The sequence below is a fragment of the Dipodomys spectabilis genome, unplaced genomic scaffold, assembly GCF_019054845.1.
Source record: "Dipodomys spectabilis isolate Male_0828 unplaced genomic scaffold, ASM1905484v1 ptg000018l, whole genome shotgun sequence".
Taxonomy (NCBI): Eukaryota; Metazoa; Chordata; class Mammalia; order Rodentia; family Heteromyidae; genus Dipodomys; species Dipodomys spectabilis.
Genome location: NW_024870695.1, coordinates 7,592,145 through 7,706,464, shown reverse-complemented (window position 1 = coordinate 7,706,464; position 114,320 = coordinate 7,592,145). Strand labels below are relative to the sequence as shown.

Here is a 114,320-nt window from a genome sequence, read left to right as displayed (position 1 = left end):
CAATTAACAACTACTTCAGCTAGGTCAGATCAGAATCAGGTCATTGGTCTCTGTGAGGTCAGAAGTATTTTTTCTTCTTAGCTGCTACAGCTTACTGAATGTTCTTGGGGGCTCTAATCTGTTACGGCCTTGTACCTTTGCTTCTCTCTCTGTTTTTATTTCTTCTGCAGTTGAGGCTGGGTATTTTCTTTCAAAGAAATAGTCATTGATATGCATATATCTGCTTTTTTTTTTTTTAAAAAATGAGCTTTCCTAAACTTTTGAGAGTTCTGCCTTTTGAGGAAGAAACTCTTGGGGGAGAGACCTATATATCTGCACAAGCATTTGGCTTGTTCAGATTTCTGCATTTTATAAATGCTTCTTACTGAGAAAGCATTTTTTTTTTTTTTAAGTTACTGCTTGTACCAGGTAATTTTTGTGGGAATGAGAAAGGGTTGGGTTTTGATGGGAGTGGGGTGGTGGGGTTTTTGTTGATGCTTTATGTGCAGGTCTGTTCTGAGGCAGTAACAGTGAGTTGCTATGAAAACAGCTGCTGCCCTTGTAACTGCATGGTAATGTGTCACCTGAGTGCCCTCTAGGTTCATACAGAAGTATGTAAACTGGGAAATGTGGATATAATGTTCTTAACAGCTCACAGATCTAAAGTTACTAAAATGACAACACAAATATAATTAATGCTATATAATTTTAGACTTAATCTTGTTTTACAAACCTTCAAATCAAAGATGATGTGCTTATCTATCTCTTGAGTAATATAAACTTTCTTAAAGTCCCACACATTTGGACCATGGCAGCTAATTTTGTAATATAAACGTTCATATGAACTACCTATGGACATATATTAAACTGATTGACAAAATCTCAGAGTGTCGCCTGGACTTTTATGGAATTGTCCTACATCAGTATACACCTATAGGAAAGTTCTTTCAGACCAGTAAAAATTAGCACTGAAATGTTTTTGTTAAGAAAAGTTTACCTTGAATTTCCCTTTGTTGTCACCATTTACCACTTTAGGGTGCTTTATATTCTTAGACACACACACCCCTACCGCCCATATGTTCTGTTTTGCTGGCCTCACACTCACAATCCCTGTGCCTCAGCCTCCTAAATTCAGAGATAATGGTATATACCACTACATCTGGCTCCATGCTGTTAATGAGCTCCTTCCTACACTCCTGGTATCAGTCATCTTCCTGTTGCTGTGACAGATTGCCTGGAATAATCAATATAAAGTAGTAAAGCTTTTCTAGTAATAAAGGAAAACCTCTCACTCTCAAGTACATGTGGACAGATACCGAGGTACTTTCCTAATATTTCCCCCCCACCCACCTCCCGGTTCTGAGCTTGAACTCTGCCTGGGTGCTGCCCCTAAGCCTGTTTGTGCTCAACACTAATGTTCTGCCACTTGAGCCACAGCACCACTTCTGGCTTTTTTTGATTGATTTTTTTTTTTTTAAGAGTCTCACGCAGGGCTGGAAATGTGGCTTAGTGATAGAGTGCTTGCCTTGCATGCATGAGGCCCTGAGTTTGATTCCTCAGCACCACATAAGCAGAAAAAGCCAGAAGTGGTGCTGTGGCTCAAGTGGTAGAGTGCTAGCCTTGAACTGAAAAGCTAAGGGATGGTGCCCAGGTCCACAATTCAGGCCCCACAACCGGCAAAAAAAAAAAACAAAAAAAAAAACTCTGGGTTCCATTCCTTAGTACCACATAAGCAGAAAAGTCTTGAAGTGGTGCTGTGGTTCAAGTGGTAGAGTGCCCTTGAGCAAAAGAAGCTCAGGGACAGTACCCAGGCCCTGAGTTCCTGCCCCAGGACTGGCGCACACACATAAAATGCTTTAGCTACTGCCCTACTACATACTGGACAGATTCAAAGTACCTCCATATTTAAATGCCGCTTTGTAATGCATGTAAGAAGTTAGGCAATTTCAAGCACAGCCTTCTCTCAATTTCAAAGAACTAGCATATTTGTGGTTTCTGCTGTAATCAACCTTGCTTTGTGAATTTACTCTTGCTGCTGAGGCATCTTGTTTTGAGAATGAGAAAATTTGAGGCAGTATTTTAGAATGTTAAAGCAGTAGGGAAGATCAGTGTTGTGAATAAAATAGAATGAGGTTGGTCAAGTACTGACCAATTTATAGCAAAATACAAATAGTTTCAGCAGCCTCATTTGATCATTCCCTATTTGGATGTAGCTGAACTCCTTCCTCATCTTGGAAGCTAGGGCAGTAGAAATCTGTGTCGAAGTCAGAGCTGGAGAAAACTTTTTTTTTTTAACTTGATAAATCCACTTTTGGAACTTTCATGCAAGCTGAGTAAGTCACCAAAAAAACTACTGCAACATGGTGTGGTGATGCAGACTTGTCATCACAATAAGGGTAGGCAGGAGGATGGAGGATCACAAATTTGAGGCCAGCCTAGGATATATAGAGAGAAAAAGATCCTAAATATCTCCATGTCTGTTGAGTTGGTATGCTTCAGTCTCTTCGACCCTTAACGATTGAGAGGTGTTTTGTGGTTTTGTTTTTGCGGTACCCTGGCTACCTGGGGTTGGACCCAAGGCCTTAGGCTTGCTAGACCAGCCTGCATCACTTGAGCTTTAGGCTCAGCCCTCGACCCTTTATTGAAATTTACTCTTTTTTTTTTTTTTTGGGTCCGGTCATGGGGCCTGAACTCTGGGCCTGGGTGCTGTCCCTCAGCTCTTCAGCTAAAGGCTAGCGCTCTACCACTTGAGCCACAGCGCCACTTCCGGCTTTTTTCTTTTTGCTTATGTGGTGCTGAGGAATCGAACCCAGGGCCTCTGGCATGCAAGGCAAGCGCTCTACCACTGAGCCACCTTCCCAGCCCCTGAAATTTACTCTTAATTCCCTTTCTTCAGAGGGGTGGCGGCTCCGGGAACTTTTGAACCCTGTAGGCCGCAGCAGGGACAGGGAACCAGCACCCATCAAAAGAAGGAATGCCCAAAGGTAGACGCAAAGCTGAGACCGGCAACAGTAGCAGAAAACGACTCTCCCCGCAGCAGCGTCCGAAGTTCAAGGCGCCAGGTACTAGACTTGAGGCCTGCTGAGATTCTGCGCCTGCGCGAGCCAAGATGACGTCTTATCCTTAGGACCGGACAGGAGGGCGGGGTCTGCTGGTGGGTGGGGCGGAGCGTGCAGGGTCCCATCACTGCGCATGTCACGCTGCGTACGTCCCTCCCAGCAACCGGCCTGGCGGCGGCGCGGCCACAAAATTGAGGAGGCGGAGCCAAGACTGGGTCGGTACTGCTCGCTAACTCCAGCACCAGGTACCGGGTGTCGGGGCCGCCTGCTGCGCTGCGCGGATCTGTCCCTCCAGCCCCGTCGCCGATTCCATCTCCTCAGGGGCGGGCCTTCGAAGCCATCCAGGCTCATCTTTGCCCTAGTCGGGCCCGCTTTAACTCGCGTCCTGGTTTCCCACGATGAGAGGTTGCAGCCGCCGAGGACAGGCTTGGGCCTGGCCGGGAGATACCGGAGTTCTCTTTCCCACGTCCCATTGGGGCTTCCAGATGGGGAGCCTGGGGGCCAAGGTGTCATCTTGTCCTGCTCAAGCAAAGTAGCAGCAGACCCTAGTGTCCATCTCATCCCTCTCGCCCACTGCCCTCACCCTCATGGGCGCTGCTCAACAGGCAGAGGGGCACCCCCCCCCCAAGAACCCAAGAGAGAGTGACCCCCTCAATTGCCCCAAACCTGAACATTCATGAACATGTCTCTGTGAACATATGTCTGAATTTCTCGAGGAGATAACAGGAGTAGTAGTTTTGGCTTGGTTAGGTTTGATTTGGGGTTAGTTTTTTGTTAGTTGGTGGGTTAGTGCTTTGAAGGGAGAGGAGACAGACCTACCTGCTGTGCTCCAGTTCTTCCAGAAATTCATTCATTCTTTTCACTATTAAAGATATTAAGCCTGGGGCTGGGAAGGTGGCTCAGTGGTAGAGTGCTTGCCTTGCATGCATGAGGCCTTGGGTTTGATTCCTCAGCACCATATAAACAGAAAAAGCTGCAAGTGGCACCGTGGCTCCAGTGGTAGAGCGCTATGAGCTGAAGAGTTGAGGGACAGCGTCCAGGCCCAGAGTTCAAGTCCCATGACCAACAAAAAAAAAAATGTTAAACCTTAGCTTGTGTGTGTGTGTGTACACACGTGTGCATGAGTGCTGGTCCTGGTTGGACTTGTGGCCTGGGTGTTCTTTCTGAATTTCATTTTCATCAAGGCTAGCACTCTACTACTTGAGCTCCACTCCCAGCTATTTTGGTAGTTTTATTTGGAGAATCCCAAAAACTTTACTGCCCAGGCTGGCTTTGAACCGCGATCCTCAGATCTCAGCTTCCTGAGTAGCTAGGATTACAGGCGTGAGCTACCCGTGCCCCATTACCTTTATGCTTTCTAAATAGAAATTCCTTTTTATTTCTAGTTGGCTGAGAAGGGTGTTTTTCTCTGCCAGTCGTGGGGCTTGCACTAACGACCTAGACACTGTCCCTGAGCTGCTTTTGCTCAAGGCTAACATTCTACCACTTGAGCCACAGCACCACTTCTGGCTTTTTCTGTTGATGTGGTACTGAAGAATCAAACCCAGGGCTTCATGCATGCTAGGCAAGCACTCTGCCACTAAGTCACATTGCCAGTCTGTTGTTGTTGTTTTTTTTTTTGGGGGGGGGGGGTAGAGTGGAGAGGCAGTTGAGACAGGAAGATTATTTAGCCCAGGTTGACGTTGAATTATGATCTTCTGCCTCAGTCTCCAAGTGTTGGGATTACAGAGAAATATTTCTGGTACTGGGATTGGATTTTGTCAGGTGCTTTTTCTCTATCTTTTGAGATGACCATATATTTTTTCCTGTTTACTTAACAAAGATAAAATTAAATTGATTTTTTTTTTTCAATCCTGGGGCTTGAATCTAAGGCCTCAAACTTGTTGGGGATGGGAGGTGTAACTTTACCACTTGACCTATGCCTCCAGCTCCCCTTGTTATTTTGAGACAGTGTTTCACTAACATCCTTTTTGCCTGATTGGCTTCAAACAGATCCTCCTATCTGCCTGTCATCTACCTGGCCATCCATTTACTTTTAACTTTTTGTTAGCTTTTCCTAACACTCTATTTGGTAAATCTCTTGAAACGTACTATTAAGCTTAGTTTACCACTAGCCTCTACCAGTGCTAAAGCTAAGGATATTATATATGACATATACAAAATATTTCTCCATTTTATTGTAGCCTACCTACTTATCCCCCCAGCCACTATATTTATTGCTTTTTTTTTTTTTTTTCCAGTTGTGTGGCTTGAACTTGGCTTGGGCACTGTCCCTGAGCTCTTCAGGTCAAGGCAAACACTTTACCACTTGAGCCACAGTTCCACTTCCAGTTTTCCGGTAGTTAATTGGAGATAAGAGTTGCACAGAGTTTCCTGGATGGTCTGGCATTGAACCACAATTCTTAGATCTCAGTCTCCTTAGTAGCTAGGATTACAGGTGTGAGCCAGTGATGCAGGCTTGTTGCATTATTGATTTATAACTTTCTTCTTTTCTTTAGCTATCAAGTTCAGGAAACCACTTTCACTGCAGAATTTTCATGTTGATCAGGGAAATTTGAGTCCATGCTTCTCGGCCATGGTCACTCATATTTGGCTCAGAATAAACCATTTTCTTTAAAGCATGGTTATTATTTCATATTAACAGTACCTTAGAAACTCAGCAAGAAGCAAGTGAAGCAATTATTAACTCTAGGGAGAAAATAAAGTATGCAAGAAAGGCAGTGGGCTGAGGGCAACGGTAGTTATAGCATGTGGGAAGCACCTGGGTTACATTTGATTTGAGAGGGGGGCATTGTCCTCCTCTACTTGCCTCAGCTATGAACCATGTTTGCATAGTCATAGTAATGCAAAAATGAGTTATTGATTTAACTAGACATAGCAGAACAATGTGGGGAAGGGTAGGGAAGTGATGTGGGAGTGTTTAAGTCTTCATTTACCATGGTAGATAAATGTCTAAGATTAATAAGTCATAACCATATATACATTATTCAAAAGTAATTTGTGTGTGTGTGTGCGAGCATGCGTGTGTGCGTGTGCCAGTCTTGGGGCTTGAACTCAGGACCTGGGCACTGTCCCTAAACTTTTTTACTCAAGAATAGGGCTCTACCACTTGAGCCACAGCTCCACTTCTGGCTTTTTTGGTAGTTAATTGAAGATAAGAGTCTTACAGGCTTTCCTGCCTGAACTGGCTTCAAATCGGGATCCTGAGATCTCAGCTTCCTGAGTAGCCAGGATTATAAATGTGAGCCACCAATGCCTGGCTAGCAAGTTTTTTGGGTTTTTTTTTTTTGGTTTTTTTTTTGGGTCCGGTCGTGGGGCCTGAACTCTGGGCCTGGGCGCTGTCCCTCAGCTCTTCAGCTCAAGGCTAGCACTCTACCACTTGAGCCACAGTGCCACTTCCGGCTTTTTTCGTTTTGTTTATGTGGTGCTGAGGAATCGAACCCAGGGCCTCAGGCATGCAAGGCAAGCACTCTACCACTGAGCCACCTTCCCAGCCCAGTTTTTTTGGTTTTTGTTTGGTTTTTTTAGAAACAATAAGTAGCTAGAAGAAATGAATAGCTTCTGGGAAGAACTCAGTCAGGCACTGGATCAGGAGAAATTTTAAAATTAAAGACAGCCATAAAACCAGGCATGGTGCTTGGGAGGCTGAGGCCAGAGTACTGAAGGTTTGAGCTGGGCACTGGTTGCTTACTCCAATAATCCTAGCTGCTCCGGAGGCTGAGATCTGAGGATTGAGGTTTGAAGCCAGCCCAGGCAGAAAAGTCCCTGGGAGACTCTTATCTGTAGTTAAGTACTCAAAAACCAGAAGTTGAGCTGTGGCTCAAAGTGGTAAAGCCCTAGCCTTAAGCAAAAAGAGCTCAGGTACAGCACTCAGACCCCGAGTTTAAGCCTTATGACTGACAAAAAATAAAATAAAGAAGGTTTGAAACCAGTCTGGGTTACATAGCAAGATCCTGACTCAAAAACCAAAAGAAGCCAGGCACCAGTAGCTCACACCTGTAATCCTAGCTACTGAGGAGGCTGAGATCTGAGGATCCAGGTTCAAAGCCAGCCTGTCTAAGAAAGTCTTATCTCTTATCTCTATTTAACCACCAGAAAACTGGAAGTGGCGCTGTGGTTCAAGTGGTTCAGCCTTGAGCTGAAGAGCTGAGGGACAGCACCCAGGCCCAGACTTCAAGCCCCACAACTGACCCAAGAAAAAAAGGAGTATGAGGAAGACTAGGAGAAAAAGTAGAAGAAATAACAAACTTTTCTTTCCTTTTTTTCTGCCTCACCCTTGCTTTTTTTTTTTTTTTTTAATAGAATCTTGCTAGGTAGCCCAGGCCTTGAACTTGCAATTCTCCTACCTCAGCAGGGATTATAGGTGCTTGACACCAAGCCCAGCTCCAAACTGTTCATATAGAAATTTCAGAATTTCAGCATATATATTTGGTCTTAGCCAATGTATATATAAATCTCACTGAAAACCTGAGTACTGGTGGATCATGCTTATAATCCTAGTTACTCAGGAGATTGAGATCTGAAGATTACAGTTCAAAGCCAGCCAGGGCAGGAAAGTCTGTGAAACTCATCTCCAATTAACAACTAGAAAACTGGAAGTAGATCTGTGGCTCAAAGTGGTAGAGTGCTAGCCTTGAGCAAAAAGAGCTCAGAGACAGCACCCAGGCTCTGAGTTCAAGCCCCATGACCAACAATAACAAAAGAAGTTTCTCCAAACAAATATTTAGAATCTACTCTTATAGGTCTACTGTGGTGCTTTGAATGGTGGATCCATAATTATTTTTTAATCAAGAGCTATTTCTATAAAAGGAGATTTGACTAACTTAACCTGTTTCTATTTTACTTTTAGGTTTAAGTTTTTCACATTGAAGTAGGTCTACACATTAGGAACTCATGTCTTTTCTTGTAAGTAAACCAGAGCGAATTAGGGTGAGTGTTTTCATTCTCCTGGCTTTACTATTTTCTTTTCTAAAAAATAAACTGTTTGTGTAGATGTTGTAGGTATTTTTTTAATGTGATACTCAAAATCATGTAGAAGTAAGGTATGTAGGAAGTAAGGCAGGTATTGTGGCCTCTACTCCTGAGAAAAAAGAGCTTGCAGGCAGAGACTGACTTGAGATCCAGAATATTCCACAAGTTAATCTGACAGAAAGAAATGAGGACTTACTTTATAAATGAATGTTAGTCATACATTAAATGACTTGACCCTATTCAGTATAGATTCATAGCTGCCAATGAGCTCTCTATTTCCTATTTTTGATGGGGTTATATTTTTAAAATCTGTACCAAATTGCAATGCAAATAAAATGTAATCATTAGTATTAATTGAAGAGTTTTAAAAATTAAACCTGAGGGCTGGGAATGTAGCTTAGTGTTAGAGTGCTTGCTTAGCAGGCATGAAGCCCTGGGTTTGATTCCTCCATACCACATAAGCAGAAAAAGCCGGAAGTGGCACTATGGCTCAAGTAGTAGAATGCTAGCCTTGAACAAAAGGAGCTCAAGAATCATGCCCAGGTCCTGAGTTCAAGCCCAAGAACTGGCAAAAAAAAAAAAATTAAACCTGAAATTTTTTCCGGGCGCTAGTGGCTCACACCTGTAATCCTAGCTACTCAGGAGGCTGAGATCTGAGGATCGCGGTTCAAAGCCAGCCCAGGCAGGAGAGACTGTGAGACTCCTATCTCCAATAAACCACCAGAAAACCGGAAGTGGCACTGTAGCTCAAGTGGTAGAGTGCTCGCCTTGAACTGAAGAGCTGAGGGACAGCGCCCAGGCCCAGAGTTCAAGCCCCACGACTGACCAAAAAAAAAAAAAACTTCATCTGTCAAAATGACTGTAAAAACAAATATTGGACTTAGTATCTTAGCTCTCCTGGTTTCACAAAATAGTATTTTTTTATTATTAAGTATTAGTTCATAAACACAGTAGTAATTTTTAGTATTTTTTAATTTATTTATTTTGCTGGTACTAAGGTTTGAACTCAGGGCCTGCTTGGCTGGTGTTCTACCACTTGAGCTATACACCCAGCCTTATTTAAAATTTTTAACAGCATATAAGTACTATGACCGGCCACTGGTGGCTCACACCTGTAATCCTAGCCACTCTGGAGGCTGAGATCTAAGGATCGTACTTCAAAGCCAATCAGGCAGAAAAGTCCCTGTGAGACTCCTAGCACCAATTAACCACCCAAAAACCAGAAGTGGTATTGTTGCTCAAAGTTGTAGAGCACTAGCCTAAAGTGCAGAGCCCAGGCCCTGAGTTCAAGCCCATGACTGACAAAAAAAAGGACTATGAAACAAGTATTTACCACCTATTTCTTCAAGTATTACAGCAGGAATTCTATTTTATGGGTATAGTGCATATTAAACTTTTATATTTTTAACTTATTTTTTAATTTATATATTTAAAATGTTAAGTGGTAGAACCCTAGCCTTGAGCAAAAGAGCTCAGGGACAGCCCCCAGGCCCTGAGTTCAAGCCCCATAACCAGCCAAAAAACAAAAAATGAAAATGAAAGAAGGAGCCGGGCGCTGGTGGCTCACGCCTGTAATCCTAGCTACTCAGGAGGCTGAGATCTGAGGATCTCGGTTCAAAGCCAGCCCGGGCAAGAAAGACCGTGAGACTCCTATCTCCAATAAACCACCAGAAAACCGGAAGTGGTGCTGTAGCTCAAGTGGTAGAGCGCTCACCTTGAGCTGAAGAGCTGAGGGACAGCGCCCAGGCCCAGAGTTCAAGCCCCACAACCAACAACAACAACAAATTATTATAGAAAGGACAATGATTCAATAATTCCAATTGAGAATCCATAGCCAACATTTTTTAGAATGTTCCTTATTCTTCCCTTTTCTTATATGTATAAGAACAATTTATATTGTAAAGAGTAAACAAGTGTTAATTAAGATGGGAAAGTGAATCTCTTCTTAGCCTATACTCTGCTCAGCGGAAAGAATGCCTCAATGCCAAACTTTAACACTAGTCCTTAAGTGAAATACAATCCTGATTCCATTGCTTTTAAATATGAGCTACTTTCTTGTTTTAACCTAGCCTGATTCAGGTGAAACCAAACCACTGATAAGTATAATAGAAATCTAATACTCATTTGAAATAGGCTGGTAAAGAGAACCAGAGGGTTGACCTACCAATTTTGGTCGTTGTGAACTTGGTAGAAAATGTAAACAGTATGTTTTTAGAAATTCTTTATGGATAAAAGAATATTCCACTTCTGTGTTTTTACAGACTAATGGAAGCTTATGAAAAACTGCTGCTTAATTCCTATTTTTTTTAATTCCAATAATATTTTTCAAATTGGCATTAATGATCCAAGGCATCTGTAGCAGATTCTTTGCAAAACTTTTCCTTAGGAATATATTGTAACTGAACTGCATGATTCTGTTTTTCTGTAGTCATAGTTTTGTCTTGTCTGCCTAAAGGTTTATAGCTAATTCATTATGGCTTGGAAGACATACTAATTCTCTTTGGGGTTTTCCTCTTTAGCGGTGGGTCTCGGAAAAGTTCATTGTTGAGGGCTTAAGAGATTTGGAACTATTTGGAGGTAAGTACAATATGGCACTCAGCCATCATTCAGGATAAATATCACTCTCCCTCTGTTGACTACATCAATTTATAAAAATTAGCAATTTAAAGATCAAGTGAAAATTGCTCTTCTTCCTGTTAGAGTTGAATTTTTTTTTAATCCATTTGTTTCCCAACAATTGATGGACTAATCTAGCAGGTGTCCTTGGCCTGTCTTGATTTCTAGAAAGCCAGTGCATTGCTTACTTACAGGCACATTCACTTCTTCTAAGTATTTGTCCAGTTGAAATGCATATTGTTAAAGGGGGAAAATTAAGTGTTGAAAAAAATGTCTGCCTTTGAAGATTGCTTTAAAAAATCTTAATAGGCCAAAGATAAAGGTAGCAATATTATTATAAAAGTTCTGTTTTTGCTGATCTATCTTGTTAACTCATTTTTCCATGGCAAAAATTTGAAACTTAAGAGAGCTAAGGGGGGAAAAAATCTTATCAAGAAAAAACATACTAACTTCTTGTTAAATCTAAATGTCTACTTCATAAGTAAAGTAGATTGCAACTGGATTTGAAAGGACTACACATAACCAGGAACTGGTGGCCCATGCCTGTAATCCTATCTACTCAGGATGCTGAGATATAAGGATTGAGGTTTGAAACTAGCCCAGGCATGAAAGTCTAAGAGACTCTCACCTACAATGAACTGCCAGAAAACTGGAAGTGGCACTGTGGCTCAAAGTAGTAGAGCCCTAGCCTTGAACGAAAAAGCTCAAGGACAGTGCCCAGGCACTGAGTTCAAACCCCACGACCAATGACAACAACAACAAAAGGCTTAGACTTTTCCTTTTTGATAGTTTTCAGTGAGGCTTTTATGGAATAATGATTTTTTTCTTTTAAATTTGAACTCAGAGCCTTGTGCTTGCTAGGAAGGCCTTCTACACTTGATTCATAACAAAGAAAATCCTTTCTATAAAAATTATATTAGGAGAGGAACAAAAAGGCATAATACCTAATACTTATCGAAATGAATGCCAAGAAATGGAAACAAAATTATAGTAGTCAGGAGCTGAGATCTGGGAATTGAGGTTTAAGGCCAGCCTTGAATCCAAAGACAAATCCAAAAGACTCTTAGTGCCAATCATCCAGTAAAAAAACCAGAAATGGAGTTGTGGCTCAAGTGGTAGAACACCAACCTTAAACAGAATAATTAAGCAAGAATGGAAAGCCTTGAGTTCAAGGCCCCTCAATATATATTCTATTCTTTGAGTCTGAATATCGTGATACTATTAGGATTGGTTGACTGATCCATAGTATCCCCAAACAGGCTAAATAATTGAAGTATCAAACTTGTGATATCTATTGATTTATTTTCCCTAATACATCTCTGAGAAATGTGGAGTAGTAGCATTTATGAACTTTGTGAAGTCATTATATTTTAGACAGATGGAAAATTAGGGGAAAAATGAGTTATTTTTATCTCAGTTAGAATGGTTAAACATTAGCTTTACATAAAGATGAACAACAAAAAAGCTGTTCAGCTTCTTAGTTTCCCCATTTTTCATAGATTAAGATCGCTTGAAAGTAAGTATTGGCACTAATGGTGCAAGTACAACTTACAGTTAGTTCATTGCAAATATTTTAGTATATATGAATTGAATGAAGGATTTTGTATTTAGTATCTTGACTCTACAGTCAAGATCCTATGATCTTTTTTTTTTTTTTTTGTCGGTCGTGGGGCTTGAACTCTGGGCCTGGGCGTTGTCCCTCAGCTCTTCAACTCAAGGCGAGTGCTCTACCACTTGAGCTACAGCGCCACTTCCAAGATCCTATGATCTTGGCTATCTTTTGATAGGTCCTACTGTCTTATATTAGGAGGGTTAAAAAAGTGACTATGTATTGTTAAAATTTGATGAAGTCTGTATTACCAAATTTTATACAAACTGGAATTTTAGTTTCTATTCAGGAATATTGAGTTAGATTTCCTTTAATCTGTTCACCTGACTTCTTAACCTTAGACTATCTTAAGCAACCACTTCTGCTGTCATTTACCAAAATGCTAATGTCTAAAAGGGGGAAAACTCCTATTTTGATAAATTAAGGCTGATTTACACTGCAGTTGATCTCCTTTAGCAATATAGCTGAGTACTGTAATACAGCCTATAAGAAAGCATTTTCCTTGGTGGTAGACTTACGCCTTTGATTTCGTATAGGCATTTCTCAGAAGTGTATAATTGCTCCGAGTCTTTATAGTTTACAATTCTTGTTTTTTGCTTTTGCTATGCTAGGAATGAAATTCAAGTCATGCTAGGCAAGGCTTCTACTCTTGAACCATCTCCCTAGCTTCCAATATATGGTTCTTACCACCTTTACAAAATGAGGAAAATCAAAAGCATATAAGAGATTTGTGTGATTCATGGACAGAAATTTGTTTCAGTTGTAGTATGATACATTCATCTTCACTGTGAATAGCTGAATACTAAAAACCCCTTGTTCGCTGGGCACTGGTGGCTCATGCCTATAATCCTAGCTACTCAGGAGGCTGAGCTCTGAGGATCTCAGTTCAAAGCCAGCCCAGGCAGGAGTCTGTGAGACTCTTATCTCCAGTAAACCACCAGAAAACCAGAAGTGGTGTTATGGCTCAGTCATAGAGGGCTAGCCTTGAGCTGAAGAGCTGAGGGACAGCACCCAAGCCGACAAAAAATAAAAATAAATAAAAAATAAAAACCCCTTGTTCATTTGCATTCAGAATAGGAAGTATCTGACTTTGAAAAAACAAATTTGGCAATGATCCCTTGTATATAAATATATAAATATATTTTTTTTGCCTTCAAGGCAAAACACTTCCTGGGAAATTGCCCACCTTATTTGTGACTTTAAAATGAATTTTAGGAGTTTGGGATATAGCTCAATAGTGGATTGCTTGCCTAGTATATATTTGATTCCCAACACAGAATCAGGAGTAGAAGGGGAGGGATGGAAGATGAATTTTTGTTCACAAAGTATAAGACTGAAACTGGCCTATTCAAAACCTCATTGTGTGTTGTGCAAATGTCAAGTAAATGTATGAGCAGATCTGCAGCAGTTACATCATACCCTGTAAAGAAGCCCTGTAGAACAGAAGCCTGGGCTTCCTGTTTAAAACCCCATCTAGCTGCAGTGTTTTCACTGTAGGTCTCTGTGTGTGTCTGTGTTTCTGTGTAGCACTGTAGGCACTTACTGCTGTAACAACTCAAGTGGTTTCTATTAATACATGTAGTCTGAAGTGTAATAATTACTGTTCTGAATGTGGGTGTGTCTTCTGTTAAACAACAAAATGCCAACAATCAATCTCTCTACTTCAGAGCAGCCTCCGGGTGACACTCGGAGAAAAGTAAGTGACTATGTAGGCTCTAGCACTATGGTTGTTGCATGGAGATCACTTCTTGTGGAAGTTTGTATTTTTTGTTGGCATATCATTTTATGTTTATGCTTCTCTGCCACTGAGCTTTATTTGTAGTATAATTCTGTTACTTCTGGGAGTTCAGGTTTCACCCTGGAAAGACTGATGGGTAGTTTTAAAAGCCAAAAAAAAAAAAAAGTTTCTGGTACTTGTTAACCCTCTTCTGGAGATTAAGGTCTCTTTCTCTTCCCAGCTCTTCTAATTACCCATTGTACTTTCTCACCACAAAATAAGTTTCACCATTCTGAAATGTGATTAAGTATCTGGGATTTTCAATATATCTCTCTTTAGTCTATTAATAATAAATTTCAGGCTGGGAATGTGGCTTAGTGGTAGAGTGCTTGCCTAACATGAAGCCCTAGGTTCAATTCCTCAGTACCACATAAACAGAAAAAGCTGGAAGTGGTGCTGTGGTTCAAGTGGTAGAGCGCTAGCCTTAAGCAAAAGAAGCTCAGGGACAGTGCCCAGGCCCTGAGTTCAAGTCCAGGACTGACAAAAATAAATAAATTTCAGTCCACAGAGATAATATGTATCGCTATATATGTCATAAGGCAGGACCTCAAGCTACTTTAAAAACAAAATGAAAATTTAAAAACAGATGCTAAAGGTGTGGCTCAAGTGGTAAAGTGTGCACTTGGCAAGCTTGAGACACTGAGTTCAGTCTCCAGTCAAAAAAAAAAAAAAAAGTAGAAAACAAAGCTGGGTGTGGTGATATATACCTGTAATCCCAGCATGCAGGAGGTAGAGGAAGGATCATAACAAATTCAAGGCCAGCCTGGGCTATAATACATTGTCTCAAAACAGCAAATAAATAAAATGAAACAGCACTTGAGAGGCTGAGGCAAAGTGATTATAAACTCAAGGCCAGCCTGGGCTACATAGTTGGATCTTGTCTCAAATACCCCTTACACGCCTCCAGGAAAGCACAAAAACAGAAGATTGACATTTTCCATTGTCAGAGGCTCTAAAACTTGCTGTTTCCTCTTCTTCCAGTTTATTTTACCTAAGTAAATAGCACCAGATACACCCAGTGTGCCAAGCTATTTTGGAAAACATGAATCAGTGTCTTATAGAGAGGGAATAAGAGGATCTAAAGTAAGTAGCCCTTGCTCAGCCATGCTTTTCACAGGCAGCCCTGGGCAAGCAAAGGATGATGATGCTGATGAGGAATTTTTCTTTGAATAAAGACTTGACTGCTTATAACCTCTGCTGGTCAGGAGCATCTCTTTTTTTTTTTTTTTTTGTCGGTCGTGGGGCTTGAACTCTGGGCCTGGGCGCTGTCCCTCAGCTCTTCAGCTCAAGGCGAGCGCTCTACCACTTGAGCTACAGCGCCACTTCCGGTTTTCTGATGGTTTATTGGAGATAGGAGTCTCACGGTCTCTCTTGCCCGGGCTGGCTTTGAACCGCAATCCTCAGATCTCAGCCTCCTGAGTAGCTAGGATTACAGGTGTGAGCCACCAGCGCCCGGCTAGGAGCATCTCTTTATCACATCAAATGTTTTCCATTCAAAGAGACCAAATACTTTCCCTATAGGATTGTGTAGATGTTTTGGTTTTTTTCCAGAGTAAAATGCCAATTGTATACAATTTTCATATAATCATACTTATTGATGTTGTACCAGAAACTATCCTGTGTGAAACCTGTGGAAAGTTAGTTGTATCCAGTAGCATTTCATATATATTGTCTTCATATGCTTCATTGTATTTTGTTTTAAACTCTTTTTACAAAGTTATTTTTTTTTATCATTTCTGGATGTTAATAGCTTGTGTATTTTTTCAAATGCTTCAGAATGAATAAAGTGGCTTTTCATGGCATGGGAAACTAACAAAAAGACTTTAATAGGATTAGTTTCTTTCCCTGAGAAATTTGACATTATACATGATAGTAATAACATTATGGGGGGGTCCGGTTGAGGGGCCTGAACTCTGGGCCTGGGGGCTGTCCCTCAGCTCTTCAGCTCAAGGCTAGCTCTCTACCACTTGAGCCACAGCATCACTTCCGGCTTTTTTCTTTTTTGCTTATGTTGGTGCTGAGGAATCGAACCCAGGGCCTAATGCATGCAAGGCAAGCTCTCTACCATTGAGCCACTTTCCCAGCCCCAGTAATAACATTATGTCATGCTGTGTTTAAAGAAAATAGGCTAAGCCTGGCACTAGTGGCTCACGCCTGTAATCCTAGCTACTCAGGAGGCTGAGATCTGAGGATGGCAGTTCAAAGTCAGCCTGGGCTGGGAAGTCCATGATTATCTCTAGATAACCACCAGAAAACTGGAAGTGGTGCTGTGGCTCAAAGTGGAATACCACTAGCTTTGAGCAAAGAGCCCAGGCACAGTGCCCAGGCCCTGAGTTAAGCCTCATAACTGACAAGAAAAAGAAAGAAAGAGAAAATGGGCAAAACATTACATTCTTTCCATCTGAATTTAGACTTTCAAAGATTTGAAATAGGCTTGGTGACTCACACCTATAATCCCAGCTACTCAGAAGGCTGAGATCTGAGGATTGTGGTTGGAAGCCAGCCTAGGCAAGAAAGTCACTACCCCCGCCACCCAGTCGTGGACCTGAACTCTGGACCTGGGCGCTGTCCCTCAGCTCTTCAGCTCAAGGCTAGCTCTCTACCACTTGAGCCACAGTGCCACTTCCGGCTTTTTCTGCTTATGTGGGGCTGAGGAATGGAACCCAGGGCCTCATGCATGCAAGGCAAGCACTTTAACACTTAGCCACCTTCCCAGCCAGAGACTTTTTTTTTTGCCAGTCCTGGGGCTTGAACTCTGGGCCTGGGCACTGTCCCTGAGCTTCCTTTGTTTCCTTTGTTCTAGGCTAGCAATCTACCACTTGAGCCACTTCCAGCTTTTTCTGTTTATGTGACAATGAGGAACTGAACCCAGAGCTTCATGCATACTAGGAAAACACTCTACCACTAAGCTACATTCCCAGTTGCTCCACGATACTCTTTATCTCCAATTAACCAGCAAAAAGCAAGCTGGAAGTGGAGGTGTGACTCAGGTGGCAGAGCTTTAGCCTTGATCAATAAAACCAAAGCAAGCTTGAGGCCTTGAGTTAAATCCCGGGTATTGAAACAGAAACAAAAAAATCTGAAACAAAATAATAAACTAATCTTCTGCTCCTGTGTCAGTGTCAAATCAGACCTCTTCCTTTCACAATGATGCTTTTGTTTCCTGGCCCATTTGTTTTCCTTCCTAAGTAAAAGTTGTCCCTCTGACCTCTAAAATAGCCATAGCAAGCACTAAACTAGTCCATAGTCCATCCTGTTCCACATTGTCTAGGAGTTCATTTTCCCAATTATCCAAAGAATTTTATTTTCTAAATAATTTTTCTTTTCCTTGCCCCCTTTCTGTTGCTCCCCCTTCTGTCTCTGTCTTTCTCTTTCTCTCTCTGATAGTACTGGGATTTGAAATCAGGGCTTCCCACTTGGTAGGCAAGTATTCTACTGCTTAGCCATGCCTCCAGCCCTTCTTTTGGTCAGCCATGGGGCTTAAACTCAAGGCACAGGTGCTGTCCCTGAGCTGTTTTGCTCAAGGTTAGCACTCTAGCACTTTGAGCCTTAACACCACTTCTGATTTTCTGTGGTTAATTGGAGATAAGAGTCTTACAGACTTTCCTGCCCCTGCTGGCTGTGTACTACAATCCCAAGATCTCCTGAGTAGCGAGGCTTACGGACATGAACCACCAGTACCCATCTTCCCCAGCCCCTTTTTATACAAGATGTGTTGGTAGTGGTAGTAGTAGTAGTAGTAGTAGTAGTAGTAGTAGTATTTGTAGGTCATGGACTTGAACTCAGGGCCTGGGCTCTGGCCTTGAGCTTTTTTTGCTCAAGGCCAGCAGCAGTCTACCACTTTGAGCCACAGCACCACTTCTGGTTTTCTGGTGGTTTATTGGAGATAAGAGTCTCACAGACTTTCCTGCTGGGCCTGGCTTTGAACCGTGATCCTCAGATCTCAGCCTTCTGAGTAGCTAGAATTACAGACATGAGCCACCAGCACCTGGCTTGTGAGACTCTTATCTCCAATTAACCACCAGGAAGCTGGAAGTTGTAGTTCAAAGTGGCAGAGTACTAGCCTTGAGCAAAAAGAGCCCAAGGACAGCACCCCAGGCACTGAGTTCAAGCCCCATGATGGAGGGAAAAAAATTTCATAGGTTTTAACTCTCAAGTCTATTGTTAGAAAGGACAAGCAGATTGGCAGTAGTCTAGAATAGGCCCTTGTCATTCCCCCACAATTTATAGGTATCATCAATACTTGCTCGCTCTGATGTGAGTGCTGGTTCCCACAGAACCTGTGGTGTTTTATTTCTCCATGAAGAGAGCAGGTCTTGTTTCTTTGCTACAAAGCAAGGATGTATAGATTTGTCCTGATGACATTCTCTTCATGGGTCTAAATTACCACCTCCACCCCACTATCTCACCCCAAGGTTTCTTGGTTAACCTATTTTTCTTTTTCTTTAGACCAATGAGGCGAGCTCAGAGTCGATAGCATCCTTCTCCAAACAAGAGATCATGAGTAGCTTTCTGCCAGAGGGAGATTGTTATGAGCTTCTCACCATTATAGGTAATGTTCAGGAACCCCATTGCTTTCCTGTTCCAGGGGACTGCGGTAGCTTTCTCAGCTAGTTAGTAGGATCCACGGTGACAAAACTGGCTCTCTGGGTCTTCTTTGGGCTGGCTTTGAACTGTAATCCTCAGTAGCTAGGATTACAGACATAAAGCCACTGGCACCTAGCTGGGAGATTTTTTTTGTGTGATTTTCCCTTTGGGGCTGGCACATATGGTTCCCTGGGCATAGTCAGTCAGAATAGTTGGCTGTGAAGAAACCTATTGAAAAAAGTAAGGATGTGTCAAAAGGAAGAGTAGTAAAAATGTAACTATAATTTTTGGTTGCAGTCAAGTCCCTTTTCCTTTAAAGGAGACATGGTTTGTGGAGAGATGCAGCCAACCAGCAAAAGCATCAGATTCGGAGTTGAATCCCCGTCTTGGAGGACGGGGGGGCAAGGGGAGGAGGAAGGAGAAGGGAAGGGAGACAATAAAAACCTTGGTAGCTAGCTGGGTACCAGTGGCTCACACCTGTAATCCTAGCTACTCAGAAAGCTGAGATCTGAGGATCGTGGTTCAAAGCCATCCTGGGCACGAAAGTCCATGAGATTCTTATCTCCAACAAACCACCAGAAAACTGGAAGTGGCACTGTGGCTTAAGTGGTAGAGCACTTGCTTTGAGCTGATGAGTGCAGGGACAGTGCCCAGGCCCAGAGTTCAAGCCCCACAACCGACACACACACACACACACACACACACACACACACACACACACACACACACACACGAAAAAAAACACCTTTGTAGCTGTTGTTTTTTTCTTTTAGGCAAAGGATTCGAGGACCTGATGACAGTGAATTTAGCAAGGTATAAACCAACGGGAGAGTATGTGACAGTACGAAGGATTAACCTAGAGGCTTGTTCCAATGAAATGGTGACATTTTTGCAGGTAATAAAACATGACTGTAACACTTAGAGGGTGAGCTGTGGTTTCATAGTAATCGCAAAGCATCTCTCACTTTAGTCTTGTGAACATTCCTGGCAGGAAACAAAAATGGTTTAGACATCTATCATGGAAGCTTTCAATAGGAGGCCCTTAGGCATTTCACACTGAGGAGTGAGCCGTAATGCTGTGCAGCACAGCTTACACTCCATTCTTCTTCATTTATTCACTTAGTATTCACTTGGTCACATGTAGCAGCAGAGGCAGAAGTGAGACCCAGGCAGCCTTGTTTGAGATGTTGGGCTACCTGCTCTGCTCTGCCACTGGCTTTTAGTATCCTGTTTGCCTGAGGTTGATTTCTGTTCAGTGAGCAGAAAGCTGGTCTTTTGTTAAACTGAAAGAGCTTGAGGGTCTAGGAATCTACCAGAGGCCAGACTCCCTGTGGCTGATGCTGCTTGGACTAGAACCCAGCTCTGTGTGTATTGGGTACAGTTGCTGTCCCTTCTTCAGCTACAGTGTTTTCCTGAATGGATGCTTATCTAATGGTGCTGTAGTTCCAATTCATCTGTTTGCTCTAGTGTGGATTATTTTATTTTAATTCTTAAACCAATTTTTTTTTTTTGGGTCCGGTCCTGGGGTCTGAACTCTGGGCCTGGGTGCTGTCCCTCAGCTCTTCAGCTCAAGGCTAGTGCTCTACCACTTAAGCCACAGCACCACTTCCAGCTTTTTGCTTTTTGCTTATGTGGTGCTGGGGAATCGAACCCAGGGCCTCATGCATGCAAGGCAAGCGCTCTACCACTGAGCCACCTTCCCAGCCTCCAATTCCTAAACCAATTATTGAGCCAACTACTGTTGGTTTTTCATTGGGACTGGGATTTAAACTCAGCACTTCGTTGTTGCTAGGAAAGTGCTCTACTACTTGAATTACATCTCCAGGCCCAATTTAGAGTAGTTTGGTAGGACAGAAGATGAAGCAGAAGATCAATTGCAGCTTAATTATTTGAGGAAAAAAAGCACATCCAAGTTTGTTCTGGATTAGGTTAGACGCTATGATTTTCTGAATTTTATTATCTGAAGCATGGACAGAAGGTACAGCCCACTGGCTTTAGCTATATCCCAGAGCCCAGGATCCTGGAATTCCTGGGTTCTTTTATCTTTTATCATATATATATATATATATATATATATATATATATATATATACACACACACACACACACATGTATTTTTTTTTTTCTAGGGCTGCTTCTGAGAAAGGAATCAATCTCTCAATTTGAGGCTGCTGGAAAAATGCCTAATAATATTTAGTAGTTATTGGGTTTTTTCTTTTTTTTTTTTTTTCTTGTTTTTTTTTGGGGGGATCCGGTCGTGGGGCCTGAACTCTGAGCCTGGGCGCTGTCCCTCAGCTCTTCAGCTCAAGGCTAGCGCTCTACCACTTGAGCCACAGTGCCACTTCCAGCTTTTTTCTTTTTGCTTATGTGGTGCTGAGGAATCGAACCCAGGGCTGCATGCATGCAAGGCAAGCGCTCTACCACTGAGACACCTTCCCAGCCCCAAGTTATTGGGGTTTTTAAACAATATTTTCTTCTATTTTTTTATATCATAGAAAAATAGTTTTTTTTAAAATCCTTTAGCATCAGTTAGTTTTACAAAGTGATGTCATTTTGACATGTCCATATATGTATATTCTATGTGCCTGATGAGACTCACTCCTTCTGTTACTCTCCCTCATCCACTGCTGCCCTTTCTAAGTTATATTACTCCCTTTTGGTTTGTTTTTGAGACAGTGTCACTATGTAACCCAGGTTAGCCTTGAACTTTTGATGCTCCTACCTTAGACTCCAGAGTGAGATTCTTTTTTTTTGAGGGGGGTCTGGTCGTGGGGCCTGAACTCTGGGCCTGGGCGCTATCCCTCAGCTCTTCAGCTCAAGGCTAGCGCTCTACCACTTGAACCATAGCGCCACTCCCGCTTTTTTTTTTTTTCTGCTTATGTGCTGAGGAATCTAACCCAGGGCCTCCTGCATGCAAGGCAAGCGCTCTACAACTGAGCCACCTTCCCAGCCCTGGGATTATTTTCTTACCTCAAAGAGTCATCCTGTACCTTGGCCTTTGAAGTTGAGCTAACCCTATAGCTTCCTGGGGCTAAGTCAGCAGTTTGTTTTCCTCATCTCTGAGGTGGCAGCAGGGACCTTCCACTGTGTTGAGCAGCAGTTTGTGTCTGGAGAGGGATTGTTCTTTGAGGCTTTTGAGATTGAATGGCAAGGTCACCAGTGGTCAAATGGACAAAGCAGGCTAGCTCCCCTAAAGGGAAACAGCCTAGTTTCTTCTTTGTTGGCTGCACCTCCTTAGACTGCTCTCAGGACTCAGAAGAACATCATCCAGAAAGAATTGAGTTCCCATCTTCATGTCTTCATGGTGAATGTCATTCTTCAGTGCCCCTTGATTCTGACTGCAGCTTTACCATTGCTTTCAGGGGGAGCTTCATGTCTGTAAACTCTTCAACCATCCCAATATTGTGCCATATCGAGCCACCTTTATTGCAGACAATGAGCTGTGGGTCGTCACGTCTTTCATGGCATATGGTGAGTGGGAAGATGTTCCTGGTAGAGGGTTTCTCACAGCCCCGTTAGCAGATTGCTTATGTACTGTTTTCTTTCTTTTAGGTTGTGTGTGTGTGTGTGTATGCGCGTGCATGCGCACATGTGTGTGCATGCCAATACTGGAGCTTGCACTCAGAGCCTGGCCACTGTCCCTGAGCTTTTTCACTCAAGATTGGCACTCTACCACTTGAGCCACAGCTCCAGCTTTTTAGTAGTTAATTGGAGAGAAGAGTCTTTTGCTGCTCAAGCTGGTTTCAAAATGTGATCCTCAGATCTCAGTCTCCTGAGTAGCTAGGATTAGTATTACAGAAGTGAGCCACCAGTGCCTGGCATTATGTGGGTTTTTCTTCCTTTTATGCTTCCTTTCCTTCAGGTTCTGCAAAGGATCTCATCGGCACACACTTCATGGATGGCATGAATGAACTGGCCATTGCTTACATCCTGCAGGGGGTGCTAAAAGCCTTGGATTATATCCACCACATGGGCTTTGTGCACAGGTACATTCTTAAGTGACTTCACCTTTTATTAGTGAGCTCTCCAGTTAATAGTTGAAGGTTGATTGGAATTATTGAAGCTAGAGTTTAAAATCTAGATCTGCCCAGGTTCCAGTAGCTCACACTTAGAATCCTAACTACACTACTCATTAGGCTGAAACCTGGAGGATCACGGTTCAAAGCAAGTCTGGGCCGAAAAGTTGGTAAGATTCTATCTCCAAAATAACCAGCAAAAAGGAGGGCTGGAGGCATGGCACAAGTAGAAGAACACCAACCAGGCAAGCCAACCCAATGAGAGGCCCTGAGTTGAAACCCCAGTACCACAAAAAAAAAAAAAAAAAAAAAAGAGTAAGATCTGGATTTTGACCTTGCCATAGCCTATCAGTGCTGAAGCCATGGACGTCCTCTTTATTGAGTATTTGGTCCTGAGTATTGTATGATTTGCTGTAAATAAAATGCATATGTTCATGTATTATACACCCTGGATAGTTCGGATCTGAAGGTATGTAGTGTGAGGGGCTCTTGCCGCCTACGATAACCCTTCTGGGCTCTCCACAGGAGTGTCAAAGCCAGCCACATTCTGATCTCCGTGGATGGGAAGGTCTACCTTTCTGGCTTACGCAGCAACCTCAGCATGATCAGCCATGGGCAGCGGCAGCGTGTGGTCCATGATTTCCCCAAGTATAGTATTAAGGTTCTGCCATGGCTCAGCCCTGAAGTGCTCCAGCAGGTATGTTCCCCAGGGCCTAGGCACCCCCACCTCCCACTGGTACTTCCCTATGTTTGAGTAGATGAGAGGATCATTCAAGGAGGGGTTCCTGTTGGGCAGGGGTACCTGGGCACCCACTCAGCGTGGCCATTACTCACCCACTAGGGATAGATGTGGTTTTTAACCTGCTGGGTTCTAAAACAGTGTTGGACACTATTTCAAGTCCCTTAAAGGATTCTTTTCCCCGCTATGAGTAGTGAATGTTATAGAAATACTGGGTGCTGTCTAAATCCCCATGCTGAGCAAGAGCACCAGCACCAAACACACCTTCCTATTTATTAAATAGTGATTCTAAACATTGGTTTAGAATAGCCGTTGATCTTCAGCAGAATAGTAAGGGGACTTGCCCGAGCTAGTCATGACCATGGGACAGGCATCCTTCTCCTCTGTTTTGTTCCACCCTTCTTTTCTAAACAAAGGCCAAGGCTACAAATGGAGTCATCCTTAGCTTATTTTCTCCTGACTTAGAATCTTCAGGGTTACGATGCCAAGTCTGACATCTACAGTGTGGGGATCACAGCCTGTGAACTAGCCAATGGCCACGTCCCCTTCAAGGACATGCCTGCCACCCAGGTAAGCCTGCAGCCCAGTGTTTTCCTTCGCGCCTGCTTGCCTTCCACAAATATTTGCTGTTACTGCCACACTCAGAGTCACTGTCTATAAGATTAAGAAGTTTTAGCAAAGGATTTTGGTATAAAGGTTTAAGGTAGGGAGAAATGGAAAAAAGAAACATTTTCTGTTCCCCCATATAGAAAATGGGAGTTAAAGGCTCCCAAAGGCAGCCTTTTCTTCAAGAGCTGACCCTCCTTCAGGCCAGTGGAGGGATATTTGTGTAATTCTTCTCTGTGTGATAAATGCTGTGGCTACAGATCAGTGCAGGAAGTGGTGGCAGGGTGGTGGGAACAAGAGTGTGGATGGAGGCCCACTGTAAAACTTGCAAATCAGGTAAACATATTTATACATTTATCAGATATTTCCTGCCTTCTCACCTAGGTAAGAATACCTAGAAAGTCAGTTTTCAGATCAGAGTTTTGTGCTGTTGTATACTGGCCTGCACCTTTGGAACCATTCTTCCCCCCGGTACCAAAGTTTGAACTCCTGAGTGCTATCTCTTAACTTTTTGTTCAAGGCTGACTCCCTGCCACTGGAGCCACAGCTCCACTTCTGGCTTTTTTGCTGGTTAATTAGAAGTAAGAGTCCTGTAAACTTTCCTACCCAGGCTGACTTTGAACCTCAATCCTCAGATCTCAGCTTCCTGAGTAGCTAGGATTATAGACATTAGCCACAGACACCTTGCTCCAGGAGCAGACATGAGCCACCAGAGCCCAGGGCTGGAACTTCTGTTATGCAAATTCAGCTTCTATTTTCGTCCCTGCACACACCTGCCCTTTGGCATCCCCCTGCCGTCTCTCTGTCCTGGAGGGAGCACAGTCTTTGCTTGGGTGGACAGATCCAGACAAAAGGCATATTCAGGCCCCATTACATTCAGGAAGTGGAATTGGGAATCATCTGGCAAAGTGATGCCTCCGCTGGGGTTACAGATGTTAGGAATTTGGTCTAGAACTGGGAGAAGGCAGGTAGAGGCTCTGAATAAGCTTTTCTCTCCTGGACACAGACTGCTTGCCCTGTGTAGAGGGGGAAGCTAGGGAATGGGCAAAGGAGACATCTAGAAGAAGGGCCCAGGAAGGTTTTAGAGAAGGGCAAAAATTGGCCTATTGTTGTTTTTTTTTTTTTTTTTTTGGGGGGGGGTCCAGTCGTGGGGCCTGAACTCTGGGCCTGGGTGCTGTCCCTCAGCTCTTCAGCTCAAGGCTAGCGCTCTACCACTTGAGCCACAGCACCACTTCCAGCTTTTTTCTTTTTTATTATCTGGTGCTGGGGAATCGAACCCAGGACCTCATGCATGCAAGGCAAGCGCTCTACCACTGAGCCACCTTCCCAGCCCATGGCCTATTGTTAAGGGCAAATAGTTCACAATGTAAAAAGCAGAAACAGAAGCTAACTCTAAGACCCAGGGCTAAGAAAGAATAACATCTACCTGGCATAGTGGTTCAAGCCTGTAATCCTCACTACTTGGGAGATGGAGATCAGGGGATTAAAGTTTGAGGCCAGTCCGGGCTAAAAAGAAGTTCACAAGACTGCAACTCAGCCAATTACTATACCTGTCATCCCCAATGATTCAGGGAAGCATAAATAGGAGGATCATGGTCCAAGCTAACCTGAGCTCAAAGCAAGACCCTACCTCAAAAATAACCAGAGGGCATCTGGCTCCTGTCCCCAAGCATTTGGCTAATTGCTGGAGGAGCCATCAAATCAGATGTATGCTTTTTTCAGGGTCACTGTGGTAGATGTATTGGATCTGGTAGAATAGTTAAGAGGATGTAGAAATGAGGAAATGTATCAGGAAATCTAAAAAAAGAAATTCAGCTAATGAAGAATGCTCAGGAGAGAGCTAAAAGGCTATTTATTGTGAACAAGAAATTCAGATCCAGAAGTAGCACTGTTTGTCAAAAGTCTGCAGTGCTGGAAACGAAATGTTCCCACCATGCCGTCCAACATGGCAGCCACTGGCCACCTGTGATTGAGTGTTTAAAACATGGCCAGTGAAATCTGTACTGGTGGGTCCCTCATACCTATCATCTTAGCTGCTCAGGAGATGGAGATCAAGGGGATCATAGTTTGAAGCAGCACAGGAAAATGTTTGCAAGACTCCATCTCAACTAGCAGTTGGTTGGTATGTACCTGACATTCCAGCTAGCAGAAAGTATCAATAGGAGGATCGTGGCCCAGGTGAGCCCAGGAAAAATGTGAAATCTTATTCAAAAATACCTAGAGCAGGGCTGGGAAGGTGGCTTAGTGGTAGAGTGCTTACCTCACATGCATGAAGCCCTGGGTTCAATTCCTCAGCACCACATAAACAGAAAAAGCCAGAAGTGGCACTGTGGCTCAAGTGGTAGAGCGCTAGCCTTGAGCTGAAGAGCTGAGGGACAGCACCCAGGCCCAGAGTTCAGGCCCCATGACCGACAACAACAAAAATACCTAGAACAAGCCAGACGCTGGTGGCTCTTGCCTGTAATCCTAGCTACTCAGGAGGCTGAGATCTGAGGATCGCGGTTCAAAGCCAGCCCGGGCAGGAGAGACCATGAGACTCCTATCTCCAATAAACCAACAGAAAGCCGGAAGTGGCGCTGTAGCTCAAGTGGTAGAGCGCTCGCCTTGAGCTGGAGAGCTGAGGGACAGCGCCCAGGCCCAGAGTTCAAGCCCCACGACCGACAAAAAAAAAAAAAAAGAAAAGAAAACCTATAACAAAAAGAACTGGAGATGTGGTTTGAGTAACAGAGTGCCTATGTGCAAAGCTCCAGGTTCAAAACCCAGTACCCCCCAAAATTTAAAAAAAAAAAAAAAAAAATAGAGCCAGTGAGATTGAGGAACTGAATTTTAAGTGCTACGTGGTTTAAATACAGTCACACACACTAGCAAGCCCTAGGGAGATTTCTGGCTTAGACAACTCTTTAGGTTCATAAGGACAGCAATTCCAGGAGCAGTGGGGCTGGTCTCCCATGCACTGAGTTTGAGAGCATTGGAAACAGTCCTGGTTTGCTACTGGACAGACTGTGACTGGGTGGCTGGATACACTGACAAACCAGGATGTGACACTGTAGGTGTGCATTGTAGACCCCAGAGTAGCACCTGGGCCTGGCAAATTGGGACTGGGCTTAAAAGATGGCGGCCTCCACCCTAAGGGGAGGGCTGTAGAGTTCAAAGCCTAGTAAAGGGGGAGAGGAAACAGCCCTTCCTTCCAGCCATGGAGAAGGGGTACATCTTTTTTTTCTTTTTTTGGGGTCCGGTCGTGGGGCCTGAACTCGGGGCCTGGGCACTGTCCCTCAGCTCTTCAGCTCAAGGCTAGCGCTCCACCACTTGAGCCACAGCACCACTTCCAGCTTTTTTCTTTTTGCTTATGTGGTGCTGAGGAATTGAACCCAGGGCCTCAGGCATGCAAGGCAAGCGCTCTACCACTGAGCCAACTTCCCAGCCCCGAAAGGGTACATCTTAACCTCCCTCTTCTCCCTCCCCACAAACTCCCAAGCCAGTAGCCAGCATCCCTTTGGAAAAGTTACTTTTGATTTCCCTTCCACTTTGGCTCCTGAAAGATGTATTTGTTGAGGAGGAAGAATGTGTCTGGGAGGAAACTCCTCCAGCTCAGGCCTGGCTCTGCCCCTGCAGATGCTTTTGGAGAAACTGAATGGCACAGTGCCCTGCTTGTTGGATACCAGCACCATCCCTGCTGAGGAGCTGACCATGAGCCCCTCGCGCTCAGGGACCAACCCTGGCCTGGGGGAGAGCCTGGCATCCAGCACCTCCCGGCCCTCCAATGGCGACTCACCTTTCCACCCCTACCACCGGACCTTCTCCCCTCACTTCCACCACTTTGTGGAGCAGTGCCTTCAGCGAAATCCTGACTCGAGGTATCTACTGACCTGCAGCCAGGCTTTGGCGGTATGGGGGGGGGGGAGAAGTGAGGAGTCTGGAGTTGGGCCAGGATTTGAGAGGATGAGTACCGCTAAGTCCCTGGGAGGCGGAGGCATAGCAAGAGAAATCAGCTTCTTGCCTTGTGGCTCTGGCTGTGGAATTTTGGTGAGCTGGGGGAAGGACTGGAGAGAGGGTGTCTGAGGGTGCGGCATGAGCTGCAGTGTGTGGAAAGCCAGGCACAAGCACTATGTGAGTCTCTCCCCTTCCTTTCCAGGCCCAGTGCCAGTGCCCTCCTGAGCCACTCCTTCTTCAAGCAGGTATAGTCAGGCAACTGTGGTTCTAGCTGTGGGGTTCCTCCTGTTGCACTGGAGGAAGCCTCAGGCTGTGCATCCTGCCCCATTGGTGTCCTGGGACCTGAGCCTCAGGCTATAGCTCCTAACTGCTTCTCTTCCCCAGATCAAGCGGCGTGCCTCCGAGGCTTTGCCTGAGTTACTTCGTCCTGTCACCCCCATCACCAATTTTGAAGGCAGCCAGTCTCAGGATCAGAATGAAATCTTTGGCCTGGTGACCAGCCTGGAAGAGCTGGAGGTGGACGACTGGGAATTCTGAGCGTTTGTAGACTGTGCTCTAGGCCCCCAGGCCCTTCCTGAGGGCTGGATGCAGACTGGGTAGAAAGGAATTCTGCCAGTCACAGCAGAGTACTGGCTGGTTGGAGGGACATTCCAGAAGAAACCGCTGGCAGAAAGCTTCAAGCTCAGTGGACCTCAGAAGGAAGAGATGCTGCTCATACCCCGAGGCTGCAGTCCAAGCCCTGGGTTTGACTCGTGGACCAAGGGAACCGTCACCTCCTCTCTTCACCTCCTCTTCCCACAGCTTGTTCTGCTGCCGTTCTTTTCCTTTCTCCCAAGTTCTATAGGCCAGCAAAGAGGCAAGTTACAAGGAGCCTGCCTCCTTGACCCTCAGGTCTCAATGATTATTGAAGGGCAGGGTAATGCTGTCATCTTAAACACCAGGTTAAAAGCTGGGGCAGATCTTCCTTGCCCTCTTATCTTTTGGACACTTGACACCTGAACCCTTCCTGTAGCTCATCTGTTTAGCTTACTCCTTTCCCCAGAATCCATCTTAACCCTCCTGCCAGCTGCCTTGGTGCCTCTTCCAAGGGCCCTATTGTCATGCCTTGCCTGAGGGCCTAAGTACCTGTGCTGTATTACTCTTTGTTTTAACAAATTAAAATTTTCAGAGACTCTGGTGGGAAATGTAGTATGTGTCAGCATGCTTCCTTATGTTTGTGTTTCTAAGAATGACCAGACAGGCTCAGACTACCCTGGGTTCTGCTACTAGAATTTTTTTTCTTCCCAGTCATGGGCCTGGGCTCTGTCCCTGAACTTCTTTTGCTCATGGCTAGTACTCTGCCACTTGAGCAACTGCACCATTACAGGCTGTTTCATGTTTATGTGGTACTGAGGAATCAAACCCAGGGCTTCATGTATGCTATGCAAGTACTCTACCACTAAGCTACATTTCCAGCCCACCAAAATGTTTTGTTTTTGTTTTCTTTTGTCAGTCCTGGAGCTTGAACTCTGGGCCTGGATCTGTCCTTGAGCTCCAAGGCTAGTGCTCCACCACTTGAGCCACAGCACCACTTCTGGTTTTCTGGTGGTTTATTGGAGATAAGTCTTATGGACTTTCCTGCCTGGGCTGGCATTGAACTGTGATCCTCAGATTTCAGTCTCCTGAGTAGCTAGGATTACAGGTGTGAACCACTGGCGCCTGGCTCAGAGTGTTTTTTGAGACAAGGTTTCTCTGTGTAGTATAGCCTGTCTTCATATTCATTCCTCCTTGCCTCAGCCTTCAAGGGCTGGAATTATAGGCATGAACCACTATGCCTGGCTTCATACATTTTTTGAAAACCCATAATAGTTACTTCATTATCTAAAATTTAAAGATAGTTGTATTAAATTTTTCCTGATGTCATCAAATCACTTGAATCTGGAATGGGCTAGATGCAGGACACCAGCCACTGCACAAACAGGACCACTTTTGGGGTCATTAGGGCTTCTGTCTTCAGCAGGAAAAGACAGAGGAATCTGTCTTATGACAGGACTTGCTGAATGTCCTTACATTTGGTACCATCTTTGAAACCTGTCATCCTGGTGGTAGCCAGTGAGGTAGGAACAAAGGACCCATCTTAACCTGGGCTTCTGTCTCCAGGATCTCCTGCTCCTGCCAGGAGCTTGTGTATGCATAGCCCCAGCCTAGACTCTTTTTTATTGTTGTTGTTGGCTGTGGGACTTGAACTCAGGGCCTAGGCACAGTCCCTGAGCTCTTTTGCTCCAGGCTAGCGCTCTCTCACTTTGAGCTACAGCTCTTAATTGGAGATAAGAATCTTGGGCTTTCCTACCTGGCCTGGCTTTGAATCAAGATCCTCAGATCTCAGCCTCCTAAGTAGCTAGGATTACAGGCCTAAAACACCAGTGCCTGGCCCAGCCTAGCCTCCTTCTGCTGCTGCGACATTCTCCAATTTGAGGGCTCTTCTCCACTCTTCAATGCTTCATTAAGGAATCTTACCCCCACCCCCTCACTGCCTTGTGGCTGCTTGGAACATCATTTTCCATTTCCTCAGAAAGAAAGAAAATTAAAGAATCTCTCATGATGAGGATAGATCCCAGTTAGCCCCTATACAATTCTTTTTGTGTTGTTGTTTGAGCTTTGATTTCCCCCACAATGGCTCTGTGTGTGTGTGTGTGTGTGTAGCTTAATATATTGCTCAGGCTGGTCTTAAACTCCTGGGTCCTAGGCTAAATGGATTTTCTTCCCACAGCTTCCTGGTTAGGAGCAAGGATTATACATGTGGCCCTGCATCTTTACATCTTTTCTTTTCTTTCTTTTTCCTTGTTGGTTGTAGGGCTTGAAGTCAGGGCCTGGGTGTTGCCCCTGAGCTCTTTTGCTCAAGGTTAGTATTCTACCACTTTGAACCACAGTGCCACTTCCAGTTTTCTGGTGGTTAACTGGAGATGAGTCTCACAGGCTTCACTGATCCTCAGCTCTCAGCCTCAGTGGTAGTTAGGATTCATATAAGCTACCAGCACCCTGTACAGACACTACAGAATTGGTTTTGTGAGACAGTGACTGGTTCCCTATGTTGCTCAGGCTGTCCTGGAATTTGAAATACTCTCTACCTTCAGAGTGCTGGGATTGAAGATGTGCACCACCAAGCTTGGCTCCATTTTCTCTCCTGCCTTTTTCCTTCCAGTCAGCCTATCCTCAACACCCAAACTGCTTAGTCTGGTAACTCCCTGAAGTTCAACCTATCTATGGTCCCAGAAGGACAACGGACCTCAGGTAAGGGCCTGGGACAGTGCCCGGGAGCCTGCTGCTGGTGTCCTGAAGGTGTCCCTTTTTTTGCATCAGCCATCTCCTTAGGAATATGGATGATGGGTGTGCACATGCACATGTCCTCCAGAGAGCCACACAGAGCGCAGATGTAGAGGATTCTCACTCAGCCCACTGCGCAGGCAAAACATTCTCTAAAAGAGAAAAGCGAGGCTCAGCGTGGGTGTGCACTGGGCCGTCAGTGAATTGATTGGGGTGGGGGGAGGTGCTACCTCTCCGCTCCTCTGCCAGGCAAGAGGCTTGGAGCTGTTCTGTTTCCTGACACGTGTGTGGGCCGGCTGTGGACCCACCAGCTCTATTCCTGCCAAGTGTGGGTACAGGCTGGTGAAGGCTATGCTTTCTGAAAGTGCCTCCAGCCTGGCTTCAGGCAAAGCCAGTCACTTGCTGGGGCCCAGGAAGCCCAACCTGCAAGCAGAGGTCCAGGATAGGCCATGAACCCTTCTCCCCCCCTGCTGGGGCTCAACCCTCCAGAGTGACTGCTGGGCACTGGTGCTGTAGAAGCTGCAGGGAGCAGCCCGGTTGCACTAGGTTCCTAAACCAAGTCCCTTCAGCAACCTTTTGTGGAATGAGGTTTGGGCGGTCATCCTCCTCCCGAGGGCATGCCCTGGGCGTCGGCGGAGGCTGGTGAGCTGAGTCCAGCCCAGAAACCGCCTGGGGAGGCCTAGGCAATGTGGAGCTGCAGGAGCAGCACTGGGTGGTGAGCAGGGACACAGGCCACCGGAGACATGAGGAGGGGTCCCGCCCCGCCCTCCCAGGACCCAGGCTGCTCAGCCTCGGGACCCGGTGTGGCATGGCATGACCCCGCGTGGTCTCCATCTTCCTCCGTAGGCCATGCAAGGGCCCTAGGCTGCAGGGTGACAGAACGGGGGCTTGAGCCGGTCCTGGGGACCCTCAGGTCTGCCCCCGGGTTCTCTCCAGCCGGATCGCTCTTGCTGCGGGGCCTCTACAGCATGTGGCGGGGGACAGGGACCTTTGAAACCCGAAACTACAAAGGCCAACAGGGGAAACTGAGGCAACAAAAGGCGCCAGCACCGTAACCACAACCAGAACTCGCCCCTGCACAGCGCCGGGCGGTACGGGGCGCGCGGCGGGGGGGGGGGGTGCTCGGCCTCTTTCTCCGTCCCTTCCCCACGCGCCGTCGCCTGGAGCCCCTCGCCGTCGGTTGTCCCGAGGCGGCGGCGATCGAGGGGTCCGCGGGCTGCGAGGGGCCGGCGTGGGGGGCAGACAAAGGCGGGGGCCGGCGAGCGAAGGGAAGACAAAGCGCAGAGGAGGGTCGGCTGCAGCTCGGGGCCCCGGAGGCGGCTCCGGGCGCGCGGAGCCAATGGGCGGGCGCGGGGCGGGGGCCGGTGGGGGTGGCGCCGAGAGAAGGCGGTGGCGGCCGCTCGGGGACCACTGGCGGCGGCGGCGGCGGCAGCTCGCGCTCGTGCCCGCGCCCTGCTCGCACCCGAGGCTTCCCCCCTCCCTGAGACAGACCCCCGCCCCACGGCCCAGGCCGGGGCCCGGTGAGACCCCGGGGGTGGAGGGGAGGGCCTCCTCGGGGGCTCGAAGCGAGGCGCCGCGGTGGGGGGCGCGGGCCGACCCCACCGCAGCTCGCGGGGTCCCGATGCCCGGCGGCTCCGGGCGTTGCTGTGGCCCCGGGGATCCAGAAGCTCGCGTCGGTCCTATGGGGCCGGCCCTTGGCGGGAGCCCCGCGGGTCCGGAGGCCGAGAAGCGGGGCGCGGGCTGCGGCGCGGCCGGGCGGGGCGGGAGCGGGGCGCGAGCGCTGTCCAGGGGCTGGGCGCCCGGGCCCGCGCCGGGTCTGTGTGGGGTGCGGGTCAGGCCGGGACAGCGGGTTCTCGCCAGGCCGCGTCCGGCCCCGCCCTCTCCTGACCTGCCCTCACCCCGGGAGGAGCCCCCCTGCCTCCTGCAGCCCCCGCTAACTTTGTTCTTTCCCCACACAAGGCTCCACTCGGGGACCCCGGCCCCTGGGGGAGCAGCGTGAGGGCCGGCGGCGAGGGGGTGGGTGGGGGGGCGGAAGTGGCAAGACCCAGAGCAACAGGAAATGACTTAGGGAAAGTCCCAACCGCAGCCCCCCAGCCCCCTGCCTGTCAACATCCCCACCCCGCAGGCTGGGGGAGGGCCTGCCGGGGGCCCCACCGACCGACTTCCCCTTGCAGAACCCAGCGGGTGCCGCGTCTCTGTCGGGGCCACCATCACCTTGGACCAGCATGTTCCAGGCTGCGGGAGCCGCCCAGACCACCCCGTCTCATGTAGGTTACCGGCGCCGGGGAGGGGGGAGGGGAGCAGAGCGTATACTTCCCACTCTGTGTCCCCCCTCTTGAGCGCCCCTCGGATCCAGGCTGGGCCGCTCCAGATCGCCCTGATCGCCCCTCTTTCAGGAAGCCAAAGGCAGCGGTGGCAGCAGCACAGTGCAACGCTCTAAGGTAGGGCCCGGAGGGTGAGTGTGGGTGGAGGAACAGGTGGGTACCGGTCAGGCCCCTGGCTGAGTGCCCCCGCCCCTCCTCTCCAGTCCTTCAGCCTGCGGGCCCAGGTGAAGGAGACCTGCTCAGCTTGCCAGAAGACAGTGTACCCCATGGAGCGGCTGGTGGCAGACAAGCTTGTTTTCCACAACTCTTGTTTCTGCTGCAAACACTGCCACACCAAGCTCAGGTGCGCCCCCGCCCCGCCCGCCCGCCCCTGTCCGCTCTTCCAGGCCTGACCCTGCCTGACCCGTGTGTTCTGCTTCTGCAGCCTGGGCAGCTACGCGGCGCTGCATGGCGAGTTTTACTGCAAACCCCACTTTCAGCAGCTCTTTAAGAGCAAAGGCAACTACGATGAGGGGTTTGGCCGCAAACAGCACAAGGAGCTCTGGGCCCACAAGGAGGTGGACCTGGGCACCAAGACAGCCTGAGCCCCTTCTGCCCCTCCACTCCCTCCGTAGTAGAGGGCCTGGAGCTGGCCAGCGGGAAGAAGGGTGGGAAAGGGGCTGATCTGGGCTGGGGGGGTGGGGCAGGGTGGGAAGGAGGCAAGGCTAGCTCAGGCCGAGTTCCAGGCACAGGGCTCTCTGCCCCAGAATTCCTTCCTTCCTTCCTCAGTGGGTGGGAATTTGGGAACCAGGACTGGGTTTGCTGGCCACCCTGCTTCCTGCTATCTTCAACCCACCCCCACCTTACCCGTGGCCCCCCGGGAGGCCAAGCCCAGCTTCCCTATCTAGGTGCCTTTTCTCCAGCAAGGAGTCCGCATGTTACCCCCCCTCAGGGTCCCAAGCTCCCTCACTGCCACCTGGGCCTTTTGTGGGCCCCAAGTCTACCCATCTACCTCTGCCCTTAGCCTGGTCCTGAGCCACCGAGACTGGGAGGAGAGCAAGAGTGCCACCTGCTGGGCATCATGGGGCCACCAAGGTGGTGGGGGAGGGGATGGGGAAGTGACAAAGCAGGGCCTGCTGCTTTGGGACTCCCATGCACCACAAAATTAAAAGCCACCAGGCTACAGCCTCAGTGACCAGCGGGGGAATTGTCCCCCAATCTTCTCCATTGTTTCTGTCATTCTGTTGTGACCGACCCTATTTTAAACATGTTTAAACAGATCCCTGACTCTATTGTGGCCTGATTGGGGGGGAGGGGCTGTGGAAAGATGCAAAGGCATATGGCAAGGGGAAGGGGAACCCAGAACCCTCATGGTCCATGGTTGGGGGGGCGGTTAGTGGGTGTCAGGAAAAACTGCTAGCCAGCTTGAGAAGATGGGGTGGTCCTTGGCCCAAGCATGATGCTATGCCATCAAATTGACTTCTTTATCTGAAAACCCCACTCTGTCTCCCTGCTCACTGTCCATACATTGACACCTCTATCCTGAGGAGTACAAGTAAGTACAAGCATCGATGGTGCTCAGCCTATCTGCTCTACAGGAGGGTGGGATGTAGGGCAGAACCCTTTGACTAAGTCCTTATTTGGCCCCTTTCTACTAGCTGCTCCCAGGTGTCCAGTTCCTTCCTGGCCCTTTGGCTCTGGAAATCTTCAATGATGGGTCCTTGCAGAGCCAGCAAGTGCTATGAAAGGTTTCAGTGACTATGGCCTTTCTTGTTCTAATTCCCTGTGTCTTCTTAAGATTTCAGGAGAGGGGAAGCCAAAGTTTTTCTCAAGTCAGGTCATCCAGGTAGAAACTGCTCCTCAGAGTCCAGAAACACAGAGGTGACTCTGGAAGCTTCCCTATACCCCATTCCTACCTAACAGAAGTCTGGGTTGTCCTGCCCCAGACCTGCTATACTGACTTCTGCAAACCATGGGATAAATAGGTGGAACAAGAGAACAAACTCTTTTTTTTTTGGTCCAGTCATGGGGCCTGAACTCTGGGCCTGGGCGCTGTCCCTCAGCTCTTCAGCTCAAGGATAGCACTCTACCACTTGAGCCACAGCGCCACTTCTGGCTTTTTAAAAAAATCTACTTATGTGGTGCTGAGGAATCAAACCCAGGGCTTCATGCATGCAAGGCAAGCACTCTACCACTGAGCCACCTTCCCAGCCTGAGAACAAACTCTTAGAGATATTTTTCTTTTTGTGTCAGTCCTGGGGCTTGAACTCAGGGCCTGGGTACTGTCCCTGAGCTTCTTTTGGTTAAAGCTAACACTCTTTAACACTTGAGCCACAGCACTACTTCAGGCTTTTTGAGAGTACTTTATTGGTGATAAGAGTCTCACAGACTTTCCTGCCTGGGCTGGCTTTGAACCTCAATCCTCACAACTCAGCCTCCTGAATAGCTAGGATTACAGGAATGAGCCACCAATGCCTAGCTCCGAGAGGATTTTTTGGCTTTACAACTCAAATCTTTTGCCCTGATGGCAAATGAACCAGTGTGTCCTCGGTGTCCTCAGTAAGCAGGGGTGGCAGCTAAGGCCTGAGTCCTTGAAGCACAAGAGCCCAGAGCTTTATTTGGAGTTGAACTTCAAGGAGTTCCTTGTACCAGAAGTCTGCTGGGGACAAGAACTGTCTTTCCTATTCAGTTTAAGCAAGTGGCAGGCGGGCCAGGGAAGATGCTGGAGGGGTTACTTTTGACTACTGTCCTGCAATGATGAGACTAAGGGATACCTCTGGGCCATTAAGTTCCAATGATCTGGCCACCGATGATGTTCCAGTTAGAATGGCCAATAGTGCCCTCTCAGTAGAGCATGGAAAAAGCAAGAGGGAGGGAGGGGAAAGAGGGACCATCTCAGAGCTAACTGGTACTCGGCCACCAGAAGGGGACCCCACTTCTTGGAGTCTATTCCAGGAGTCCAAGCTTGTTGCCAAGTGAACATTTACTCCTCCACCCACAACAACCACAAGCATGGCCACAGGACCCCTCTGGTATAAATGATCCCTTTTATTGTAAGTAATGTGTGACACTGGCCTGGCTTTGCACTGCAAGCACTCGGTCAAAGTATAGTCAGATAACTATGGCTGCAGGTTCTTCTGCACGATCCACAATTCAGACACAGAGCTGGGTGGGCTGGAAGGGTAAAAGGGTGGCAGAATGCACACTGATCCAGCCCTGGGCCTTTTGTGTGGTGGTGGCCTGGGCAGATACACCCCATGGAATGATAAGAAACTAGCAGAATGGCCTCTTCCCCACATCAAGCTGCTAGGAAACTGCTTTGAGTCCAGGACCTTGTAGAGCCCCACAACTTTTTATCTTGATGAGTTAATAAGAAACAATAAATTAAAATTAGGCAACAGCTTGGTCCTGAGGATGCTGAGCCATCATGTCCACAGTTTTTGGCACACACAAAAAAATCAGGGTGCTTTTGTTTTCTGGAGTGCAGGATTTGTTGGCTTTTTTGAAAATTTGGTTTTAAAACACATTTCCCTATGAGGTAAGACCCTGGGGGGCGGGGCTCTGTGAGAGCCTGAAGATGGGACACACAAAGCGCAGGGTCGTCTCATCTTGTCAGTGGCACCACACTCTATTTCCTCTTGGGGAATGGGCTAAGGAGTGCTACAGCCATCAGGATGGTTGTGGAGAGGCCGAGCTACCACTGGCAGCTTTGGTCGAGATGAAGGACCCAGTCACCACCCTGAACAAGGGCTGAGATGCAGGCAGGAGCAGGTGCTTGGTGAACTCTCAGGCTCACCAGCCTCAGCGGGTGATCTGATAGAGGCCCTTGGGGGAATGGGGATGGTACAAGGGCCCAGCCCCAATTGGCACTGTGCAACACACATTTCTTGTAAAACTAGCTGCTTCCATTTTTCTCTTCTCTCTTGAGGCGTCCATCACCTGTAACAGTCTAGAATTGATATATATAAAAACCATCAAATATGATCTGAGATATAAATTAACAAGTACAAGGCCTCACATTACATGATGTGAAAAGGCTAAAAAACAGCGATAGAAACTACATTCATAAAAGTGCATCGTCAACATACAACGAAGGCTTTGGCTTGTTCTAGCCCACAGGGAAGTGGGCATGGCTGGCAATGAGCTGCCTGGTGCTAGTCTCCAGCTCCCTGGAGACGCCCATCCCTGGGCATTGACTTTTTTTCCTTTAATGACAACTCCCAAGGAAACTGGAAGTTGGGAGGGAGGAGCTCTAGCAATAGGCACATTTTGGAAGGGAGGGGCCGGAAGAAAGGACCAGCGCCCAGGCTGAGGTAAATTCGGCCGACTCTAAGCTGCTTGGAGATACTGTTTCCCTGACCCCTGTTGCCATTCTTCCTCCAGGTAGGAAAGGGGCCAAGAACTCACTGGGAGGGGCAGAGCTAAGGAAACACAGAGCTGGTGGTATAGGACAGTTGGTGGCAGCACAGGGGCTTTCTCTTCTACCAGGTGGATCTCTGGCCAGGCAAGATCACAACTCAGACTGCCAGAGATAATCCCTCCTGATAGGCCCAGTGGAACTCTAGGCACCTAGCTGTGCCATATGCCCTTGCAATATTGTCCACCTCTGTGCACTTGGGGAGCAGATGCCAGGCAAGGAGCACAAAGGCCATCTCATCAGCTCTTTCCAATCCAGCTCAAGGCCCAGGCCCACACAAGCACTCAGAGCCCTGAGGGTACAGTCTCCAGTTTCAAAACTGGATACAGCATAAGAGTGACTCCAAGTTGTAAAACAGAGACAATTAATTGCATTGACAAAACTGGGTCTCCCCGCTCAGTAGGGGGCAGTTCCACATCTCAGACCCCTGCTTGGGGGGACAAGGTCACAGGGGCAGGCAGGGCAGGCTCCTCCTTCCCTGAATAAGGCAGTATACATTTGCTTCATTCATCTTTGGTAAAGGACAGGACTGGCAAAGTGACCTGGGGGCTCTAAGGGTGAGGGCGGGCAGCCTGGGCCCCTGCCTTCTGTTGGTTGGAGGATGTTGGGCTTTACTTTAGGCTCATCCAGCCCAGAGATACCATGGTGGTCTTGACACTGGGAGCAAAAACAGTAACACTCTGAATGAAAATAACACTATTCATACCCTTGCATCAGTCCTGTGCCCCAGCATCTCCAGACTTCAGTGCTGACTGCAGGGTCAGGGCACATCCCAGGGGCAGGCAGGGCCCACGGCCATCTTGCACACTGTTCCCAGCCCTGTCCCCTCCATGCTGAACATAGGATACTGGGGATCCTGGGTCTGGCAGGCTGGGGGGGGTTCCCAGTCCTTGAAGCTACAGTAGCCATTGCATCCTGGCTCTGAGCTCTGGCAGAAGGGGTACAGATGAACACTGGCTGGACTGCAGCTCCACCATACACAGCCTTGCCTGGGAGAAGCAGCAACTTCACTGAGCCCCACAGCAGCCCCTTGCCCACACAGTAGGAGGTGGCCGGCAGCAGTGTGGCCTTGAGAGCTCAGTACACAAGCTGTGCAAAGTGGTGTGTGAGCAGCTCCTCAGCTGAAGGTCTCTGACGAGCCTCCACAAAAATGCGCCTCAGGAAGTCCCTACCATGTTCAGAGATGTGGGAGGGCAGCTGAGGATTGGTGGGCTGGGTGGCAATCTTAAAAATGGCGGCCATAGCTTCATACTCTGCCCAAGGTGGTTTCTCTGTCAGCATCTCCACCACAGTGCAACCTAGGCTCCTGGAGAAAGAACCTCATGTCAGACCTCAGCCAGTTCTGGGCTCTCACCTGCCCACAACTCACTGTGATGAAAAGAGATCACACTGAGACAGGATGGGCCAGGCTGAGAGATGACATCACAGTACTGCTTCACTGAAGATTTCCTGAGACGGGGGAAAAGAACTGCTGAGCACTGACAGATTTCAACAATATTGGATTACTTTCTTGTTGCTGCTACATCATACCATAAATGTAGTGGCACAATTACAATACAAACTTACTGTCTTACAGTGCAGCAGTCTAAAATTGGCCTCTCGCTGGGCTAAAGTTAAGGCATCATAGGGATGGTGTTTTTGTTTTTTTCTGGAAGCTGTTTCCTTTTCTAGCTTCTGGACATCATCTATATTTTTTCTCTTTTCTTCTCTTTTCTCTCTCTCCCTCTTTTTTTTTTTTTAAGTCAGTTGTGGGGCTTGAGCTAGCACTCTACCACTTTGAGCCACAGTTCCACTGTGGCTTCTGGTGGTTAACTAGAGATAAAAGTCTCGTGGTTCACACCTGTAATCCTTGCTATTCAGGAGGCTGAGATTTGGGGATCACACTTCAAAGCCAGCCCAGGGAGGAAAGTCCACGTGAGACTCTTATCTCCAATAAACCATTAGAAAACTGGAAGTGGCACTGTGGATCAAGTGGCAGAGCACTCGCCTTGAGCTGAAGAGCTGAGGGATAGTGTTCAAGCCCAGAGTTCAAGCCCCACGACCGACAAAAAAAAAAAAAAAAAAAAAAAGTCTCATGGACTTTCTAATCTGGGCTGGCTTCAAACTGTGATCGTCAGATTTCAGTCTCCTGAGTAGCTACAATAACAGGCATGAGCCACCAGTGCCCAGCTTTTAAATGATTTTTGTGTTTTCTGGTGCTAGGGATCAAACCCATAGAGCTAAATATATGCTCTACCACTGAGCCACACCCTCAGCCACTTCTACTTTTTTTTTTTTTTTTTTTGTCGGTCGTGGGGCTTGAACTCTGGGCCTGGGCGCTTGAACCACAGCGTCACTTCCGGCTTTTTTCTATTTGCTTATGTGGTGCTGAGGAATCGAACCCAGGGCCTCAGGCATGCAAGGCAAGCGCTCTGCCACTGAGCCACCTTCCCAGCCCCACACAGTTTTTTTTTTTGTCAGTCATGGGACTTGAATCTGGGTCTGGGCGCTGTCCCTCAGTTCTTCAGCTCAAGGCTAGCACTACTACCTGAGCCACAGCACCACTTCTTTTTTTTTTTTTTTTAAGTCAGTCATGGGGCTTAAACTCAGGACCTGGGTATAGTCCCTGAGCTCTTCTGCTCAATACAAGTGCTCTACCACTTTGAGCCACAGCTCCACTTCTGATTTTCTGATGGTTAATTGGAGAGAAGAGTCTCATGGACCTTCTTTCCTGGGCTGGATTTGAACTGTGATCTTCAGATCTCAGTCTCCTGAGTAGCTAGGATTACAGGTGTGAACCACCAATGCTTGGCAGACATCTTTTGGGGACTGTTATTCAGCTTGACAAAAACTGCCTTAGTACAGAAGTTCTCCCCACTCTTGGGTCTTTTCCACAGATAGAAAAAAGTTAAGCAGAACATTAGAATGGGCAAAGTCTGCTTTTGTTTAGTTTACAGACAAAGGCCTTTAGAGTAGATCCTGATTTTCAAACAAGTTCAGCAAATACGAGGGATTTTTTTTTTTTTTTTCCCTGAGTTCCCAGCACAGTTTTTGTTATTTGGGGTTAAAACATACCCCATTTGTCCTGTGTGCTACTACATGCACCTTCCACCCACATGGAGTCTAAGCCCTGGGTACTCCAGCCCACAGAGGCAGGTTTTCTGTCTCTCTGCCATACTGCAAAGTGCCTAAGATAATTTCCAACTTAGATCACCTACAGTCAGCAAATCTCAGTGCTCACCACACGTCTGCCTTCCTTCCGTAGCCCTCACCACTGATAACCTCAGGGCTCATCCAGTAGGGTGTGCCAGTGACGGAGCGCATGCCTGTTCCCGACATGCATATGGTCTGTAGGCGTTTGCTGGCTCCAAAATCCCCAAGCTTCACATTGCCAGCAGAATCTCGGAGAATGTTGGCTCCTACAAGGTGAACATGCAGAGGTTACCACTTTGGATCTGCTCACGTTTTCTACCATTCCCCACTCCCAGGTCATGGATGGCTGCTGGGAGGGCAGGGGCTGCCAGTGAATTAGACATAGCTGCAAAAAGCCAACAGCACTGTTGGCATGACCAACAGTGGCATATCACTCCAGGGTGTTCTGAAATTGTTAACCAATCTTCACACCAGTCCCCTGTCAGGAAGGCATCTGAAGTGCCACTTTTTTGAAAGTTCAGATGGTTAAGGGGATGGCCTACCAATAATTAAATCTTGGGGCTCGACAGCACTGGTCCCTCAAGGACTGACAGTGCCCAGCCCCACATGGATTGGACAGGGCCTGGCCTGCCTCACCTTTGATGTCCCGGTGCACAATCATGTTGCTGTGCAGGTAGGACACGCCCTCCAGGATCTGCCGTGTGTACTTGCGGGTCACACTCTCCGTCAGGGCTCCATAGGCCTTCAGCTGGTCTTTCACTGAGCCCTAGAGACACAAGGAATTAGAGAGATCCCCTCAGGGGCTACGTGGAAGAGGAGATGAAGCTCTTTCCAACCCCTAGTACTGTAGCAAAGAATGATCCATCCCATTTGTGAAGTGTGGTACAGCTTGCCAGGTAGCTTGGAGAAAACCATGGAATGGTTCTTCCCTTAAGTAAATCTAGCACCCAAATCTAGCAATAGGGGCCCTCTGCTCCAGTAAAGGCTATGCTTACTAGACAAGGACCAGCCCTCAGTGTCAGCCCAGGTTAGGTCAGGCCTGAGACATTTCTCACTTTGCATACTCACTGCAGCCAACAGGTAAGGCTCTCCTAGCCTAACTCCTGCCATTATTTTACTTGGCTCTCCAGAGCCTCTGGAGCCTCACTTAAGAGGTCAGCCCTCCCCACACCCAGCCTCAGATCAAACTCTTCCGAGAGCTTCACATGCATTCAAGGTGCACATACCCCTGGCATGTACTCCATGAAGATGGTCAGAATCTTCTCAGCACGGTCTCGCAGGCAGCCGTAGTACTGCACAATGCGTTCATGCTGCAAGTTCTTCAGCAACTGGATCTCACACTCCAGAGCACTCACCTCCTAGGGAGGGGTCAGTGATCACCTGAGTGCCCAGGTCCCCAGGTCTGACCACATGGATCAGTGCAGCCTGCTCTCATCTAGGCCTCTCCGGGGTCTGTCTTGGAATTTTCTGCTGGAAACTGGGACTCAAACTGTCTGGGCCTTGGTCACAATGCTAGACAGCTCTTGACATATAGCACTTCCAGCCTGGGGGTAGGCAGACAGGGAGGAGGGACTGTGAAAGCTGAGGTAAGGTTACAACATATCTGTCCACCTAAATGGAGGTGGAAACCATATGACTCCTTCATTAGGAGCTAGACCAAGTGAGTGAACACTACAGTTTCTTCCTGGGTTGAAGGTATCTATCGAGAGTTGGGACAGATGGTATCCTTATGGCACTGGTCATCACATGTTAGTTTGGGTGGCTTGGGACTCTGGCATGGACTCAGTGCCCCTTATCTAGCTGCTCATTGCTCTTTGGGTCATCATCCCTTCACTCATGGGCTAGGGTGAACGGCAAGGAAGCTTGCAGGGAAACTGATAGGAAGTCAACCTGTAACACCTCCGGCCATTACTCTGTGCAATAACAAGACAGGAATTTTGGTTGGAAGGGAAGAATTGAATTGCAGGTCAGAGTATGGGGAAGGCAGGCAGTACCTTGCTTGTCTCAGGACTGTCTGGGTCGAACTGGACCTGCTTGGAAGCAAGTTCCCGTCCTGTGTCCACATCATAGCACAAATAGACCCTGCCGAAGGCACCCTGGCCCAAGAGCTTCCCTCGGCGCCAATTGATGGGGGCACTAGGAGCTAGAGAAGAACAGTAGGAAAGTATTATGCTGTGCAAATTCTTTCTGGGAACACTCCTCATGAGCTCCAGTTGGCTCAGGCTCCCCCCTTATCCAGCACCATCCCCTCTCAATAGAGTATCTCTATCACCTCTGGATCAGGCCCAATGCCCTGGTTGATGGGACCTTAAGGTCAGAATGCTAAGAAGCCAAGGACTGGCTAAAGTCACAGTGAATTGCTCAAATACCTTACTTCTAAGGCTCCTAAACATCTTAACATGGCAGGAATTGAGGGCATGCTCTAAACTTAAATATGGAAATACTAAATGGCTTGTCATACAACAGTGGAGTTTGGCCTATGGTCCAGAGCTGACCACTGCTACGCCTCAGTGTTCCAGTGGCCCAGCTGAGCTCCTGGCCCTCAGCAAGTGGCAGTCCTTACACTTGGTTGGTACACTCCTCTCCTGCACAGAGAGAGTGTTCTCACTGTCTGCACTCCGCAGGCGCCCACGAGGGTCCAGGTATTGCACAGCCAGACCCATGTTCTCGCCATTTGTGCTCAGGGAACGGCTGGAAGGCACCAGGGTGAATAGGTTGCCTTGATGTCGCCGTATTCGGGGAAATGTTCTTCTACCTAAAAGAATGCAGCAGCCGGAGAAAACAAGGTTAAATGTGCAAGGCAGCCAGAAGTGACACCACCAGCTCCTGCCCATCCTATCTGCCGTCCCACCAGTTTCCTGCCAGGAAGGCTGTTGTTCTAAACTACCCAAGAATCAAAACAAAAGCAGAAATTAAGATGTAGCCTAGGTTCTGGTAGCCCTGGCCACAGCAAAGGAAGAGGGCTGATTCACATGCTCCTTAGGCCAACCCACTGTTTAAGTCTCAATAGTTCTCAACAGTCTGCTAATCCTAGCCCCACTGCCGCTGTCCATCTGCTGCTGCCACAGATGAGGGAATCAGAGAGAGGAAGAGAGACAGACAGAAACAGAGAGAGACAGAGCACTCCATGGATTCAAAGGCAGAATTCCCAGTGGCAGTATGTTGGTCCAATACCATCCTCCCTATCTGATTTGGCTACTGTCTCTCACCTCAAATGTAGATCAAAATTTCTCAGAAAAAAAGAAAGACGTCGGGTGCCGGTGGCTCACACCTGTCATCCTAGCTTCTCAGGAGGCTGAGATCTGAGGATAGTGGTTCAAAGCCAGCCCGGGCAGGAAAGTCCATGAAACTCTTATCTCCAATAAACCACCAGAAAACCGGAAGTGGCGCTGTAGCTCAAGTGGCAGAGCACTAGCCTTGAGCTGAAGAGCTTAGTGACAGCATTCAGGACCAGAGTTCAAGGCCCACGACCGACAAAAAAAAAAAAAAAAGAAAGAAAGAAAAAAGACATGGAGAATACCTAATCCCCCAATACCACCACCACCCACTGGTTTTTCCACCGCAAAGGGCTAAGCAGTCTTTCTCTAGGTAACCAGCAGAGGGCAGCATGGAGATGCACTTACCATCATTGTAGTCTTTGTGGTGCACAGACACATGATAACGCCGGGGATAGGTTCCTCCTTTGACCCCTTTGTCATAGAGCTGGGTATCACGATCTGATTAAGACAGGAGAGTTACTGGGTTCTAGGTAGGTCAATCAATAAATAAACCACATAAGCCCCAGGTCTTTGGAAGCCTTAAAACAGTAGGCCCAAGCGGGTGGCTCATGCCTGTAATCCTAGCTATCCAGGAGGCTGAAATCTGAGGATTATGGTCTGAAGCCAACCCGGGTAGAAAAGTCTGCTGGAGACTTTATCTCCAATTAACCACTCAAAAAAAAAAAACCTGGAAAGTGGCCTTGTGGCTCAGTGGTAGAGTGCTTGCCTTGCATGCATGAGGCCTTGGGTTTGATTCTTCACAGTACCACATAAGCAGAAAAAGCCAGAAGTGGTGCTGTAGCTCAAGTGGTTGAGGGCCAACCTTGAGCTGAAGAGCTGAGGGACAGTACCCAGGCCCACAGTTCAGGCCCACAACCGACAAAACAAACAAAAACAACAACAACCAAAAAATAAAACAAAACTCAAGGACAGAGCCCAGGCCCTGAGTTCAAGCCTTACAACCAACCAAAAAAAGAAAAAGAAAAGAAACAAAAACAAAAAACCACACTGCAGGCCCCAAAGAATTACTATACAGTTCTGGCTCCCCACAGCTGTCTGTGGCCCTACCCAGATAGCCCCTGCAATGCTCATTTGGGTTCTATGAACTCACCTGAGTATTCCTGTCTGTTGTCTGGGAAACTCTGGGCTCGAGACATTCGTGATTTCCGAAAGGATGGACTAGAGAAAACAAAAAGAAGTCACAAGATAGACTTCCCTGTACTTCCAGAGTAGCTGCAGGCAGAAGGCAGGACATCAGACAGTCTTCCCCTTCCAACTTCCTCCCACATACACAAGACTGGAAAGCAGAGGTGGAGTGGTCGTGGGGCCTGAACTCTGGGCCTGGGCGCTGTCCCTCAGCTCTTCAGCTCAAGGCTAGTGCTCTACCATTTGAGCCACAGCGCCACTTCTGGTTTTCTAGTGGTTTATTGGAGCTAAGAGTTTCACAGATATTTCTGCCCAGGCTGGCTTTGAACTGCAATCCTCAGAACTCAGCCTCCTGAGTAGCTAGGATTCCAGGCATGAGCCACTGGCACCCAGCTTCATTTACCCTTTATTAGTTGGAAGTTCAAGTTTCAAAAGACCCTGAGTAGTAAACCAGCCTAAACTCTACCCTGACTCTGTATCTTTTTACTTTTAGCCTTTCTTTTTCTTTATTTTATTTTTTTGTCTGTCATGGGGCTTGAACTCTGAGCCTAGGCGCTGTCCCTCAGCTCTTCAGCTCAAGGCTAGCACTCTACCACTTGAGCCACAGGGCCACTTCCAGCTTTTTCTGCTTATGTGGTGCTGAGGAATCAAACCCAGGGCCTCCTGCATGCAAGGCAAGTACTCTACCACTAAGGTACCTTCCAAGCCCTCACTTTTAGCCTTTCTTCCTGCTTTTGTTGCAGGTAAATGTCTGCTTCAAGCAGTAGTAACAATAACAACATTATAATTTGCAAAGTGCTACTTTCTTAGTTATTTTCTCATTTAATCCTAACAACTCTGTAAAGAAGAAAAGATAATAAAAATAATATAATAGCAGATGCCAATTACTGAACAACTGCTGTGTTATTTATTATCAATCTTCACAGGAACCCTGTAAGTTAGGAATAAACATTCCAATTTATTTGTCTAAGGACACAGCTAGGAAGCAAGAAAGCCAAGTCTAGGTCTAGGACCCCAGTCTTTTCCTGCCATCTTCCTCCCAAGCTAATCGCTACGATCCCCTTTAGAGATGGGGAAACTGAGGAACAAAGAAGTTAAGGAGCTTGTCTGAAGCCACTAACATGTTTGCTGAACTGGGATTGGGCCTAGGACTATCTTGTTCCAGGTCTGCTCTTTCTTGGATCTAAGAAAGGGACAATAGATAAGCTCTCTGAACTAAAATCAAGCCAGGTGTCAAGGAAAGCAGTCCAGATGGCTGGATTTCATTCCCCAGAAGAGAATAAAGCATTGGAGGGGCGGAGGAAACACCCACGAATAGCAACTGGGTAAATCTAGCTGTTCTTCCTAATGGCCCTTTCTGTGACATGGAAGTGCCTTTTAAGAGGGCCGCAGTCAGAAACTCTCAAAGCAGTGACAAGGGACTGCCCTACACTTCCCAACTACTAGACCTCTTGTCTTTACTTCTTAATTCAAAGTTTAAGAGGGAGTCCAAAGCCAATTAGTTCCTACGCTGATAGAGCTCTGAGCCTGTGGAAGCATGTCCTAATACTTTTTTGTTGTTGTTTTGCCAGTCCTGGGGCTTGAACTCAGGGCTTATATCTGAGCTTTTGCTCAAGGCTAGCACTCTACCACTGGAACCACAGCAACACTTCTGGCTTTTTCTGTGTATGTGGTGTTGAGGATTCAAACCCAGGGTTTCATGCATGCTAGACAAGCACTCTACCACGAGGCTACACGCTCCCAGCCCTCTCCTAACACTTTTACCTGTGCCTTCTTGCTCCCCTGGCTGGAGAGCAAACCCCAAACAAGGCTACATTATTCAAACTGACAAGTAACAATCAGTATACCCTATACCACACAGAGACAAGAGGGATTATCCGTGTTCAGGTCTATTCAGAAAGACATTATACAAATTTAGCCACAGTAACAGATAATTACACACATAAACAGTTACACTAACAACAACAACTCCCCTCCCCCCAAAAAACCCACCTAGCTCCCTAGCTTCTCACCACAGACAAATGTGATCAAATGTGCTTTTAAATGTAGAGAGACTGATGCCTACTCCAAATCCTTCACTAAACCAGGTGTGGTAGGATTATACATCTGCAACCCAAGCATTCAGGAAGATGAGGCAGAAGGATTGTGATTTGAGGTCAGCCTGTACTACATAGTAAATTCCAGGGTAATCTATGCTATATAGTGACACCCTGTCTCAAAAACAAAGAAACAAAGTCGGGCACTAGTAGCTCATGCCTGTAATCCTAGCTACTCAGGAGGCTGAGATCTGAGGATCATAGTTCAAAGCCAGTCTGGGCAGAAAAGCCTGAGAGACTTATCTCCAATTAACCACCAGGAAACAGGAAGCAGAGCTGTGGTGCAAAGCAGTACAGTGCTAGCCTTGAGCAGAAAACCTCAGAGACAGTGCTCAGGCCCTGAGTTCAAGCCCTGTGACTGACAAAAACCAATAAGCAAAACAACAGCAACAAAACACAGAAACACCATGGTAGCCCCTGGGTGAATCACAGAGCCATTTGTAAAGGTCAGTACTTGTTTTCTCCCAGAGTATAAGAACAGAATTCTACACCAAGCAAGTAGTATGGTATGCTAAGCAGTCAACATATTCTGTTTCCTGATTTTCATACCTCAGGTTCCTATTCCATCAGAAACACTTAGAGAAAAAAAATACAAGTAAATTTATGGGTCAGAATTCAGTTTCACCCTAAAACTTCAACAATCCCTTGCTTTTCAGTCCAAATCATAACAAAGCTAAAAAGTACAAGAACATAATATATGCCAAAAGCCAAAACACATAAACTACTAAGAACAACATTACTTATAAATGAATTGCTATTTAAAGTTATTATTACATTTATTTTATTATATAACCAAAATATTCTTGTGGTGTTTGAGAAATTAAAAGGCATGTAAACTCATGCAAACTCATTTTAGAAAATCAAAGTTTAAAAGGGCTTTCCTGTAAGCATCATGATTCAACCCTGGGCTTAAGGACATGTAGCTGAGTTGGAGACACAGATGAAGCAATTCTATCCCATCAGTTCCAAAAATGACTACTCCTTAACTCTGAAACCACCCAGAATCCCATACCTGTCTGCTGACCTGTCCAAGGATTGGCAGCTTCCTGACAAGGAATTCTCAGCGCTGCTCAGAGGATCCAGCATCTGTAAAGCAAGCCATACAATAAAACCAGTCCTAACACAAAATCCCAGCCAGATGACCCAGGCTTTATGAACTAATCAGGGCCACACACATGGTCCTTTTTGTCAAAACATGGAAGGGTGCTTTTCCCATGCAGTACGAATAATGGTTAGTAAGGCATCAATCTCTTGCTTAGCTTCGAAGGAAAGTTTCCAGGAAGGAGAAAAATCCTTGGCTGGCATTCCAAGGAGCTCTGCCAGGAAAGCAAAGCAGAGATACTGCCTCTCTCCTTGGCATTTTCTTGGCTCATCAACATTGGCACCTGGTGCTGGAGATGATACTACCCTGTAGAAGCTTCCAGTGAATTTGGGTGGGACCTTCATGCTTCTGTTCACACTCCATAATTCATAGTTTACAGAGACAAGTATGAACTTATTTCACACATGAACATTATAGGTTGAGAAAGGTTAGGACAAGTGCCTAAAGTTATAGGACTAGTTGGTTCTCATTCAGTGATAATCAGTATTTATTTATGTAAATATTATGAAAATATTTCTTTGTCCACTAAAAAAACCCAGCTTAGCTTTAATTAATTCCCTGAAGGTCACCCCACTTTTATTTTCTCTGTATAGGGTCAGTATAGGGTCAGTGTAGGGATGGGAGAGGAGCCTATGATTTCAGAGTACAACTGTTCCTTCATATCCATGTGGGATCAGTTCCAGAATTCCTGCAGATATCAAAATCTGTGCATGCTGAAATTCCTTTTATAAGATAGCACAGTATTTGCATATAATCCACACATACCCTTCCTTTTTTTTTTTTGTCGGTCATGGGGCTTGAACTCTGGGCTTGGGCGCTGTCCTTGTGCTCTTCAGCTCAAAGCGAGTGCTCTACCACTTGAGCTATAGCGCCACTTCCAGTTTTCTAGTGGTTTATTGGAGAGAAGAGTCTCATGGACTTTCCTGCCGAGGCTGGCTTTGAACCGTGATCCTCAGATCTCAGCCTCCTGAGTGGCTAGGATTACAGGCATGAGCCACTGGCACCTGTCTCCTCCTATGTTTTTTAAATTACTATTTGATTACTCTTTATACCTAATATAAAACTGTGATGTAAATAGCTGTTGAATCGTATTGTTTAGGAAATGACAAGAAAAAATAATCCGTACAGGTTCAGTACATTTTTTTCCTGAATATTTTTATACATACTTGGTTGAAGCTACAAACTTGGAGCCATGGACACAGAAGGCCAACTATATTCATTATCTGAGCTCCAAAGCAAAGTATTAGAATTATAAAAAAAAAAAAAATTCACTAACATAAAATTTCATATAGTTAGTTTCCAAGCCAAATATCTTTTTCCATTTAATACCATAGTCCATCCCCACCCCAATTTAAAATGCTTTAGATCATACTATCATATAGGTTTAAAAAAATACAACAACGAAAAAAGAGAAAAACAAGCCAGGTGCTGGTAACTCATACCTATAATCCTAGTGACTCAAGAGTCTGAGATTGCAGTTCAAGGCCAGCCAGGGCAGGAAAGTCTGAGATTCTTTTTTTTTTTTTTGGTCGGTCGTGGGGCTTGAACTCTGGGCTTGGACGCTATCCTTCAGCTCTTCAGCTCAAGGCAAGCCCTGAGCCCTCTACTGCTCGTGCCAAGCACCACTTCCAGTTTTTTAGTGGTTTATTGGAGATAAGAGTCTCAAGGACATTCCTTGCCCGGGCTGGCTTTAAACCGTGGTCCTCAGATCTCAGCCTCCTGAGTAGCTAGGATTACAGGCGTGAGCCACCGGAGTCTGGCTACTCTGAGACTTTTTTTTTTTTTTTGTCGGTTGTGGGGCTTGAACTCTGGGCTTTGGCGCTGTCCCTGTGCTCTTCAGCTCAAGCGAGTGCTCTACCACTTGAGCCACAGCACTACTTTCTGAGACTTTTTTTGGGGGGGTCTGGTCGTGGGGCCTGAACTCTGGGCCTGGGCACTGTCCCTCAGCTCTTTAGCTCAAGGCTAGTGCTCTACCACTTGAGCCACAGCGCCACTTCTGGCTTTTTTTTAATTTTTGCTTATGTGATGCTGGGGAATCGAACCCAGGGCCTCATGTATGCAAGGCAAGCGTTCTTTCACTGAACCACCTTCCCAGCCCTTTCTGAGACTCTTATCTCCAATAAACTACTCAGAAAGCATTGAAAGTGGTACTGTGGCTCAAGTGATAAGAGCACTAGCCTTGAGCACAGAGATTCTCGGAGTTAGAGACCAGGCTTAGAGTTCAAGCCCCCCGGCAAGCAAAAAAAAAAAAAAAAAAAAGGCCCCAAAACCAACCTTGGCCAATCAAGGTAAATAAACTGCAAAGTAACATTATTAATCCAGAATATCTAGAATATAAGAGATCCCAAAGTGGATGAAATCACCATTGAGAAAAAATTGTTCCCAATCCATCAAGTACATACTTGGCAATGTTAAATCAGTTGACAGAAACAAGAATATGGATGAGTGCAATAATACGGCAGGTGTGATGATGGAAGAATACCAAAGGCTCAAGGGAGGCCTTAGGAAAAGCTGCCAAATCCCATGGATGCTTTTGCAAAACATGACCCTCATGAGAGTGCTGCAGAAATCAAAGGGGAAGTAAAGGAAGTGACACTGTGCTGGCAAAATTTCTGTCAGAAAATTAAGCCAACAAAATTAACCTGAATCATGATTTGTTCATTCTAAAAATTAGCAAATACATGCAACTATTACCTAAATCTGATTAAAGAAAAACAAATAAACTTATCTTAGTTTCACTTTTCAAGAAAGTCCCAAAGGAATATTCTTTCATGATATACTATGCTATTTTGGTCCCTTTCAAGTGGATATTTTTTTCCATTTTGGCAGTACTAAGGTTTTAACTCAGGATCTCATATTTGTTTGGCTTGCTTGCTTAGCTTACTTCCAGCCTAGATTTTTTACTGGTTAGTTGGAAATGAAGTCTCACAGACATTTGTGCCCAGGCTAGCTTTGAACCACAATCCTCTGGATCTCAACCTCCTGAATAGCCAGTATTACAGGTACCCAGTCACCAAGCTTCTGAAATGGACCTATTTTGAATGGCGTGTTTGCAGGAGTAATACTATTCAACTAGGCAGGTGAATTAAAAATTGGGGAGCCAGCAGCCGGTGGCTTATGCCTATAATCCTAGCTACTCAGGAGACTGAAATCATATCTTGGTGCCCACCCCATACTCACACACTGCTCATTGGTCTCTGGGATGAATTCTCCCTCACTGTTGATGCTGGTGTAGGATCCCTGTCGGGCAATGTGCTGCTGTCGCTCAGGCACATAGCCAGGAGGAGGCGAGCTTCGACCAGGGTTCTGAGAGCCTACAACACAAAAACCAGGCTTTTAACAACAGAATCCAGAACATGTGGCCCAATAGGAGCAGGTATGGAGCCAGATGTAGATACTAGCCCTAAAAGTCATAGTTACAACTCAGATGGGTCCTGCACCAAAATCTTGCATGTTCCAGAGCTTCCTGAGGCCAACAAAGTCCTTTCCCAAAAGAAAGGCTCCAGTGACAGAGCAAGCACTAGAGCATAAATGACCAAGAATGTTGGCACTAAATATAAACCAGAATAAATCCTGTAATAATAATCTGACCGACCAGTTTTTTAATTTTTATTTTTGGTATTGGTACTGGAGCTTGAACTCAGTGTCTCATGCTTTTGCTTAGCTTTTTTACTCGAGGCTGGTGCTCTACCACTTGAGCCATAAAGCACCACTTCCAGCATTTGACTGGTTAGCTGGAAACAGTAATCTGATGGAGTCTTATGCCCAGACTGGCTTCAAACGGTGACCCTCAGATCTTCTGAGTAACTAGGATTATAGGGGTGAGCCTCTGGTGCCTGGCATTAAAAAAAATACATACACACATATATACAAATATATTTATATTTATATAATGTTATATATAATCTTCATCTTAGAAGACCAATATTCTTCCTATCCTAGAAAAATGATAAATATAGTAATGCTCCTATATCCTTGGGAAATATGCTCCAAGACCTCCTTAGATGCCTGAAATCCAGGTAGCAGTAAACCTTATATAAATCATGATAAGAAATATAAGAGATTAGCCAGCCAGCGCTAGCAGCTCACATCTGTAATCCTACTCAGGAGACTGAGATCTGAGGATCATGGTTCAAAACCAGCCCAGGTATGAAAGCCCCGTGAGACTCTTATCTCCAATTAACTCAAATGAGGTTCATTTTACTTTTTTTATTTTTTTTAATTTTTAAAAATTTTTTATTGTACAGATACTTTACAGAAGGTTACAGTTACCTGAGTAAGGTAATGAGTACACTTCCTATTGAGCATTGTTACACCCTCCATTGTTTTCCCCCTACTATCCCTTCCCTCCCTACCCTCCCCGAGGTTCTTTTTTTTTTTAAATTGTGATTAAGTGATTACATAATTTCCCAAATTTCACAGTATTGTGGAATAATGATGCTCATTTAAAGTCACAAGCTCATTCTAACTTTCCTGGAGCAAATTGTCTACCACGGTCTATAACATGTAACAGTATACCACGTATACACCATACATGTGATCAGCAGCATGGGGATATTTAGTAGTGGTTCGACCAAATGAGTGGAAGTTCTTTGTTTCTTAAGTCCTGTTAATTTTGTCGTATCACCTAACAGTCTGGATTTAACATCCACTTATCAGGGAGACCATGTACACAACGTTTGTCTCTTTGCTCTTGGCTTACCTCGCTCAACATGATTTCTTCTAGCTCCATCCATTTCCCTGCAAATACCATTATTTTGTCATTTCTAATGGCTGCATAATATTTCATTGTGTATAGATACCACAATTTTTGGATCCATTAATCTGTGGTGGGGCATCTGGGTTGTTTCCATATCCTAGCTATTGTGAACAGTGCTGCAATAAACATGGAGGTGCATGCGTCCTTGTATATTGGTTCCTGTTGTTCAGGGTAGATGTCTAGAAGTGGTATGACTGGGTCATAAGGGAGGTCAATCTTTAGCTTTCTAAGGACCCTCCAGACTGCTTTCCAAAGTGGTTGTATAAGTGTACATTCCCACCAGCAGTGTAATAGGATTCCTCTTTCTCCACATCCCCTCCAGCATTTGTCGTTGGCTGATTTGTGGATGTGGGACATTCTGACTGGGGTAAGGTGGTATCTCAGGGTTGTCTTCATTTGCATTTATGAGGTACATTTTAAACTGATAAATTGGGGCTGGGAAGGTGGCTTAGTGGTAGAGTGCTTGCCTTGCATGCATGAGGCCCTGGGTTCGATTCCTCAGCACCACATAAGCAGAAAAAGCCAGAAGTGGAGTTGTGGCTCAAATGGTAGAGCCCAGGCCCAGAGTTCAGGCCCCACGACCAGCAAAAAAAAAAAAAAATAAATAAATAAACTGATGAATTGATTATATCTGGATTTCTCCAGTTAGTATTTCCTGACTGAACCAGGAATGGTAGTTTGTGCTTGTAATTCTAACTACTTGGGAGGCTGTGACATGAAGATTGCATAAGCCCAGTTTGGGGCCAGCCTGGACAACACAGTGTGTTGTCTTTTAAAAAACTCTACAAAACTCTACAAGGCTGGGTGCTGGTAACTCATGCCTGTAATCCTAGCTACCTAGCTACTCAGGAGGCTGAGATCTGAGGATCGTGGTTCAAAGCCAGCCCAGACAAGAAAGCCCGTGGGGGCTGAACTCTGGGCCTGGGTGCTGTCCCTCAGCTCTTCAACTCAAGGCTAACGCCTTACCACTTGAGCAACAGTGCCACTTCCGGCTTTTTTCTGCCTCTGTGGTGCTGAGGAATTGAACCCAGGGCCTCAGGCATGCAAGGTAAGCACTACCACTGAGCCACCTTCCCAGCCCGGTGAGACTCTTATCTCCAAATAAAGCACTAGGAAACTGGAAGTGGCGCTGTGGCTCAAGTGGTAGCACTTGTCTTGAGCTGAAGAGCTCAGGGACAGTGCCTAGGCCTAGAGTTCAATCCCCACAACTGACAAAAAAGAAAAAAAAAAAAGGAAAGAAAGAAAGAAAAAGAAAAAGAAGAAAACTCCACAAGATTCTGACTATAGTTGATCGTGAAAAACAAAACTGCAAAGATAAGGAGGACCCCTGTACATCAGCTTAAGCCTCAAGTTTTAGGAAACAGCTGGAATCCAGAGCAAGGTAACAAGATATGCCTGGGCATCTCTCTCTCTCTCTCTGCTGTTTTGTTCCTCCCTGCAGTGTCTCTCTTACTTCCTGTCTACCTGGATCTGGTAAGACTACCCAACTGACACTGCAGCCAGCAAGAGGCTGCCTCTTCCACTGCTACCTACTTCCACACTTCCTATTATGAGTAATATTATCTTACACGTAAGTAGTACTTCACTTTTGTTGAACATAGTCCTCATCTATACAATAATCCTGAGACATACATAAGCATTTGCTTAACTTAACAGAAAAGAGACTCCACACTCGAAAGCAGGAATTTATCCCTGTTTTACAGTTAAGAGAATACAGAGCCAATATTTATGTGTATGTATGCAGATCCTGGGGCTTGAACTCAGGGCATGGGCACTGACTGTGAGCTTTTTTGCTCAAAGCTAGCACTCCATTACTTGAGCCACAGCTCCACTCTTGCTTTTTGATAGTTAATTGGAGATAAGAGGCTCACGGATTTTCCTACTAAGGCTGATTTTGAACCACAGTCTTCAAATCTCAGTCTCCTGAGTGGCTAGGGTTGTAGGCGTGAGCCACTGGCACCTGGCCCAAATTTATTTTTCTTTTCATTTTTTTTCTTTTTGTTTGGCAGTACTGGGATTTGAACTCAGGGCCTCATAGTTACTAGAAAGGTGCTTTACCTCTTAAGTCACCTCCAGCCTCTTTAAATTTTTTTCAGGTAGGCTTGCCAGCTTTTATTTGGAGGTCAATCTAACATTACAATCCTTCTACCTATAGCCTCCCACGTAGCTGGGACCATAGATACACACCACTATGCCCAGCTTCTTGATTGAGAAAGGGTCTCAATAATTTTTTGCCTGTTCTGGCCTCTAACTGCAACCCTCTGATCCCCACCTCCTGAGTAACTGGGAATATAGGCACTGGGCCACTGCACACAGGTACAGGTAGTTTTGCCACATCAGCTTTTAAGATGGAATGGTTTATTGACTAACATCACTGAATCATACAACCATCTAGCTAGGTATTTTAGAAATCATTAATCAATGCTTTTCTTCTCTCTCTCCTCTTCCTTCTTCCGTGGTACTAGGATTAGTACTCAGAGCCTCAGATATGCTAAGTAAGCATATACCACTTGAGTCACATCTCCAACTCTTATTTGTATTAAGTTTTTGCAGTAAGGTCTCTTTAACCTTTCCTGGGCTGGTCTTAACCTCCTACCTCCATCTTCAAGTCACTGGGATTAAAGGCATGAATGCCTGGTGTTAACTAATGCTTTTCTGCTTTTTGTTTGTTTTGTGTGTGTCAGTTTCTGGAGCTTGAACTCAGAGCCTAGGCACTGTCCCTGAGCTTCTTTTACTCAAAGCTAGTGCTCTACTATTTGAGCCACAGCTCCACTTCCAGCTTTTTTTTTTTTTTGGGGGGGGGGGGGGAGGAAGGGAAAAGGGTATTTTATTGGAGATAAGAATCTCACAGACTTTCCTGCCCAGACTGGCTTCCAACAATGATCTTTAGACCTTGGCCTCTCGAGTACCTAGGATTGTAAGTAGGAGCCACCAGTGCCTGGAACCAATGTTTTTCTGTAAGGAATTCTGAATATGTGAAATCAGATTTCCAACCTAGCTTTTCCTGACTGCTACTTTCAATAAACAGAGGAAGAAACAAAACAAAGTTGGAAGCCAACTTCTCCCCTTCTTTCTTTCTTCCTTTTTTTTTTTTTTTTTTTGGTCGGCCATGGGGCTTGAACTCTGGGCTTGGGCACTATCCCTTAGCTCTTCAGCTCAAGGCAAGCTTGAGCCACAGCATCTGTCACTTCTGGCTTTATCTATTTATGTGGTGCTGAGAAATCAAACCCAGGGCCTCAGGCATGCAAGGCAAGCACTCTACCAATGAGCTACCTTCCCAGCCCCCACTTTTTCCCCTTTCTAACCTTACCAGACAAACCAACTTGGGGGCGGGGGAGGGTGGAGAATAGGGGGGGATAAGTTAGACAAGAGATGTAATCACTACCTTATGTAACTATAACCCCTCTGTACATCATCTTGACAATAAAATTTTTAAAAATCACAAAAAAGAACCAATAGAAGGTTCTTTAAAAGCTTTTCTTTTGTTGTTGTTGTTGGTTGTAAGGCTTGAACTCTGGGCCTGGGCTCTGTCCCTCAGCTCTTTAGCTCAAAGCTAGCACTCTACCTCTTGAGTCACAGCAACACTTCCAGTTTTCTGGTGTTTTATTCGAGATAAGAGTCTCACAGACTTTCCCGCCTGGGCTGGCTTTGAACTGCAATCCTCATCCTCAGATCTCAGCCTCCTGAATAGCTAGGATTACAGGCGTGAGCCACTGATGCTCAGCTCTTTAAAAGCTTTGACAACATCTCTGCACAAATATTTCTAGTGTTTTCAACACTTAAATATCCTGAGCCCTTTCCCCATCCTAATATCATGCAGAAAAACAGAAACATGAGAGTCCTCTACTCCCTTACCTTATACTCCTCAGAGCTCCTCCACAACACAGAAATCCCCAGACTCTGGAAACAGCAAAGTACAGTCCCTCAATAAAATAAGCTACTTTGCTCACTGGCTGGTTTCTCCAGATTAGTCCGGGATGTAGTATTAGGTTTTCTGAAATGGAACTGCAGGAAAGATGCCCTATGGGGATGTGAAAGGAAGGAAGAGAAAGGAGAAGGTAGAGGAGGAAGAGAAGAGGATGGGGAAGGGAGGAAGGGTGGAAAAGGAAAGAAGGGAGAAAAGAAGGACAAAAGGAGAGAGAGCGAGAGAGAGGTAAGGAGGGAGGGAGAGAGAGAAAACAAGTTTGGTAGCTAGAGATTTCTGCCAATACCAACTCCCTTCTTTCTTGACAGAAACCAGTTTTGGGAGGATAATTGGGATACAGTTTTAGTTTGTATATATATCAATCAGACTGTGTGTTGGAAGAAGTGGTGCAACTACTGCACAGGCTGCTGATGGGCCCAGCTGAGGCTCCTTGAACACCTGAAGAAGTTGGGGACGAACTGCTGGGGCTCAACAAAACTCCTTTATCATGGAGGTTTCTCTCAAGGACCAGACAAGGAAGGAAAAATGCTAAATTGGAGAAAAAGAAAAAAGAAAAAGAATCCTGCAAGGGTTGCTCTTTAAAAGACACCTCCTAGGGTGTATATACTACTATTTTTAATATCCTTCAAGAAACTGACGTCACAGGAAGTCAGTGGGCTTCTTTGGTTATGAAAAAGACATTCAAACACTTCCAATCACTTCACAGAGGCATCAACTCAAGGACATGCTATGTGAGAAGACTCACATGGGCCTCTCAGAAGTACAGCTTCCCCACCTGACTTGCAAAGATAGTACAGAATAAATTGACTCTGAAAATAGGCACAGAATTTTGAGTATTTTCTGCTTAAACATCTCATTCACATGGTAGAGGTTCTCAATTCTAAGGTAAATCAGTACCTAAGTAATGCTAAAAGAACTCAAACAGCCTGCAGAGGAAAGTTCAAGTGTGGAGCTCTTCCCTGAAAGTAATTGAAGCTACTGAGTATAAATTTAGGGATACTGTGCTGTTGACTAACAGAACAATCAAATCAGTAATGGTGATTTTTCTTCCTTTTTTCTCCTTTCCTTTCCCTGCTGTGTGTCCAGACAAAAAATCTTTCTCTCACTATCCCAATGTTCCCGAAGCCAGAATTGTACATTAAATCTCTTCTTCCTGAGGGACTGGGAAGGTGGATCAGTGGTAGAGCGCTTGCCTTGCATGCCTGAGGCCCTAGGTTCGATTCCTCAGCACCACATAAGCAAAAAGAAAAAAGCCGGAAGTGGTGCTGTGGCTCAAGTGGTAGAGCGCTAGCCTTGAGCTGAAGAGCTGAGGGACAGCGCCCAGGCCCCGAGTTCAAGCCCCACGACCAGACCCAAAAATAAATAAATAAATAAATAAATCTCTTCTTCCTGAAATGAATCAGAGTAGGTTCTCTTCTGTGCAACTGAACTTTGATCAATCAATATGCTCTGGAGTAAAAAGGTATTACAAATTTTACTAGAATAAACTTAAAAACTTCTTACTTAGTGAAGTATGACACTGGTCCAAAGTATTTCTAGATGGAATAAATTGCTCTCATTGATTACACAGTGTCTGGAGTGAGACCTCCCTGCGGTGAAACATTCATGGCTCTCCTGGCACCTGTGGCCTCTGTCACTAGTTCCACTAAACTCTCCTCTGGGGCTGGGAAGGTGGCTCAGTGGTAGAGCACTTGCCTTGCATGCTCGAGGCCCTGGGTTCGATTCCTCAGCACCACATAAGAAAAAAGCCGGAAGTGGCGCTGTGGCTCAAGTGGTAGAGTGCTAGCCTTGAGCTGAAGAGCTGAGGGACAGCGCCTAGGCCCAGAGTTCAGGCCCCACGACCGGACCCAAAAAATAAATAAAATAAAATAAATAAATAAAAAATAAACTCTTCTCTGTTTTGCTGGTGGGATGGGACTAACTCCTGTGAAGCCAAAGCTATAGACACAGAAGAGCCTAGTGGAAAATAGCAAAGGTTGTCTGAGCTTTTATTTCCAGCCAGAGACTTTCACTTTTTCCAATCCACACTATGTCCTACCCAGAGCCAGCCTTGTTATCTGATGGGAAACTTGCCAGCTGCTATTGTGCACAGGCCCACGGCCTGGAGCAGGAAAGGGAAGTCTCCCCAAACCAATGGCTATCAGAGGAAGCGAATGGAAAAATCAGGAGTTGGCAAAACTGCTCTGGGGTATTTTCAGTTTTGTTTTTATCTTTATTTCAGAAACTGGGAGCCAATGAGAGCCATATTAGCAGATGAGAACAAGTGAGGGAGGGGGGAAGATGAACAGGCCATAATACCGGAATATAAGACTCTAAGGATCACATACTTAAATGCTAGCAATGACAGCAGTGAGTCACACAGCACAAAGCTATGCTATGCAAACATAGCTATTCTGTATGTCTCAAGAGACAGGCTTTATCAGGGGGTAGAGGTGTGGGATTCCTTGGGACACTTGTTCTAGGCATTTTAGCTTGATTTTAATGTTCTAGCCTTATCAAGTCTGTGTACCAAGAGACACATCTTAGCACCACCTGATAGAAGACTACATAGTGTTCAGAATGGTCTGGAGCTGAAGGCATTCCACACTTAAGAAGCAACCCAGGGTTTTGCGGTGGGCTATCCAAATTCCTCCCAAAGTGTTATTCTCTGCTAGCTTCCTTAACCCAGAGAAGCAGAGTTAGAGATCAACTCTCTTCCCTAGAAAAACAGTTGATTTATTTGTTCAGATGCTGACTCAAAGTTGTAATGGGAGCTGAATAAGCTGCATGTTGCAGTCTCTTACAAAACCGTCACAGATATGTTTATGGTGATAGCCATGGAGGACAAGAAGAAACAGCAGGTGGGAGGTTGAATTGCTAAGGTTTACTAATCAGTGAACTCCCCTGGACCCCATATCTACTTTTAGGACTCATCCCTTGTCCTTTATGCCGTGTGTGTGTGTGTGTGTGTGTGTGTGTGTGTGTGTGTGTGTGTGTACGTGCGCACATGTGCGTGCACACACAAGCGCTTGCTTGGCTTGCTTGCCTGGCTGGCACTTGACCCATGTCTCCAGCCTTGCTTTTTTGTTGGTTATTTTGGAGCTAGTCTTGTACACTTTTCTGCAGAGGCTGACTTCAAACCTTGATTTTCCAGATGTCAGCCTCTTGAGTAGCTAAGATTATAGTCATAAGCTCCCAGAAGGAGCTTTTTATTTAAGTGGGTTAAACTGTAAGGCAAATAGGATGGACACAGGGAGGGAAGGGATAGTGGGAGAACAACAAGGGAGGGGGTAACAATGCTTGACAAGAAATGTATTCGTTGCCTTACTCATTACCTGTAACCCTCTTTACAGCATCTTTACAATAAAATAAAATTTAAAAAAATCTTAACAACAACAAAAAGGATGGACATCTTTCCTTGCCCCTCAAATAGTATTGCAGCAGACAACCTTGTTAACAAGATAGGTTAACAAGAGAGAAACCTAACATTTTTTTTTTTTTTTTTTTTGTCAGTCATGGGGCTTGAACTCTGGGCTTGGGCACTGTCCCTCAGCTCTTCAGCTCAAGACTAGTGCTTGAGCCACAGCGCCACTTTCAGTTTTCTGGTGGTTTATTGGAGATAAGAGTCTCATGGAGTTCCCTGCCTGGGCTAGCTTTGAACTATGATCCTCAGATCTCAGCCTCCTGAGTAGCTAGGATTACAGGCATGAGCCACCAGCGCCCGGCTCCTAACACTTTTATTTAACCAAATTTTACATGATACAAGAGCTTCCAGAATGAAGAACCAAAGGCCCAGTGAGAACTGCCCATCTTTATGCAGAGTTGAAATGTGATAAGACAAAAATAGATTTTTGTGAATAGGCTGAGAGGGAAAACACAACCATCTAAGTGTTTGGAGTCTTCCAAGCCTGTCTGTGTGACATTCTTTTCTCCTAGATATACAGCAGCACTTTTCTTATCAGACAAGATAGTCCAGACAAGAGAATTTCATTATGGCTAGCTCTTATACAAAAAGATAGGGAAAGGCCAGAGAAATGCTTTCAGGTTTTATTGCTGGTTTTATGAGTTTTCTTGGGGAAGACAGAATTCTACATTTTATGGTCTGCCTTTGGGGACTGTTAGGTAGCAAGAGAGCAGAAGAAAGTCAGAGACTATGCTGCTTAGGCCTGCCCTTCCAATGTCCTTCAGTGATAAGTACATGTGAAAGAACCATACTTAAGGATATTATTATCTGAGGTGTAACAATGTTGATATTTACTGTATAAGAAATTAAAGCCCAGACATAAAATACAATAAATAATATACAAGCATATATGCCGTTAGCCACAGGAGAGATGGTATACCACCAACACAAAATCTCTGAAAAACCCCACTGTGCTAGGGAAAGAATGAATGTCAGGTCTTAGTGTGACTATGAAGAATATGAGACTGATTGGAATATACAGTAAACATGTAGCAATGTAACAGTGAAATTCCTGTGTGTGTGTGTGTAATGTAACAGTGAAATTCCTGTGTGTGTGTGTGTAATGTAACAGTGAAATTCCTGTGTGTGTGTGTGTAATGTAACAGTGAAATTCCTGTGTGTGTGTGTGTAATGTAACAGTGAAATTCGTGTGTGTGTGTGTGTGTGTGTGTGTGTGTGTGTGTGTGTGTGTGTGTGTGTCCTGGGGTTTTAACTCATGTGCTTTTTTTTTCTTTGGTCCAGTTGTGAGGCCTGAGCTCTGGGCCTGAGTGCTGTCCCTCAGCTCTTCAGCTCAAGGCTAGCACTCTAGCACTTGAGCCACAGCGCCACTTCCGGCTTTTTTTTTCTTTTTGCTTATATGGTGCTGAGGAATCAAACCAGGGCCTCAGGCATGCAAGGCAAGCGCTCTACCACTGAGCCAACTTCCCAGCCCCCACGTGCTTTTTTTTTAACACAGCTTTTTTGCTCAAGTTTTGTGCTCTATCACTTGAGCCACAGTTTCACAAAAAAGCACTGCAGCTTTTTTCGTGCTTAATTGGAGTAAGAGTCTCATGGACTTCTCTGCCCATGTTGACTTTGAACCATCATTCTCTCAGCCTCCTGAGTAGCTAGATTACATGTGTAAGCCACCAGTGCCTGGCTTGAAATCCCCTCTGCACAACTAACATGAACTAATGAAAAAAAAAAAAAAAAAATATATATATATATATATATATATATATATATATATATATATTCGTCAGTTGTAGGGCCTGAACTCTGGGCTTGAGCGCTGTCCCTCAGCTCTTTAGCTCAAGGCTAGCACTCTACCACTTGAGCCACAGCACCACTTCCGGCTTTTTCTGCTTATGTGGTGCTGAGGAATCGAACCCAGGGCCTCATGCATTCAAGGCAAGCACTCTACCACTGAGCCACCTTCCCAGCCCTGGAAAAAAATTTAAGGCAATAAAGAAAAGAAACTGAGTGCATAGATGCCCTCGAAGAATCTCAAGGATTCTTTACAGTCTCCAGGCTCACACTTTCAAACCACTACAATTCTGTTTTACTTCTATATGCCTCAAATCCACCTGTTCCTTCTTCATTGCTATCATCAGCCTATTCCAAGCTTCTGTTTATTTTTTTCTTCTTTTTACTGTCAGTCTTGGAGCTTGAACTCTGGGCCTGGGCATTGTCCCTGAGCTCATTGCCCTTGAGCTCTTCAGCTCAAGTTTAGTGCTCTACCACTTGAGCCACAGCGCCACTCCTTGTTTTCTGGTGGTTAATTGGAGAGAAGAGTCTCATGGACTTTCCTTTCTGGGCTGGCTTTGAACCATGATCCCCAGATCTCAGCCTCCTGAGTAGCTAGGATTACAGGCGTGAGCCACTGTGCCTGGCTTCTCTAATTGTTTTTTTTATTTTAGTTTCTCAAACAGGGCCTCATACTTTTGCCTGGGATAGCCTGGGACCATAATCTTCCTATATCTGCTTCCAAAGTGGCTGAGATTATAAGCATGAGATAAATAATTCAATTTTACTGCTTTCAACATAAGGATTAAAAATAAAATCGTTACCATGGACCATAAGACCATATCCCCTTCTCTACTCTAATTCTACCTTTCTTTCCTCTGATCCCAGATTTCCAGCTGGATTGCTTTCTGTTTATCAAACAGTCCATTATCTCCTACCCTAAGGCCCATGCACATGCTATATTTAATACTTCTTTGTCTGGCTCCCTTCTGTGCTCTAGGTGGTAGCCTAAAGCTTTCCTGGCCCTGAGATCAGGTCCCATTCCCTGTTAATACACTTGCAGCAGCATCCATCCTTCAGTCACTTCATAACAAGGATGTGACCTTGCTTCCAAAGTTTCTGGTATACTGTAGATACTTAGTAATGAGAGAACAAAAAAAAAAATACAATTTGATAGAGGATAACACTAAGATAAAAGATAGCAAGATAAGCTTCTCTTCCTACATTACGCACTCACCACTTATCTAATTTCTCCAGACTCCACAATGGCTCTAGGTGGTATCTGGTATAATGTAGAGGACTGATGTATTAGACTCCTTTCCTGGGGAGGCCTGGCAACAGCTACACAGACTTCTTGCTAATTAGACATACTATGTTACTATTTTATCTTTCCAAGACAACTTAGTTTGACTTCCCAAGAGTTTCACTGGCCAGTGTTTTCCTCAAAATACTTCCTCAAATACTTCTCAGGAATAATAAGCAAGAAGTTCAAGGCCAAATTCAAACTTAAACCTGATTTCCTAACTTGATTCTGTCCTTTGGGGAAAAGAATAGTCAAAAATAAGAATGGTCAAAAATAAGTTGGTGGCTTATACCTGTAATACAAGCTACTCTGAAAATTGAGATCTGAAGATTGAAGTTCAAAGCCAGCCCACATAGACAAATCTAAGAGATTATTATATCCAATTAACCAGCAAAAAATCTGGAAGTAAAAGTGCAGGCTAAAGTGGTAACAGGCCAGCCCTGAGGAAAAAAGCCCCAGTACTGGCATCCAACAAGCATACAACAAATAAATGAAGACTCCACTGGAATTCTCCAAACAGATAATTTTGAGATAATTTTCTCTAGGCTGCTTAAAAGAAATATAATCATGCCATTATACTATATTGTAAGGTACTTGAGAGTCCCGATACCATCCCAGCTGCTTCTTTATAGTCTCCTCTGCCCAAATAAAGGCATAGAGAATTACTCTGCAGAGTAGCAGTCAATACACAATGTTTGTTTAACAAATACCTATTAAAATTTTAAGATATAGTCAGATAAAATAGGGTGGGGGGGGGGGTAGAAATACTCACTGACAGAGAGGTGCCTGCTTCTGGGCTCAGGGGGTTGATAGATGGTATTTATGTCCCCTGCAGATTGAGAAGCCTTGATCCGAACCTGTTTGGACACCCCAGAGTGGGAAGAGGAACTAGTCTGTAAGAGAAGAGGAAAAAGGCTAAGGTAGATCTTCATATAGGTAGGCCTATAAAGGTTTCCTGGCTTTCTCTTAGGATTTGCCACACTTTCAGCTACCTTCATTTATTGAATTCATGAGCTACTTGGTTTCCCTCCAAATCTCACACCCCAAAATGTCTTGGCAAATCACTATTTGCTTGATAGAGTTTTACAGCTTCAGTGATATATGACTAACAAAACCTGGTGCCCCAGTTTAATAATAATGACCCAGATATGGAGGAATAACAGGCATTCCTGTAAAGATCTGCCAAATAGGAGAGAAAGCCGTAAATACCCTCTCCTAAAACTCTCTAGAGAGCTTAGAAAGAATAGCAGGAAATTATTTCAGCAGAACGATCACCTGCTGTGACATGGACACAAAACGATGGCAATTTCTCTGCCCTATAAAATTTTGGTTGCTAAAAACATGTTTTATTTTAGTATCAGTCCTGGGACGAACTCATGGCTTAGATGCTGTCCTTGGGCTTTTATGCCCAAGGTTAATACTCTATCACTTGATTCAGAGCTCTACTTCTGGCTTTTCCGCTGCTTAACTGGAGATAAGAGTTTCACAAGACTTTCTTGCCCCAGGTGGCTGTGAACAATGATCCTCAGATCTCAGCCTCTTGGATAGCTAGGATTACAGGCATAAACCATTAGTGCCCAGCTTTATTTTTTTCGGACATAGTCTCTACTTAGCCCATGCTGGCCTCAGATTTTCCATCTTCTTGCTTCAGCCTTCTTAGTGCTATGTACCACAGCTTAGCTGGCTAATTTTTTTTTTTTTTTCCCAGTGTGGGGCTTGTACTCAGGGCCTGGGCCCTATCCCTAAGCTTTTTTGCTCAAGGCTAGCGTTCTAACACTTGAGTCACAGCACTATTTCCAGCTTTCTGTTTATGTGGTACCAGCTCTTGCATTCTACCACTTTGAGCTACAGCTCCACTTCCAGTTTTCTGGTGGTTAACTGGAGGTAACACTCTCATGGACTTTCCTGCCCATGATGGCTTTGAACTGTGATCCTTGATTGAGAAAGGCTAGGATTACAAGCAAGAGCCACTAGCACCTGTCTAAATATGTGTTTTAAAAAATAGTTCCAGGAGCTGGGTGCTGGTGGCTCACATCTGTAATCCTAGCTACTCAGGAGGCTGAGATCTGAGGATTGTGGTTCAAAGCCAGCCTGGTCAGGAACATCCATGAGTAGAAAATTGGAAATGGTGCTGTGGCTCAAGATGTAGAGTGCTAGCCTTGAGCTAAACAGCTGATGGACAGCTTTCAGGCCCAGAGTTCAAGCCCCATTACTGACAAAAAAAAAAAAAAAATTCCAGAGAGCAGGTAACAATGGCTCATACTTGCTATTCTAGTTAACTTCCGAGACAGGTCTGGAGAATTGATGTTCAAGGCCAGCCTCGGCAGAAAGATCCATGAGACTACATCTCCAAAATAACCAGCAAAAAGCAGGGCTAAAAGCATGGCTCATGTGGTAGAGCCAGCTGAGTAAAGCAAGTCAAGCAAGTTTGAGGCCCCAAGGTCAAACCCCAGTAATGCCAAAAAAGAGAAAAAAATTAACTCTATATGCTGTTTCTTACCCAACAATAATCACTCCCTAAAATTTATCTAAGATCTCCATTGCTTAAAATATCAGGATTTACATGAAATGATTCAATTTCTGATAAAATTATGTAAATCATGACCTCAGGATCATGCTCAACCGGAAAAGCTATCATACGCACGGTAAGGTCCACCCTGGGAAGGCAGGGCAGACTCCTCCCTCCTCTTGACTAAGTCTCCGCCCAGTACCTGTGTCACCTGTGGCACACCTCCCAACCTCCATAGCCACATCTTGGATTCCCCCACATCCCACTCCACTGGGAGGGTCCCAGGCCCTGAGGTCACATCCCACATCTGTGTGGCCACACCTTCTCTCACCTGGCCATACCTTCTCCCCATCCCCCTTCCCTACTTAAACCCAGACCGGACCTCACTCTCCACCATGCATGGAGGTGGCAAATTTATATTAGGTAAATTAAATAGGTAGGTTTAATTAGGTAGCCAATAAACAGAACACCCAGTACTCAGGCAGGAAGAGAAGTTTATTTTGCCAAACTGCTTGCCCCTACGCCGTGCATGGTGGAAGTGATCTCAGGGCTTGGGGCCCTCCCACAGTCCAATGGGAGGTGGTGTGTGTGTGTGTGGGGGGGGGGGGGTGGAGGTGACTTCCTCCAGGTGTTCCAGTTTCCAAGGTGACACTGGGCGGAGACTTAGCCAGGAGGAAGGAGGAGTCTGCCCCGCCTTCAGGGCAGACCTTACTGGCACCATTATGCTGGAGGTCAAAGGACCTCAGTATTAGATCATCAGCCATCCCAAGTCCACCCCCGCCTACCCCCTTGCACCAGCCCACTCAAACCAGCAGGTAAAAAGTCAAAGCAACAAAGGGGTGCTGGGGGCAGGGGAGAAAGGCTTTGCACCAAGAAAAGTTTAAAACTGAACACTGGAAGAGAGCAAGTGATGCCAAGATGTGATTACAAATAAGTAGAGAATGACAGAGATTGGGCATGGGAGCTCAGGATTTATCAGTAATTTGGGTCAAAGTTTCTACTTCTTTAACTCTTCTACCCTCCCCTTTTGGGGGGGGGGGGTCCCATCTAAACAATCTCTATATCCTGTCCTCCAGGAAAAGGCATCCTGCTCCCAGGGGTAAGTGCAGATGCCAAGCAGCCTTCTCTAGTTTCCCTATGCCAGACTTTTATCATGTGTAGGGTTGTCTTGACAAACTCTTGCTCTAACAGGAAGTCAAAACCAAGGGGAAGTAAATGTTCATGCTGAAGCCTCTGATCTATAATAGTTCTCTGCTGAGAGTCAAAAAGGAAAAAAACAGCCAAAGCAACACACTGGGAAACAGGCTTAAAGAAGAGCCAGAGCGCTGCACTTTAGAACACTGATGAGTACCCAAGAAAACTTATTCAGATTTAGGGCCTCTCACATGGTGGGTGGTAAATTCATGGTGGTGTGACCTGATCTCCTTCTCCCTCTCCCTCTCCCTGCCCCTCCTCCTCCTGAGGCATGTCTAACTATAGTCCAGGCTAGTCTCACATTCCCTCTGTAATCCAGGCTGTCCTCAAACTCTTCATCTTCCAGACCTCAGCCTCCCTGCATTGAGATTACAGGCGTGTAATACCACATCCAGCTATTTGAAATGTACCATTTGAAATGTAACAATGTAACATATACTGCAAACCTTTACTTTTTTTTTTCAAAATGAACTGGCTTTTTAAAAATTTTATTTTAATCCCTTAGTTTTAAAATCTAAAAGCTGAGACAGGAAAACAGGTTTAACAGCCAGTACAATCTTAAATTTGTAAAAGGGAAGTCTGAAGTTGTAGCAATAGGTGGAAAGCAGGTAAACAGAATGACTGATGGTTTCAGAACAGAGCTTCTCACTTTTTTGGGGGGGAGGGGGAGAGAAGAGAGTAGTCTTGGGCCTGAGCTCAAGGCCTGAGTGCTTACCATGAGGTGTTTTTTTATTTTTATTTTTTTGCTCAAGGCTAGTGCTCTCCCGCTTAAGTCATAGCTCCACTTCTGCTTTTTGATGATTCACTGGAGATGAGTCTCTTGGACTTTCCTTATTGGATTGGATTCAAACCAAAATCCTCAGATCTTAGCCTCCTGGAAAGCTAGAATTAGAGACATGCTCCCAGCTCTTTTCCTTTTTCTGGGGGGTGAGGAGGTGGGAGTGGGGGAAAGATGGGCATAGTTTCATTATATTAACCAGGCTAACCTTGAACTTGGAATCCTCTTGCCTCACTCTCCCAAATGCTGGGATTACAGCCATTCATCACCGTGCCCAGCTCAGTGCCTGCATTTCTAACAAACTCTCAGGTAATGCTCATGCTGCTGGTCCACCGGCTATATTCTAAATAGTAAGCTCTTCTGAAGTGAGGCATGCTTCAGTTTCAGGTAATGATTCTCCAACCTAACTGCTATTAGAACTGCCTGTGGAGCTTATGACATCTCAGACCAAATACAACAGGATCTCTGGGGATAGGGCTCAAAGAATAAATTTTTTATTTAAGAGGACAAAGAGGAATGACATGGCAAACACAAATGACTCATGGAACCCTGACTAGGACTCAGAAATAGGAGAGAAATTTTTAGACCTCAAAAATAAAAGAATTAAAGCAGTTTTAGAATGACAGGAGTTTACACCTCTGAATTGAGCAACTGATAGTGAGTGGCATCTGTCTATTCCATGAGTACCTCAAGGACTCTGTGGGTAGCAGTGTGCTGTGATTGACACAAATAATATGAAAATTTCCCATGGAACCACATACATAAAGATCTGCAGTGACTGGAAGACAAGAGGTCAGCAGAAAAATATGTTACAAAAGTCAACTCAGGTCAGGTGCCAGTGGCTCATGACTGTAATCCTAGCTACTCAGGAGGCTGAGATCTGAGGATTGTGGTTCAAAGCCAGCCTGGGCAGGAAAGTCCGTGAAACTCTTATCGATATACCACCAGAAAACTGGAAGTGACACTGTGGCTCAAGTGGTAAAGAGTTTGCCTTGAGCTGAAGAGAGACAGCACCCAGGCCTAGAGTCAAGCCCCATGGCTGACCAAAAAAAAAGTCAACTCACAAATGATCTTAATAAAAGACTTGGTGATTGGTGACAGGATACAAAAGAATAAATAAATTCAATTATTCAAGAGAAAAAGGAGGAGAAAATTGCTTTAGTCTCGTATGTAAGGATATAAGGTGAAGAATGACAAATAGTAGCTCTCCAACAGCATCCTACTCAGCTTTAATGGTGGTACCAAGAAATATTTGCACATAAGACCATGAGAATTACCAAAGGTGTGGAAATACCTAAGTTAATGAAATTTACAGATTTATCACCCATAAATTAGATACTTTCTTAAAGTTATGAAGCTGTTATAAAGCTATACAATTTCAGAATAATAGAGCCATGCTTATAACCTATTATAAAAGATTTCTACTTCTTTGTTCTAAAAGAATCCTCAGTATTCAAGGGCTCATCCAAACTTAAAACAGATGAATAAATCTTGTTTTCATTATCTGTATTTTTTTTTTTTTTGCCAATCCTGGGGCTTGAACTCAGGGCCTGGGCACTGTCCCTCAGCCACTCAGTGCTCAAGGCTAGCATTCTACCACTTGAGCCACAATGCTACTTCCCACCTTTTCTATTTATGTGGTACTGAGGAATCGAACCATGGGCTTCATGCATACTAGGCAAGCACTCTACCACTGAGCTACATTCCCAGTCCTATTTGTATTCTTTAATGCTTTAAACACTATATATAATATGCTTATTGTCTTTCCTAACTAAAGAGCTTCAAGCTTTTTACACTACTCACATAAACCTGTGATCTCAGCTCCTTGAAATTGTCTTCTCCACATCTTTTACTAGCTTATCTTTTCTTGGTTATTTTCTGAGCTGGGCAGAACATGGCTCAATTCTTACATTTGGACAACAAGCTTTCTGTTCTGTTTCTAATAACTGTGCTGGGGTCCAAAGACTATAGTAATGTTAAGATCCTTAATTGATAACTAGTGGACTCACTACAAGTCAGAAGATCTGGATTCTAGACCAGCTCTCTCATTCTTTAATGTCTTACCTGGAAAAGTTACTGTAAGTCTCAATTTTCCTAAGTTGTACAATGGAGAAATGTCTGCTCTGGACAGCTCAAAGTTAAACCAAATGAAATGAAAGCACATTTTACCATATGGTATTACTACTTTTAAATAGGGGGCCAATAAGCTGGGCACCGGTGGCTCATGCCTATAATCCTAGCTACTCAGGAGGCTGAGATCTGAGGATCATGGTTCAAAAGCTAGCCAGGGCAGGAAAAGTCTGAGACTCTTATCTCAGTAAACCACCAGAAAACCAGAAGTGGCGCTGTGGCTCAAGTGGTAGAGCACTAGCCTTGAGCTGAAGAGCTGAGGGACAGTGCCCAGACCCAGAGTTCAAGCCCTATGACCGACATAAAATAAGATAAAATAGGGGACCAGAAAGAAGCAACTCTACCCAACCAGTGGAAAGCAGGTAAAAAGAATGAATGATGGTTTCAGAATAGAGCTTCTCACTTTTAGGAGAATTGGAAATAATTACTCTTTAGGTTATCCTTAACATTTTCAACTTAAATAGTAGGAAGACAGTAATAAAAATTATTGACAGGAAACTAGAGAAATGGGCAATATTTAGATGTGAAGATTAGGAGTTTACTTTTTTGTCAGAACCAGAGGGAACAAAACAAAGTGACTTTTTTTTTTTTTTGTCGGTCGTGGGGCTTGAACTCTGGGCTTGGGCACTATCCCTCAGCTCTTCAGCTCAAGGCGAGCGCTCTACCTCTTGAGTCACAGCACCACTTCCGGTTTTCTAGTGGTTTACTGGAGATAAGAGTCTCACGGACTTTTCTGCCTGGGCTGGCTTTGAATCGCAATCCTCAGATCTCGGCCTCCTGAGTAGCTAGGATTACAGGCGTGAGCCTCCAGCACCCAGTTACTATTTTGGTTTTATTGTATTCAAATATAAGGGACAAAGAAGTAAGTCTAAGATTACTATATTATGATCATGGAAAAAGGAGACAATAAAGTATCTTAAAAAGACAGTGGATCTGGGCATTGGTGGCTCACATGTGTAATCATAGAGAATCCTGTTTTGAAGCCCTAGATCTGGGGCTTGAATTCAAGGCCTGTGTACTGGGCCCTGAGCTTTGTTCTCAAGGCTAATGCTCTACCACTTGAGCCACAGCTCCACTTTTGCCCTTTTTTGGTGGTTAATTGGAGAAAAGAGCCTCATGGACTTTCCTGCCTATGCTGGCTTCAAACCATGATCCTTAGATCTCAGCCTCCAGAGAAGCTAGGAATACAGATTTGAGTCACTGGTGCATGGCCCAAAGAAGTTCTTAAAGATTTCATCACCATCATTATTAAGGTTAGTTTTTGTTGTTTAATTTATTGTTATTATAAAAATGACATAGAGAGGGATTATAATGAGTACATTTCCTTTCCTACAGTGTCTTCTGTTCCCTCATTCTCTCCCAGTTACTCCCTCCCATCTCTACCCACTAGGTGTATAGTAGTAACCTCTCATCAGTGTTCGGTGAGCTCTACTACTGTACTTTTTCATTCGTTTTCCTCAAGTTCTCCTCCCTCCCACCCTCCTGAAGATATACACGTGAGTACATCATACAAAAAGAAAAGACAGAATCATCAAAAAAAATTAAAACGAAAAAAAGAAAAAGAAAAATCTCATTTCCTCATTTCCATATCTTAGAATTTATTTATTTATTTTTTGGGTCCGGTCGTGGGGTCTGAACTCTGGGCCTGGGCACTGTCCCTCAGCTCTTCAGCTCAAGGCAAGTGCTCTACCACTTGAGCCACAGCACCACTTCCGGCTTTTTTTTCTTTTTATGTGGTGCTGAGGAATTGAACCCAGGGCCTCATGCATGCAAGGCAAGGGCTCTACCACTGAGCCACCTTCCCAGCTCCTTAGAGTTCATTTAATATACATATTATTTTATATAAATATGAAGAGATGCAAACGCATTGTGCCTTTGTGTTTCTCTCCTAAGAGTATCCTCTGTTGGTTGTTTTTGTTTTTTATGTTGGTTGTGGGGCCTGAACTCTGGGCCTGGGCACTGTCCCTCAGCTCTTCAACTTAAGGCTAGTGCTCTACCACTTGAGCCACAGCGCCACTTCCGACTTTTTTTTTTTTTTTTTTGCTTATGTAGTGCTACGAAATTGAACCCAGGGCCTCATACATGCAAGGCAAGCACTCTACTACTGAGCCACCTTCCCAGCCCCTGTTTTCATTTTTTGAGACAGGGTTTTGCTATGTAGCCCAGGCAGGCTTTGAAAGCTATCCTCCTGCTTCAGCTCCCAAGTGATATTCTGATAAGCATGCACCACTACACTCAATTCAAATGCAAATTATAAATGCAATACTCAGGGGCAGCTTAAGTTTCTCAACAGTAGCAAAAAATAGTTTATATAATTATGGGATATTTATTCAGAGGCCTTATGTGTATAAGTTATAATTATGACAGCTATCAGAAAAATATTCGTGACAATACACATGCAATGAATATCATGAAAACATTTACATAAAGTATATATACTTAAAACCAAAGACTGAAGAGGAGTATGTAAAAATAAATCAAGTGTTATGGGTAATAGGATTATGTAAAATAGTTATTTTTAAGGTTGATAAAAACTTACATTGACTTTATTATTATAATTTTTTTTTTAATGGGACTGGGGAATGTGGCTTAATGGTAGAGTGCTTGCCTAGCATGCATGAAGCCCTGGGTTTGATTCCTCCGTACCACATAAACAGAAAAAGCCTGAAGTTGCGCTGTGGCTCAAGTGGTAGCATGCTAGCCTTGAGCAAAAGAAGCTCAAGGATAGTTCCCAGGACCTGAGTTCAAGCCTCAGGACTGGCAAACACACACACACACACACACACACACACACACACACACACACACGCACACGCACACGCACACACGCACACACAACACAAAAAAAATAAAAACAAAAAGGAAAAAATTTTAATTTACGAAGAAAGGCCTTGGTGTGGCATTTATCCTTTCATTACTATGAGTGTCAGAGCTCACGTGGTCATCTTTCCAATAGCTCTGGTACTGCAGCTTTAGCTGCAACCAAGCGAACTCTCAGGAATGGGAATGCAGGTGTATAAAGAACCAGTTGCCTGTAACTTTATGTCAGGGGATCAGAGGAATGTAGGGATCATATACTTTAACAGAAAAACATAAACTTCTGTTAGTATAAACAGTTTTTCCTTCCTTCCCAATATTAGCCAAATAACCTTTAGTTATAAATTTGATCATGATAATCTGGTTGTAAGTGAAATCAAATCCAGAATGCTCACTGGCCACAAAGACAGAGGTTGGGCTTTGCTTATGCTCTGGCTTTGACAGTAGTTGAGGAATACCAACATCTGTCAAGGAAGCAAGGTACAAGACTGAAGGAGTAAAAGCAGCTGGGACACAACAAGGGCTACTTACATGATTTCTGTCCTGGGACAGTAGCAATATCCTAAGGCTTTTCATGCTTGAGCTTCTATCCAAAATGTCAATTGCTTTATCAAGATCATCTTGGTTTTTCAGCAGGATAGAGAGCTAAGACATGGATAAAGGAAAAGGAAATCATAAAAAAAAAAATCGACTTCAGTTTGCCAAAATAAACAAAACAAACAAAAACTAAAAATAAGTCTGGCATGGATGGGGGGACATGGCTCAGGTAATAGCACATTGTTTAGCAAGGGTGAGACCTGAGTTTAACCCCAATGCCATCGAAAACCTAATGTCACCAACAGAGAAAATCCCTAAAGCAAAACAAATGAGTAAACAAACCAAATCAAATAAGTAACCAAAAAACATCAGTATCTATAGATTTTAACCCGAAACTATAGATAATTTTTTTTTTTTTTTGCTAGTCCTGAGGCTTTAACGCTGGGCCTAGGCACTGTTCCTGAGCTTCTTTTGCTGAAGTCTAGCACTCTTCCACTTGAGCCACAGTGCTACTTCAGGCTTTTTCTGTTTATGTGGTACTGAGGAATCAAACCAGGGCTTCTTGCTTGCTAAGAAGCACTCTACCATTAAGCCACATTCCCAGCCCTGATCTTTTTTTTTTTTAATTTTTATTTTTTCAGCAGTATTATGGTTTAAACTCAGGACCTCAGACTTGCTAGGTAGTGCTTTATTACCTGAATCACATCCTCAGCCCTTTTTACTTATTATTATTATTATTATATAGAAATTTTCAATGACAGGCCTTGGCTTGGCAATCTTCCTTTCCATACCTCCCATGTAGATGGGATCACAGTGAGTACCACCAAGTCTGGTTTATTTGTTGAGATGAAGTCTTGTTAAATTTTTTTTTGGTCGGTCGTGAAGCCTGAACTCTGGGACTGGGCGCTATCCCTCAGCTCTTCAGCTCAAGGCTAACACTCCGCCACTTGAGCCACAGCACCACGTGCATGCAAGGCAAGCACTTTACCACTGAGCCACCTTCCCAGCCCAAGTCTTGTTAATTTTTTTGCCTGAACTAGCCTCAAATCAAGATCCTCCTGATTCCTGAGTCCCAAATTGAGTTGATGGGATTACAGATGTGATCCACTACGTAATTTTTCATCTAATAAAATAAATCTACATATACAGTGAAGGGACTGGGGGAGTGGCTCAGTATACTAAGCATATACAAGGATTTAGTTTCAATTCCCAGTACTGTAAAAACAAACAAAATTTTATACTGTGAGGATCTAACTGTCAAAGAGCTGTGATGTGCTCAGTTTTCATGTCTTGTTCCCCAACTCCTCCCTTGGGTTAAATACTTTTTTCTTCTTCTTCTTATTTTTTTCTTTTTGTAGTGCTAAGGACTGAACCTAGGACCTTGAGCACAACTATTCTACTAGAGTCATACCTCTAGTCTTCCTGCCTTTACACTTTTTCAGATAGAGTCTTAAGCTAACTGCCTAAGACTGGTCTCAGATTTAGCTCCTCCTACCTATAGACCGTCTGAGTAGCTAGAACTACAGTATATACTACAAAGACTGGCTTTTGTTGCTGCTGTTGTTGTTATTGTTTTATTTTGCTTTTTGTGCTTGCACTGGTGCCTAAACTCAGAGCCTTGACTCTTTGGCTTTTTGTGCTCTTATTGGCTTATTTGCTCAAGGCTAGGACTCTACTACCTGAGCCATTCCTCCACTTACAGCTTTTCTGGTGATTATCTGAAGATAAGAGTCTCATGGACTTTCCTGCTGGGCTAGTCTCCAACAGTGATCTTCCCATCTCTACCTCCCAAATAGCTGGGATTACACGTATGCACCATAACTATGCTCAGCCTGAAATACATGTTCTTTACTATATACAAATATACACCAGCCCAAGAAAATTTAGCTTTTAGTGCATTCTTGGAGCTGGGATAATAGAGAAGAATTGACATTCAAAAGAATCTCTTGGGGCTGGGAAGGTGGCTCAGTGGTAGAGCGCTTGCCTTGCATGCCAGAGGCCCTGGGTTCGATTCCTCAGCACCATCTAAGCAAAAAGAAAAAAAAAGCCGGAAGTGGCGCTGCGGCTCAAGTGGTAGAGCGCTAGCCTTGAGCTGAAGAGCTGAGGGACAACGCCCAGGTCCAGAGTTGAGGCCCCACGACCGGACCCAAAAAAAAGAATCTCTTGGCTGGGAATGTGGCTCAGTGCTCAGTGGTAGAGTGTTTGCCTTGCATGCATAAAGCCCTGAGTTCCATTCCTCAGTACCACATACACAGGAAGTGGTGCTGGGTTCCATTCCTCAGTACCACATACAAATGGAAGTGGTGCTGTGACTCAAGTGGTAGTGCACTAGCCTTGAGCAAAAAGAAGCTCAAGGACAGTACCCAGGCCCAGAGTTCAAGCCCCAGGACTGGCAAAAGAAGAAAGGAAGGAAGGAAGGAAGGAAAGGAAGGAAGGAAGGAAGGAAGGAAGGAAGAAAGAAAGAAAGAAAGAAAGAAAGAAAGAAAGAAAGAAAGAAAGAAAGAAAGAAAGAAAGAAAGAAAGAAAGAAAAAAAAAAGGAAAGAAAGAAAAGATGGGGCTGGGAAGGTGGCTCAGTGGTAGAGCGCTTGCCTTGCATGCCTGGGGGCCTGGGTTGGATTCCTCAGCACCACGTAAGCAAAAAGAAAAAAAGTCGGAAGTGGTGCTGTGGCTCAAGTGGTAGAGTGCTAGCCTTGAGCTGAAGAGCTGAGGGACAGTGCCCAGGCCCAGAGTTCAGGCCCCACGACAGGACCGCCCCCCCTTCCAAAAGAAAAACAAAGAAAAAAGAATTTCTTCCTGGATGAAGTTCAAGGCAGGAATAAATAAGGACTGTTGGAGTAGGGTAAGGAGTGGTTAAATAAATCAATGGATAGATACTAACTAATGAAATAAATAAGCTATAATCAGATATTAAACTCTGAGAGAATAATCTAGCATTTATGACTGTAATCATACCTCCTCAACCCTGGCTGAATTTTCTGCATCTTGTTCAGGCTGTGCTAGAAAGACACTACTAAAAATGTAAGATAAACAAAAATAAGCTGTCGTCTTGGTAGCCAAACATATTCCACAATGGAATTTTAGAACTACCTGTACTGAAGAAGTAAGGGGAGGGAAATAGCTGTATAATCTCCAATGTAGAAAAACAAAAACAAGGACTGGTGCAGGTGACTCATGCCTGTAATCCTAGTTTGTGACTTTTTTTTTTTGGCCAGTCCTGGAGCTGTCTCTGAGTTCTTGAGCCTAGCTTCACTTGTATGGGTTTTTTGTTTTGTTTTGTTTTGAGTAGTTAATTGGAGATGAGTCTCCCGGGAACTTTCCAGCCCTGGCTGGCTTAGAACTATGATGCTCAGTCTCCTGAGTAGCTAGGATTATAAGCAGGAGCCATTGGTGCTAGCTATGAGACTCTTATCTCCAATAAACTACTCAGAAAAAACTGGAAGTGCACTGTGGCTACAGCACTAGTCTTGAACACAGAGAGGCTCAGGGACAGAGCCTAGGGCATGAGTTCAAGCCCCAAACTGCCCCTCGCCCTCCAGCAAATAAACACCAAAAATTTCAGTTGTTGAAATTTACAAAAGGGGTTTCAGCAGGAGGATATTAAAGAAAGAAATTAGAAAATGCTCAGTTAAACAGAGAGGAAAAGGCAGGCAACTGTCCCTCTTGTCCCACACTATGTCTTTCTCACCTCATTGTTCATGTAATGTAGATCCAGAGGTTGCCCAAATACTGTAGTCACCTTGTGCTCCACATCTTCATACCTCACAGGCCGGCTGAATGCTATAATTCTGAAAGGAACAGGAAGACTGGTTAACTACATATTTAAAATTTAGGATTTAGGGCTGGCATGTAGTGGCAAAATGCTTGCTCATCAAGTGCAATGTCCTGGGTTCAACCCCCAGTACCAAAAAAGAAAAGATAAAAGCAAATTTAGAGTTTAGAAAGTAATGGGCTAAATATATTTTCCTTTTCTTCTCAATGTAAGATTTCCTTTTTTGCTTTCATTCATTGTCCTTTAGTCAATGTCCTGTGTCTCCCTCCCCCCCCCCCTTCAAAGTTTTGCTCTACTACTTGAGTTACAACTCCATTTCTAGGTTTTTGCTGGTTAGTTGGAGATATGAGTGTCACAGTCTTTCCTGCCCAGGCTGCCTTTAAATCTCAATCCTAACAGACTCCTGAGTAGCTAGAATTACAGGCATGAGCACCAGCACCTGGCTTTCTTTTTCTTATCTAACTTCTCATGTTTTCCCTGGGCATCTCAGGTTTGAGATTAACTCTCACAGGCATTGCTCAATCCCAACCAATTGTTTTATTTCATTAGGTAGGGCCTTTAAGTCAATGTGAGTATCATAGCAGACTACTGAACTTAAAAACCGTTCCACATACTCTTGTTAGGAATCAAGCTAGAAAGCCTGGAGATCAAAGCAATTTGATAACATACATAGATAGATTGCATTTTGAAAATATAGTCTAAAATCCTAAGTGACTCAATTCCAATACTTAAAAGGTCTTTTCTGTTTTTCACTTTTGAGATGTCACAGGAATTTCAATACTGATTATCCTTGAAATTGATATTTCCTACTACCTTGAGATGTGAAAATACATATAAAAACCTTTATCTCGGGCTGGGAAGGTAGCTCAGTGGTAAAGCGCTTGCCTTGCATGCCTGAGGCCCTGGGTTCGATTCCTCAGCACCACATAAGCAAAAAGAAAAAAGCCGGAAGTGGCGCTGTGGCTCAAAGTGGTAGAGTGCTAGCCTTAAGCTGAAGAGCTGAGTGCCCAGGCCCAGAGTTCAGGCCCCACGACATGACCAAAAAAAAAACAAAAAAAAACCCCTTTATCTCAGTATACTCAGGCAGGACAAATCTAGTGGAGGAAGGGCAGCACTCAGTATAGTATGGACTCGAAACTTCTTTCCCTCCTCTATGCTTCCAGGAAGAAGTATATGGTCTTTCACATCTTCTTCCTTGCTCTTACAGACTAGGAAGTGGTGTAACTAGCTACTCAGAAGGCCTAGAGCTGAAGGATCTCAATTCAAAACCACCCTGGACAGAAGAGTCTAAGAGACTCCATTTCTAATTCACCAGCAAAATGCTATACTAGAGGCATTGTCTCTGGTGATAGAGTACCAGATGTGAACAAGAAAGCTGACTAAGAGTGTCAAGCTCATTGAAGGGCATTTGGACTGATTCTATATCTTGGCTATGGCTCTTGCTGGGTCATAGGGTAGTGCTGTTTAGGCTTTTGAGGAACCTCCATATTTCTTTCCAGAGTTTTTAAATAAGCTTACCAACAAACAGTGTATTCGTGTTCCCTTTGGCTACATCCTTGCCAGCATTTGTTGCGTGTTTTCTTGATAATGGCCATTCTAACTGGGGTGAGGTGCAATCTCAGTGTTGGTTTGACTTGAATTTCCTTTATGGCCAGATGCCCCTCAATAGACGAGTGGATCAAGAAAATACGGTATATATACATAATAGAATTTACTCATCCATTAGAAAGAATGATATTGTACCATTCATAAGGAAATGGGAAGACTTGGAAAAAAATTATACTTAAGTAAAGTAGGCTAGACCCAGAGGAACAAGGTTGCATGGTTTCCCTTATTTGTGGTAGTAAATCTATAAGTAAACATGTAGGGTGGTATGCAGATGGCTACAAATGATTTAACTGAATTATAATAGACTCAAAAGAGAGCTCAAATAGTATAATCTTTTTTTTTTTAGAAAGACTAGGTCAAGCCAGGTACCAGTGGCTCACGCCTATAATCCTAGCTACTCAGGAGGCTGAGATCTGAGGATCATGGTTCAGAGCCAGCCTGGGCAGGAAAGTCCGAGAGACTCTTATCTCCAATTAACCACCAGAAAATGGGAAGTGGTGTTGTGGCTCAAGTGGTAGAGCACTCACCTTGAGCTGAAAAGCTCAGGGACAGCACCCAGACCCAGAGTTCAAGCCCCACAACTGACCAAAAAAAAAAAAAAGAAGAAAGAAGAAAGAAAGAAAGACTAGGTCAGAACTCAAGAAAATCAGCACCAGAGCAGGGGCAGGGACAAGGAAGAGAGGTAGAAAAATGAACAGGGAAAGTGGGGAAGATGCAATTAAAAATCCACTGCAATACCACAAAGGAAGGGGATGGGTGGAAGTGGGGTGAGAATGTTGAAGGAGGTGACACTGATCAAAATGTATTGTATTTATAAACTACTTGTTAAATGGAACCTCCCTTTTTTTTTTTTGGCCAGTCTTGGAGCTTGAACTCAGGACCTGGGCACTGTCCCTGAGCTTCTTTTACTCAAAGCTAGCACTCTACCACTTGAGCCACAACACCACTTCTGGCTTCTTCTGTTTATGTGGTGCTAAGGAATCGAACCCAGGGCTTCATGCACGCTAGGCCAAGCACTCTTACCACTAAAGCACATTCCCAGCCCCTTATATTTATTTTCTTCTCAAATCAACTATTTCAAGGAGTTGGTACTATTAGGGGATATCTAGATGCTTTATGGGTGGGTTATCTATGAAGATATTTTCTGGAGCCTTTGGAGAGAAGAATTTTCTCTTAATTCTGAGTAGCAAATCATATCCCTCACATTAGAACCTTAACAACAATTCAAAAGGGGTCAAGCCTTTCTGGAAAAAAATACCAAAGTGTTCTCAGATGTCCTTAATACAGTACTAGAAAAGGATCATACTGAGAGATGAAATTCTACTACACTGGCCTGGCAATGAGCTATTCTGAACCCCTAACAGCAGCCTGTATCTGGTCAAGATTAGGAACCATGATTTCCAGATTTAGTAAGATCTGAACTTCCATCATTACCAGCCTCCCTATCAGTGTTCTGCCAATAAGGTTTTCAAAGGGAAAGAGATCCTATCTATAGTCCTCCTTTTTGTCAACCAAAAGCTAAGAGAAAGGAGGCTCAAGAGTTTGTCCTCCAAGCCGGGCGCCGGTGACTCACACCTGTAATCCTAGCTACTCAGGAGGCTGAGATCTGAAGATTGCGGTTCAAAGCCAGCCTGGGCAGGAAAGTCCGAGAGACTCTTATCTCCAATTAACCACCAGAAAACCGGAAGTGGCGCTGTAGCTCAAGTGGTAGAACGCTAGCCTTGAGCTGAAGAGCTGAGGGACAGTGCTCAGGCCCAGAATTCAAGCCCCACAATCAACAACAACAAAAAGAAATATACTACCCATGGTCCCCATAAAATGAGAAGCCTACAATGACATCCTTAACAACAAAAAAACCCCCTCAAGATCTGAAGTTAGAGCTGTATGGTATTAAGAAGCTTATATTTGGCTTCTCTGTATGAGCTCTCTAAAGTGCTCAATTCTGGACATAGTACACATTGAAACACCATGGGTCCTGAAAACAGCTCCATAAAAAGAGAATGCACTGTTTTTAAAACCTTGATAACAACATGCTACTTAGTGCTTCAGAATGCCATTCCTGCCTGACCACCTTAAATATTTGTGGTTTCAATCTGGCAGCTTCTCTGAAATCAAACACATACACTTTCTTTAGTGTAAGTCTATTCACTGCAACAGCATATCATTTTGGGAACAGGGAATTCAGAAAACCATAACTGCATAACTAAATTCCAAAAAAACCCCAAAACAAAACAATTGAGCTTTTGATTCCATACCTACTTCTGAAGAATCTCTGCTGCTCCATTTTGGCCATCCAAAACCAAGTCAGGTAGAAAAAGTGGGAAAAGCAGCAACAATGAAATAGCAATTTAACTGCTGGCAAGAGCAATAGAAAAAGCTGAGAACAGAGCTTAGACCTTTGATTCTTCAGGTCTGGAACAGCCCTAGAACCCACGTGGGAGCAAGAGGCTCTTGCATTGTAGAATACACTTTTCTCCGCCTTTCTATTAGTAGGCTCTGACAATTTTATAGCCTTGTGAATGGATCTTTTTAAGGGAGAAAAGCAACCATTCATCTCCTCTGGAGTTAAGTTTCAAAGCAGGTTGAAGCTGGGCACTGGTGGCTCATACCTGTAATCCTAGCTACTCACAAGACTGAGATCTGAGGATTGCAGTTCAAAGCCAGCCTGGGCAGGAAAGTCTATGAGAACCTTATCTCTACTTAAACCATAGTGTACACACGTGCAAACACACACACACACACACACACACACACACACACACACACACACCTAGAAATGGAGATGTAGCTCAAGTAGTACAGCATTAGTCTTGAGTACAAAAGCTAAGGAACAGTGCCCAGGTGCGCCGCGCGCACACACACACGCACACACGCGCGCGCGCGCGCACACACACACACACACACACACACACACACACACACACACACACACACACACAGTTGAAAGGTGACAGCTGGCAGAGAACTCCCAGAAAAAAAGAATGTGTAGAGTTACTGAGTTCCCTCAGTGAGACTCTTAAGTAGAAAGACATTCTTATAGGCATACATTGTACCTCTGTAAACACACAAAACAAAAGGAAAAAGAACAGTAATGGGAGGGAGAGAAAGGCAAAGAGTAGGAGACAAATATTGAAAGTCACACATGCCTACAGCACACACTAATAGACATACATAATAGTCCATGTTCAGAGAAATTAAGAGTCATGTTTTTCTCTGGTCAGAACTTCTAGCTTGGCTTCCCATAATAAATAAAATATCGACAATGAAGAGTTTTGTAACATTACTCTGACTCCCTAACAAGGAAAAACTCAGTATATAGAATGAAAATTTTTCTATGTCCTCAAAGAAACTTTAAAAATCGATGGACTTGGTATCACCTCCCAGGACCTAGAGACATCACAAAGAAATGTCCAACTCATTAACCTGGCTCCTGATGTGGACAAAAACTCTATAGGGGATAGCAGTGGGACCATGTCACTGGAGACCCCTGACTTCCTTTTAATGCCCACAGGTGGCACAACACTGCTTGTGTGGAATCCATGACTCTGATAGAGCTTGAACCTCCTGTAGTAAAATGGCAAGACCACACAGTAGCAGAACACAGCAGAATAGTAAAATATCAGCAGTTGAAATGGCTTCCAGTTCTAAGACCAGAAACAAGGTTCAACTTGTAGGCCAAGTAAAACTTTCCCAGGTATGACCACACTCCAGCAAGTGGCCCTACAAGGATCATGACAGGGACATAGTTACCCAAGCTCCATGCTTTCTAAAGACTTCAGCACACAAGAGAAAACTACTGAATGGGAGACAACTTACCGCCTTTCCCCATTGTGCTCAAACTTGATTCTGACGTCACTCTGCCAAAAGGAATGATAGACAGGTTAGAGGGTTCTTGGGCACAAGTTATTCCAGTCATTTGCACATTCATCTTGGGAAGTCCTTTGGTGACACTGGGTAAGCATCACCACTAGGCAAACACTTGATGGTTTCTGGTCCAGTTCCTCCACAGAGAAGAGTGTTCTCTTTTCAATGACTTATAACTTCCATTTTAAACTTTGGGCAACAGAACTCTTGGGGTAAGACTCCAAGATGGTTGCTACAGCCCAGTTGTTATGCTTTTACATGGCAACTTTCTGATCTCATATATTCTCCATTTCTACAACTGACTCTGGAATTGCTCCTACCATATCACCTCCTGAGCAGGATACCTTTCCTTCTTCCTCAGCTTTATCCAAAGTTACCACTCTAAGTAAAATCTGGAAGGTCAAAGATAATGTTTATCCTCTTGTATATCCCTAGTACTAAGCAAAGAATATGATATGTAATATTTTGTTAAATGGCTGAATGAATTGAAGAACAGAACTGTAGTAAATGTTTAAATTAAGGGGAAATAAGCAGGATGCAGTGCCTTGAACCTGTAGTCCCAGATCCAGGAGGCTGAGACAAGAGGATAGCTAGAGCTCAGGAGTTTGAGGTCAGTTTGGCAACACAGCAAGATCAATCTCTGTGAGAAGAGAGAGAGAAAGAGAGAGACAGAAACAGAAAGAGAGAGAGAAAGAAGAGAAGAGAAGCTGGAACTCAGGATGTAGCTCATTACTACAGCACTTGCTTAGCATTCATTAGACCCTGGGTTGATCCCCAGCACTATAAAAAAATTTAAAAAAGAAAGAAAAAGAAGGAGAAATAGAACTGTTAGATTTTTCTTAATGAAAGAGATATTATTAAAGATTAAATGAGCAACCTGAGAGGGCTTAAGAAAATGACGAGTTGTTTTTTATTTTGGGGGAGGGGGGGTCCGGTCGTGGGGCTTGAACTCTGGGCCTGGGTACTATCCCTCAGCTCTTCAGCTCAAGGCTAGTGCTCTACCACTTGAGCCACAGCACCACTTCCGGCTTTTTTCTTTTTGCTTATGTGGTGCTGAGGAATCGAACCCAGGGCCTCAGGCATACAAGGCAAGCGCTCTACCACTGAGCCACCTTCCCAGCCCAAGAGTTGGTTGTTGGTGGATCACACCTGTAACCCTAGCTACTTGGGAGGCTAAGAGCAGATGAATCTCAACTTAAGGCCAGACTGGGTAGAAAAATTCCTAAGACCCATCTCAAAAATAACCAGCAAACATAGGGTTGGCAGAGTAGCTCAAGTGGTAGAGCCTCAGCAAACAAAAAAGCCCCGAGCTCAAACTCCAGTACTGCCACCAAAGAAAAGAAAATGAGAAGAGAGGGAAAGAGATATTGCAGGAGAAAAGAACAGTCATAGAGGAAAAGAAAAGACTGCTGAGAAACTTGCAAATACTAGCTGAAGGAAACAAAGTTCATAGTTGATTAATGAAAATTACACTGAGAGGGGGAAGAGGTGACATTGTCCAAAAAGAAATGTGCTCATTACCTCATTTATGTAATTGTAACCCTTCTGTACATCACCTTTGAAATAATAAAAAAAAGAAAATTATACCGAGAAAAATAAATTAATAGACTATGGCTGGAGAGAAAGAAAAGTGTTTCAGATTATCTAACCGTAAGAAAAACAGCAGTCAGAGAATGACAGAAAAAGGAGAGTTTAAAAGGAAGGAAGGGTGTATGAAAGACTTCCTTTTCTCAAGGGATTAAGGACAGAGAATTCTCTTCCAACCCACTGAATTACAACAGTGGCTATAATTTAGTTCTAAACATTATTGAGGATCCCAGTGAGATTTCATTTATGTGAATTTTTTTTTTTTGGGGTACTGGGGATCAAACCCAGGATGTTGCACTTGCTAGGCAAGTGCTTTGCCACTGAGCTACATCCCAGCCCTCATTTATGTGAATTATAACTATTAAGATTTACTACATGACCTGGGCACAACAAATAGCTGGGCACAGTTTTGCACAACTGTCACCCCAAGCTGTAAGAGAGAATGAGATTAGAAAAACCAAGGTTTTAAGGCAACCAGTGCAGAAATGTCCAGAGACTTGTCTCCATGGAGGGAAGATAGACACAGTAGTATGCCTGTAGTCTCAACAATGACAGGAAGCCTAAAGTAGACTGAGAGGTTCAGGTTGGCCAGGTGGAAAGAGAGAGCCTATCTGAAAAATCATCAGCAAAAAACTGGTCTAGATGCTTGGCTCCATAATATCATGCCAACTTAGCAATCACAACACTCCAGTAGCTAGGATTACAGGCATGAGCCACCAGCACTTACCTCTTATTGATTGGTCCTGGGCCTCTCTGTGCTCAAGGTTAGCACTCTACCACTTGAACCACAGCGTCACTTCCCGCTTTTTCTATGTGGTATTGAAGAATTGAACCCAGGACTTCATGCATGCTAGGCAAGCACTCTACTACTAAGCCACATTCTCAGCCCTCATATTTATTTTCATTTAAAAATAGCAATAATGCCGGGCACCAGTGGCTCACATCATAATCCTAACTACTCAGGAGGCTGAGATCTGAGGATCATAGTTCGAAGCCAGTCCTGGCAGAAAAGTCTGTGAGGCTTGAAGTAGAGCTGTGGCTCAAGTGGTAAAGTGCAAGCCCTAAGCTAAAAAGCTCAGAGACAGCACTGAGGCCCTGAGTTCAAGCCACAGGACACACACACACACACACACCCTGACACACACACACACACACACACACACACCCTGACACACCCACACCCACACCCACCCACACACCCACACCCACACCCACACCCCCACACCCCCCCCCCCCCCACACACACACCCTGATAGTAAATATCAGTAATCCTAGCTCTTCAAAGATTGATAAACTCAAGGCCATACAAGTTCATGAAATAAGCAAGACCCTCTCTCATAAAACCAAAACCATACATAAAAACCCATCATATGTTAATATAAAATTTTCATAGAAATAATTATACTTTCAAAAATAGGCATTTTAAATCTCTTTAATGTATGGTTTAAGACAACTGGATTCTTGTGCCTGCTTGTTTTCAATCTACTGTAATAGCATACATCAGTAGCCTCTGGAAAAATGTATTGTACTTTCTTAAAGAGAAAGAGGGTGAAACGGTATTATGTACTCCCAGCTTCCATTAAAGTGCCTTACAGAATATCCTAGGGTTTTTCTAGATCATACTCTGAGAACCATTGAACTAAAATGTAAGAATATCATGTATTCATTCATTCATTCATTCTTTATTGTGCCTGTCCTAGAACTTGAATTCAGGGCCTGAGCACTGTCTCTGAGGGTTATTGGTTTTTTGTTTTGTTTTTGTTTTTTAGCCAGTCCTGGGGCTTGAACTCAGTGAGCTTCTTTTGCTCAGGGCTAGCACTCTACCACTAAGCCACATTATCAGCCTCCCTGAGCTTTTTCACTCAAGGCTAGCACTCTACCCCATGAATCACAGCTCCATTTCCAGAATTTTTTTTTTTTTTTTGTAATTTAGTGAAGATAAGGTTCTCATGGACTTTCCCGCCTAGGTTGGCTACAAACTAATCCTCAGATCTTGGGCACACACACACATATACACACACACACACTTAACCTCATTGTAATTCAGCTTCTTCTGGAAGAACTAGGATTTAGATCCTGGAAGCCTCACTCTTAATTATCAAGTTGTACTACAAATTAGTGTCACATAAGCAAACGAGGTTTATTTCACTTACACACACACACAGCCTTCAAAAGAAACATTGGCAAGAAAGTCCATAAGACTCTTATCTCCAATAAACTCAGAAAAAGCTGGAAGTGGTGTTGAGGCTCAAAGAGTGCTAAGACTTGAGCACAAAGAGGCTCAGAGACAGCACCCTAGCCCTGAGTTCAAGCCCCACAGACCAGCAAAAAAAAAGAAAAGAAACACTGGAAGAAACTTTATACGGCTTGACTTATATGACCTGACTTTTTGGAACTCATGAAGAAATGGCAAGTTCCTACATCTGGGGTAACAGTGGCATCAGAACCAGGAGATTGGGGGTACCAATCATGCAGCAAGCTGGGGAACCAGAGAGGGATCCTTTGGCTAAGACTGTGGGTAGATGGGAGCAAGAAACCATGAAGGCAGAAAGTTCTTGTGTGATCTGCATTCTAGACACACAGGCAAATGGGAGGGTGGAGCGGTGATGTAGAAGAAACTATTAAATTCAGTCAAGTTTTATTTGAGTGACAGAAGTTTTTTCACTGGCTTCTTTTTTTCCTTCCCCCAAAATGCTATACAGTGATAGCCAGAGCCCTCCAAGGCATGGTTCTTGAGACATGCTGCCACACTCTGACATACCACCTCCAGTTTCCCACACACTCTATTCCCACTTAGGGCTCTGGAGTATCCTAAGTGCTTAGCAAATGTATAGTCCTGTCTACCCCTACAAGGTAGATTACCACATCTTTTCAGTGCTCCTGCCTATAGCCCAGCACAGTTAGTATAGTTCTCTCCAATAGACTCTTCTCCCCCTCAAACAAGCCTTCCCCGTTACTAACATTACATTAGTATAGTATATTTCCTTCTGTTACGATTAATCAACATTGATAAGTTAACTGAAGTCTGTAATTTATTCAATTTCTCAGTTTTTTGGTGTTAAATTTTATTTTTGCTTTTAAAAAAAAATCGTTGGTAGACTGAGGACATAGCTTAGGAGCAGAGTTTGCTGGGGCAAGCTCAAAACTCTTGAGTTCAATCCTCAGTACAAGTATAGAAAAGGAAAAAAAGGTTAAAAAATAATAGATCTCATTACCTATCTCTGTCTCTTGCTTTTTTTTTTTTTTGGAGACAGGGTCTCATATGTAGTCCAGATCTTGGTTTGAGCTGCTTAAAATTCTTCTGCCTCAGTCTCTCAAATACTTGGGATTACAGGCATTCACCACCACAACTAGCAAAAGCTCTCATTCTTTAACTGGGACATTGTATTTAGATAAATCTATTAAGGAGCTTCCCAAGTCCCTTGATATGACTGAAGGAACTCAATTTTATTTTATTCAATTTTATTTCTTAACGGATCATAACCCCGACACTCTACATGAAATTAGTCAAAGGGCTGGGAAGGTGGCTTAGTGGTAGAGCGTTTGCCTTGCATGCATGAGGCCCTGGGCTCGATTCCTCAGTACCACATCAGCAAAAAGAAAAAAGCCAGAAGTGGCATTGTGGCTCAAGTGGTAGAGCGCTAGCCTTGGAGCTGAAGAGCTGAGGGACAGCACCCAGGCCCAGAGTTCAGGCCCCACGACTGGACCTCCCCCCCCCCCCCCAAAAAAAAAGAAATTAGTCAAAAAGGCAATTGAACTTTTACTTCATTCTACTCAAGCCTGACCAAACCCATGACAAGTAAGCAGTGTAAACAAAGATGCTTTCTCTGCTGCCATGACAACTGTCCCTGAGCAGGATGCAGGCCTCCATGGTATATCCAAACCTGCCAAGTTCTGAAATCTGAGACTCTCCTCTTGGGCTGACAATAACAAGCCATAAATAAGGGAGGTTCAGATAAAGATAATTTATTCAATTTCTTCTCAGCAATTTCTCAGCAACCACTTTCCTTGACCTCTCTGAGACATTCTGCTCTAGTAGCCAAGTCCTTCTTTTACTTTTGTGGCTTTGTTCCAATCCACAGAACCTGTTGCAACTACAGCCACTTCTGCTTCTTTGCTGATTCCTCTTTTTTTATGTCCTTTCCCATCCCTCCTCCCACAAGACTACAGATGTGTGTGTGTGTGTGTGTGTGTGTGTGTGTGTGTGTGTGTGCACTGTCTCTGAAGTTGTTTTTTTTTTGGGGGGGGAGGGGAGGAGTGTCCAGTTGTGGGGCCTGAACTCTGGGCCTGGGCGCTATCCCTCAGCTCTTCAGCTCAAGGCTAGCACTCTACCACTTGAGCCACAGCACCACTTCAGGCTTTTTTCTTTTTGCTTATGTGGTGCTGAGGAATCGAACCCAGGGCCCCATTCATACAAGGCAAGCGTTCTACCACTGAGCCACTTTCCCAGCCCTTTTTTTTTTTGATGGTTGTGGGGCCTGAATTCTGGGCCTGGATGCTGTCCCTCAGGTCTTCAGCTCAAGGCTAGCATTCTACCACTTGAGCCACAGTGCTACTTCCGGCCTTTTACTGCTTATGTGGAGCTGAGGAATCAAACCCTGGGCCTCATGCACGCATGCATGCAAGGCAAGCACTCTACCACTGAGCCACCTTCCCACCCCCATCTCTGAGGATTTTTGCTCAAAGCTAGTGTTCTACCAACTTGAGCCACAAGCTCCACTTCAGACTTTTTTGGTGCTTAATTGGAGATAGTCTCATGGACTTTTCTGCTTGGGCTGGTTTTGAACTGCAATCCTCAGATCTCAGCCTCCTGAGTAGCTAGGATTACAGGCGTGGGCCACCAAACCCCAGCACTGACTACAGACTTTTGACTTCTGGCTTCCTTCCCTTCTCTGGGCTATTACTGATCAATTACTTAATTAGCCACTTAATTAATACACAGGTCTTGGTTTGAGATCAGCCCTGTATAAAAGAAGACCCTATCTCAAAAATAACTAAAGTAAAATGGGCTGGAGGTATGGCTCAAGTCACAGAGTGCTTGCCTACCAAGCACAAAGCTCTGAATTCAAAACTCACTATCACCAAAATAATACCAAAAAAAGAAAAAAAAAGATAATAAAGGTTCATCATCTTTTAGCCAAGTGTTTTGTTTAGGATCAAAAGTGTTTAAAATGCACATTTAGGACTGAGAGATAACATCTGCATCTTCTATAGATTGCTTGATGTCACCTTTCACAGTGAGGGCAGAATGCTCACAAGCATTTTCTGTGCTCTTCTGCATTTCCTAAAGTTAGTCTGGGCCTTTGTGCCCAGTTCTGATCAAAAGCCGGGGAGGGAATTAAGCTCTATACTCTTCCCTGGTAGTTGCATACCTCAAGATAGTAGTGTTTCCCTCAACACAGGTTAGTAACTTGTGAAAAAGTCTGCCCCCTCTTCATATTGAATATAATGTGTTAAGTCACTGAGACCTGTGGTTTATTTGTTAACATAGTACAAAGTTAGTTTTGTTGCTAAACTGATTTGGCAACAAAACAATTTGCCATGTCAGTTTTCTGTGTTGTTTGTAGTACTGGACTGAACCTAGAGTCTCACACATGGAAGACAAGCACTCTACCAATAGGTTATATACACAACCCCTAAATATTTATTTATTAGTGTGACTCAGGAAAAACACCTTAGTTCAATGTAAGAGACAAATGAAATCAACCTTTTTTTTTTTTTTTTTGGCCAGTCCTGGGGCTTGAACTCAGGGCCTGGGCACTATCCCTGAGCTCCTTTGCTCAAGGTTAGAACTCTACCACTTGAGCCACAACGTCACTTCCAGCTTTTTCTGTTTATGTGGTACTGAGGAATTGAACCCAGGGTTTCATGCATATGAGGCAAGCACTCTACCACTAAGCCACATTCCCAGCCCATGAACCAACATTCTTAAAAAAAAAAAAAAAAATCCTAGAGCTGAACAGCAGTGGCTCATGCCTATAATTACAGCTACTCCAGGAGGTTGAGATTTGAAGGCTATGATAGCCTGGGCAGAAAACTCCAAGAGATTACATCTCAAAATAATCAGCAAAAAAACAGGCTGTTCATGTGATACACCTGAGTAAATGTAAGGTCCTGAGTTCAAACTTTAGTACTGGCAAAATGATGATGATGATGATGATAATGATGATAGGCTATGTGTTATGATTTCTAATTTTCAAACTGGCCAGCCTGTCTTATCAATAGCCTTTGAAAGAGAAGGAAAGACCTAGAATGATTCACAGTAAAAGCAAAAGGCAGTCTCAATCACTGACCATGCAAGAAGTGTTAGCTCCTAGAATTCTCTTCCTCTAGAACTGATAGCCAAGGCCCAGGCCTGCTTGTGCTCTGCCATGAAGAAAGCATATTTTCCATTACGAACATGCATTCGTGAACATCTAGGGAGTCAGTTCCAGCCCTTGGGTGCTATGTAAGTATCTACCTGTCATTTTGATAAAATTCAAAGAAAAAAAAAAGGAATTCTTTCTCTCTTCACTGAGATTTTTCAGAAATAAGGCTGAATCCCAAAGTTTGCAGAAAAACATCAAAAATATCATGGCTCAAATGGTAGCTGTGAGTTAAAAAAACAAAAACCAAAAAACAAGTGAAAGCATGTCCTTAGTTCAAGTCCCAGTATCAGCACAGAAAAACCCACCCTCAATCAGATAGTCAATTATAACACTCCACTAAAGACAGAAAAACTTTACCCTTTTAATTCCACTACACAATATAAACATAATTCTGGTTAAAAAAATTAAAAGTTTTACCAAAGCTCACACTCACAGTGACAGATCACAATAGAAGTGATATAATCACTACAACTTTACATTCGTACTTTTTGTTGTTGTTGATTAGGGGGCTTGAACTCAGGGCATGGGTACTGTTCCTGGGCTTTTTTTGCTGAAGGTTAGCCACTCTACTACTTTGAGCCACAGCTTCACCTCCAGTTTTTGGGTGATTAATCAGAGGTAAGAGTTTCATAGACTTTCCTGCCCAACCTGGCTTCAAACTGTGATCCTTAGGCCTCACCCTTCTGAGTAGCTAGGATTACAGGCATGAGCCACTACCTGGCTTCATTTGTACACTATTTTACAATGTACAAAATACTTTATATACTATTTATGATTTTACAACAAAAAGGTAGACATAGAGGGAACTAACTGTGCCTATGTTTCAGCTGGAAAAACAGGTTCAGAAAGGTTATCTGAGTCATACTTCGTAAAATTATTGTGACTAGGTATCAGATCTGGATCTACTACCTGGCGCCATTCAATACTCTGTGTAAAAGCTCTGTGAACTTCAAAATATTAAACACATGCTTATGGTTGTCGATGTTGTTTAATTATTATTGTAGAAAGCACACTGTAAATTGTAAAATCTCATGTCAGTAGGTTAACCAATAATTCTATGATACCAACTCCCTACCCTGCCCCTGTACTCTTTTGACCAACCTAAGCTGTCAGCCCTAATAAAAAACTAGCACCCACTGATAAAGCATTGTGACTTATGAATGCTGAAGGGATGTTGCACATCATGCCTGCAAAGCCATCCACAGGCCCAGCCACCTAGGATGTGACATAAACCAAAGACAGTCAGTCAGTTATATGTTATTATATGTTTCTAGGGACCAAAAGGACAGAAGGGAGGAAAAAAAAAAAAAGCACAGAACCTACCTCCTGAAAACAGTTCATAGCTGAGTACCTCACTGCCTGCTCAGAATGCTTACTTACTGCTTACTTGTTCTCAAATGCACTCATTCTTTCAATTAGTTACCAAGTTCATTTACTTAGGGAAGAGAATGTCTAAAGTATCAGTAAGCAGATTTAAGTTAGGTTCACTAGTTCTTCTAGGCCTCATCTCTAAAGAAATCAATGAACCCAGATTCCCTGACTTTCCTTGTTGTGCCAAGCTTGAGCCCTATGAGGCTGTGCCAATCTTAATTCAGCCTTGCAGCCAATATTGCCATTCTCTCACTGAAGAGCTGTTTGTCTCTGCCAACACCATTCCACCACTGAATAAACAACAGTTTCCACCAGCCAGAATAACTGGCTGCCTTCAACCGTGACTATGCAATTTGAATCTTAGTCAAATTTGACATTTCTTAGCCCAATTTGGCATCTCTTAGCCATTTAAGTTCGATTTTTTTTTTCCTTAAAAAATTTTTTTTTCTATTGGTTCTGGGGTTTGAACATGGCCTCACACTCTTAATTCAGCTTACTTGTTCAGCTGTCCCTTTACTACTTAGGCCATGCCTCCAACTCAGCTAGATTTTGATATTTTATTCCTCTTTCCTCCTAAGTATGGATCTTTTGGCATAAATTGGTTTCATCCAATGTCAAATCAACAATAAAAACCACAATAAGCCAGACACTGGTGGCTCATGCCTGTAATCAGTGGCTGAGATATGAGGATCACGGTTCAAAGCCAGCTTGCACAGGAAAGTCTATGACTTATCTCCAATTAAGCGCCAGAAAACCAGAAGTGAAGCTGTAGCTCAAAATGGTAGAGCATTAGCTTTGAGCAAAAGAGCTCAGGGATGGTGCCCACCCCCAGAATTCAAGCCCAAAGACAAGCATTTCTCTCCCCATAAGATCCCCCAAAAACCAAAAATCCAGATTCAGAGTCATATGTGCCTGGGTAGGTACATATTAGACGATACAGAAACTCTATGACAGACAAGTTTTTAGACAGCATTGAAAGAGGCTGCTAAATAGTATTGTGAGAAACTAACCAGGGGCCCAGAACACAGTTAATAAGTAACTAGTGAGCTACAAATCCACTAAAACAACTTATCTGGGAAATGAATTCTATTTGTCCAGCATGAGTAGCAGACTGAAAAGCTATAACAGGTAATTTAGGTCCTTACCAAAAATTTCTTTTTCTCACTGGCCCCTGCACATGAGCTTGTTGTTACTGTGGGCATGTTCAGAAGGGCTGAGCTGCTGGTGGTGTGTTTTTTCTTTAAAAACAAAAAAACTAATGTTAATAATTTGTATTCTCCATGCAACAGAAAAATGTGTGATGTTATTCACATAAACTGTGGGTCCTAAGAGCCAGTACCTCTTAAAAGTACTTTTAAATAAATTGTCAAGGCCACATGCCGGTAAGCCTAGCTACTCAGGAAGCTGAAATCTAAGGATCAGGAAAGTCTGTAAGACTCTTATCTCCAATTAATCACAGAAAAAGCTGGAGGTGGTGCTGTGGATAAAGTGGTAAAGTGCTAATCTTGAGCAAAAAGGAGCTCAGGGACAGAGCCAAAGCCCAGAGTTCAAGCCCTTGGACTGGCAAAACAAACAGACAAACAAAACAACACCCCACAGGAATTTAGGATTTTTCTCTTTTTTTTGGTCAGTTGTGGGGTTTGAACTCTGGGTCTTGGCTCTGTCCCTGAGCTTCTGCGCTCAAGGCTAACACTACCACTTTGAGCCACAGTGCTACTTCCAGTTTTCTGGTGGTTAATTGGACATAAGGGTGTCATGGACTTTCTTGCTTGGCTGACTTGAACTGAGATCCTCAGATCTCAGACTCCTGAGTAGCTAGGATTACAGCCACCAGTACGCTGCTGAAGTTTTCTCATAACTTTTAGCTGTAAACAGAAATATTCCTAAAAGATAATCTCCCTTTAAGGAATGACTAAGGACTACCTCTACTCCTCTTTTTTCCAGACTGGTCTCTTTGGCCCTTCCAATTAAAGAAAGCTTCCTTTTTTCATTTCTAACTGCTATCCATTCTAATAGTTCAGTTTGGAGAGAGATCAGCTAACTAGTGCAGTGTTAGCAAGCACACTACACATAGGAAGACAGGAAGGAAAGTGAGGTCAATAGACTTAAGTGTGGGGGAGGGGACTCATTTCTGGCAAAATACTCCTTCCCAAAGTAGTTACTAGCAAGGGAGAACCCGCACAATTACAAAGAATAATATATCAAAGTGGGACAAGAACGGGTCCTACACTGTTCCCCCAATTCTATAAGATAATTTTAACAACAACAAAAAAAGCAGTTTTCTAATCTTTCTATTATAACATAGAACAAAAGACACCCCTCCCCTCACCACCAGTGTTCCATGAATAGAAAACATTCTAAGACTTGGTAGACAGGATACAAATGAGGAGCGAGACTAGCTAATAAGACAGAACTACAAGGAAAAAAATAATGGACAAACTTTCATCAAACATGTCCAGAAACAGCCATCAGATATAGCACTGGGTACCTGCTAGGTAAGAGAGCTTCTTATCTACTCACTCTTCTCTACAGGCTAAAACACCCAGGTAACGGTATAATAAATAACAATGGAGGTGAAGACTCTCAGCAGAACACAAGTTTCTATATTAACAAAAATAAGAAAAGAGGCTCATGCCTATAATTTTAGCTACTCAGGGGGGTTGAGATCTGAAGATTGTGGTTTGGGCCTGGGCAGACAAATCTGTGACATTCTTATCTCCAATTAACCCTCAAAAAGCCAGAAGTAGAGTTGTGTGTGGCTCGAACTGGCATAAAGAAAGAAAAGGGGAGAGAAGGAGAGAGATAAGAAGGGGAGAGAAAGGGAGAATGAGTGCAAGGAGGGGAAGAGAGGTAGAAAGAAAGAGAAAGGAAAAGAAAAGAAAAAGGTTTTTTCCTAAAGATGTACATGGTATTCATTTTCTCTCTGCAGGTGAAATGCTACACTTAAGGCTTTGGGACTCCAGATTATAAACACACATAATAATTGAGTCCATATATCACTTACCATCTAACAGAATACAAAAGGAACCAATAGCATTCAAGCCTGCTACTAGACTAGCTTTAACTTCTCATATTTTTCTCTTCTTGAAATCCTCTCTACCACAAATTTAGTTAAGCTGTGCCAGAGACACACACACCTGCCTATTTGGGTGACCCGTGTCCTTGTTCTTCATGGTCTCATATCCAGATACCCGGGGACGTCGACTCATCTGGAGGGCCACCAGATCCTTCATGATTGAGTCCAATGCCTCCTGTTCATCTATATTGAAAGAGAGCATATAGGTTAAGATATTGAAATACAGACTAGCAAAGCACTTCTACACATTAACCATTAATATTTAGGAAGTTATACTCAGGTATAATGGCAGATCCTGCAACTACAACCACATATAATGCCATTATGTCTCCAAAATGTCAGATTACTGCAATTTTTTTTTTTTTTTTGCTGGTCCTGGGGCTTCAACTCAGAGCCTAGACTCTGTCCCTGAGCCTTTCTGTGCTCAAGGCTAGTGCTCTACCACTTAAGCTACAGAGCCACTTCAGGCTTTTTATGTTTATGTGGCACTGAGGAATTGAACCCAGGGCTTCATGCATGCTAGGCACTAGCATGCTACCTCTAAGCCATATTCCCAGTCCTTTAATGCATGCTTAACAGCCCTTTCATCACATTCCTGGAAGCAATATTTAATAACTGACTGCAACTGAGGGAAGTATTCAAGCAGAGCAGCATCCCTAGTGCCAGAGAAACGTAATCAAGAAAAAACAGAAGCAAAGTTCCAGTGAAGAACAACACAGCATAGGGTACTGAAGGGTATTGAATCAAAAGACAAATTCAGAGAGTGCTGATTATTGGACACAGTCTCAAACCTATTCTCCACTCCCTTTGGTGGTACTAGGGATTGAACTTAGGGACTTATACTCTACCATTTAAGCCACAAAAGTGCACTCCCAGAACTTTTGCTTTTATTTTCAAGGTAGGATCTGGCTAGGTAGGTTTGCCATGTTTTCCTCTAACTTGTGAGTCTCTTGCCTAAGCCTCCAGAGTCACTAGGATTATAATAAGCATGAACCACCATACTGGCTTTCTGTTGTTGTTAAAAACAGAGGCTCACTATTATAACTGGCCTCAAACTCAAAATCCTCCCACCTCAGTTCCTCAGCGCTCACATAGCAGGCGGGTACAACTACACCCAGTCAGATCTATTCTTAAACAATCATGTGTAGGAAAGTACATCTTTAAAGTAGCAATCAAGGCCTTCAGGTAGCTGTTTTGAACAGAAATTGTTTTACAAGCCAAGCCTTTGAATGTGTGCCCCCTCCCAAAAAAAAATTCTTTACAAGTTTACGGGCCTTCTGTTTCCCATAGGGATGTCAAAGGGCATCTCTGTTGTCTTCTTTCCTATCTGATCAAGCAAGCATTGTCTCTATCTCATTGGCTTTACTTTTAATCCCCACCTCTTGAAATAGTGGAGTAGTAGTGTTCTCAAGCACTGAAGACAACTGACCAAAACACAGCCCAATTCCATGTTTTAGAATTTTCTCCTAGGTCTTTAAGAGATTCTTGTCCCTTCAAATAACATTAAAGGACTGAAAAGAAGTAAATCTGCTGATATGGAAGGAAACCCAAAGGATGAGTTGTTACACTTGCTTCCAAGACTTGTGAGTCACTTGGGGACCTAGGACACACCTTTAGAAGAAAGGAGCATAAAAGACTCCACCTAAAGAGAGTGCCTGTCTTCCATCTTTTATCTTTGTCTCTTGGAAATATTCTAATACTTGGTGGAGAGAAAATAACAAACAGCTCTTTACTTTTTTTTGCCTTTGCCCTCTTTCTAGACCAATCTGTTCAGATGTCTATCATGTGCCCTGAAGAGGTACAAGAAAGGAACAAAAGTACCTACAAAGACTACTTTGGGAGGATGAGATGTGGCTCAAGTGGTAGAGCACCTGCCTATTAAGCTCAAGGCTCTGAATTCAACAACAACAACAATATATATATATATGTATATGTGTGTATATATATACACATATATATGTGTGTGTGTATATATATACACATATATATGTGTGTGTGTGTGTATATATATATATATATATATTACACACTGGGCACTGGTGGCTCACACCTGTAATTCTAGCCACCCAGAAGGCTGAGATCTAAGGATCTCAGTTTGAAGCCAGTCTGGGCAGGAAAGTCCATGAGACTCTCATCTCCAATTAACCACTAGGAAAGCAGAAGTGGCACTGTGGCTAAAAGTGGTAGAGTGCTAACCTTGAGCAAAAAAGCTCAGAGACAGTATCCAGGCCCTGAGTTCAAGCCCCATGAAGGAAAAAAAAAAAAAAGAGAAAAAAAGCTTTACCTAGCTCAGGCTGACCATTTCCCTTAACGTGTACTTTCTTTTTTCTCTATTAAACTCTTTGCTTTGCCACTCAAAAAAAAAAAAAATCCCATTTTTGCCTGCTTGGAAAAGTAAAATTATTTAAAAGCTGCAAGAAAAACATCAGTAATAGCTACCCATATGATTCCACTTTAAAATGTATACAAAAATATTAACCTTGTGAGTTGGGCATGTGTATAATTGTAGCTCTTGAGTGGCTGAAGCAGGAGGATTATGAGTTTGAGGCCAGCCTGAACTATATATCAAGGCCCTGTCTCAAAACAAAAAAAGTATATATAAGGCAAAAGAATTCAGAAAAGAGGACAACAAATAAATTGGAAGTGAGTATCTCCAAAAAGATATTAGTCAAAACTAAAATACATCATTTCCTTTAATTATTTTATACTTCCTAGCAATTTCTCTATAGGTTCCTATTTAAAGAGAGAAAGAAATTGTAGCTCAGAGATAATATTGGGAGGAAGAACTTGCTTGCTTGTTTTTCAATCCTGACAACCAAGATTTTAAATCTAGAGCATAGGACTGAGGGTGTAGCTCAGAGGCAGAAATGGTTGCCTCGTAAAGGCCTTGGGTTTGATCCTCAGCACCAAGATAAAAACAAAATAAAAACTAGACTATAACATCTAAGCTAGGAAAGTTGACAGATGCTTATATTTAGGTGGGTGCTGGTGTCCCTAGCTACTCAGAAGTCTGAGATGTGAGGATTAAGGGTCAAAGCCAGCCCATGCAGACAAATCTACAAGACTCTCATCTCTAAGTAACTAGAAAAACTTGGAATATTCAAGTATAATCCACAAGTGTAACGAGAGAAACATTCAAGTTCTGAATAAGATGATGCTATTATAAGAGCCAGTTTATCAGGCTGACAAATTCTGTTTCCAGGAAGCTAACCAATTCCTGGCCTTACTTAATGAGTGAACTTGTTTGGTAGTTCTAGCAGCAAGAACACACTAGGGGAATGGTCTGGCACTGTTGCCTGAAATCTAGGACAACTGATACAACAAGTAAAGCATGATTTTGAGTCTGATTTTAGAGCCAAACATATTACAACAAACAGACAAGTTTGTCAACTGATACTTCAAAATGAGAACATAGATAAAGACAGGAAGTAGATCAAGTAGCTCTTAGGCATTTCCTCCTGGAGATTTTTAACTAAATTATCAGCACTCCTTCAGTGTGGTATTCCTTAACAAATAAACAAAACTTCAAAGAAACAGTTTTCTTAGAATGCAGCAGTTACTAGTAACATAAACTTTGAATCTGAAAGACATAAATTTAAGGAGGCTTTAAGTGCTGGTTGCAGGTGGCTCACACCTGTAATCCTAACTCCTCACGGGGCTGAGATCTGAAGATCACAGTTCAAAGCCAGCCCAGGTAGGAAAGTCTATGGGATGCTTATCTCCAGTTAGCCAGTAAAAAGCCAGAAATGGATGTATGGCTCAAGTGGTAAAGCATCAGCCTTAGGTGAAAAAGCCAAGTAAGAGCTTAGACTCTGAGTTCAAGCCTCAATGGCAGCACGTGCGTGCGTGCGTGCGTGCATGTGCATGTACACACACACACACACACACACACACACACACACACACACACGTTTTTAAGCAAATGACTTATTCTCCTTAAACCAGAGAATTGCTCTGAAAGTGAGAGAACTGACAAACTGAAGGTATGGGAAGCAGGAAAGGAAAGGAAAAGAAGACTTACAAATTACTTATGGTACCCAACATTTAGTAATGCTAAAAAAAATGCTGGCTTTTATTATCATCAATAGGAAAAAGGTCAATGGAAAAAGACTAGAGGCTAATCCACCCTAGTACTTAACTTTTGTTCCTGGATTTTTATTAATCATTACCATTTACTGTCATGTATTATACATTAGAAAGTTTTAAAAAGCTATATCCAGGTGTTCAAACTTTAAAAGTAAAAGGATAAACACTATGCATATATATATATATATATTTTTTTTTTTTTTGGTTATGGGGCTTGAACTCAGGTCCTGGATGCTGTCCCTGAGCTTTTTCACTCAAGGATACTGCTCTACCACTTTGAGCCACAGCACCACTTCTGGTTTTCTTGCCTGGGCTGGCTTTGAACTGTGATCCTCAGATCTCATCCTCTGAGTAGCTAGGATTACAGGCATGAGCCACCAGCACCCACCTTAATGATATTTTTTAAAAGTGGACTGAATTAGATAATATACAAACCAGTGTATATAAACACAAATGTATAAAGAACATTTTTCAAAATATGAGTTGAAACAAGTTACACAGATGAGCTTACAAAATTATAAATAATACAAAGATTCAGAAAAGCTGAGTCAGAGAATTGAAAAGAAGGAAATGAAGAAAAAGCAAGGAGGAAATAGATGGGGAGAAAAGAGTAACAGGGCTAATCAGTGAATACCCTAGTAGAGTGGGAAGTAGGAAAGCTAGAAAAGAATCCTATAGGATGGCAACTTCTCATCCATGTAGGCTGGAGATGCTCAGCATCATTTGGTACATGAAGAGACAGACATGTATACTTACATTCTTCTCCATGGTTGCCTGTAGCCTTCTGCCTTTATTGATAATTTTAAGGCCTGAAAATGTATGTACATATATGTCATACATATATATATATATGTATGTGTGTGTGTGTGTGTGTGTGTGAGTGTGAGTGTGTGTATCTCCAAAGGCACTTGGCAGAAAAAAGGTCCCTGAAAAGATATAAAACAGCCAGGTGCCAGTGGCTCATGCCTGTAATCCTAGCTACTCAGAAGGCTGAAATCTGAGGAACACGGTTTAAAGCCAGCCCGGGCAGGAAAATCTGTGAGGCTTCTATCTCCAATAAACCACTAGAAAACCAGAAGTGGTGCTGTGGCTCAAGCAGCAGAACGCTCGCCTTGAGCTGAAGAGCACAGGGACAGCACCCAAGCCCAGAGTTCAAGCCTCACGACTGACCAAAAAAAAAAAAAAAAAGAAAAGAAATAAAACCAAGAATGACATTATAGAGACCAAGACCAATTAAAGGTAGTGGCAGGAATAGGCCAGGTCCAATAGAATGACAGAGATAAAACAAAATTTAAAGGGAACCAAGAAGCATTAAAAGAAAATTGGAAGTAGTAGAAATGAACTGCTCATCTGTGAAATTATCATGTGGACAAGTTGAAGTAGGGACAGAAATTAGTGTGATACAGCTGGGCATTAGCAGCTCACACCTGTAATCCTAGCTACTGGGAGGCAGAGACTGGGAGCATCCCTTTGAGGCCAACTCTAGGAAAAAAACAAAAAAACCCCTCCTCCATACACCCCATCTCAGCTTGTCATCCCAGCTACTCAGGAGGCTGAGGTAAGCGTCAGCAAGAAAGCAGTATAGCACTAGCCTAGTAAATATGAAGCCCTGAGTACACACACACACACAATTAGTGTGTAACATAACCTTGAAAAGATTTCCCAAGGATAGAAGTAGTCTAATAGACTCAGAAGTTATCAGAGGCCAGGTGTCAGTAGCTCATGTCTGTAATCTTTACTCAAGAAGCCGAGATTTGAGGATCCTGATTTGATGCTAGCCTAGGCAGACAAACCTGACTTTTTTTTTTTGCCAGTCCTGCGGCTTGAACTCAGGACCTATGCACTGTCCCTGAGCTTCTTTTGCTCAAGGCTAGCACTCTACCACTTGAGCCACAGCGCTACTTCTGGCTTTTTATATGTATATGGTACTGAGGAATCAAACCCAGGGCTTTATGCATGCTAGGCAAGCACTCTACCATTATGCCACATTCTCAGCACCATAAGACTTTTATCTTCAATTAACCAGCAAAAAGTGACTCAATGTCTTGCCCATGTAATTGTAACTCCTCTATAGGGTATTTTCACAATTAAAAAAAAAAGTGACTTAAGCGATAGAGCACTAGCCTCAAGTAGAAGGGAGAAAAAAGCTACTAAAAAGAACAAAGCAAAATAAGTTAATTCTAGAGATTAAAAGGCCAGTGCTGGTGGCGCACGTCTGTAAATCCTAGCTACTCTGAAACCTGAAACTCCTTGCCTGAAACCAGCCCAAGCAGAAAAATCTGTGAGACCCTTATCTCCAACTGGCCAGCAAAAAGCTGGATGTAGAGGTATGGCTCAAGTGACAGAGCACCAGCTTTGAGTAAACAAAGCCAAACAAAAGCCCTGAGTTCAAGCTCCAGTATTGGCACAAAACAAATCAAAACAAACAAAAATCTAGGAAGGAGAGGAGCAGAAAATGGAAAACAGAAAGGGTGGGATCTATGAAACAATGATTAGCATTCATACTTAAAAAGTAGCTCACCAGGCACTGGTGGCTCATGCCTGTAATCCTAGTTACTCAGGGGCTGAGATCTGAGGACCGTGGTTCAAAGCCAGCCCAGGCAGGAAAGTCTGTGGGACTCCAATTAATCTCCAATAAACCACTCAGAAAACCAGAAGTGGCGCTGTGGCTCAAGTGGTAGAGTGCTAGCCTTGAGCTGAAGAGCTGAGGGACAGTGGCCAGGCCCAGAGTTCAAGCCCCACGACAGAAAGAAAGAAAGAAAGAAAAAAGAAAGAGAGAGAGGGAGGGAGGGAGGGAGAGAGAGAGAGAGAGAGAGAGAGAGAAAGAGAGAAAGAAAGAAAGAAAGAAAGAAAGAAAGAAAGAAAGAAAGAAAGAAAGAAAGAAAGAAAGAAAGAAAGAAAGAAAGAAAAGGAAAAAGAAAAAGAAAGTAGAAGCTCTGGTCAGACACAGGTGGCTCATGCCTATAATTCTAGCAACTCAGGAGACTGAGATCTGAGGATCTCAGTTCAAAGCCAGTCTAGGCAGGAAGGTCTGTGAGACTCTTATCTCCAATTATTCACCAAAAAAAAGCCAGAAATGGGGCTGTGCTCAAGTGATAGAAAGCTAGCCTTGGACAAAAATGTCAGGGACAGGGCTGGGAAGGTGGCTCAGTGGTAGAGCGCTTGCCTTGCATGCAAGAGACCCTGGGTTCGATTCCTCAGCACCACATAAGCAGACAAAAAAAGCCGGAAGTGGTGATATGGCTCAAGTGGTAGAGCGCTAGCCTTGAACTGAAGAGCTGAAGGACAGCACCCAGGCCCAGAGTTCAGGCCCCACGACCGACAAAAAAAAAAAAAAAAAGAAAAGAAAAAAAAATGTCAGGGACAGGGGCTGGGAAGGTAGATCAGTGGTAGAGTGCTTGCCTTGTATGCATGAGGCCCTGGGTCAGCACCCCATAAGCAGAAAAAGCCGGAAGTGGCACTGTGGCTCAAGTGGTAGAGCACTAGCCTTGAGCTGAAGAGCTGAGGGACAGCGTCGTCCAGGTCAAGTTCAGGCCCCATGACCGACCAAAAAAAAAAAAAAAAAAGCTCAAGGACAGTGCCCAGGTAACGAGTTCAAGCCTCAGGACTAGTACACACAAAAAAAAGCAGAAGCTCTTCATGTGGCATTCACCCCTGTAATCCTAGCTACTCAGGAGGCTGAGATCAGGAAGATCATGGATCAAGGTGATCAGGGAAAGTTTGTTAAACCCAAATCTCTACAGAAAAGGGTAGGCATGGTGGTACACTCTCATCATTCCTGTTTAAAGTAGGAACGATTGCCAGGTGCTGGTGGCTCATGCCTAGCTACTCAGGAGGCTGACATCTGAGGATCATGGTTCAAAGCCAGCCTGGGCAGGAAAGTCTGTGAGGCTCTTATCTCTAATTAACCACCGGAAAACCAGAAGTGGAGCTGTGGCTCAAAGTGGAAGACTGCTAGCTTTGAGCAAAAGGAGTTCAGGGACAGCTCCTAGGCCCCAAGTTCAAGTCTTACGACCAGCCAAAAAAAAGAAAAAAGTAGAACCACAAATTAAAGGCTGTGGTACAAGCCAGCCTGGGGAGGGAGGGGGGAAACCAAAAACTGACTGTATTTGAAAAATGACCAAAGCATGGCTGAAGTTGTAGAGTATCTCCCTAGTAGGTACAAAGACCTCATTCAAACCCTAGTACTACCTACCCCCAAGAAAGTGAAAACTCCTGAGTAGGTTTTTTAAAAAATTTTAAGGAGATACTAAGGTTTAAACTCAAGACGTCATGCTTATTTGGCTTGCTTGCTTAGCTGGAACTCTACCACTGGAGTTACATCTCCAGCCTGGCTTTTTGCTGACAGTGTCTCATGGACTTTTCTACCTGGGCTGGCCTCAAACCACATAATCCTCAAATCTCAGCCTCTTGAATAACTACAATTATAGATATGGCTGGCAACTGTGCGCTTAAATAGTTTTAAATGGGTCAGTTACTTCTATAGTCAAAACTATTAAAACCCAAAGTAAGGAATTGAAGAAGGTAACAGGAAATGCAAAGCTCTCCCATGTTCACAGATAGGCACAGATATTATAAAAATGGCCATATTGTCAAGGGTAATCTACAATTTCAACTCAATACCCATTAAAATATCAATGTCGTTCTTCATTAATATAGAGAAACAATCTAAAAATTTATAAGGAACCATAAAAGACCCCAAATAGCCAAAGCAATCTTAGGTATAAAAACAGTGCTGGATGGGCTGGGAAGGTGGCTCAGTGGTAGAGCCCTGTATGCCTGAGGCCCTGGGTTCGATTCCTCAGCACCACATAAGAAAAAAGAAAAAAGCCAGAAGTGGCGCTGTGGCTCAAGTGGTAGAGCGCTAGCCTTGAGCTGAAGAGCTGAGGGAGAGCGCCCAGGCCCAGAGTTCAGGCTCCACGACTGGACCCAAAAAAAAAAAAAAACAGTGCTGGAAGTATCACAATTCCAAGCTTTAAACTTTACTATAGAGCTATAAGAACAAAGACAGCTGGATATTGGCATAAAAATAGGCCTGAAGATCAATGGAACAGACTAGAAGACCCATATACGTATAGTCATCAGATATTTGACAAGGAAGACAAAAATATACATTGGAAAAAGAGACAGCCTCATCAACAATTGGTGTTGGGAAAACTGGATGTCCATATGTAGAAAAACTAAAATTGGATCCCTGTTTGTCACCTTGTACCAATATCAACTCAAAATGGATCACAGACCTCAACATCACACATGAACCTTTGAAACTACTACAACATGGAGTAGGAGAAACATTAGAATTTTCTGAAGAGAACCCAGGGACATAGCAAATAGGAGAGAGACTTGACAAATGAGATTATATAAAAATAAAAAGTTTCTGCACAGAAAAGAACATAGTTACTAAACTAAAAAGACAGTCAACAGACTGGGAGAAGATCTTTACAAGCGATTCATCCAAAAAGGGTCTAATATCCAAAATATACAAACAGCTAAAGAAACTAACCCCCAAAATTAATAACCCAATCAATAAATGTGCAAAGGAGTTAAAAAGAGACTTCACAGAAGAAGTAAGAATGGCCAATAAATACATGAGGAAAGGCTTGCCATCCCTAGCCATAAAGGAAATGCAAATCAAAACCTTGTGATTCCATCTCACCCCAATAAGATTGGCCAAAATCAATAATTCAAACAACAAATGCTAGCGGGGATGTAGGGAAAAAGTACACTGTTGGTGGGAATATAACTAGTACAACCACTCTGGAAGTCTGGAGGTTCCTCAAAAAATTAAACATAGTATATCGAAAAATGAACTTTACAACTTTGGTGGGGGGTCGGGGGGAGAGAGGGAGGAGGAAGTGGAGGATACGAAGGGATGGGAAGGGGAAACAAAGGAGGAGGCTACAATGCTTGGTAAGAAATGTACTCATCATCTTGCCCATGTAATTGTAACCCCTCTATACAGTATTTTCACACACAAAAAAGATAATAATAAAAAAACTAAACATAGGACCTGGGAATGTGGCTTAGTGGTACAATGCTTGCCTAGCATTCATGAAATCCTGGGTTTGATTCCTCAGCACCATATAAACAGGAAAAGAAAAAGCCAGAAGTGGTTCTGTGTCTCAAAGAAGCTCAGGGACAGTGCTCAGGCCGAGTTCAAGCCCCAGGATTGACAAAAACAAACAAACGAAAAACAACAAAAACAAAAACCCCACTAAACATAGAACATCCCTATAATCCAATTATACCACTATTGGGAATCTATCCAGAACATCACAAGTCAGAGTGTGATAATGACATTTGTACATCCATGTTTATTGCTGCTGTATTCACAATAGCCAAGTTATGGTAACAGCCTAGATGCGCTACAACAAATGAGTGGATCAAGAAAATGTGGTACACAATGGAATTTTACTGTTAGAATAATATTTTGTCATTTGCAGGGAAATGAAGAGACCTAGTACAAATCATGTTAAGTGAAGTAAGTCAGGTTCTGAGAGACAAAAGGTACAAGTTTCTCTCATATGTAGAAGCCAGATCTCTAAAATACAACTAGGCATGATAATATATATAGGGCTCAACACATCTACACGCAAACAAATTGACTAAAGGAGGACAAACTTAAGGGGAGAAATCCAAAGGAGTAACTCTGAACAACTATTATACTGTTTATCAAAACAAATACCAGGAAGTAGAAACATGTTTTGAGGGGAGGACAAAGAGAGGACACAGGAAGGGTGAGCAAATGTAGTCATTATATTCAATGTATATTATTAAAAAAAAAACTATGTAACTTGAAGATAGGGATGAGAGGGTAAAATCAAGGGAGAACAAAGGTAGGGGTGACACTGACTAAGAAACATTGTACTCAGAAAGCTGGGCCCTGGTGGCTCACACCTGTAATCCTAGCTATTCAGGAGGCTGAGATCTGAGAATCATGGTTCAAAGTCAGCCCGGGCAGGAAAGTCTGTGAGACTCTTATCTCCAATAAACCACTAGGAAACCGGAAGTGGCGCTGTGACTCAAGCTGTAAAACGCTTGCCTTGAGCTGAAGAGCTGAGGGACAGCACCCAAGCCCAGAGTTCAAGCCCCACGACCAAAAAAAGAAAGAAAGAAGCCGGGCGCTGGTGGCTCACGCCTGTAATCCTAGCTACTCAGGAGGCTGAGATCTGAGGATCGCGGTTCAAAGCCAGCCCGGGCAGGAGAGACCGTGAGACTCCTATCTCCAATAAACCACCAGAAAACCGGAAGTGGCACTGTAGCTCAAGTGGTAGAGCGCTTGCCTTGAGCTGAAGAGCTGAGGGACAGCGCCCAGGCCCAGAGTTCAAGCCCCACGACCGACAAAAAAAAAAAAAAAAAAAAAAAAAAAGAAAGAAAGAAAGAAACATTGTACTCAGAACCTTATGGAATTGTAACCTCTCTGGTACAACTATATAATCTACATCATCATCATCATCACAATCAAAAGAAGGGTTGTGTAGAAACACTTCCCATTTATGAGTTCCCCTGGCTAAACCCAGAAAAGATGCCAGAAACAACACCATGTCCTCCCATAAACATAGCCATACTGCAAAATGTCTGTTTACTATACCATACACCTTCTCTTTTCCATATATACAAATTCCCAAAGTAACATTTTAATGTTTGTTTTTACTTAACTAATAATATTATTTCTTGTCAAGGCTTTATCCAGTTTTACCAGATTGTCTGATCACACTCTTCACCCAGAAGAGTCTGTGCTTCGTTGTTCCCCTGAGTCAGATTTTACTTTCTCTCCATGACATTTCACATGCTTTCACTGCCTCCACCCTGACCATACCCAGGAAAAAAAGTTATTTTACAAGAAGTATGTGTAATAAGGCCTAATCCTCAATTTACTAGATCTTTTTTTTCTTCATCAAAAACAGAATTGAGCCAGGCATCGTTGGCTCATGCCTGTAACCCTAGCTACTCAGGAGGCTGAGAGCTGAGGATCACAGTTCAAAGCCAGCCGGGGTAGGAAAGTCTGTGAGACTCTTATCTCCAATAAACCACTAGAAAACCAGAAGTACTGCTGTGGCTCAATTGGTAGAGTGCTTCCTTGAGCTGAAGAGTGCAGGGACAGCGCTCAAGCCCAGAGTTCAAGCCCCACGATCCACTAAATAAATAAATAAATACATGATTGAAGCCTGGCACCAGTGGCTCATGCCTAGCTACTCAGGAGGCTGAGATCTGAGGACTGAGGTTTGAAACCAGCCCAGGCATGAAAGTAGGTGAGGTTATTATCTCCAATAAACTACTCAGAAAGTGCAGAAGTGGTGCTGTGGCTCAAGTTGGTAGAGTGCTAGCCTTGAGCACAAAGAAGCTCAGGGACAGTGCCTAGGTCTTGAGTTCAAGCCCAGGACTGACAAAAAAAAAAAGTTTGAAATAGCTAGGTGTAGCCAGTGGCTTATGCCTTTAGTCCCAGCTACTCAGGAGACTGAGACTTCTAGGATTGAGGTTCAAAAACAGATAAAGCAGAAAAGTCTGCAAGACTTCATATCCTACTGGATATGAAAAAAAAACAACACTGGGCTAGAGGCATGACTCAAGTGGAAAAGTACCAGCTATGAGAACAAAAAAGCTAAGCAAGCAGAGTTCAAGGCTTTATAACTAACAACAACAACAACAAAAACAGTAAGTGTGGTGTTATAGGCTTGTAATCCCAGTATTTGGGAGAAAGAGGCAGCAATTCCAAATTCAAGTCCAGCTTGCACTAATATAGCAAGGCTTGATCTCAAAACACAAAACTAAACAAAACAATATAGACATATACAACTCAAAAGGCATGGATGAAACTGTAGATTATGTGTATTAATCCATACATTACAGTACTATTCTCTTCTTCCTATGTCTTGTTACATATTTATCAGAGTACCTACAATCAATCCCTTGTTGCTCTTACTATTTGAACATCCCTAATGTGAAAATCCAAACTCAGAAACAGACTAGGGATGCTTAACCAGTAAAGTCTACACAAATATTTAGGACTCAAACACGCAAAACAAAACAGAACAAATAATAACTCCCCACAAAAACTCTCCATATGTTGAAACACTTCTAATCCCAAGAATTCTAGATAAAGAATACTAAACTTGTATTTGCTTTACTAGTTTCTACTTCACTTACTTCTTCAAATAGGACAACAATACATGTTAAGTACTTGGCAAACGAGTAAAGAATGGATAACTCACATAGAACCAGGAAAGCTACTTTTTTTCTTTTTTTTTTTTTGGTCATTTGTGGGGGCTGACCTTTGGGCCTGGGCACTGTACCTCAGCTCTTCAGCTCAAGGCTAGTGCTCTACCACTTAAGCCACAGCGCCACTTCAATTTTTTTCTGCTTATGTGGTGTTGAGGAATCGAACCTAGGGCCTCATGCATGCAAGGCACTGCTCCAACTTCCCAGCCCCTAGAACCAGGAAAGTTGCTTTTTTTTTTTTTTTTTGTCGGTCGTGGGGCTTGAACTCTGGGCCTGGGTGCTGTCCCTCAGCTCTTCAGCTCAAGGCGAGCGCTCTACCACTTGAGCTACAGCGCTCCGGTTTTCTGGTGGTTTATTGGAGATAGGAGTCTCATGGTCTCTCCTGCCCGGGCTGGCTTTGAACCATGATCCTCAGATCTCAGCCTCCTGAGTAGCTAGGATTACAGGTGTGAGCCACCAGCGCCCGGCTAGGAAAGCTGCTTTTTATCCTCCATATATTCCACTATATAACACTCAGTTGGATGAATATTTGCTTTTTACAAATGCCTGAAATTCAGTCTTAAAAATCCAACTGTTAGCCAGGCGCCAGTGGCTCACACCTGTAATCCTAGCTGCTCAGGAGGCTGAGATCTGAGGATCACAGTTCAAAGCCAGCCTGGGCAGGAAAGTCTGTGAGACTCTTATCTCCAATAAACCACTAGAAAACTGGAAGTGGTGCTGTGGCTCAAGCAGTAGAGCACTCACCTTGAGCTGAAGAGTGCAGGGACAGCGCCCAAGCCCAGAGTTCAAACCTCATGACCAACCAAAAAAAAAAAAAAATCCAACTGATATTTTTAAAAATATTTTAAAAAATCTACTCACAGCTGGGCACTAGTGGCTCGCCCCTACAATCCTAGCTAAGCTATTCAGGAGGCTGAGATCTGGAGGATAATGTTTCAACGTAAACCTGAGCAGAAAAGTCCATAATATTGTAGTTCCAGAATAACCAGTAAAAAGCTGGGCTGGAGGTATGGTTCAAGTGGGAAAGTGCCAGTTAAGCAAACAATCATGAGGCCCTGAGTTCAAACCCTAGTACTGCGGTATGTAGGAGGGTGGGGGGAAGAATCAACTCATGATAGAGGGACATAATAATTTATTATAATTCTAGTTTGAATCAAAATAGTTACCATTCTGGGTCTATACAGATGATCACATTCTAGCAAAACTGAACTGAGACTGCTCTTACAAAGAGCTCCTAAGCACTCTGGAATCCTAGAAAAAGACTCTTTTCTCTGTAAATCATGATTGTCACTTTAAACCAAGTTGTCAATCCAGAAACAGACTATCTTCAATTCTGAACTCAGGTCATTGAAGATTCCTATAACTTTTCCAAATTGTTATATACTTTTCAGAAATACATCCCATAGGGCTAGGAAGGTGTCTCAGTGGTAGAGTGCTTGCCTTGCATGCCAGAGGCCCTGGGTTCAATTCCTCAGCACCACATAAGCAAAAAGAAAAAAGCCGGAAGTGGCACTGCGGCTCAAGTGGTAGAGCGCTAGCCTTGAGCTGAAGAGCTGAGGGACAGTGCCCAGGCCCAGAGTTCAGGCCCCACGACCGGACCCAAAAAAAAAAATACATCCCATGAAATTTCAGATTACATTTATAAAAACAAAAAACACCAAATAAACATTAACAAATTAGTCTCCAGTATTATTGAAAGCATTAGCTACTATAATTACTAAAACTGGGAAGGAACTCTCTAGTGACCAAGAAAAAGCAACCAGTTAATCCCAATTTTAATATCAACATACTACTGAAGCCAAAAAACAAAATATTTCCTATTATCTACAAGGATAAGTATAGTTTCCACTAGAAATTTACTGAAGCTAACAGCCAATATAAAACTGGATCTGTTCTTATTAACAACCCAGGTTGGGGGCTGGGAATGTGGCTTAGCGATGGAGTGCTTGCCTAGCATGCATGAAGCCATGGGTTTGATTCCTCAATACCACATACAAGCATAAAAAGCTGGAAGTGGTGGTGTGGCTCAAGTGGTAGTGCTAACCTTGTGCAAAAAAAGATGCTCAGGGACAGTGTTTAGGCCCTAAGTTCAAGCCCCAGGACTGGCAAAGAAAAAACAACAAAAACAAACAAACAAACAAAAATCAACACAAGTTGTCAAACAAGCTTGAATCTAGGGCACAGAACAGCTCAGGAAAATATGACTATTAACCAGAGAACCTGAAGGGCAGGAACTCAAACTAGTTTTAGTCCTTTCCTCACTGGGCTGGAGTTGTGTCAAACCCTTGAAAGTTTGTTTGCTTATTAAGTGCTGGGAATTGACCTCAGAGTCTTGTGCTTGCTAGTTGAATTTACTTAGAGCTACAACAACCAAAGAAACTAAAGTGGTGATAAGAATTTCCATCATTTACAACACCAAAATGTAACCAGTATTTCAGAGATAGTCTATGGTGTCAATATATCTATACTGCACTCTATAAAACATACATTAAATTAAAATAACCAAGTTTCTAGGAAAATCATTAAGAATTACCAACAACTATCAATATTAGCTTTAATTCAGTGTCAAGACCATCTACAGAAAAGAGAAGAAAATGGCATGGGGAGAAAATTCTAAAAGAAAGCCAAGGTGATGGTTCTTAAATTAGCTTACCTAATAATTTTGCAGTCACCAGTCAAGTTTATTCCCCTCTCACTGTCTTAGTCCTTTCATGTGTAAGTGACATGAGGACAAATAAGATACTGAGTTTTTAGTCTATTCTATCTGGGATTCTAGATCTACCTGTATAATTCATTTCCTCCCCAGCACTGCCTCTATATACTCACATACCCAGACTTCTCAAAAACACCTTGAAAGGTGAAAACAGGCTCTCATCTATATTCACTGTATATAAGAGGTCCTCGTGTCTGGGTACACTGTATATAAGAGTCCTCGTATCTGGGTACTCTCAATTGGTTTTGCAGTCCGGGGTTGAAGTGGGAGGTCTGAATACACTCAAGTATTTCACACCCCAATCTGAGACTTAAGACCACCTCCACAGGACTGGTGGAAAGACTTATGTGTCCATAATTCAAACAAGCTTTAGTGCAAATTCTGTAACACAGGATAAATGTTTGTAGGCTAAGGAAAAAAAAAGATTTGTGCCCCATTTACAGTAAATATTCAATACCTATTTGTTGGAAATACTTTAAAACCTTACTAGATTCCTTTTATATCTAATTCTCATCAGAGAGCTTCTCCAGAAAACACTTCTGAAGTACAGCAGGGAAAGGAAACAGCCTAGCAAATGAATAAATCCTTTCCACCCTGTGTGAGGAACACAATGCATGAAATAGAACAAGGCAATGTCTTTAAAGTCAAAAAATGTGGAGACAGGCCATAAATATCTGGCCAATGTGACAAAGCACACACTTAATCTCCTACAAAAATGACTTGAAGACTGGTTCCGGTAGCTCACGCCTGTAATCCTAGCTACTCCGGAAGCTGGATCTAAGGATCATGGTTCAAAGTCAGCCAGGGCAGGAAAGTCGGAGAGACTCTTATCTCCAACTAACCACCAGAAAACCGGAAGTGGTGCTGTGGCTCAAGTTGGTAGAGCGCTAGCCTTGAGCAGAAGAGCTCACTCAGGACGGCGCCCAGCCCCAGAGTTCACGCCCCATGACCGACATTAAAAAAAAAAAGACTTGACTTTGCTACAGGCCAAAGCAAACATTAATGTTCCCTCTTCATGTGGGGGCATTCACAGAAGCAATGGGTGTTTTCACAAAAGATCTTTTTTTTCCCCCCCACTGAAGTTTCAACATTTTTATTTAGGTCGATACTAGATAATTTGCAAAGGAGCACAGCATCACAACATCTGCCCCCAACAGAAGGAGGGTACATTTAGTATGTTACTTGCTATTACTTAGTCCAGTAGTCATTTACTAAAGTATCCTAAAGAATGCGAAATATAATTCGGTTCCAATGCAGCGTAAGGAAGACATTAAAAGCTCTTCTTAGATTACATCTTCACGGCAGAAGTTGAAAATATTGACAAAAATGATATCATGGAGAGTCATGGGTAGCGAGTTTCTTTCAAAAGTTACATAATTAAAGGGATACCGTCAGATAAACATAGTGCAAATAAAATACTGAGATTGCACTTTTCAAACGGTAGGATGGAAACAGTAATCCGCAGCACCCAGTCATTCCTGACGTCCAGCCACGGCGTGAGACACAGCACGCCTTTCCCCAGCACGCGGGCGATAACTGAGATTTGCATCTGCAGCCGCAGATCCCCGCACGCCCTCCCCCCTGCCCTGGGACGCGCACAGAGCTCGAGAGCTTTGCAAGCCCCGGGAACTCTCACAGGCCGGCCTGTGTGAGCAAAGGGAAGGAAATGACACAGGCAGGAAAAAAAAAAAAAAAAGCAAATCAAGGAAAAGACACAACAGCAGCTGGGCCTGCACCAGGCTCCAGCCCAGGCCCCATACTGAGTCTCCCTCCCCCGCCCCCGCCCTCGAGTTCCAGGGCCGGCTCTCGCGGGCTGCAGCCGGCGGCCCGGCCAAGCACGGGCACACGGTCCCGCGGCCTCCCCCTCTGGAGACGAACGCCGCGCCGCTCGGAAAGAAGGCTGCCGTGTGGGTTCGGCCTTCAGGGCCGCCCCAACAGCCCGGGGAACTCAAACCCCTCGCCCGGGCCGCGGCGCCCCGACCAAACTGACGGGTTGGCAGCCTGCGGTCCTCAGCCCCGGGCCGGGCGGATGGTCCATGCCTGTCAGGCGGTGGCCCACGGTTCTCCTCCCCTCATCCAGGGGCGGGGCATCGCGAGGCAGCGCGGGCACAGGCCGGGGCGGTGGCGACACTCACCCATGGTGGCGATGGCGGCGGCGGCGGCGGGGACCCAGAAATGTCACCTCCGCAGCCGGAGCTGCATGCCGGGGGCCGGGGCGGCGGGGACGGCGGCGGGCCTGGCTCCGCGCGGGGGCCGCGGGCTGCGCTGGCTGCGCTCGGGGCCCCCGCCGCCTCCCCAGGCTCCGGCTCCGGCTCCGGCCGCAGCCGGACGCTGTGGCATGGGCAGGGTGGCCCGCTACATCCCCGGGACTCCCGGGCTCTCGGCGGCGCCCTTCGGCCCGCCCGCCCGCCAGTCTCTCAGTCTCGAACTTGCTCCGACGGGCCACCGTTCTCCACCTCAGGAACGCTCAGAAAAACAAACCGCTGGTTGCACAGCTCGCCTCCCTGTCTGTCACTCACTCCATCATCCGCGAATTACAGGCCGCCGCTGGACCTTCATCCCGCCCCCACCTCACTTCACCAGCCAATAACCAGGATGATGCCGGCTATCCCTCACCGCCCCCCTCCAGATCCCCTCCAACAGCCTCCCAGCCCCCGACGAACCAATCCCGCCTACTCTCGGAGGTTACCAATAGGCGAATTCAAGGCGGTTTCGGAGGGCTGTCTGGTGTCTGCCAATCATCGAGACAGCGCCCGGTTCCTCAATCTGCTAGCCAATCACAGAGGGCTCTGAGCAGCCGCCTGTGCGCATCCCTTGCTGGCGCTCTCAGCCTCTCTCCCCGGGAGGTGTCAGTTCCTCCAATCATAGCTCCCGCTTGAGGCTCCGCCCACATT

General features: G+C 44.2%; 4 protein-coding genes across 13 annotated transcripts; 2 read left to right on the top strand and 2 right to left on the bottom strand.

The window, feature by feature from the left end:
• Positions 1–3,188: 3,188 nt before the first annotated feature.
• Strada (STE20 related adaptor alpha) lies at positions 3,189–29,077 on the top strand. 7 transcript variants are annotated; one of them, XM_042674065.1, is made up of 13 exons: positions 3,197–3,283; positions 7,888–7,967; positions 10,529–10,586; positions 13,902–13,930; positions 18,461–18,563; positions 19,372–19,493; positions 21,961–22,069; positions 22,461–22,584; positions 23,140–23,311; positions 23,819–23,923; positions 27,572–27,813; positions 28,092–28,134; positions 28,274–29,077. In XM_042674065.1, exons 2-13 carry the CDS (start codon positions 7,932–7,934, stop codon positions 28,424–28,426), a joined length of 1,296 nt encoding a protein of 431 aa, XP_042529999.1. In that variant the 5' UTR covers positions 3,197–3,283; positions 7,888–7,931; the 3' UTR covers positions 28,427–29,077. The 7 variants fall into 7 exon arrangements, with proteins under 7 accessions (XP_042529995.1, XP_042529999.1, XP_042529993.1 ...); XM_042674064.1 differs by lacking the exon at positions 13,902–13,930 and having other exon boundaries at positions 3,235–3,283; positions 7,888–7,943; XM_042674061.1 differs by lacking the exons at positions 10,529–10,586; positions 13,902–13,930 and having other exon boundaries at positions 3,189–3,283; positions 7,888–7,943.
• Positions 29,078–32,052: 2,975 nt separating this feature from the next.
• On the bottom strand, positions 32,053–33,419 carry LOC122103577 (basic proline-rich protein-like). Its single transcript, XM_042674187.1, has 3 exons — positions 33,355–33,419; positions 32,347–33,008; positions 32,053–32,195 (listed from the first exon to the last, which is right to left on the bottom strand). The coding sequence occupies exons 1-3, from the start codon at positions 33,417–33,419 to the stop codon at positions 32,053–32,055; spliced, it is 870 nt and encodes a 289-aa protein (XP_042530121.1).
• On the top strand, positions 32,596–34,775 carry Limd2 (LIM domain containing 2). Its single transcript, XM_042674066.1, has 5 exons — positions 32,596–32,712; positions 33,367–33,459; positions 33,589–33,633; positions 33,720–33,859; positions 33,941–34,775. Exons 2-5 carry the CDS (start codon positions 33,418–33,420, stop codon positions 34,098–34,100), a joined length of 387 nt encoding a protein of 128 aa, XP_042530000.1. The 5' UTR covers positions 32,596–32,712; positions 33,367–33,417; the 3' UTR covers positions 34,101–34,775.
• Positions 34,776–36,528: 1,753 nt separating this feature from the next.
• On the bottom strand, positions 36,529–113,679 carry Map3k3 (mitogen-activated protein kinase kinase kinase 3). Of its 4 annotated transcripts, none has more exons than XM_042674055.1 (17): positions 113,562–113,679; positions 95,470–95,591; positions 93,478–93,570; positions 82,959–82,999; positions 77,451–77,550; positions 73,759–73,872; positions 64,572–64,692; positions 51,826–51,959; positions 48,556–48,629; positions 45,413–45,480; positions 44,668–44,760; positions 43,608–43,799; positions 43,039–43,187; positions 42,271–42,402; positions 41,681–41,810; positions 41,133–41,310; positions 36,529–39,218 (listed from the first exon to the last, which is right to left on the bottom strand). In XM_042674055.1, exons 1-17 carry the CDS (start codon positions 113,563–113,565, stop codon positions 38,990–38,992), a joined length of 1,974 nt encoding a protein of 657 aa, XP_042529989.1. In that variant the 5' UTR covers positions 113,566–113,679; the 3' UTR covers positions 36,529–38,989. The 4 variants fall into 4 exon arrangements, with proteins under 4 accessions (XP_042529989.1, XP_042529990.1, XP_042529991.1 ...); XM_042674056.1 differs by having other exon boundaries at positions 48,568–48,629; XM_042674057.1 differs by lacking the exon at positions 93,478–93,570.
• Positions 113,680–114,320: the final 641 nt, after the last annotated feature.

Coding starts and splice junctions, on each gene's coding strand:
- Strada (XM_042674065.1), top strand. CDS start 7,932: ATGTCTTTTCTTGTAAGTAAACCAGAGCGAATTAGG. Junction 22,585..23,139: donor CACATGGGCTTTGTGCACAG/GTACATTCTTAA, acceptor GGCTCTCCACAG/GAGTGTCAAAGCCAGCCACA. Junction 23,312..23,818: donor GCCCTGAAGTGCTCCAGCAG/GTATGTTCCCCA, acceptor CTCCTGACTTAG/AATCTTCAGGGTTACGATGC.
- Limd2 (XM_042674066.1), top strand. CDS start 33,418: ATGTTCCAGGCTGCGGGAGCCGCCCAGACCACCCCGTCTCAT. Junction 33,460..33,588: donor CCCAGACCACCCCGTCTCAT/GTAGGTTACCGG, acceptor CCCCTCTTTCAG/GAAGCCAAAGGCAGCGGTGG. Junction 33,860..33,940: donor CACTGCCACACCAAGCTCAG/GTGCGCCCCCGC, acceptor CTGCTTCTGCAG/CCTGGGCAGCTACGCGGCGC.
- LOC122103577 (XM_042674187.1), bottom strand. CDS start 33,419: ATGCTGGTCCAAGGTGATGGTGGCCCCGACAGAGACGCGGCACCCGCT. Junction 33,009..33,354: donor GCTGGGTTCTGCAAGGGGAA/GTCGGTCGGTGG, acceptor CACCCCACACAG/ACCCGGCGCGGGCCCGGGCG. Junction 32,196..32,346: donor GCGAGGGGCTCCAGGCGACG/GCGCGTGGGGAA, acceptor TGGCCTTTGTAG/TTTCGGGTTTCAAAGGTCCC.
- Map3k3 (XM_042674055.1), bottom strand. Junction 48,630..51,825: donor CAGAGACCAATGAGCAGTGT/GTGAGTATGGGG, acceptor CTTGCTTTACAG/ATGCTGGATCCTCTGAGCAG. Junction 41,811..42,270: donor TCATGGAGTACATGCCAGGG/GTATGTGCACCT, acceptor TTGTGTCTCTAG/GGCTCAGTGAAAGACCAGCT.